Consider the following 140,117-nt stretch of genomic DNA (forward strand, 5'->3'; position numbering starts at 1 on the left):
CTTTGCCCCCCCTTGTCCACAGGCTGTGCCTTCTGTGCTGCGTATCTTGGGGGTCAGAGCACTGAATCTCAACCTGTCGTTTTTTTTAGTGCTTTGTTTTAGAATTACAGCTTTAATCTGATTTAATGGTAAAGAGGAACAATAAAATGGGGAGGAAAATTTGTATTCCCTAATGATTTATGCCTTTCATGGCTAATCCTCTTAAATGAGAACTGGTGACCTAATAATATATTCAGTTTACAAGGTCTGTGTCATTTAGTTCTGTTAGTCCCCACAATATACTGGGCACCGTACATGCATATACACAGTCCTTGTTCAGAATTGCTAAAATCACTGGACAGGGCCAGGAATTCTTGTAACTGAGGGCAGGTCTTCACTACGGGGGGGGGGTCGATTTAAGATACGCAAATTCAGCTACGCGAATAGCGTAGCTGAATTCGACCTATCGGAGCTGACTTACCCCGCTGTGAGGATGGCGGCAAAATCGACCTCCGCGGCTCCCCGTCAACAGCGCTTACTCCCACCTCCGCTGGTGGAGTAGGAGCGTCGATTCAGGGATCGATTGTCGCGTCCCGATGAGACGCGATAATTCGATCCCCGAGAGATCGATTTCTACCTGCCGATTCAGGCGGGTAGTGTAGACCTAGCCTAATGTGACATTAGTGAAGAGAGAACTAGTGTTAGCTAGCAACTAGCTTAGTTCTAGCAAAATGTTTTGTGGAGACATGCTTCCGCACCGGAAGCTAATCTATTGGATTAATGTGTTCTGTTACGCTCCAATGTAGTCTAATGGTCACCAAGTTTCAGTGGCTTGTCAAGTTGAGATGTTTGCCATGTGCTTATGGATAAGACAACAGAGCAGTAGTTCTGTATTCATATTGGTCCTTTAAAATCCCTTAATTATAGCTTGTTAGCTGTTGATGGGCTTCAGCTGTCTTCCATTGAGTTGTCTCCTGTAAACCACTGTGGAGCTTAGATGGCTCCACACCCTAGTACAATTTCAAGCCTGTGATTTGTTGCTGCCTAAAATCCACCACAGGTTAAAATGTGCACAGTTGAAGAGGATACAGAGGGTACTCGCTGGCCCAACTGAGGTCTGATGGGAGGAGAAAAATGGTGTTAAGCAGAAGCACAAGCCTGGGAGTCAGGGGATCAGGGTCCTAATTCCAGCTATACTACAGCTGACCCATGTGATCTTGAGCAAGGTCCTGTTCCTCTTTGTGCCTCAGTTTCTCCTATCTGTAAATGATGTGGACCTCTCTCTCAATGCTATTGGAGAAGTTAAGTGATGTTTCTTAGGTCCCTTGACATCCTCTGAAGGAGGGCACTGTAGAAGTACAGTGTATATTAAACTGGTATTTGCCCACAGGGTGTAGTAAAAAAAGGCTCCACGAGCCCTAATTTGCCACCAGGGACCTGATCTAGAGTCAAGCGAGTGCTTTTTCCTTTTGCTTCGACTCTGGAGTTTTATAGTAGATTCTAGGTGCTGCTCCTCTTGCATCTGTTTTCTGCAGCTGAGGGAACTGTCATTCCCTAACCCAGAGAGTCCTCCTTTGACGGATTTTGGGTCGGAATTCTTCAGCACCTCTGGGATGCTGGTTCAGCTGCGTCCATCCCGCCCACCTTCTCCAGAGCCGCCACCCCTCTTCCCCTACGTCGCTCTTGGGACTCGCTCTATTTAAATCCCCCCACCACGCTTGATTTTCCCGCCATCGTTACGTCATTCCAAAACCGCGCCCAGCGGGGAGGTGATTGGACGCGGTCGGGGAAGGGCTGTTCTTACAGGAAATGGAGAGGGCCGGGGAAGCGGAGAGCAGCTCTCCCAGCGCATTACGATGCGAAGCGTTGCCCCGGGAGGCGGCCGAATAAGATGCATGAGGGCGTGACACTGCAAATCAGGGGACCAGAGAGTGGGAAGGGCTCTGCTACCTCCCCGGCCAGGAGAGGGCTGCAGTCGCCCCGAAGGCCACACACACGCTTGGGGATGATGCAGTTTCCTCTGGCACCACTGGGGGGAGCGCTTCAGGGCAGCACAATCAGCCCCAGCTCGGGGTAAACAGCCCCTGCCCGAGGGGCAGCCCCCTGGGTGCAGGAGGGGCGCAGTTCCTCTCAGGATTAGGTCAAGGGGGTAAAGCTCCGGGGGGGGGGGGTGTTGCAATCTCCTGCAGGGCAGGTTTGGGGCGTGTGATCTCCTTGGGTAGAGGAGGGGTGATGGCTGAAGTTTTCCTGGGGGGTAGATGCAGCCCTCTGGCCGGGGTGGGGGGCGTTGGGCTCCTGGAGGAGCGGAGGCGAGCTCCCCCGTGCAGGTCCCGTGTGGGTGTGGGTGTGTGTGGGTGGGTGTGTGTAAGGGGTGCTGCTGTGTGCCCTGTATTGAACGGGGGAGGGTGCAGCCTCGGCTTGGGGATTAGACGGCCCTGGCAAGGGGTGCAGTCTCTCTGGGTTGGGGGGGGGATGCAGGAGCTTGGGAAGGGGTGCAGTCTCCCCTATGGTGGGGGGGGATGCAGGAGCTTGGGAAGGGGTGCAGTCTCCCCTATGGTGGGGGGATGTGGGAGCTTGGGAAGGGGTGCAGTCTCCCCTATGGTGGGGGGATGTGGGAGCTTGGGAAGGGGTGCAGTCTCTCTGGGGTGGGGGGGTGATGCAGGTACTTGGGAAGGGGTGCAGTCTCCCCTATGGTGGGGGGGGTGTAGGAGCTTGGGAAGGGGTGCAGTCTCTCTATGGTGGGGGGGATGTAGAAGCTTGGGAAGGGGTGCAGTCTTCCCTATGGTGGGGGGGGGGTGTAGGAGCTTGGGAAGGGGTGCAGTCTCTCTGGGGTGGGGGGATGCAGGAGCTTGGGAAGGGGTGCACTCTCCCCTATGGTGGGGGGGATGCAGGAGCTTGGGAAAGGGTGCAGTCTCTCTATGGTGGGGGGATGCAGAGTCCTGAAGGGGGAGGTGGTCTGCCCTAGGGCAGGTGGGGCGCGGGGGTGCAGGGCCCCCTAGAGTAGATGGAGGGGTGATGCAGGGCCCTGGGGCGGGGTGCAGCCCCCCCAATGTACGTAGGGAGATATAGGTCCACGGGGGGGGGGGGTTACACTCTGCTTGGGGGGGATGCAGGGGCCAGGCCGCCTGGCCCACGAGCTGGGTGCATTTCCTCTGCGGGGGATCGTTGGCACGGCCCCGCCCCGCTGCAGCCCCCCTCCCTCCGGCGGGTCCGCGCGCGCTCCCCACCGGCCGGGCTCGCGCCGGGGCGGGCTCTCCCCCGCCTCCCCCCGTGCCCGGCGCTGGCCAATGAGCGGCGCTGTTGCTGGCAGGTGCGGAGTGTTTTTGTTTTGGGTTGAAGTTGAGGCCGGAGGAGACGCGGCGGCGGGCGGAGGCCGCACCCCCCCCCCCCCTGCCCCGGCGCGAGGAGACACCCGGGGGGAGCCACCGGCCCCGCCATGAGGAGGGAGATGAACGGGGTCACCAAGAGCAGGTTTGAGGTGAGGCCCGGCCCGGGGGGGCCCCGCTGGGGAGGCCCCGGCGGCGCGGGGGGTGGGGGTTCGGCCGGGGGGGGGGCTACGGGCTTCTCGGTCGGCCTGGGACTGGGCCCCGGCCCCGTCTCCGTGGGGGGAGGGGTTGGCAATGGCTGCCCGGCACCCAGGGGCGCCCCTGGCCGTGCAGCCGTAGGGGAGGGGGCTGCCCCACTGCGGGGAGCGCGGGGCCGATGGGGCGCCGCACGGGGGGCGGGGGCTGTTCCCGTGGCGGATGGTGCGAAGGGGGGGGGGTCTGGTTGTGCAAGGCAAAGGGGAATCCAGTTTTGGTAAAGGGGGGGGGGACACGCTGGGATGTGGGGGGCGGGAGGTCCGGGCTTCTGAGGCCCTGCAATTGCAGGGGGTGGGGGGCAGCGTGTAAGTGTGGCTGGGGTGGGGTGGGTGGATGAGGTCTTGTAATGGTAAGGAGACTCTGACTGGAGAACTTCCTTTTGTCCCCTGGGTGTGTAATAGTGTGTGTGTGGGTTTGCTGCTCGTTGAATTATTAGATGTAAACTTCCTTGTAGGGACTACGGTGAGGGGAGAGTCGCTGATGTGTTGCTGACTTATTGTATGTGTGAGTGTGTTTCTGGCGGAGTTGATGACGGAGTGAGAGATGTGAAGATACCCTCTTCAAAACAGACCAGCTGTAGATAGCCTGAGAGAGATTTGAGGGGGAGGAGGAAGCTTGGAAAGAGGAAGGAGGTGCAACATTTGCATTGCTTTGTGCTGTCGACATGATATACAGGCAGTTGCAGGCAGAATTTGATGACTGGGGTGGGGGATGGAGAGGGCAGAAGGAGCACAAGGAGCAGAGGGTAAACAATAAGATCTATTCAAAGAATATGGCATATAATCAGTCTGATCTGGGATAACACAAAGCGCCCCATCTAGTCAGGGTTGTTTCCAGCACTTCATTGTTGTAACAGCTGTCTTTTTCTGAAGTGGGGGAGGAGGTGATGGTGGTGACAGAAATGAGGGCAACTGCAAGGTTTACTTCTCATTTTATGGCGATTGTATGCAGGGGGGAAATATCTACCAATTCAATTTTTCAACTGTGCGGCTTGTTGCTCCTTTTGCTCTTGAGAACAGCTTGAATGGGGGGGAGAAGAGCAACCTAGAAAGGGACTGAAATAACGTTGGGTACGGCTCGTTCTCTTTCCTGAAGGGGAAGGTGAACACCATCAAGCAAAAATCTTAGTTAATGACAACTTGAGGAGTTTCTGATAACTGCAATGAAGAAGAACAGCGTGTTCATCCAGAAACTGACCAGTGGATTGAGACAGGTATAGAAATCGAATATAATCATGAAAAAAATTGAAATTGTTTTGTACAACAGCTGATGCTGGTTTGATGCAGAGACCACAGTGTAAGCATCCTTGTTTACAGGGACTTCAGATTATATCATAGTAAAAGTCAGATTTCCTTAACCTGTGTATGATTTCACTTCGGAATGGAACTTGATGTATGATTAGCCTCTGTAAAGTCTTGCAGTTGATAGGCATTCAGAAAGAAAAGGCCAAATGCAAAAAGTCTCAGGGCTGTGGTTATTTTTTTTTTTTTTTTACCATTCTGGTCCATTCTTGGTTGCATAGTTTTTCTTTACCACAGAGCAGCTTGAAAAGTAATCACATGCTAGTAGCAGCCTTCTGTGGGGAATGTTTATTTAATGTTGCAGGGACCTTTCATATTTGTCTGTCCTGCCTTTGGATGTTCTTATTAATTTTAGTTTTCAGGTTAGCTGCCGATAAGTGATGTACCAAAACAAGATTAATGTGAATCATTGCAAAAGTAATGCTTTTTCTGAAAATGTGTACATTCACGAAACTGGAAGGAGGCAGGGAAGAAAGCTTAATTTTAGATTTCCCATAAGTGCTAAAGGACTATTTGAGACCTAAATTCATGTATTTCCATCTGCAGGTGAGAACTCTAAAACGTGTAGTAGCAAATAGGATGATGGAAAAGAGTCCAAATGTTATCCAAAATTTTAATTAGTTTCAGAACTGAAAGGAGTGTCTTGAAACATTGTCATGTTTCTTGAGTGTATTTTCACTGGTTTTAAGTTATTGTTAGTAATTTGAGGGCATGAATGCAGTGACATGGTTTTGTTAGTGGGGGTTGGAGATTAGCAGTGCTATCAAAGTATTCTAAAGCAGTGAAGCTACTTACTGCTACAAAGAAGCATAAGTTCTATTTGTTGACAAGAAAATGTTTTTAATGTAATGTTATTATATAAGCAAACCCGAAGAAGAACTTGTGTAAGCTCAGAAGCTTCTCTCTCTCATCAACAGAAGTTGGGCCAATAAAAGATATTACCTCCCCTACCTTGTCTCTCTAATATCCTGGGATTGACATGTCTACAACAATGGTGTGTGTGTGTGTGTGTGTGTGTGTGTAAAATATGCAGTCATGCAAAACAGTATGTACACTGAAAGCTGCTGTTTTCTATTCAGTTACGGAATATTGCGAGATAAACAAAGATAGTACTGATTACTACTACATAGCTCTGTTGAGTACCTTTAAGTTAGGCCGTGTCTACACTACTACTTATGTCGCTAAGAGGTGTGGAAAAAAAACACACTCCTGAGTGACATAAGTTTCGCTGGCATAAACGATAGTGTGCACAGCACTATGTTGGCGAGAGAGCTACTGTTGCTTGTTGAGGTGGCTTTATGAGGTAGATGGGAGAGCTCTCCCATCTGCTCGTGTAGTCACTCTATGCTATCGTACAGCGGTTCAGCTGCATTGATACAACTGTGCCGCTGGAAGCTCGCTAGTGTAGACATGGCCTTAGAACTCTGAAGTTAATAGGGCCCTTAACAGGCTGACGCCCTGTCCTAAAAGGTAGTGTGTTGTAGAACTATGAATAATAATGATGAACGTCTTTAAATAAAAAGTGAATTGTTGAGTTTGCCCAGTTATTCAGACTTAATATATATCTTTTGTTAAGCTGTACAAACAGTTTCTTGAATTTGTTGTTGTTGTGAGTTTTAAAATACAATCCAGGCTACCTTTGGGAATGGTCTCTTACTTTAGTAGTAAAGTACAGTGAGAAGATATTGGCTGTATTTCCTAAACATGTATTTCAGATGGATTTCTCTTACCAACAACACATCAGCAGCTAAACTCTTTATTTTAAATGCAAGAATGAACTCTTTGGCATGACTAGCTGAGCAAGAGCGTATTCTAAATCTGCTCCCTATGGGAGGTGTGGCCACCACAAAGAAAATAACAACTTACTGCAGCAAAGCAATTGAAAAAAGGAAAATATTACCCAGACTGACTCTTAATTCCTTTGGCTGTGCTTTTATATAGGACATGTCATAGTGCATCAGAACACTAGCCCATATCTGGTATCCTGCCTCCAGCAATAGCAAATACCTGATGCTAAAGAGGCAAAATGCACCTATGTTACAATATACTAGGGGAAGGAGTCTTTCCTGATGCTTGTGGTAATCAGTTTGTACCCTACAGCATGAAATTCTATTAACTTTAAGAAAAGTCCTAGTTCTCATCACTCCTTTAGTATCCTTTGCCTGTTCTGTCCTAATGGCCTGGGACACCATCCCTGTACTCTGTGCCCTAGGCACCCTACTCTCTTGTTAAATCTCTCAACTTGCACCTTCCGTGAAACCCATGTCAGCAAAAATACTGTCACTAAACCATCACAAAACATGAAATGAGAAGGTGGTTCTCTGAAGCAGAGCATTCCTCTAGGTCTCCTGGTGTGTTTTGTGATATACAGTAACTCCTCATTTAACATCGTCCCGCTAAATGTTGTTTGTGTTACTCCGGTCCCTGCTCAATTAGGGAACATGCTCGTTTAAAGTTGTGCAATGCTCCCTTTTAACGTCGTTTGGCTGCCTGCTTGTAAGATTCTGTGGCAGAGCAGTGACTTTACAAGGGAGCATTGCACAAGTTCTGCTTCTCCGCCTCCGCCCCCTCCCTCCCAGTGCTTCACCCACCGCCAAACAGCGCTTAGGACTTTCTGGGAGGGAGGGGGAGGAGCAGGGAAGCCCCGCGTCTCCACTCCTCCCCTTCCCTCTCAGAAAGTCCTAAGCGCCGCCAAACAGCTGTTTAGTGGCGCTTAGGATTTTCTGGGAGGGTGGGGAGGAGTGGAGACGCGGGGCTTCTCCACTCCTTCCCCTCCCTCCCAGCACTTCGTGCTTAGGACTTTCTGGGTGGGAGTGGCAGAAGCGGGGAAGCACTGCATCTCCGCTCCTCCCCCTCCCTCCCAGAAAGTCCTAAGCGCCGCCAAACAGCTGTTTGGTGGCGCTTAGGACTTTGGAGGGGAGGGATGTGGCGTTCTCCGGAGAGGAGGTGGAGTGGGGGTGGGGAGAGGTGGGCCTGGAGTGGAGCGGGGGTGGGAAGAGGCAGGCCTGGAGCATTCCCGGCAAAGTCCGAGCCTGTTCTTCTCCGGGGAAGCTGCAAAGGTGCTTCCTAGCATCCTTGCCTACAGCGGGCTGTGCCTGTGTGGGGTAAGCCAGGGACATTTCCCAACCACAGTACAGTACTGTACAGTATATAGTGCCTTTTGTCTGTCCCAAAAACATTTTCTTGGAACCTAACCCCCCCCCCCCCCCCCCCCGCATTTCCATTAAATCTTATGGGAAAATTGGATTAGTTTAACATTGTTTCACTTAAAGTTGCATTTTTCAGGAACAGAACTACAACGTTAAGTGAAGAGTTACTGTATTTGTTTAGGCTGCACTACACTGAGAATTTTTATCAATACTTCCATTTTAATGCAAGCAATATGGAAGCATTATCATCGAGCAGATCTAGATGGTAGAGTGGTTAAAAACACCAGCACCTGGTCTACACTGCACATCTACCATGCTAGTATGAGTTGTGCTGCATTGGTGCTCGACTCCTGAAAATTCTCAGCACAAACAACAGTTTAAGCTGCTCCCAAGCAGTGACTATGTCGTGTTCTGAGTTTTGTACAGTAGTGAGCCACGTTGTTGGCACTTAAATAATTATAGCCTGAAAAAATGCTATGGAAATATACTTAGTGTCCAATATATCCTCAAAAGACATAGCCAACCTTTCCAGCTTCCTCAAGGAGACTCCACACCCTCCAATTAGTGGGAGTTGTTTCTGGCCATAAAGTCGTTCTTTATGAGGAAGTTAATTGGCCTACCAAGAAAGATTCTAAACAACTTGGATAGCTGCGTCAATAAATGTGTTATCCATAATAACCCTTCATACTAAAGCAGTTCAAGTACATCAAATTTATTCTTTTCTTAGCATCCGTTGCCTATCAGTATTTCAGATTCAAAATATTATTCTTCCTTCCGAGAGTTTTAATGGCCTACACGGCTGTTAGGCCTTGTCCGGAGTTAAGCCTGCTATGAAATGATGCAAATGGAAATCAAAACTAAATATTTCAACTGTTTCAAAATACAGTTGCAAACTATTTCATTCTGTATTTAGAAATTTCTCTAAGTAGAATCATCTACATTTAATTTACACTCTGTCATCATCTCAATTATTTTGAGGCCACTCTCCCCTCAGTATTCCTTGCTTAAGATCATTCTTTGTTCTTCTAGTGGTGTTTCCAAATTTGAGCTCTGGTTGGCCTCCTAAAATCCAGAACTATCTTTTTCTGTAGTCGTCTTTGGTCACTATTGCATGGCTCTCATTCAGCCTTTTTGTCATTTTTCAGGCCTGTTTTTTAAATGGATTAGCCATTGCCTGAAGTCTCCTCCCTCCAGATGAGATGTAGCTAGTGAAAAAATAACTGTACTGAATATTTCTATAATCTCAGATAGGTCTTGGACACCTCAGGGATATCTTTAGATCCCGAGTAATTCAATCTACTGAAATGCAGTGAAACAAACTAAATTCTGGACAAATTGAACAAGGAATGCCAATAAATGTTTGGATCTCACTGTGTGCCCCTCTCGCCCCTCTACCCCGAAAATATAAATTAATGCGTAGCCAGTGTTGTACTTACTATTGTGTGGTGTATTGCATAACAGAAAAAGAAGAGAAACTACTGTTAGCATGCCACTGACAGAAAGCTAAACCATAGAGCAGAAGTTAGGAGTCATCAGGTGGTGTTCCCGAGTCACATAACAGCATTTGCTTTTGTCAAATCTCTGCTAATAACATAAAACGTATTAAATAGTGATAGGAAATGGTGAGTAAATAGCAAAAACATTAAATTGAAACTTGCATGAATAAGGGTTTTTTCCTTAAAGGTCATGGCCTCACCATGCTGCTGCCCTTGTGTCCCATATACTTCTGTCTTTAAGTTTATCCCCAGAATACCAAAATAGACTTTTTGATGTGTATATATACTCCTTCCCCCCCCCCCCGAAAAAAAAAAAAAACACTTCAGTGGTTTGAGGACCCAGGGACTCAGTTTGTTGGCTGACTTGTATTAAAATCCTTTTATGTTTCAGAGGTGAGTGAAGTGTCTGCCTGAATCTTAGCAGATTGTTTAACCTATTGAGAGTTTATGCATAACTCACATGTGGCTCTGTCACTGTAGAGGTACAGTGACCACACTACATACTCTACCAAAGGGCTGAGTGAAAATTTAACTAGATTCAGAAGCAAAAGTCAGTTTAGTTGAGCTGTGGGAGGATTAGGATTAAACAGGAAAATTTAGCATTTTGTTGGAGGGAATGGGGCAAGAGATGGTAACATGAATCACTCCCTAGTCATCTCCCTTGTGCAGTATTGCCTATGTTTTGCAACTCTGGATGCCATATAGGCAACTTGCCAAGAGCCTGAGAATCTTGCATATTTTGCATGTAAACGCAGGATTTTTAGTAAAGTTTCTGCACACCCAAAATATGTTTGAATCTTGCTCAAGAGATTAACTGAAATTGCCTCAGGTTTGAGTTCACCATTGGTTAAAATCCTGCTGTCTATCAGCTTTGTCATTATGCTGCTGTTATAGTGGGGACAGCGGCCATGTGCAATGCTTCATATATCCCTGCTGCAGTGTGGGAGACTATTGCTCATCCTTCCAGATACAGAGTATAATGGCTTTAAAGGTGAGAGTTGTACCAAGAAAAAAGCCTGTACCTTGATTGACCTCAGCCCTCTGGCCCCAGAGTCCATGCTCAGATGGCTCAAACACCTTTTGCTACCAAAGAAAGCTACTTGCAGGCTGCTGACAACTAACGTGCAGACACTAGCAAATGACCTTTTTGGGGACAAACATGGGCAGCTGAGCAGTAGAGCATAGGACTATGTGCAGGGTTTCCCAGAATTGTTGTGCATTGCAGCAGGGATGTTTCTTTTTTTAAAAAAATAGCGGATGTTGATATTGATATTATTATTCCAGAATAGATTTTCTGCTCTGGAAAAGTTAGAGCGCTTTTTATTTTTTTATTTTTTGGGGGGTGGGGGAAAATGGGGGGAAGGAACCATATGCTTGAAATTAAAGCCTTTGGATAAAGGTAAAGTGATGCACAGGCATGTACTGCAAGTGTCACGTGTTACATGATCATTGACCAAACCTCTTCTCTTTAGATTCAGCAATGATATCTCCCTGTTGATTGCATATTACATCTCCTGGCTAGGCCCTTTAACACATATGTAAATGGTCACTTTTCTTGCTTATTACTGAAACAGGCATTCTTTGTATGTTCGGCTCATTTTGTTTCAGACTGTGCATATTCACTTGAGGCCTAAGCCATATCAGGTAATTTGTTTTCCTTTCCCCTGCTGGATTGCCTTGCTACTTAATTTGTTCAAACTAATTTAGCCCCATTATGTAAGTAATCTTGATGTGTGTTTTTGCCATATGAATGTGGTATGGTGCACTTAACTATAATAATATACTGTCATAAATCTGCGTGTGGGTGGATCACTCGTGCATGTTTTACCTTAGCCTGTTGAGCTTTCAATTTGAAGTACACTTTCAAATAGCTGATTCTCTTAAGTTTGGCAAACTTGCACTGTCCCCTCCCCAGCACCCCATGTTAAGTATGGGGACCGTATAGCTTGATTTCTTTTACTTCCTAGCAAATGCACCAGCAATAGCAACATCAGCATACCTCGGGTAATGGGATTTTCGAGAACTTGTGATCCCTCTAGTGGTTCTCTGTTAGCAGAGTATAAAACACTAGGCCTCACAGAAAAAGATTGTCTATGGGTTTGTCTTTCTCAAAGGGGATCATTGTTTGAATTGTATGTATAATGTAGTATTTACAACTTGGAGACCTACCAAAGTCAAATAACTTTGACAAGTGAAATTTTGGCCTCTGATAATGCTGGACCATTTCTCTTAGATATGTTTTAATATCTGACTATACAAAACTTAATGGAAAACCACTGGAATTTTCTTGTAATTATTTTAAAAAACAAATGGTGTAAGGAATATATAGCTTAGCTCAAACACTATGGTAGTGGATGACCCATAGCATACTTCATGGAGAAAGCCATGTCCACGTGAAGTCAGAAAGTCTGATCAACTGTAAGGGAGAGAATAAAAAGGAAATCTACTGTGAATACTAAATTTCTGGCTATTTCAGTCTGTGTGTAAAAACTCTTAACCCTAGCACACACACCTTCCCCCCCATACATATGTAAGTTGAAGCAAGAATTGCAGTAAGCCACCTAATTCTTTACAATGGGGTTAATTCCCCCTTCAGGGGCTTGGTTTTCTATTGTTCCGTTGCGGAGTCCAATGCTTTTAGCACTGTTGTGACTAGTCTACACTAGAAATGCTACAGCGGCACGGCTGCACCACTGTGCTGCTGTAGCGCATCTGGTGAGGACACTCTCTGCTGATAGGAGAGAGCTTTTCTGTCGGCATTTTAAAACCACCTCACCAAGAGGTGGTAGCTATGTTGATGGGAGACGCTCTGCTGCCAACATAGCACTGTCCACACCAGCGCTTAGGTTGGAGTAACTTATGTCACTCTTGGGGATAGTCTATTCACACCCCTGAGCGACATAGGTTATACCAACAGAATCTGTAGTGTAGAGAAGCCCTTATAAATTTGACCAAAAAGCCTTTTTGCAACTTACTCAGTAATCCCTGATTAGAGGCTGGCTATACAGGCAGGGATGAAACATCTTTCTCTGATATTTTAATCACCAGTGATCTTAGTAGGGAACTCAGTCTTTCCTAATAGACTGTCAAATCACTTTTCCTCATCACCTGTCACTTGCATGTTGAGTAACTTGCATATTAAACTATTTCTGGGAATAATAAGCTTATGAGAAGCCTCAAGGGCTAGGGTCAGTTTCAGCCCACTTAGGGCTGGTCTTCACTACCCGCCCGGATCGGCGGGTAGAAATCGATCTCTTGGGGATCGATATATCACGTCTCGTCGGGACGCGATAATCGATCCCCGAATCGACGCACGTACCCCACCAGCCCAGGTAGGAGTAAGCGCCGTCGACGGGGGAGCCGCGGCAGTCGATTTGCGGGGTAATTCAGCTACGGGAATAGCATAGCTGAATTCGACGTATCTGATCCGACTTACCTCACAGCGGGGTAAGTCGGATCAGATACGTCGAATTCAGCTACGCTATTCCCGTAGCTGAATTTGCGTATCTGAAATAGATTCTCCTCCCCCCCCTCCCCCGTAGTGTAGACGTAGCCTTAGTCACAACTTTGGGTTTGGCATTTTATGGCCTACGTCTGGTGCTAAGCCAGGCTTCTCTCTGAAGGTATGTCTACACAGCAGCTGGGAGGTGCAGTTCCCATCTGCTCAAGCTACTGCACTAAAAATAGCGGTGGGGATGTTGCAGCATGGGTGGCAACTAGGGCTAGCCACCTGTGTCCACACACGAGTGCCTAGCCCAAGCTGCTCCCCATGCCACAGTATCCACACTGCTATTTTTTTTTGCATGCTAGCTCAAGCAGAGCTAGCTCAAATCTGTCTACCCGTTCTGCAGATTGCACTGCTCAGCTGCATTGTAGATGTATCCTGCATCTAAAGAGCCTGTGAACATGGGGAGTGTGGAATGAGGGCAGTTGTCTGTGTACTCGACTGTCAGTAGATTCCTATTCCCTGGTCCTACTGACACACATGCTTAGAAAGGATGTCATTAGCTGTCTCACTGCTTTGACAGAGCTTTATTCAGTAGACCAGGGATAGGCAACCTATGGCACGCGTGCCGAAGGCGGCACGTGAGGTGATTTTCAGTGGCACTCACACTGCTTGGGTCCTGGCCACTGGTCCGGGGGGCTATGTATTTTAATTTAATTTTAAATGAAGCTTCTTAAACATTTTAAAAACCTTCTTTACTTTACATACAACAATAGTTTAGTTATATATTATAGACTTATAGAAAGAGACCTTCTGAAAATGTTAAACTGTATTACTGGCACACAAAACCTTAAATTAGAGTGAATAAATGAAGACTCGGCACACCACGTCTGAAAGGTTGCAGGCCCCTGCAGTAGACCATCATTTCCCTAGGAGATTTTATACAGATTAAACTTGGTAGAAAAAAGAAGTCCCTGTGTAACTGGAAAATTTATAAGAAAAGCTCACCCAGTCTGAACTGCGTGTTTTATTTATAAATTAGCATTCACAACAATGTAATGCTCAAAGAGTCCCGAAAAGCCTTACATTTAAATATCACTTATAATTGTGTGGCTTTCCTTACCAGAATTTTTCAGCACCTCAAACAGGACAGCACAGTTGGGCTTATATGCTTGTTAAATATAAGTACCCGTTACAGTGTGTGTTGTGAAGAAAGAACTTCTGAATAAAGATATTGCTAAATTGGATGCTGTATATATGTCACTTCATTAACAATAATGTTGAGTTTCTTTTACAGGAAACTTGTGGTATATTCCCTAACCAAAGCCGGACATGAGGTATCGGTGCACTTTGAGAGAGTGTTAGCAAAAAGTCACAACTTGTATTTTTTTTCCCCAGCAAATATTGCCATTAGGCATTCTAAACTATTCTTCCCCTTTTGGACTTGGTTGTATTCCATGTGAGCAATATTTCATTCATTCTCTCACAACCTGTACCCGACTTGTTCATTTATTCCATAAGGGCCCTAAAAGTTAAAGGTAATGTTCTTGAATTCATTGATCCCATTTAATGCTAGATTTTGGACATGAGCCAGCTATTGTAAAGCCAAGGAGCTGCTCATAGGGTCTCTCTGATTAGTGTTTAGAATTGAAAACTGTACTCCTTGACTGTTTACACCGGAATATCTATTAAATGAAAGTGAAAAAATCACAACATTCCTATATTTTTATAGCCTGGAAGGAACATCATTCACATTTGACCTACCAGACCATAGTTCTTGTAAACAGTCTATTGTTTATCTATATTCTGATAGTCTGTTGTTAGCCTATAATGTTCAAACAAACTAGAGTATTTCAGGTGGGGATGTGAATTGGCACCTACAAATACTAAACTTAACAACTACAGTTTCAATACTTCCAGATTTTAGTTCGCAGTCTAGATTAACAATTTGCAAGATTTTTTTTTTTTTTTAAACCTGATTTACTAAAGTGTCAGAATAATCCATGGAAAAGATTTTTTTTTTCTTCTAGTTGGGCACATGCCTTTAAAGAATACTGGTGTCCTATTTAACTGCATTATGAGAAAATGAATTTAAGTGAGCTACAATATTTTTAAATTATATTGAACTGAGAATTTATACCAGTGTTTCATAGAGCATCTATTTTAATTTCTATCTTGTTAACAAATCACACTATCTTACATTTTAGATGTCTAGACATGTTTTATAGTAACTGGGAAACTAATGCCAAAAATGGACAACTCTACACATTTACGAAAATATCTGAAGTCATCTTATCGTGTCAGGCCGTCTGTGTGGATGCTGCTCTAACTCTCCCATTCTCCCACAACTTTGTACTTATTGTTAAATCCTGAAAACTAAAATCTCCTTTCTCGTTCTCTTCGACTCCGTTTCTCTGTAGATGCCTGCCCACACTTGGCTGAACACTTGAATATTTGCAATAGGAATAGCATTGCAGTTCAGTCTAGTTTCTGTTGGGCTGTTTTAGTTTCTCTCACACATGCACGCACACTGGAGCTATTGTCAGAGGACTGGGATTTGGCAGGCATCCACTGTATTGTCTCTCAGTTGGGTGAGCATTAAGATGAATAACCACAGGTCTCAATGTGACAACATAGGCTAGAGGAGGAACTTGTGTCTATCAGCTGTTAGCTTGGAAAGCTCCAGATAAACTGCATCCTTTTTTCTGTGGTGCTTTGAATTTCATGCTTTAGAAGAACAGTGTTCAGGTTCAAGGTCCACATCTAGGCTAACACTTAGTGTTAGATTATTGCGTTTGGCACTGTTTCTCTTAATCTTAAAGTCCTGTGTGATTTGATTTAAAAAAAACAACCCTCACTGATGCTAAAGCCAGAAGCAATCTCAGCTGAGAACCACCTGACTTTGTCAGCAGCATAGTAAACACTCCTGACCTTGCTAATACAACCAACTGTCTTATACGTCTGACTACTTGGTGTTTAAACCCCACAAAGAGCTACCACTGTCATTTTGATTGAGGTAAAATATGATTCTTGACCACTAAGCATGTTGCCATTAACTGATGTCTGTCAAAAGGCATTTCCGCCCCTTGAGGTTGGAAAACACTAGGGATACCGCCTCTCCTTTCTGCCTTGTATGTGGTGGTATTTGCTATATGTCTCTTTAAAAGAGTGCATAGAGGATGCCATACCTCTCAGGTGATGTACCCACAAAAGTAAACCGTTTGTTAGACGGAAATGAACAATGAATAAAATGTTAGCATGCAAATATACGTCTTAGCCATCCTTCCAATGAGAGGGAATGTGAATTTAACCTTGAAATTGCTTGCATATAAATTGCACTTGTTGATAAAGCAGAGACAATACACAGGGTCTCAGTTCCTCCCTCTGATTACATCCTGAATTTGGTAGCTTAGATGCTGCTGTCATTGTCTTGCATATAGGAGAGAAGAGAATCTGATTGCTGTGCTGTCCAGAGTTTACTGTGCATTAACTACATGGTTTTTTGGAAGGGGGAAGGGGCAGACTTTCTTTTTAAAGGGAAGATTTTAGTACTGTATGTTACAATACATGTGTCAAAGACTAGAAGGTGAAGCCAATATTCTGAAAATTGCTTTAAGGTTTTAAGGTGATAAAGTAAAGTAATAAATTTTATGTGGACTTTGTTCTATAGATTAATGTTCCCAAACAGTTTTTGTAAACCGAGTTTGTCTTAAAACGACAACTCATTTTTAAGATGTTTTAATAAAAGTAAGAGATTATAAATTTTATTGAAAAGAGAACTTGAAAAACACAGACTGTTAGTTTTTCTTCGTAGGTTCAACTTCCTACTGTTCTTACTTATGCTTACTCACTCACTTTGCCAGAGGTGACATTTACAGAAATTTCTTAAGATTTCACCAGCCCGGAAGACCTTTGCAGCACACAGCCTGGTTAGAATTGGGGTCCTAAGCCATTCATATTCTTTGTTTTAGGCTGTTTTCCGATTCAGGAAGACAAGACTGCACTGGTTTATAGTCATAAAGTTTTCTTTGGAACTGTGAGGACTAGAAGCTTAACTGTTTTCTTAAATTCAGCATTAACTAAATTCTAAGCACCCTGCTCACTAAATAAAGTTTTCTACTCCCCAGTGCTACATGGGCATAGATGGGCTACATGGGCTACATGTGGGTCCCTGAGAGAGATGAATATAGAGATGTTTGTGTTTTCTCCAGTTGTACACTTTGTATTTTAAAAGCAAACTTTCCAGTATGTTCAGCAAATGGAAATCTCATTTATAGGCAAAATATTATATGCTTCACTAAGGCTTGGTGGGAGGCACAGCCTGGCACCAAACTAAATATACTCACCCACGCTATAGTCTGTCAGACTGAAGTTGCAGAACCCACAGTCTCATTGCACCCACACTTTTTGAGGCTCTGCCTCTGATCGTGTAAGCGCGGTTGGAAAAGTTCTGAAATAACTGCTGCAATAGCATGATGATGTAGTACTAGTGGATATTGTAACTTATTTATCTAGGACATGTACACTAAGAATTGTTTCATTTGTACAACTTTACATGTATTATATTCAAATACCCTTTTTGTACATGTATAGAATATGTTATACATCACTGTTGCATATGTGAGAATATTCAGAATTATAAAAACATACTCTGGTTCACTTACACATAAGTAGGTTTACCTGAACTACAATGCTGACCATGCATATTGCGGCCTTATGCAGACACTATTGTTCAGTCCTCCATTGATAGCCTAAAATATTACCCCGTTATAATCACTATGCTCTCTAACGAATGGTTGGTATAGCAAATGCATAAGTAGCAACTTCAGCATCCTTACTATATAAAGATGATTAACTGTAGATGAATTTGCTTACACTGGTATGACTTCTTAAAAGTTACAATAGTGTCAGACAAGATATATTGTCAGTTTGCAATAACTAATATCCTGAAGAACTAGAGGGGATGGTCCTAGCATAGTATGCGCTGGAGGACAAAGGAAAAAGTGACAAAACAAACTAGACAGTTTAGAAAATTGATAGTTTTCACTTTCTGCCAAGTGACATCGATGTAAAAGAATGTCTCTTTTTCTCTCCCCCTCCACCCCCCCCCCCACCCTTTCGGGCTGTAAGATTTTTACTTATTTGAGTCTTTCAGATACTTTTGTCCATGGGCATACAGAGTCCATTCAGTTAGATTTCTGTTTGGTTTGGATCACTGTGGTGGCTTTACATTCTGGAGAGAAGTACTATAGTATTCTTAAATGGGTATTTAATGACAGAAATCTCTGTACAGGCATCGGTCTAGTAACCAATGCAAAATTGTTCTGTTTGGGATTCTTTCTCATTAGCTATGCAAGTCTACGAGGAAGACTTTGCACAAATTAAAGGGCATCCAGCAAGTAATGTCCAGTGACTGCACCTGAAAGATCCTTTCCTTATAGCTATCACCTATGGCATTAGTCTAACAAAGTTCTTACCAAAATGCATTCCCTGTATTCGTATGCACACACTCATCAGAACACTGGAAACAAAAGATAATTCTAGCCATGAGTCAAATAGGGTTAGAGTTTTTCTTCTGATTTGTCAATAAATGTAGCTTGTAGCCCAATTAATATCTTAATACATTGTTAAGAGTTAATTGTAGGATAAAATCCATCCGCTTTATAATTTCTTTAGAGTTGCAAAGTCACACTGCCTAACACATAGTTGCAATTAAATGAATCCTGTGTGTTCTCCCTTTTCCTTCCTGTCTCTTATAATAGGGGAGGTATTTCCATGTAGAAGTATTGCAGAACTGCATAGGCACAATAGCTCGAGAAATATTTCCAGAGCAGTGAAATGGCTGTGTGTGAAATGTAAAACTTCTAGCTGACATATGCCCTGGAAAATTCCACAGGTTCTGCCAATTTTCCAGCTTTGGCACATGAGCTGGAATATATTTATGGGAAACGCAAGCCATCCTAACCTACTAACGACCAACTCCTTTAGGTATTGTGACGTTGGCATGTTGTCCACATCTTGGCCATGGTAACAAAAGAATCATTTCAAAATATAAGCAAACATTGCCCTCAGAGGCCAGTAAGAGAATAGCATTATTTAATCAGGACAGTCTTACTCTTGTCTTTCTCTCCCTCTTTCTGGTTATTTTACTTGGTGCATGTATCTTGCCAAAACGCCACACATTTTCCCTAGTCATGTAGCAGGTTATGGCAGCCTGTACAATGTGCTACTCCCCATTTTGAATTCCACTCCATTTCCATGGTGGAGTGCGGTGTGTTACCTCCTGTCTTAAGATATTTTTGCACCTTAGTTTGTGGTATTAAACACTGACTGCAGTGAAGCTGTGTTCTTTGGGTTATAGTCATCCAAGTGTGGAAGACCTCTGCCCAGCCCAACACCACTGAAGCACTGCTGTAACTATCCGGTGGGGAGATATGAGAACTGAGATACTATAGAGGGCCTTGTGCACATCAGAAGGGCTATATACTGCCTCTGAAAAGGGCTGTTTTGGTGGTGATAGGCAGAGTAGAGAGGCGACTGGAGGGAATGGGAACAGTTGCAACAGATAAACTGGAAAAGTGGCTGGGGAGGAGCTGCGTTACTGTGTCCGTGGCTTGCCTTCATGATGGAGGTGGGGGTGTAAATTCTATACTCCCCCTCTACCCCTTTGTTCTTGTGTAGTTCCCCACAAACACCTTGGGCTTTACATGAGGGGTGGATTTCATTCTTTGTGGGGGCAGAGGTTTGGGGTAGGTTTTACATTTTATATGGGCAGCAAAATTAACACACAATAAATGCATTTGTTTTCTTATAGTTTCTGGCAAGAAAACCCATTCAGCAGAAAAACATCTGGTGTTGGAGGGATGTTAAGAAAAGCAAAACCAAGGTCATTAAAAATTACTTCTAGAAATAAAGTCAAAAGATTTGAAGTCCTGGTTAACTTCTAACATTTCAGAAGTTAGGTGTATTCTTGGTGCTGACTTGCTCGGGAGTCCCCACACCACAATAAAACTAGTCTCCCTTTTCAAAAGTTGTGCAGGTAAGCACAATCCTTCCTTGGAAAGCAGATTGGTAAACATGGAAGACTGCAGATTTACACTGTACATCAAATGGTTTCTGTCTTTACTCTTTTTCTCCCTTTCCTTTTCAATTGCACATGGAGAGAATAGGTAAGGACCTCTTACTCTGAGGAATTTGTGTCCGTTCTTCTGTTTGGTTTATCATTGATACACTGCCAAATAATTAAAGGTTAGTTCTTGCCAAGCTTGTTCCCCCCTCATGCATACCTGTTTAGTGCATAGGGAGGAAATAATGATGTATAAATAATTCTTGTCTGTATAATCTTCTTTTGATTTTTACAATGCATTTATAGAACTTGAAGTGCATATAAAAATCAGATTTCCAACTGGCCACATTAGCAATCCTAGTCAATCCCTCATCACTTGAGTACCATGCTTTCCGACAAGGCTTGTGAAAATAGGTGGGACTTTCCCTGTAGCCTGAATATCACCAAACTCGGGATTCTTTCAGAGCAGAATGAGGGCCCTTCACTGAGAATGTCCTGCCTCTAATCCCCTCACCTTACATTTACAAGCTGTTACCATCAACAATTTGCAACTTCCTGAGTATTGCACAAGGTTAAGGACAGTTTCTGTAGTAGTCAGAAAGCAAACAATGGGAAGGGCTTTATAGATTTAGGTCAACACCTTGAATTGCACCTGGAATGGACTGAAGCAAGTGGTCAGGTATAATATGCTGCCTGTAGAAAACTCAAATCAGGCAGCTGCATTCTATAGTAAGTGGTTTCCAAGTAGCCTTGAAGTATAACCTCAGCTAGTGACTGGAGGTAATTAATGTAATGCACGGGTCGCTGTGGTGGTCAGAATCCAAAAGAAACAGTTGTAACTTAATAGCCAAGTTTAGGTGGGTTTGAGGGGTAGGGAATGAATGAGAAGTTCAGTTGTCCACTTCTAGGTGTCATCTCTATTTCAGGACTTTATGTGCCTTGGATAATCTCTTCTCGCATGAATCTTTCTAACTGCTATCCTACTGTTATCTGGCTTGTCTCATCCAACCCCCCCCCCCCCATTCCCCCCCCCCCCTCCCGAGTGTGGAGTGTTGGTTCAAACATACAATCCTGGCACCGACAATTATGGAGGGGAGAGGTCAGGTACACCTCTGTATTACTCTGCCAATAGGACTTAATCCAGAATCTCATTTCCTTACTGAGCAAGTGGGTTTTGTTGTAGGCAACTCACAGCTCCCAGAACGTTGACAATGCTGCTTTGGTACTCTGGTCATAGTCAGCCCCAAGTCCAGCACAACAAACTTGTGATTCACACTATGGTTACCTGCAAGGCATCAGATAATATTAATGTTAGGAAAATAGAATTTGGGCTTATAAATCACTAAGTGCTATTGAAAATTTTACCCTTCTTTCCAAAGAGCAGTTCTGATATCTGCTTGGGATGGTGGTATGTGTGTTACTTTTTATATAGGAAAAGAAACCCATATTCTGTGGACTTTCATTTACAGACCACCTTCTTCATTACCTCTATCTGCAGGTGATACATACCTAAGAGCCTACATATATGCAGCATGGTGGTTTATCGTGTTAAAGTATGATATGTGTAAGGACAGTTTGGAGTTTTTCTGGTCTACTGTAGCACTTTTAACATTCCGTTGTTTTTCCTTACTTTGCCTTTTGTATTTCAGACAGCCTATTTAAGACATGGGAGATTTCTACTGTCCTTTTTTAACTCTTAATCTGATCTTCTGTCAACAGAAGAGTGACCTACCTTGTGGTGTGATAATACTGGGTGTATTTGCCTTGCATCTATACAGCCAGATTGGTTTAGTGAAGCCCACTTAATCAGCTGATAAGAATCAACCTTTTCAGAATGTAACTTCACTGCTCATCAGTCCTGTTAGGCTTTGCGTTTGTGGGGTATGACTTATCCAAACACAACAGTTCTTGCATGTGTTTTGGGAGAAAGGTTAGAAACCTTGTTAATGAATGAAACTCGTTATTTTTAGACTTGTTTGTTTGCCAGGTTTGATATAACACTCTCTTTCACTGTCAGTTGGAAATGTGCTTCAGCATTACTGTATGATAGGTATGGAAAACTTGAATGCTTGACCCAAGAATACAGGGCAACAAGGCTGCACACTATTCATAGGTATTCTCTAATTGCCCCTCCCCCAGGTTTAAGTGCATTTTTCAATGTGAGGAAGTACTAAGCCTTTAAATACGGGCAGATCATCCATGGGAGCACATGAGATTCTGCCCTCCTGCCTTCCTTATAAGACTTGTTGGTAACTAGAAAACTGAGGCTTGGCTAGTCTGTTTTTGATACTGCTAGTGGGGTGGCTTTAAAATTGATTAGCTGATCAGCGAGCCCTTTTGTAAATTAATGGACTGCAATGTCATTGAATAATCTTGGGGGGGGGGTGAGAGAGAGAGAGTGTGTGTGTGTGTGTGTGTGTGTGAGAGAGAGAGAACAAACTCTTGCTTGCATGCCAATGGAGAGGAATGTAGTATTCTCCCTGAGTCCTCTCTTCCCATTGCAGATCTATGCAGCTCATACTACTCTTCGGGACGTGCTTTGTGGTCACGATCCTGTGGGGGAACAAAGCACTGCTGGTGATTTTTCTTCAACGCTCCCAAAAGCTGTTCCTTTATCCTTTCCCTGCAATTGTACAGGCAGTGGTGGCACCCTTATAGTTAGGCTCCGGAGTTGCAATCCATACCTCCTCATCAGCTCCTCATTGCTCTTTTCTTCACTTTTTGTCAAGGAAACAGGAGCCAGCGCACACCCTTCCTGAATCCCCATTGCCTGTACATTGTAGCTCCCTGAGTGCCTCATTGTTGCCTTTCCTTCCGATTCTTCTTGTCCCCTGGCACTAGTGGCACAAGGTTGTTTGGTGTAATGTTCCATTTTTCTCTTTCCTTGGAAATGCCTGTGCTTTGGTGCATCTTCGCAGCACTGTGACAGGGATTGAAAGTCCCTTGTTAGCATCATATGTGAGCAGATGATCCTTCATATAGTAGGTTTCAGCCTGTAACACCCAACAACCCCTATTCTCCCAGAACTGTTTATAATTAATCCCTCTTTATCAACCCATGAAGCATTTTTGGCCGAATTGAGCAAAACTACATCAGGCATAAAATACCAATCGCACACTGGTGCCCAATATAAGAACTTGAGAATTTAAGCACGAAGTTGGCCCTGTTGATGTAGTTGAAACTGTCTTGTTAACCAGCAGTTTTGCTCCTAGAAGTAATGGTTTATAATGAAAATACAGGGTGGCTAAATGGTTTAAACTGTTTATTTTTGTTTGCAGATGTTCTCAAACAATGACGAAGCTGTGATCAACAAAAAACTTCCGAAAGAACTGCTGCTTCGGTAAGCTGCCTTCCAATTTGTGAAATTGGGGAATTTCTGTGTATCTGTTTACAAGCAATAGCTAATTTAGCTGGTTCATTCATAAGTTATGAGCTTGGATTGCGTCAGTTATAAAGCCATAAACAAACACTACGCTGATCAAAGGCCTGCATTAGCAACAGTTTATGCTAAATATTTTGCTGTTGCTTTTTATGTCTTTGTGAAGCGTTAAATGAATTTGCTGGTCCTCTGTTTTCATAGATGAAAAAGGTGTAGGTCTAAAAGGCCTGTAATGAAAATAAGTGCTAGGTATCGGCTAATATCTATACAGTCTAAAATAGGACACTCTGCCTGTATTCTTTTTGTTAATGTGAAATGTTTCACCTGAAAAAACCCCACACAACCCCTTTCTCCCAAAGACTTAAAATGTGAGAAACTATTGGAAGATGGCCAAGTTCCCACTGGCACACATTTAGTTGCAGCTGCTGTAAAAAGGAGCTGAGGGCTCAGCATCTCACGGGATGGGACTCCTGTCATGGTATTGTGGAATCTAGCTTGTGTGAGTATCTCCGTCTATTTCTTACGCTGTGAGTGTTACCTTCACGTTCACTACTGAAGTGAAACAACATGGAGCAACGTAAGTGGCAGCTATTTTTCCAATCTGGAAACAAACAAAAAAATTCTCCCTTTTTCCATCTCTTGTTTTGCTCAGACTAGAGCAGAGGTGGGCAAACTACGGCCTGCAGGCCACATCCGGCCCGCGGGACTGTCCTGCCCGGCTCTTGGATGGGTCGGGATTCTGAGGGGGGCAGTCGGGGCGGGAAGGGGCAGATAGGGTGCGGGGGGCCAGGCTGTTTGGGGAGGCACAGCCTTCCCTACCCGGCCCTCCATATAGTTTCGCACCCCGATGTGGCCCTCGGGCCAACAAGCTTGCCCACCCCTGGACTAGAGCATAGCTTGTACAGAACAGTAGCTGGCAGTCTGTGCTGAGGATCTGAATTATTAAAATGAGCAAACTTCTTGAAATGCGTGTAAGTATTGCTCAGTGATAGTCAAGATTTAATGATAGTAAAAAGTCTTTGGAGGTGAGCCCTGGTCTCTGAAAAAAGCACTAGTCCGTTTAAAATAAGATGAATAAAGATTATCTGATACTCTGTAATGTTTGTTACTTCTCACACTACCCCATTAGTTGGAGCCATAGATGTTGGGGAAAGTTTTCAAAAACACCTTCGTGATTTTAATGAAAATCATTGGGACTTGGGCTCTTAAGTCACTTAGTCGTTCTGGAAAAATTTACTTGTCATTGTAGCGTCTGAACATGTAATTCACTAATCTTCCTTGAAGGGTAATGTCTGGTTGTTTACTGGCCACAGATTGGGGTGCACCCACCACTCAAAGCACCAACGTTGAATCTTGCTCTGGTCATTTGAGTTTTCATCAGGTGGCTTCTACACTTTTTCCAGAACCATCTCCACAGGCATCTCAAACCTTCCTAATACGGGAGTAAATCTTGAACTGAAATAACTGGTTATTCTATAAAATGTTTAGTTCACAACTGACACCTTCTATTCTCCTTGCTGTTGTGGATATTTGTTTTTGAATCTGCAGTGTATGCACTTAGCAAATGACAGTCCCTGTCCCAAATAACTTACGGTATAAAAGACGAGCCACCGTAGGTGGATGAGATAAGCTGGAAGATGAGGAGGCTGGGGTAACAGATATAGGATGTCTTAGCACAGACTAGCTGTGTGTACAGTCCTGAGCCAGTTACCATGTGTAAGTGCGGCATGGGAGTGAGTGTGGACGAATGGGTGATCGAATGGCATCACTGGTATAGCAAAGGCAGGAATCGGCCCTCGCAATAAGAGAACTGGATGTATAGATAGGTTTGGGTCCAGATTGCAAAGGGTTTTGATAAGGCAAGAATTTTGTGCCTGATGCAGCAGAAGAAGAGGTTCCAGTGGAGGAAGTTAGAAGGGACGACGCAGTGGGTGACCAGCTAGAAAGACGTTAGTAGCATCATTTGAATGGACTTGAGGGGGGAAAGGTTGCAGGCATCAAGGCCAGAAGGGAGTAGATGATTAGAGCTTGGATGAGATTTCTGGCTCTGTGATCAGAATGGAAAGGTCTCAGAGGGGTCAATAGGCCTTTTCTGAATCTAGGGAAGTGGTTGCAACTGGAAGTTAAGGACTAGAAGTTTATCCTAGATGTTAGGAGGAAGAGCTTTTTCTCTCTCTGGTCATGTCTACTAGGGTATTTTGCACTCTCAAAAAACTCACACTTGTGTTAGTCAATGGAAGCAATAGTGCAGACAAAGATCCCAGGGCTGGATGCAATTTTAGTATGGGAAGGTTACTAGTAGTTCATCCCTTGATATCCCTTTTCCTTGGTAAAGTTCATAAGTAAGGGTTGGAGTGCTGGAATCCACCATTTGCATTCTGTGAAAATTAATTAGTGCAGTTTGACAGTGCAGCCTTTGAAAGAGACTTGGATGCATTTATCTAGGGGGATCTCCTGTAAATGAATGTCAGTGTCTACAAGACAAAGACGCGTGTGTGTAAGCAACGCTGCTGGATAATTTCTTGTTCCCCAGTTCGGTCATTCTGAGGATGGTATTGACGTCTCATGTATGTGGTTGCGAAGTGAAAAACTGTACTTGAGCCCATTCAGTTGTGGGAGGATGCAAAATGGGCAGACAATAGGCCTTGTCACCCACACAGTGTAGAAATCTGTGTGACTTCATTATCATTCTCTCATCCTACCTAGCTGCTGAGGTTTTTGGTGAAGACTTATAGTACTTTACATCTTCAAATGGTCTTTATCTAAACACTTTTGTGAATACATAGGAATGGAATCATTGCCCTTTCTACAGATACGGAAATGGAGGCACAGATTAAAAGTAATTTAAGTGTTCCAGATTGGAAATAAGGCGTAATTTTTGACAGTGAGTAATTAACCATTCGAACAATTTACCAAGGTCAATTTTTAAATCGAGATTGGATCTTTTTCTAAAAGACGTGCTCTAAGAACTATTTTGAGGACGTTCTGAGGCCTGTTACACAGGAGGTCAGATAATCACAATGGTCTCTTCTGGGTTTAGAGTCTGTGATTTCCATCCCCCTGCTCAATCCAAAAAGCTGTGCTTGATTTGAATTTATATGGGAGCAAATCTGCTAAATGCTTATCTCTCTTTTGAATCCTGAGCAGGAGATTTTAAACCAGTGACTAAGCAGTTCTGCTGTGGCTACATGGCCCACAATATTGTTGGAAATAGTGACTTGACTCTTGCATTCTGTGAGTGTATCCCTCTAAGAGAAGCCAGTTGTACAGTGTAATTATCAATCTGTATGATCTTGCTGTTGAAATCTCCATTCAAATTCCAGGGTTTGCCCCAAATATTTTTGTATTATGGTAGTGCCTAGGAATTTCAGTGTGCAAATATAGAATAAGAGCGCTGTCCTGAAGAGTTTACAATCTAAATAGACAAGACAGACAAAGGTTTGCGGGGGGAGGGATGTAACATACAAACAGGTGAACACTATGAAGTTTCACAAAAGCCATGTCAGTTCCATGATTTTGTTGTTGTTTTTTAATTTTGCAGGGTGGAGCTTTGTTGGGAGAGGATTATTTCAAGAGACAAGGATGCTAGAGGTCACATTAAAGGGGGGTAGAAAATAAGGGGTACATGGAAGACGGGATGTGAGGCTGGAATAAAGCGACTGTAAGGGAAGGGGCAGGAAAGACTGGAGTCGAACAGCCAATCAGCAAAAAAGGAAGAATGTCCACAACAAAAGCTATTTTAAAAAGTACACACCCCTCTCCCCCCACCTCTCCCCCCTGGCCTTCTGATGATATCAGAGTCTGCATGTCCCTGCTTCAGCTGCTACTCTCTGCTTCTGCCCATCTGAGTCTCTGGCTGGCTCCTCCTAGCAGTGTTTGCTCCCAAGTTTCTATGGCTGGAGTAAGGGGTGGAATGGCGTGGACCCTGCTGCACCAAAAGTCTCTGCACAGATCTGAGTCCAGGGAGCATTAGGGTTGAGGTACTTAGGCTGGGTCTCTGCTCCTCCCTTCTCTCTGCCCCCTCCTAACCCCCCATTATTGCTGTACCTGCTTCAGCTGCTTCTCTCTGCGACTGCCAGATGAGTTTCTAGGGGCTTACACCTTTTAAAAAAATGTACATTTCTAAAAGAGCCAAACCATCCAAAGGTGGAATTCAGTTTATCGCCTTCTCATTCCCGCAGAGCCACCAACTTCTATTTGGACAATGTCTAGCTCCTGGGTTTGTGTAGCAGTGAATTTAGATGCACCCTCCCTGAGACAGGCCAACAGCTGGCTTATTGACTCTGAAAGGTGAATTCATGTTTCATTTTTGGCACTAGTTGTGGTTAATTTAGACATCTGTTTTGCCAAAATAGCCGCATGCCAATAGTTTCTGTACTATCTAACATGATTGCATCGATAGTCCGTTGAGAAAGGGCATTCATATGTTAAAGCAAGCTGCCAATTGACTTTGAATGTAGGCCAACCTCCATCGGAAAGTCTGAAAGAGTTTTTTTCCCTAGAGAAATGGTGGTATCTACTAGTTTCCTAAGGAATTTTTACTCCTCAAATATACATTTCTCTGGCCTGGTCTCCCTGGCCCTAAGGAGTTTGCCTTTTCCAAATTGGTTCCCAATAAGGTCACTCAGCTTTAAAATCCTCCCCTCTCATGGTTTGATCGCCTTCTGTTCAGTCCCCGCTCTGCTGCCCCATAATCTCCTGCCTTGCCTCAGCACACAGCGCAGTGGCTTTGCATCTACCTCCATATTGATTTCTCCTTCGCTGGCTTTAATTCTGCTCCAAATGAGTGAAGAACAGAACACAATTGAATGGTTCACCAATGAGAGGCGCAGCAAACTCTAGTCTGTGCCTACTTGGTCAGGCCATAGGAACCAATTTAATTAGAAGGGAACAAAGCTTGACTGTTTCCCTGAAGCTGGGAATGGGCGACAGGGGATGGGTCATGATGATTCCCTGTTCTGTTAATTCCCTCTGGGGCACCTGGCATTGGCCACTGTTGGAAGACAGGACACTGGCCTAGATGCACCGTTGGTCTGACCTAATATGGCTGTTCTTATGATTTGCATAGCATTTCACTGGGTTGAAAGTCAAGGTGATAAATCGGATGGTAGTCTTTTGACAGCTGCATATCTTCAAAGGCCTCATCCAGCTCACCTTGAAGTCAAAGGTAAAACTCTCAGTGGTGTCAGAGGAAATGGTGGTGGTGATTGGAGCGAGGAAGGAATCTCTTAAAAAATCCTGACTGGATTTGAAGAAGTTGGAAGGATAGAAATGTGCTGGGCATTTCTTCATAGAATTTATTGTGGCTACTTGCCTTGCTGTAGACTGTGCTAGTACCTCCGGAGAGGGCAGTATCCTGCCCTTTCACAAAGCTTCTCTGAACCCCTCGGTCCTACTGTTATTGAAGAATGGTCATAATTTGTTGCTTTCCAATGGAATGACTTAATCTCTATCATAACAAACGGATTTGACTCCGGTTGATGCTGATAATATTTAGATAAGTATCTGCCTCTCCCCTCCAATGACTGTTTGAACAGAAGTTAAACAGCATGTATTATATTCTTGCTGCCACTCCTCTGTGAGGAGGAAAAAGGCCAAGTGCCACAACATAGCAGTCAAATGTCAGCAGATGTATTTCATCAAAATAAATATGCTGTGTAGAACTTAAAAACAAAATGAGTATTTTCACGATTGTTTGAAATTATAGCTGATTTTTTCTCATCCAATAAGGCAAAACTAGAGTCTTCATGCAGATATACTATTAAATAACCTGCTAATTTTTTTGACCAGCTTCTCAAAGTTTGATTCCGAGTGATAGCTATCTTTATTAGCCTGCTAAATAACAATGTAGAGCTGTACAGTGAACTAGAAGGATGTTTTGTGCAACATTTTCATGCTCTGAGGCATAGCCTCCAGAATAATTTGGAACAACTCCAAGAGGTGGCTCTTTTTAATAAATGAATGTTGCTATATGTAGGATCTAGGAGGGACCAGATAGGTCTCTTCCAAACTTCTGAAAGCACAGAATGCTGCCCTGTTGTACATTCTCATTTTAAACCAGTCATGGGATATTAACAAGAAATGTTTATTACATTTTAAGTAGGGTTGGATTATCTATGCTTGGGTTTTTGTGTTCTGTTTCTACTGTGCAGACTATATAATTCAGACCAGGGTGAGGAGAAGCCCAGTATTTAATTATGACCCATACTGTGTGTGTATTGAAGGAGGAACCCTGTTTCATCATTGCCTAGCCATGCAGGGCAACCTGTTTTTCCCCTCTAGCAGTTTCTCTGAGAAGAAAAGCCTGTCCTTAGTTTTCCAAAGTAACTCCAACTTCAGGTCATTCGGCCTATAGGACATTCAGTGTGCCCCTGTGTTCTCTCCAGCAATTGTGAGGTGCTATAAGTTGGAGCCAAGTTGTGAAACAGCCAAAGTGCAGAGCAGTGACTGTTGCTGAAACAGTATTTTTTTCATAGTCTGATTCTGCTGAGTCATTGTTTGGTATCAATGAGAAAAGACTAGGGACAAAGTAGTGCAGACAGCATTTAGAAGGGTCTTTTTTGCTTTTAAAAAAAAGTAATTTTATTAGCTATTTAAGAGCATGATTTTAAATTCATTGTTTGTTTTCCATGAGCCTAGTCATTGTCAGGCAACCACTCCCAAGCAACCAGTCCTAGCTAGGGCAGTCAAAAACCCTACAAGAAGAGTGCGGGGAAGGCTATTGAGGGAGGCGTGGCAGGAGAAATGAAAAGTAAGAACCCTGTAATCTAAGCATATTGGACCATATAGAGATGGACTTTTAGGATCAGGAAAACTTTTCATGTGCTTTTGTGTTTACTCTGACCTCAGAGGTGTATCCTCAAGGGCGAAAGGGGCAATTGTCAGCCATATTAGCATCCTTTATACCTTGGGGGGGGAGGGGGCGGAGAGGGACAGAGTAGTGAGTTTGACAGCTACCCAGCAGGCTTGTTACTGGAATATTTATTAATGGCTTGGAATTTCTATGGAGGAGGAAGAATTATTTGTGGAAAGTGAGCTTGTGTGATGACTTAGCTGCAGTTGTGTTCCTATAGATATAGATACTTGTGTGTCATGTAACAAGAATCCAGAGAGACAATAAGCGTATTTTCCTCGCTTCCAACGTGCCAGTAGCCTTCACATGAGGGCTGATACATTGGCTGATGTCATACTTAATTTGAGGGAAGATATTTGTATGCTGAGGGTTTATTAAAAGTTTTCAAACAAGGTATTGGATTCCTTTCTGAAAACCCAGTATTGGAGCCAGAGCTGTGTGTAATAATGAAATGCATTTTAGGACCAGAAAATGAGGTTGAAAAAAGTGGTCAGACTTCCAGTATGTCCGTGTGGATCCTACAGCAGGTGTGCATGTGCCCTGTGCACGTGAGATTGAAATTTTCTGATTAGCAGAGTTCATTACCCTGCATCACTTTATACTTCTGTGTGAAGGCATAAAGGATAAAGTGGTTCCCTCTGTCTGTGGCAGTGAGATAAAACTTAAGTGTCAGATCTGCTACTTTTCTTTTGAGCTTCAAACTCCTCTTCTAGACAAGTTTTGTCATAACCAGTCCTCCTTCACCCCCCTTATTTTTGGTTACTACTTTAATTTGGACCTTCCTAAAACAGCGCAGAAAGTGGTCTAAAATTTTCATCTAGACCAGTCAGTCAACCTACCTTTCTTCTTCCCAAAACTAGGCTCTGTGCTGGGAGATGAGAAATTGCACACCACCAAAATAATTCCTATCTTTTATGAAGTTCTCTGGCCTGTTACACAGGAGCTCAGGCTAGATGATGATAATGGTCCCTTGGAATCTATGAATCTATATGGAAAGGACCAAACAGTTCAGACTGTCTCCCCATCTGCTTATAGCCTTAGCCAGATGTTTTAAAAGTCAAGCCATCTCTTCACAGAGAATATTGAAATGGATAACAGCGTATCTCGCTGGCTGGTGAGCCTCTCACTCCACCAGGGCACAAGCGATGTCCTCCATCTGCTTCAAGAATGTGCCTGTATCAAATCTGTAAGGTGGCAACTCACTGACCTTTGTTAAACACCATGCCTTGGACTTGGCTGCCAGGTCAGATGCCAAGTTCAGAAGAGCAGTACTTCAGTCGCTGTTCAACTGATTCAGCTTGAACTCCTCATTTCCACTGTCCTGAGGAGATGTTGCTTGCCAGTCTCCCACAATGGGGTCCAAACTAACACTGAAAGGATGATTACTTACTCTGCAGTAACTGTGGTCCTTCGAGATGATATGGTCAATGTGGATCCCACTGCCTTCTCTCCCTTCCGCTCTTAGAAATCCTCAGTTACATTGACCTTTTTTACTGCAAAGAAACTGACGGAAGGTTGCCTGTGCTCCCATCTTTTATGTCCTTGTATGGGAGCATGAGGCAGCCATGGGTGATGCACTGCCCCCAAGGGATCCACTATGCAAAAAAAAATCTCATCTTGTGCACATGAGGCCCATGTGCTCCTATAGCGAAATCCACTCTGACATCTTGAGGAGTCAGTTACTGTAGAATAAGTAACTGTTCTTTTCCCACCCTATTGTGGACTGGCTACCAAAAGCGTATTTGCAGTGGTGTTGTAGTGTTGGTCCCAGGATAGGAGAGACAAGGTGGATGAGATAATCTTTTATTGGACCAACTTCTGTTGGTGAAAGAGACAAGCTTTTGAGCTTCACCGAGCTCTTCCTCAGGACTGGAGAAAGTAACCAGTGTCCAGGCTAAATACAAGGTGGGACAGATTGTTAAGCATAAGCAGCATTGAGGCATGATAGTGGTTGTCTCCCAACTCATTCGAAGCTATCTGGCTACACAACTGCCAATACACGTGGAAGAGCCTGTTTATATAAATGACTGTCCAGATCACTGCGCTCAGCAGTGTTTCCTCCATGCTGCGTGGAAATGATGCTGGCTTGCAGAAAACAGATGAATTATGGGATGTCAGAAGGGGAGTCATGGGAGTTTTAGATTGACCCCCAAGCCCCAGAATTCCAGGTGGCATTTCACAATGCGTCGAGAAAAATCATAGAATACGTAAAATCCAGTGGCAGAACATTGCACCATGGGATATGTGCCCAGAATGCTGTGTGGTTATTTAAAAAAAAAAAAACAAGCACAGAGCTTTGTGAATGCAGTGATTCACAAGGGAAGTAGCTTAAGCCAGCATAAACAAAGCTATGTGGAAGCACTCTTTTGCTGTAGTTAGAGCAGCGGAAAATACACCGAAAAACCTTTCTCTAATAGACAAGGCCTTAACCACTTTGCTTATAAAACACTCAGTGCTCTGCTGTAGGCTTCCTGGTGTTCTGTCCCACACATGGTGCGCTCCCCTCTCTCCAGTTGTCATCTGTAGGGGAAAGAGCTACCTAAGAGCCAGTGCAGAGTTGTTGAACACCAAAGGTCACAAGGTTAATGAAAACAAGGGCTTGCAATTCTATTTCCTCCAGCAAAGCTAAACAACATGGCTAATGAGGGTGACCTTCAGCATGTTGACAAATGAAACCTCCAGCGAGGCGCATGTCTGTGAATTAATTTTTGTCTGTCTTTATGAGAAATATCCTATTTCCTTTCAAGGTAGGCAGCAGACATGCTTCCACTGATGACAATGTCAACGTTTTTCACTCTCTTTTGATAATGCTCTTTGCTGTAGCATATCACGTCATTCCGCCCTGCCAGTCTCCACTTCTGAAAAATTGCAACCCCCTGGCTTTGCTGCCTACAGATTACCCTGTGCAAATAATTGTACTATCTTTGAATACCAAGTATGCGCATTAATGTTCACAAACTGCTTTGTCTTGCTGGTTTGCTGGCAGCAGCAGCCTTGATAACCCCTCCTAATTCTTACATGGTCTAAAGTGGCATTTGTCAGCAGTATGTGTTTGTTCGTTATTTTAAGTGCCTCATTCCCCCTGCTTTATGCAGTTTATTCTCTGCATCTGTCCCAGGCTGTGGCTGCGTTACACAATTAATATAGAACAGTTTCAGCCCAGGGATCTTGCCAGGCTTCTAAATCATGCAAGGAAAAACAAACTACCCAGCAATATTTTCCAAACTCCAAGTGTTTCCCAAACCCCCTTCTCCTCAGTTAGCCTGCCTGTCTTCCCATCTCTTACACCTAGACGAGTGGGTCTCAACCTGCGGCCCAATCAGCACGCAGCTGTGGCCCATGTGACATCCTCAGGGCCATGCAGATAGTATTGGATGCGGCCCACATAACACGTTGAGAACCACTGCACTAGACTCTCTTGGGGACGGACGAACGGAGTCTTGCAGGATATTCTTAAAGGTCACTGTATCCAGGCTCTCTCAAACAAAGGAGGTAACTGAAGTCTAGAACAGTGGACACCTTACCAAGAAAACCATGCTGCCAGCCCCCTCCTACTTCTGCTAAAGGACTGTTCATTTGAGCGCTTCATGGTCCCAACTGTTGCAGTATCTGTGCCCACCAACCAGCAAACAGTGGGCAGAGAGGTTTGTCAATCATCCACTTTATATAAGGTACTACTCCACCGTTCCTATCAGTCCTTGCCTCTTCACTCCTGCTTCTTTTCAGTTTTAGCGTCCTCTCTAGCCGATTTGGAGAAAGATCAGAAGTTGATGAGGCTTGGGAGTGAGAAGGAGTTTTCTAAAGTAAACTTATAGGGGTGAAGGAGGGAATAACTTGCTGGAGGGTTTCCAAATTCTTGTCCAACTTGTACAGTGCCTTCATCTCTCGTCCCAGGTCCCTCCTAGTTCAAGTCTGGCAGCAATTATGGTAGCACCTTCCTGCTTTGTTGGGGTGCATTGAGTCTTTAGGTGCCCCATCTACTGCCATACATGTCAGTGGACTATCTAGACAGCCTTAATTTCCTGGGTTAGCTTAATGCTCTGGAGCATTTGTTTGTGAAGCTCTGTCTTCTTTATGACACTTTGAAACTGTTTGATGTGTATCGGTCATATTGTCTAACCATATTCCTCACTAGCAAAGCCTGCATAATAATCACAGCAGTTTTAAAATATTGCCTAGATATTTCCACAATAAAACTAATCCTGTTATGTAAAAGGAAAAAATAAATGAATCAAATGTGTGCAAAAAATTCTGGGATTTTAATAGTTCAATTGACCCCCAAATCCCTGACAGCCACATACAGTAGAGAAAATCTGGGGGTGAGTAGAGTTAAATTAGTCACTGATGTTTCTAACCTTATATTAACATTACTCCCGTAACAAAGGCACCTTGAATGAAAGTAAACTGAAAATACCTTGTCAATAGTTACCTGGAAAAAATAGCTTATCCCCTTAACCCTTGTATAAGGCAAATGTTAATGAGTTTCCTTCTTTCTAAAAACTCTTCAATTTTAAATATGAATACACACATTCCATTTATGCATGAGTATGTATACAATCTTTTCTCTTCACTAAATATGTTCTATCTCTGCAGAAACTATTGACCTAATGATTAAATTCAATTTTATAGTTGCCACCATAAGCATTTGCTGTTTAATGTCTTTTTGAGCTCTATTTTCCAAGCTCCAAATGTTTCCCAAACCATGCTTTTCCCCCTTCTCCACAGTTAGCCTGCCTGTCTTCCCATCTGTTACCCCTAGACCAGTGGTTCTCAACAGTGTTAATAAACACCTGATTTCCTCTGAGTTTAAGTGGATTTTGTACTTTATTTGTGTATGCTTAAATGACTGGAGAGTAGAAAAACGGAGCCCAGTGAAAAATACAACAAAGTATGACAAACTGCTTCTAGGATTCTGATAAATAGGCCAATAAGTAGATGAACTTCTGCGCACCAAGCTGTTCGGAGTACTTGGGAGTGCCCTCATGCAAAGGAACGGCATTCCATGTAGGAGTGACCCAGCCAGCTCACTCCTGACACACGTGCAGGGCCGGCTCCAGGCACCAGCCGACCAAGCACGTGCTTGGGGCGGCACCTTAGAAGGGGCAGCCAGTGTTGGGGTGACGGGGGGCGCTTGCAGTGTTTTTGTTTTTAGTTCGGCGGGACGGTGCTTGAGGGTTTTTGTTTGTTTTGGCCAGGCAGCGCAGGGGGTGTTTCAGCGGCGCGGCACTGTGCGGGGGGGAAGAGAGCAGGTTCGGCGGCGCAGGGGTTTGGGTGGCCCAGCCTGGTGCTCCGGGGGTTTGGGCGGCCCGGCCCGGTGCTCGGGGGGGGGGGGGGGGGGGGGAGGGCAGGGGTTTGGCCGGCCTGGCCTGGCGCAGCGCTCAAGGGGGAGGGGGTTTGGGCGGCCCGGCGCTGGGGGGGGGAGGGGTGTTACGGCGGGGCGGCGCTCTTCTTTTTTGCCTGGGGTGGCAAAAAAGTTAGAGCCGGCTCTGCACATGTGACCTAGACAATTACACAGGCACACTAATTAACTCTGCTGACTTGATGCAAATTGCACTTACCTTCTATTTCAAAGCAAGATACTCCTTCCACCTCATCCTTGGGGCATGAGGACGACGCTGTTTTTAATCATTTCTCATATTGTAGTATTTAATTCTTAATTACCACAGGAAATTATATATAAATTCCTGAATTGGGACCAGATCCTCAGATTTTACTGAAGTGTTTAACTTGTTATGCACTCCACTGCGTGCCATTGGAGCTATGCAATTGTTAAGGATAAAGGGGTTTTTCACTGGTAAACAAACAGATTTTGTACAACTGTTCTCTTGTGTTGAACTGTAATCGTTTATCCTGCTGTTTCCTTAACTAATTGAACATTTCTGACTGCTGAGCTACAAGGTAGCAGGAAGCATCTGTTTTGATAAACAATCGTTCGGTTTACTCTGTCAGCAAATACTACAAGGTACAAGATTAAATATTTCGTAGCAGTCCAATATCTGTGACGGCTTTCATTTGTTAACTGCTTGGTCTGCACTTTTATTTGCAGTCAAGCTTTCATCTGCATTACAAAGAAGTTTTCTATCTTCAGGGTTTTTTTAAGCTTTCCACTTTCTTTTTATTTTAGATGCAAATAACCAAAATACCCTTTATAAAGGTTTGTCTTTGTTTTCTTTACAGAATATTCTCTTTTCTGGATGTGGTCACTCTGTGTCGTTGTGCTCAGGTTTCCAGGGTAAGAATCTTTACGTATCAGTTAAAATCTATCAGCACTATGTCTCTTATTCTGACTCCGACATTTTCAAATTGCCCTCTTTATCTCAGATTGGGAAGAACATGCCAGCAAACTCTGTTCAAAGAATGTCTCAGCTATTTATACATATTCCTCTTTCTCCATAGTTAATCTAGTGATGCCAGGAGTTTCTGGTATTTACCACAGCAGTGAGTGGGTTTGAAAGTCTAGGTATATCCCTTTGGTGGCAGCTAAGGCCCTACTGAAGAAAAAAAACCCAGCTACATCAAAACCTTAAAAAAATGTTTTAGAAGGGCTGCTATGAACAGGGGGAAATGTGTTCAATTCATGTTAGCTAAATGATGTTTTTAAATGAGTTGTGCTGATATCTGGGCTTTTAATGCAGATGTACCATGTTCATGAATTAAACTTTAACACAATGAAGAAAGTCCAATGAACAGTTATCCGTCTGCTCCAATGCAGCTGATGCAAATAGAGATGGAAGGAGACCGGAGCATTTCATTCAGTGTTTAACTAGTAAAGTAGTTTGTAACTTCCTGCAACTCAGCAAACATAGTGCAACTCGAGACTCCTTGAGGGAAAATGGGTGTGCAGCTTCCACTAACGCAAGTGCCAATTCAACCGGAGCTACTAGACTTGTTTTATGGACTCTTGTCCAGAATTTCTGCTTTTTATCTTGCTGTCATCTAACAAGACACGTACCTTGTTCACAGAAAAATTACCATAATGAATCATATAAATTAAGTTCTAAATGCTTATATAAAAATCTTTTGTCTGTGGAGTCACTAGTATATTGGAATTACCTTATTGGCTGATCCCAGTATCCGCTAAATCTGTAGGAGAAAGCTGAATAGTTTTGGGTCCACTGGCACATTTCTTTTCCATTTCATATTTTCCTGGGGGGGGGGGGGGAGGTAATTAAATGAAAATCAGGACATAAAAGCAACATGACGATTGAGATTTTAAATGCACGGAAATCAGATAATTCCATTATGGTTCCATTGGCTACTGTAAACTCTACCTCCTTGTTCATGCAACACGCAGTATTTCATCATACTGTAATGGTAACTTCAGTGCATGGCTTGTGCGATTGTGTCCTATAAATAGAATGATGGCAGAGTTACAGGTGCTATGAGAACATAACTTTATTTCATGACTCTTATGTATTTAAAACTGCAATCCTAACATTACTTTAATGTACCTTTTTGCATTTAATAAACACAAGCTACAGGCCTCCAATTACTTGTTCTCACTCATAGGGTAAGTAATACATATTTTGAAAAGCCTGTCAATTTCTTCTTTTTTTTTAAAAAAAAATCACTTTTTAAAGTGAACAAAAGCAGTCGTGGTGCTACAGAAACGTTTTGCAAAGTGCATTTTATTAAGAAGGTGAAACTTTAACAATGGATTCTTCTTTGGAGGACTCTGTGTATTCCCGCTTGTGGAATATGGCATCCCTGCCATAGAGCTGTGGAACTGCTTTATAAAATCTTGTCCTTGGGGGAAACAGGAGAGATCTCGTGCAAAGTGACATACTTGCCCTACTCTACGTAAGGGTGTGCGCGCCCCTCCCACCCCCCCATAACTGCCTCAGTTCCTCTGTAGCCTAGTGTAAACAGAATTTACCTTTGTGGCCTTGGCCTAGATTGTTTCTTGTGGTTAGAGTAGCATAGAATAGTTTAGCGTACACATCTTGTCCTTATCCTGGTATCCTTGGGCCCCCTTCACATGGGCCATCTTGGGACACCAACCCTCATAAGGGCTTCAAGAAATGCACCTCCTGCTTGGCAGTCATACTAGAGACTGACTCCTGTGGCCAGTGCCTTCTCTGTCTGCGTGAGACTCTCCGGTAACCCAGTGTGCAGTTTGCCATGCCATCATCACTCCTTGCACTAGAAGAGAGAAACTTCAGGCTGTGGGCCCATCTGCCTTCTCCATGCCTACATCGGATACTCTGGGCTCATTGAGGGTACTGAAACCAGTCTCTATTCCAAAGTCCTCTGCAGAGGACCCAAAACTCATTTTGCTACTCCGGTCTTGGCACCACCTTTTATATCAGTCTCAAAGTCTGCATCTCCTCAGCCTTGGGTTGGGATCAAATCCCTTGCCCAGCGCCGCCAATGCCAGCTAAATCAAAAGTGTCACTGAAGAACAAACCTACAGTGTGTATTAAGGCCTTCATAGCCATGGTGAATACTCACGAAGTGCATATCCTGCTTATTCAGTACAGTTACCCTCCGCCCTGACTCCAGACATATCGTCTAGCAATGATGCCTCTTTCTCAGCATTGCAAGTCCATGCAAAAACCGTCAGGGTAAAAATAAGGAGAAGAGGAAATGCACTCCTGTGAAAATCATGACTGGCATGACTCTAGAGAGTTGTGTGTGTGAAGAGCCAGGAGAGAATAGGAAGCTTTAGGACTTCAGCAAGGTTGCAATGTCATCTTCACCCCTTTCTGCTCCCATAACCCCAGCTTATGGAGAAATGCTGATAAATGATGAAGTTTTGGAACTTGGGAGGCACTAACTTGACATATCAAATAGCTTTATAATGGAAGGACCTTTTATGTCAGTGGATTGGATTTATGAAGGAGAAATGCCCAAACCTCCCTGAAATCCCTTAATTCTTTTTTCTGAGAAGTTAATTTTTAGTGTTGACTGGGTCTTTTCACTTAATGGCCTATTAGGAAATTAGTCTCTCCCCACAGTACATACTCTCAGTCCTTTCAGAGCAGGAAGGTGCTTCTCTTGGCAGTGATTGATTGTTCCAAATATGATGGAGTTTTTCCATCGTTCCAAGGTAATCTTTGAGATGCAGAGACTTCCAATACAAGTTCCCAACTATATCTAACTGCACTGACCTTGTCATGGAAATCTGGTCTCAAAATATTATAGATGTGGCAAATAGTATAAGTAAGCTAACAGTCAGTGTATTAATTATAAACTCTCCCTGTTTCCCCTTCTTCCCCCCACTGGATTTATTAATTTTCTGAAACCTGCTTTGTGCTCAAGTTTGATATAAGCAGCCTTGAACTATGAACAATTCAACATGCTTTTTTTTTTTAAGTCAGCTGATATTTTGCACTAACAACTTAGTCTTTCTTTTTTCAGATTGTTGTACAGTGTGGCTTGAGCCACTCCTTTATTTTAAAAGAAGAGCAGAGTTAATAGCTACATACTTTGCATTCATAGAAGCCAATAACTCCTCTGCCTTCTTAACTACCATGATGTGCACATGTATGAGATGGTGTGTTTACTCGCTTTGCATTTATACCATATATACTCGATCATAAGCCGGTTCGTTTATAAGCTGACACCCCACCACACCCCACTCTCCCCAAGATGGAAAGTAAAAATGGCAAATGTTGATGACCCATTCATAAGCTGACCCTATAATTCAGGGGTTGGCAGACTTTGGCTCCCGGCCCATTAGGATAAGCCGCTGGTGGGCCAGGACGGTTTGTTTATCTCCTCAGGCATGGAGGTAAACCTAAGTAAACAAAACGTCCCAGCCCGCCAGCGGCTTACCCTTACGGTCCGGGATAGCAACTGGTGGGGAAATTTGGGGCGGGGAGGGGAAAGCTGGGGGTCAGGGGAGTAACCCCTGTGACCACCCCCTACATGAAGCCACCCCTAACCTGGGACCCTCCCCACATGACCCCTCCCCGTGTAACCCCATCCCATCCCTTCCCACCTTGCCTGGGGCAGGCCAGGGGAGGATGGCTCTAGCCTGGCCAGAGCTGCCGGCAGGCCGGGCGGTGCAGCCGCAGCCTGCTTCAGCGGGCCAGGCGCTGCGGTCGTAACCTGCCAGCCCCGGAGCTTCAGCTGCTTCAGAGGCTGGTGGGAGAGCAGTGTGGTGGAGAGACTCTGGCCCCGCCTCTTCCCTTCAGGCTGTGCTGTCTCTCCTTGCCCCCTCTGTTGCGGGGGGGCTGTGTCCCACCTCTTCCTCTCTCTATACCCATTCATAAGCCGACCCCCTTCTCTGATGCGTCCCTTTTTTACTAAAAATACTCAGCTTATGAACGAGTATACATAGTATCCTCTGTCTCACTAAATAGCACTGAGTGACTGAAGTTACACTGGCTGTTTGGATATCCTATGAGCACCAGATCACCCCTCTTGGGTGTTTAATCCTGCTCAGACCCCTCTCTCCCCTAGCTATCGAAACCTGCTTAGTCCCAGCCATCCTCACACGTATTTATTTATATTGCAGTAGCACCCAAGAGTCCTAGTTGGACTCAGGGTCCTATTGTGCTAGACACTGTAAAAACACGGTACAAAAAGATGGGTTCTGCCCTGAAGAGCTTTCAGTCAAAGTATAAGATTAGAGAACAGGCAGATGCAACAAATAAAATTGGGGAGCACAAGATAACAATGCAACAGTTATGAACAGCATAACCATTCATGAGACAAATTTTGTTTGTAATGGGTTGTCATTTAGCCAGGTTTTTCTTTTAAAAGACATGAGGAGATGCCTGTCGAGCATGGGCTTTGTCAGGACACACAGGAGCAGATTGGGCCTGCTCATGGGGGGGGGGCAGGTTCCTCCAGTCAGCTGAGCTGGCACTGAATAAGTTCGCAGTCAGCTTCAATGATTGTCTTGCCGGAGCGGGTTTGGCTGTCTCTTGCACCCCGGCACATGGGAGGCATCTCAGGCTGGTCACTATAAAAGTCTCTGCATCTATCCAGGTTGACCTGGATACCTAGCTATGTGCCTAAATTGGCTCTCTGGCTGTTGGATCCAATTTCCAATGGAGCTGGATCCATAGAGCTCAGGTCCAGCAGCCTAGTGTGGATCTAGGGCTGCAAAACCTAGATTCGGTGGCCCAGCATGTATCCAGGGCTGTACAATCTTGATCCAGATCTGGTGGCCTCCTATGGATCTGGGAGCTGCAAAACCTGAATTCAAACAGAGCACAGATCTAGAGTTACCCCCACCTGCCCAGGAGAGAAAAAAAAAAGCTGTGATTGGCTTTGGATCTTTGGATCCAAATGGGAGGTAGGGCCAGAGCTTGAATCCAGATGCGGCAGTCACACATGGACTCTTGCGCACAGTTGCCGAGAAGGGATCTGGTTACCTGGGATCTAGCCAGCATGGGGAGCTGACATCTGTTACTGCTGAATCACTTGTCTACGATTTCTGTACCACTGAGGCCCCAGATCTGCCCAGGTCATTGGACTCTGGTACTACAACACCACGATCTTTGCAGAACTGCTTGCCTGACTGATTCTGTGCCCAACATAGTGGCAAAAGCAAGCAGATCAGTTTGGAGGTCCTCACAAACTAGAAAGGGGAAATGCATTGCAAGCTTCTGATCAGGTCTGGAATGCAGGTTCGCTGTTACAGCCAGGGCCGGTTCCAGGCACCAGCTTAACAAGCAGGTGCTTGGGGCGGCCAAGGGAGAGGGGCGGCACCTGCGGCAATTTGGGGACGGCAGGTCCCTCACTCCCTCTAGGAGCGAAGGACCTGCCGCTGAACTGCCGCCGCCGATCGCGGCTTTCCCCCCCCCCCCCATTTGCCGCCGCTGATCGCAATCGCGGCTTTTTTTGTGTGTGTTTTTGCTTGGGGCGGCAGAAATGCTGGAGCCAGCCCTGGTTACAGCGTAGTATTTTCACATTGTGCTTCGGGTTCACTCGTCTTCAGAAGCACTCGCTGGATGCCCTGCTTATCTGGGAGAAGCTTTTCCCCTCCCAACGCTCCATCTATCAGACCCTTACCCTGGAGTGAGACAAGGAGGATCGGTCTATTCTTAAACTCTTTTACTATGCGACGTTGTATATGCCAATTTACTTAGTCCTGGACTTGTCAGTTCCCCGTGGGACTGGGTGGGAACTGTTGAGGTTCTCTTGGGCTCCCGGCCCATTCCTAAAGGCCAGTTCAGGTGTCCAGAACCAGATTTACAAGAATCTGACATGCTAAGAACTGATGCTGGGCTCCAAGGCTCCCTTAGGTTGTGAGGGTACTATCCCCATCACAGTTCTATCGATTCTGAGATTCACGGATTCAGAGATTTCTTTGATTCATAGATTCATAGATTATAGGACTGGAAGGGACCTCGAGAGGTCATCGAGTCCAGTCCCCTGCCCGCATGGCAGGACCAAATACTGTCTAGACCATCCCTGATAGACCTTTATCTAACCTACTCTTAAATATCTCCAGAGACGGAGCCTCTGCAACACAGCCTGGATAGGAGGAACAGGATGCAGTGTCACAGGCTCCATCTGATGCTCCAGAAAGGACGGCCTATTGACTGAATCACTTTGTAACCCTTGAATGCGAAGGCAAAAAAAGGAGAGCCTTGTTTTAAAAGGCGCATTGCCAAGGGTCTGCAAATAAGATGCAGCGCGCTGTGGGTCCTATTTTAGATTAAGAGCTTTATGTGAGGGACTGTGATATTCCTTGAAGCTGACATCATAATATTTGGTTGGATCCATGTGTCTGAGCTCTCATAGGAGGAAATGTTGTTAGAACATTACTGGGCTCTGGGCTACCTACCTTCAATTCTAAACCAGGAAGGAGACTTTTCAGGTCTGCTTCCAGTTCCACCCTGGAGTACGCAGTGTCTAGGATTGGATAGTGTCTTTGATAGCCCCTTGTATGGGTTCTGGAAACACATAGGGACGCCCATCCTTAGCATTACCAAGCTTTCCTTGGAAGAAATAGATCTGGAGTCTAATGAAGCAGTTGACTTAGCACTTTTGGAATTCTCAGTAAACATAGCTTTGATCCCTCTCATCTTGGAAGGAACAGCTGCACCTAAGGGTTGAGATTTCCCTCACCTACACTTAGTGGGGTGTGAGATTTGTTTCCTGGCCACAATGTGGCAAGTCTCATTCACCTATCGTACAATGTGGACAATAGGACAGTCGCATGGAGCAAAATGCTGTCTGGCTATGCTAACTCAGAGATTCATCATGTTCATCTCTGAGTTCCAGAAACAGAACTCTCCTATTTCCAGAAGGGTCCTAGTAGTATGCACCCTTGTGTGCCATAGTCACAGATCTGTCCCTTTACACATAGTGTGACTGGAGTAAAAGAATACATTTTTTACTGAGAGGTACCTTATCAATTGGTCCATGCTCTGGCAGCAAGTGTTCTATTAAATGCCTGGCTCTCATGACTACTCTCCGTGAATGGTTGGGTATCCGTCTTTGTGTAGACAACAGTCTAAGATGTCTGAGATTTCCACCTCTTTCAGACCGCTAGAATGTCTGTTTGTCCTGGGCCTCCTTTACCTGCCTCCCTGAATGTATCATATGTCTTCATATTCAGAAGAACTTGTTGTAGTATCAGGCCACAGCTTATCTACATGTTTCCCAATCCCTTAGAGAAAAGTAACTGACACACTAGGAGCTAGTCTGTCATGGTCCAAAGGTTGCTCATCTGTTTCACAATTATGACTTCACAGGGCTTCATCTTCCTGGAATTGTCACTCCTCATCCTGGACAAAGGGGGTGTCCTTGGCATGCTGTCACTCTGTCTTCATGGCATCATGTTGCATTACTGATATTGGAGCTATACATGTGTTTAGCAAAAATGTTCCCTCATTTAGACTTGTTTTGTGAGAGCAAGATTGGTTGCTTCTCCTGCCCTGGCATCCAGAGCTGATGCTTGTTTGGCAGTTCTGCTTTCCTTGTTTACGTACAACTCCACAGCCTCCCTTCCTGGGGGTTGTACTGCTTGCTAAACTCCCCCAAGTGGGACTATGCAGAGGCCACTTGAAGAAGAAATGAAGGTTGCTTATCTGTAACCAGAGATCTTCGAGATGAGCCTCTACATAGTCACACGACCTGCCCACCTTTGAGTCTCGTGTTAAACAAGCGGGGGCGGGGGGGTGGTGGTTAAGGCCACTCCCCCTTTCCAATCCTTGGAACCCTGGGGGCAAGAGATGTGAGTGGCCCCAATGGACACTGCTTTCCAAAAGGTTCTGGAAGTTTGCAGTGCAGGTGCCTTGAGCCCACAAATGCGAATATGCAGCAGAGGCTCGTCTTGAAATACTCTGGTTACAGGTGAGTAACTTAGCTGGCTGAAAATAATGTATGCTCTAAAAATAGCCTCAGTTGGTAAAGTTTGATTGCTGGTATAAAAATAAACCATAACATCAAAAAAAGAAGCATCTGATTTTTAATTTACAGAGGTAAGGGAATGCTAAGTTAAGGCTCCATCCTTGACCTACCTCTTTGTTATTGGGCATTTTAGCATGTATGATGTATAACATCTGTTCTGGGGCCTGTTTACTACCTATGTGAATTAGGGACAGGCTCTCTACCTTAATTCTGAGTAGTCTTCTTTTTCACGTTTTAAGTCGGCTCTATAATAATCCCTTTTAGCTTTTTTTGTGGTTAAATAGCACAAAATTGGTGCCAAGCCAAAATTCTAAACACTGTCCATTGTACACTGATTGGATTTGCTTATATCGGTGGTCCATGTCACTTCAGAAATCACAGATATAAATATGGGAGACTCTTAGTGACTTGTAACTTTCATGCTGGAGCCCACATGAGCAAACTACCTTTGCTTGTCACTCTTCAGCATTCTTCTTCGCTGCTGTTGCTAATATGTAGAGACTGGTCTCTGTTTCCTTTTTCACATCCCCACTTCACCTTCTGCTTGATGCTACAGTGATGTCATCCTGTGCGTATGACCCTGGGTCAGTTTCTCGGGATTCAGCTGTCACAAATCCAGCATTGTGAAGTGACTGAAGAATTGAGTAGAAGGAGAGGATGGGAAATCAGGGAACTCGGAAAGCTGGCGATTGAACACAGCTGTCACTGAGGAAGCAAAAGTGCCAGAAAAATATATAGTGAGTGGTCTATTGTTTAGAGCAGAGGGACTAGCAGTCAGGTGGTCCGGGCCTGTTGCTGGATATGCCACTGACTCACTGTGGCCTTTGTCACGTCACCTGTGACCTGATATTTTTTAGAGGTGCTGAGTATCTACAGCTTGCATTGCTATCAGTGGAATCTGTGGATGCTCCACAACTCTGAAATCAACTGGCTAGCCTCTGCCTGTTTCCCCCTCTGTGAATGTAGAACATGATACTGATCTGCCTTGCACGGATATTAAGAGGTTTAATGTTTGTAAAATGCTTTGAGATCCATATGTTACCCCTGTATATGTTCTCCAGTTGAAAAGCTCCTTTCTAAAATACAAAATAAGAAGTCCAGTGTGTGTGGCCCATAAATGGAAATATCATTTGTGCGGATAATCTCTGTGACACCTTGGACTTGCCTGCCTAAGTGTTCAGTGAAATATGGGGAATTAAGAGGGCACTGTGTCAGTGTGGTAAGTCTTGTCTGAACTGAGGATATTGCTGATCTAAGGGTTTTTCATCAGTTGCAGTAATTTATTTGGTGCTTTTTCACTTGAGACACAATGTTGTTTCTAAAAGGAACAAATTGTAACTAGATTCCCACTGGCATTTTTTTTCATATTAATCATGCACTGACGTTTTTTTCCCCAATAAAGGCATGGAATGTTCTGGCCCTGGATGGCAGTAACTGGCAGCGAATTGACCTGTTTGATTTCCAGAGGGATATTGAGGTATAATTAAGTGACATACAAACCCCTTTTTCGTGTTTAAAAACATAATTACAGTATGGAAGTATGGAATAGATTAATGCCCCCAGCATAACCCTTTCCACCTTCCCTGGAGATAAAAATCATTAATTTCAGTTCTTCTTAGCTTCAGGGAGCTTTATAGTCTTGGCAATTCATTCAGCTTTTGAAAATGGACAGAACTATTTAACTGTACCAGGACTGAATGGTATTTGTGTGTGTACATGTACACTTATTTTAAAGAAGCAGTTTTTTGTTTACTGAGAGAGTTGAAATAACTAGAGTAAATGTGCTTTTGCTGAAAGATATTGCTGATAAGTATTGGTCTAGATTTTTCTCTCTAACTCAACATCATCAAGTATGGCTTTTATCTGGTATACTTGGACTTCTACCATTAAGACACTGAATTTCTCTCTTAGTCTCTAGTGACTGTTTTCCTTTGTTGGAAATGGAAACACAAACCAGGAAGATGCCAGAGATTTCCAGTTCTGAGTTAGTTCTAAAAGATGTACCTCTGTGGGAATGCCTTCTTGTAACTTTGGATCAATCTGTTAGAAGTGAACTGTGGAGTCCATGTAGGAAATGATAACTTTGTACCTCATGTTGTCCTACTGTTCTGAAAACTAAAGTCCGTGTATTCTTCCTGGCTGAATTTTCAAAAACAAACTAAATTCCTTATCAGATTGTTACATTCTCATTTTAAAAATTATTTTTTGGAGATGGGGGGGGGGGGGGGGGAGAGCAGAGCAGCATTGCAGCTCAACACAAAGTGAAAAACATAAGCCTGAGAATGGCTTGTTTAATGTCCTGATGGAAGCTGCAAGTTACACAGCCTTTGTGGACAGAAGCGTTAAAGTACTCTCTCTTCCAGACGTAAAGGAACTGGCCTCTGATGTGGCAAATTATGTACCCAAAAAGTCTGGCAAGTGCCCAGAGTGTTTTGAAGGAGGAAAGCAAATGTGGTTCTGCTCTCTACAGCAAGTATTTCTTCAGACACGTATCGGTTGATTAAGGGAGAAAGTAAAACTAGTAAGAGCATTCCTAAAGTTCTCTGCTGGGATAAGACTTCACTTTCACACAGGTGCAGGGAGATCATTGGAGTTCCCTGATCCAAGGTAGGAGCAGGAAATGAGGAAAGAACTTTTCAGCCGTGGTGCTTTATCTAAACTGTGTAAGAAGGAGAGAGTAATGCTGTGAATTTAAACTAGGCTTTTCCCTTCTTGAGCGGTTTTACATGGCTTTAAAGTCTCCCCATTCTCTTACTCATCTGTTGGGTACCAGATATGTATTTGTGCACTAGCATTGACTTATATTTTAATACAAGCTGCTCCAAAATGCTGCTGTTCTTAACCTAAAAGGACATTCTCAGGCTAAGTCCTAAATGTTGTATGCTTAAAGGAAGATAAACTTGCAGCTTTTAAGCGTTTTCTTTAAAATATATTTGAATCCTCTGCAATCCCAAACATATTCACAGCTGTGGTGAGGCCACCGAGGGCCTATACAAACATATGCGTGGCTTAAAATTCTGTTACCTTCCTTTTCTAAAATGCAGCATGGGATTTATCTTCCTTTATCCCTTTTAGCCATTGCAGCACTTGGCAGCACGTCCTAGCTGCAGTTGGCATTTGAAAAGTAGTCGTATTTCAGAGTAGATTTTAAGGAAGGTAAATGAGGGGGCCTCAGCAGATTGATAGCCCTTTTAGATCATACTAATACTTTGCAGCTACCCTAATGTTACATACATTTTTGGTTTGGGAAGGAGGGATTAAAAATTTCTTTATACAAACTCTTCGTAGCTAACACTTGAAAGTGATTGATGTTTCCATTCTCCAATGATCGGAGGAGGAGAGTAAAATACTACTGGACACTGAAACTTATGTGTGCTGATAGAGTTGTATAGTCTTTCTCTCCTCTCCTCGGTCTCTTTACCATTTCATCATCCAAAGTTGTGGAAAATTCAAACTTGTCCTGGGGTCTCTGGGGAGATACTCTCTCATGTAAAATATGACATTAAACTCCATTTCTCCAGATGTCTTTGAGAGGAAAATTGAAATGCTTCCTCCGTGAGAGAAGAGAAGTCCCCTACACTATTCATCTCCACTCTGTCCCCCAAAACAAAAATCTTTATCTCTTTTATGACAACACATGCCTATTTGAAATCCTTGTCACGTGTTGTTTCTGTGATTTGTTGTATTTCTTCAGTAACTATACTTCAGCCGTCTCTTGGGTAGCCTCTTGCACTGCCCAATAGCTCTGACTGCAGAGGATTTTTCTACTGCTTAGCCTCGGCGTTCTTCCTTGGGTTTTGTTCCTTGTCCATTTTTAGAAGTTGAATGGGTCTCCTTCAGTTTTATATTGGTGTGATGGTAATTGTGTTTGCTCAGTGCCCTTATATCTGGAATAATATACAAAGTGTTTTTAATCTACAAAGTTTTGAATTTAACTTTAATGAAGAGATTGTGGAAACTAAGAAGTGATATCAGTAGAATTCTTTTCCTGTCTTTTTACAGGGTCGAGTAGTGGAGAATATTTCTAAAAGATGTGGGGGTTTCTTGCGAAAGCTAAGCCTGCGTGGGTGTCTAGGAGTGGGAGACAATGCATTAAGGTAGTGGTATGGCTTCTTCTACTCTTAACTATGAAGCAAAGAATGGTTCTCCTTCCCCACCCATAGAGGGCTGGAATGGTATATCCACTCATCAGCGTGCTAGAGTGAGACCAATAACGATATGCATCCAAAAATAATCGCTTAAGTAAATGATGAACACTATGCATATCCTTCTTGTGTGTGTGTGTGTGTTTTGAAATATGAGCCTTTCTCCCTTCCCTTCCCTTCCCTTAAAAAATAGCAGCACAGAGTCAACCCGATGGTGTTGCAATATTGGGGGAATTGGCACTGGAAATGTGAACCTCTGTCCCTTGCTCCTGGGCTGAGAGAACTCCAAAGACAAGATATGGGTAAAAACAACAAGGAGTCTGGTGGCACCTTAAAGACTAACAGATTTATTTGGGCATAAGCTTTCGTGGGTAAAAACCTCACTTCTTCGGATGCATAGAGTGAAAGTTACAGATATATATATATATAATGCCTGCATCTGTAACTTTCACTCTATGCATCCGAAGAAGTGAGGTTTTTACTCACGAAAGCTTATACCCAGATAAATCTGTTAGTCTTTAAGGTGCCACCAGACTCCTTGTTGTTTTTGTAGATACAGACTAACACGGCTACCCCCGATACTTGAAGATATGGGTAACAACTCACTGTTTTTCTGCCTTGCCCTTTAAGCCCAGCATTCAGCAGCCTATTTGATTCTATGTGCTTCAGAGGTGCACCCATGTAAAAGACTGGTGGGAAGGGTCAACAGTTTGCCCAAGACAAACAGTGCCTGGTTTTTGGTTTAATTATTTCTGTAGTATTGAGGGTAAAGCATCTGTTTCAAAACATCTGGAAATGCATTGTCTGAAAAGTAGTGTGTCTTTTTTTCCAATGAAGGATATTTGCACAAAACTGCAGAAATATTGAAGTATTGAACCTAAATGGCTGCACCAAGATCACAGATACGTAAGTAACGTGTTTATTAGAGGGAATGTTGGACTATTAACCCTTGTAATTATTAGTATACATGAATTATGTCTCAACTGAATGGAAGGTAGTGGTTCCAGATTCTCCTCCGTTGTCCCACCCCATGAGCTTAGTACCGTTTGTTTTCTAAATGTGGTATGAGTAAGTGGTCTACCTCCAGATGGAATGATTTGTTATGGTCTGATAAAAATTTGAAGACATCAGGAAACCTCTTATGTCACATTGCTCATTCATTATTTCAAGTCAGATGATCATATCAGGTTGTTGACATTAAGGGGAAAATATACTGAGGAAATAATTCTTTTTAGGCAGGTCTGACTCATGTTTTCAGATGCAGAAAAGGCTGCTAAAGTGTCCCCTTCAGAACAGTAAGGCTCACTCTGTAATGGAACAAAATAGCGATGTTCTTCTTGTTCTCCCAGGTCAGAATTTATGGAGACTGCAATTTCTCTGTACGTGGAGCGGCTACAGTTGCTTTGTTTATGGTGCTTGTGCTCATCTGCCACCTCTTGTATAATTCAAGCAGTTCTGATTCTCCTTTGAGTGATTCTGTCTGTTAAATTCCAATGTCTACAGTTTTTTCCCTTTTTCATGCTGATGGTGGGGGGTGGCTTCACTTTGAGGCTTTGCAGTCTTATTCTCATTTCTATGATGAAAGGAGACGGTCTCAGAGGGAATCTAAGTATGGAGAGACTGCCTATCTTGGTGGAAAGGGGTGTCTCTCTTTGAAGCCTTTGCTGAGAGAGAGAGCTTCAGAAGAGGGGGGGAAAAAGGAGGTTCCCCACATATCCTTATCTACGTTAGTCCTGACCAGGGAAAAGATAGGGGGTATATGTCTTTGCAAAGGAACCTTCCTAAAAGAGTTGGCAAGAGTCAGCTCGCCTGTACTTAAACTCTAACTTTCTTTAATAAATGCTGTGAGTATGGATGGATGTAATTTGGTTAATATTTTATTATCTGAGGACAGCAGATGTCATCGTAAAATGTGTGTCAGTTGTGGTGACGCACGTCAAGCCGTACTTCCACATTGCTGAGCACAGACGGTTAAGTGCTGGGAGAGTTCTTCTGCTTTTCCATCCACTCCGCATAGATTTGAGATTTTTTCCTATGGACAGCTGGTCAGCTATGCTTTAGGTTGCACCTGGATTGCCTTGAAATAGGCGTGTATCCAAGTTTTATCTAGTTTCTTTGCTACTTTGCTGTCTTCCTGCTCGAGTGCTATTTGTAACTCTTTAAAATCACTTACAAAACTGTAAGATCCCTATGTTTCCTACAGTGGCAGTACATGAAGGACTGAGGGAAGAACCATGTTACATGTGTGCTCTTTCTATACTGATTACCTATAGATTTTGCCTCTAAAAGTATAGATCAGTCTCAAAATGAAAGTGTGATGGCCTAAAATACTCTTCTTAGAAGAATAGTGATTAAATCCACTAAATCAATTTGCTTCCTTGGACAAATAAGATCTGCCAACTGAAGGAACCCTTAAAAAGAAGCTTTTTTACATATTTTTCTGATACAAGTAGCAACTATTGTTAAGCAATAGCTTCACTTCATGTTGTCGAAATTTTGTTAAGCATCAGTGTTACGATAGCTTTTAAAAACAACTCATACTTTTGGGGGCAGACAATGCAGCCTAGTCATTGTTCGTATCTCATGTGGCCTTCCACTGGAGATAACACATCCTGCAAAGACTAACAGTAGCCAGCAAAGATGTGTAGGGATGAGTTATTTATTAGCAGGTGGAAATACTCCTTTTTGCATTGCTAGTAATTTTATTTGACTCCTGTGAGTCAAAACCAGAGCTCGTCTTTATTTTCCAGGCCAGAATGCTCAGCACCTTGTGGGATCAGACTCTCTGCCTCTGCAGTTCTGCTAGATAGCAGGGTTGGCGATGGCATCTGAGTTTCTCAGCTGGCCTCCAGACTGGCCTCACTACTAAGATTTTTTTTTAAGGGGTATCGCTGGCTGTCACTCGCAGTATATTTCAGGCACTTGTAGGTCTTTCTGCACTGTACTAGTTGGATAATTATTTTGAAGGCTTTGATAAAAGAAGTAGCTGGTTTCCCCAGTATATAGTTGCCTACAGTCGGCACTTGCTGCACAAAATCATATTTTGTTGCTATTCCCTCAGAAATGAATCCTTAGGCAGGTGAAATCACTGCCATTGGTGTCGGGGAGTTTGAAGTCCCAGCTAAACAGCAAGCCCCTTGGATGTGCTCCATCTACTCTAGACTGCTACCAGCACCCAGCTCCTGTTTCTAGTGTGCAGTATGTGCCCTTAGTCATGTGATGCTTGGTACTTTTCCTTGTTCGTTTTTAGACATTTCTCAGTACTATCAAAACGATGTTGAGCAGCAAGCTGGGGAAATAGGGTAGAGGGTACAGATCTAAGAGTTATTTTGGCCCTTTTGATAGCAGATGTTAGAAATGTCCTATAGAACGGTCTTCAGCGTTGGGTTTTGAGCAAATGAATCCCTCAATGAAAACTGAATGATTCAAAATGTGAAGAAAATCGCTGTCCTCTTCACACACCTATAGATTGCTTAGAAAGAGCATTTCCTCTATCCTCTCTCCCACCAGCCCACCTCCAATACCTGCCCATGTTATATTCTCCATCCTTTTATTTTTTAAGTGGGGGCTTATGTGAATATACTTGTGCACATAGTGTGTGATGGAAAAATATACATGATCATTTCTGTGTACGTCTTCGATGGATAAATCTCTTTTTTTTTTAATCTCTTTCAGGACATGTACCAGCCTTAGTAAGTTCTGCTCTAAACTCAGGCACCTTGACTTGGCTTCCTGCACTTCCATAACCAACCTGTCTCTAAAAGCACTGAGGTAGGAACTGACAGCATTGAGATCCCGTGCACCAGTTTAATTCTAAATAGCTTACTCCACCATGTCCCCTATTCTCTGAACTCCCCTGGTGGAGTTTTAAATAAGTGACTAGGTTACTAGGATTGCAATCCAAACCTAAGACATGAATGCTGAGCTCTGCTGGGTAATGCCCTCTGTTCTGCAAAAGAGACAGGAACTAAATAGAAGGTGTCTTGTCCTGATAATGATTAGCAGCAGTAGCATAATTGGATTGCACTGAGGTTTCTATTTTTATTTATTTTTTTGAGCAGGGGGCAGAGGTTTTTTTTTTTTTTAGTTTTTAATTAACATGCCTTGTAAATACCTCTTTGTTAATAGTTGACTTTTGAATTACACAACTCCCGTTGCATAGATAGCAAGTGTCCTGTAGTTGCAAAATAAAGACTGGCACATGATTACTTGTCTTAAACTGATTAGGTGACATGGTAACTACTTAACCCTACTAGATGTAATTGCCAAGTAATCTAGAAATGAAAGGGAATGACAGGCAATGGTGACAAGAGATTGGGACAGAAGAAAGGAGGCAAAAGAGAACCCTGAAGGTAAAGAGTGAAGCCTAAACTATTAAAAAAAAAAACAAAAAAAGTGAGTAAAGTGGGTTTTAAATAATGATAAATTCGAATCTCTAAAAAGGATAAAAATATAGAAAGACTAATTTGAAGGGAAACAAAATAGTGAAGAGGCTGCATTGAAATATCAAAGGAATCCGAGTACAGAAAATGGAGAGAGGCTTGTTTTTGTAGCTAGCTTTCAGAAATTTGAGCCTGGTTTTTTTTGTTTAAGGGCTTCAACCTGGCCTCCAATTTTATAGGGTCAGTTTTGTGCCTGCAGTTATTTGCAATCACAGTTGATAGCATTTATGTCTGTCTACCTTGACTGCAAATCAAATGTATACATTCTGTTTGTGCCAGCAGCTATTTTCAAGCACAAGTTTGTGTCTGGAAAATCGGAGGCCGTGTTTCAAAAATGAAGCCCTTTGAATCTGATTGAATGTTGGTTTGGCTGTATCTAGGCCTCTCAGCCAATAACACCGTGGATGCGCCCAGTCTCTGGACAAGGGGGTGGGACGCAGCCCTATGACCGGCTTTGGATGCAGTAGAGATCAACCTTCTTTTTTCAGAATGCCTCAAAATTGAGTTACTGGTTTCCAAGCCTACCCCTGGAGAGCTGCTCTCATCTGAGGATTTTTATGTTTAATACATGAATGTTCCATGTGGGTGTGGGGTGGGTGTGTCGCTTCCTGTGCTCAGTTGAAGTCCAGAAATTGGAATTTCCTGTAATCGGCTTGAAGCTGGATTTCTTAAGTTTCCACCCACTTTTCCCTTTGCCTCCCAAGTGAGGGATGCCCACTGCTGGAACAGCTGAATATCTCCTGGTGTGACCAAGTGACTAAGGATGGCATCCAGGCTCTGGTGAGAGGCTGTGGAGGACTCAAAGCCTTGTTTCTGAAGGGCTGCACTCAGGTATGACTATGGAGAACATGCGCATTAATCTAACTACAACAATGAGTGTCTTCAACGCCAGTTACAGCAATGAGTGTGAAGTATTGTAGGGCTTGTATTTCCAAACATTACCTTATTGAAATAAGATCTACCAACTAGACATTAAGTTTATGGAAACTCTTTACTAGCTTTGAGCCCAGCATGAATAGCTGAACACTGAATAATGAACACTATCTAGTAGTGGAATCTCCCCGTTCAGAGGATGTAGTGAGCAAAATCACACTCACCTTAACATTTTTTTTTAATAAGCTATAAAATATCCTGCCTATGTCCATAGACTTATTTTAGCCCTTTGTAGAAGAGTCAGACAGTAGTAGAAAGCCTGGCTATAGCTGTATCTGGAATCACATGATAAAAGTTCCTGACTGAGTGGAATCTTCCAGCTGGCTAATGTAGAATTGGCCCCATGTCAGCAGCTCCTCCAGTGCGTGCAGCTGTACCGCCCCTGGCCCTCCTCTGTCTGACAGCAGCCCCGACGGAGAACAGGGCTGAGGAGGCCGTGCTGGGGGCGGTACAGCCACTGGAGGAGCTGCCAGCGTTCTGCTCCTTTCCCCGGTGTGGTTCCCGGGAGAGCCCTGCAGTTCAGGGTTCTCCTGTGAACCCCAGTAGGGAAAGGAGCAGAACCTGGGGCCTCCGGGCGGCCCCACACCAGCAGCTCTTCTGGCGCGGCTGCGGTACCACCCCCAACCCCCTCCACAACCCCTCCTCCTCCGACGCCCCCCGTCCTCCAGTGGGTCTGGCTGCTGTACAGATGGAGGAGACACTGCGTGGAAGGACTGGGGCGGTACAGTGGCCCCACATTCTTCTCATTTTCCCCCGCTGTGTTTCCGAAGGCGCAGCTGGAGGAGGACAGAGCTCCCTCCCCCCCGGTAAGGGGGGGTGGATCATGAGGAGGGGACAGGAAGAGTGTGAGGGCCCCAGGCTGGGGGCAGGGCGAAGTCACATGGAGGGTCACGTGGCCTCCCGTTCCAGTAAGAAATGGATTCCACTGCACCACTGGCCATGTTGCTCTTTGGACTGTGTCCAGACCAAGATGTAAAGGTTCTGAAGATACTACATGGATGGATCTTCAACCCTGACACTTTAGAATAAAAATTGTGCATTAGCTTTTAAGGCTGAAATTTCCATTACCCTTTGTTGTTTGGAGTTAATTTTCTTTAACCTTACTATTTTACCTGCTGGGCCATGAAATTGTGGTGTGGGAGATTTGGGGTTTTGGTTTTAGTTCTTTTTGTTCCTCTGAAACGGGACCAGTATTTTACCTGCTGTTGACATGTAAACTTAAATAATATTTACTTTCCAAAAGATTAGTCCCACTGTACATGGGTGTAGAAAGCAATAATTTTTTAGTATGTTAAGTAAAGCAATAGTACATATATCACTGTGCAAAACAAGCCCAAATGTTAGGACCATTGCCAGTAGTTTCCTAAGCTTATGTTACTGTGGTTTTTAATAGCCTAGGAGACTTGACTGGTAAGAGGTTTAACAATCCGAGCCTATTTTCAGAATTTAGATCACTGAAAAACAGCTCGAACTTCTGGTTATTTATGGACTCCAGTGAAATATTGATGGGAATATATCCTTGTTACCAATTATTTGCCATCTGTTCTCATGGGTGTAAGACTGGCAATCACTTTTTGTTGGCAGCCAAAGTGATATAGAGGAGGGAAAATGGTAATATAGAGGAGCCCTATGAAGTATTAATTTATTAGAAACAAAATGTATCAAAATTAAAAGATAGTAATTTCAGCTCCCATTCCGTCTATTAATCATGTATTTTTGACCTGAGCATAAGTTATTGAAATCAATAAATTAGGGCTGTCGATTAATCGCACTGTCAAAATATAGAATACTAATTGAAATTTATTAACTATTTTTGGATGTTTTCTACATTTTCAAATGTATCTATTTCAGTTACAACACAGAATACAAAGTATACAGTGCTCATTTGATATTTATTTTTTATTACAAATATTTGCACTATAAAAAACAGAAGAAATAGTATTTCAATTCACCAAAGTACTGTACTGCAATCTCTTTATCATGAAAGTGCAACTTACAAATGTAGATTTTTGTTTGTTTGTTACATAACTGCATTCAAAAACAGAACAATGGAAACTTTAGAGTCTACAAGTCCACTCAGTCCTATTTCTTGTTCAGCCAATTGCTCAGACAAACAAGTTTGTTTACATATGCAGGAGATAATGCTGCCCGCTTCTTGTTTACAATGTCACATGAAAGTGAGAACATGCGTTTGCATTGCACTGTTGTACCCAGCGTCGCAAGATATTTATGTGCCAGATATGCTAAACATTCGTATGCCCCTTTATGCTTTGGTCACCATTCCAGAGGACATGCTTCCATGCTGATGATGATCGTTTAAAAAAAATGCATTGATTAAATTTGTGATTGAGCTCCTTGTGGGAGAATTGTATGTCTCCTGTTCTGTTTTACCCGCATTCTGCTGTATATTTCATGTTATAGCAGTCTCGGATGACGACCCCACATGTGGTGTTCGTTTTAAGAACACTTTCACTGCAGATTTGAGAAAACGCAAAAAGATACTAATATGAGATTTCTAAAGATAGCTACAGCACTCAACCCAAGATTTAAGATTCTGAAGTGCTGTCCAAATATGAGAGGGACGAGATGTGGAACATGCTTTCAAAAGTCTTAAAAGAGCAACACTCCCATGTGGAAACTACAAAACCCGAATCGCCAAAAAGGAAAATCAATCTTCTGCTGGTGGCATCTGACTCAGACTATGAAAATGAACATGCGTCGGTCTGCACTGCTTTGGATTGTTATCAAGCAGAACCTGTCATCAGCATGGATTCATGCCCTCTGGGGAATGATGGTTGAAGCATGAAGGGACATATGAATCTTTAGTACATCTGGCACGTAAATATCTTGCGACACTGGCTACAACAGTGCCATGCGAACGCCTGTTCTCACTTCCATGTGACATTATAAACAAGAAGCAGGCAGGACTGAGTGGACTTGTAGGCTCTAAAGTTTTCCAATGTTCTGTTTTTGAGTGCAGTTCTGTAACAAAACAAAAAAAATCTACATTTGTAAGTTACACTTTCATGTTAAAGAGATTGCAGTACAGTACTTAGGTGAATTGAAATACTATTTCTTTTGTTTTTTACAGTGCAGATGTTTGTAATCAAAAATAAATATCAAGTGAGCACTGTACATTGTGTTCTGTGTTGTAATTGAAATCAATATATTTGAAAATGTAGAAAACATCCAAAAATATTTAAATAGTATTCTAGTATTGTTGAACAGCGTGATTAATCACACAATTAATCACGATTAATTTTTTTTATCGTTTGACAGCCCTACAATAAACTGACCTTGCAAATCTGTAGATTCTCAGTCTCAGAGACAGTGGAAGATAGACTGTATAATGCTTTCAGAGCAGCAGCCGTGTTAGTCTGTATCCGCAAAAAGAACAGGAGGACTTGTGGCACCTTAGAGACTAACAAATTTATTAGAGCATAAGCTTTCGTGGACTACAGCCCACTTCTATGCATCCGAAGAAGTGGGCTGTAGTCCACAAAAGCTTATGCTCTAATAGATTTGTTAGTCTCTAAGGTGCCACAAGTACTCCTGTTCTTTTTGTATAATGCTTGTATATTGCCATTCTATGCATTTTGAGAACTGAGTGACTTTTTCAACCCAGTGACAATTCAGAGAGTGATAACTCATATTTTCGTGTAGAGACCACTTTGAATGTAACAAATTGTTTGTCTATAAATTTTTCTTTCCAGCTTGAGGATGAAGCTCTCAAATACATTGGAGCACACTGTCCTGAACTAGTGACTTTAAACCTGCAAACCTGCTTAGTAAGTAATCTTTCCTGTGATTCCCATATTACATGCATTGTAGCTATAAAGGGCATCTCTAAACAGGATTGAATAAGATCTACTCCACCCTTCAACATTGTCATTTTTGCAGACTGGAAAATTGTACTTTGGCAAGTTCTAAAAAGAAACGCATACTTTTTTTTGGTGGTAGCATTTGGTAGAGTCATACAAGCCTCCAAAATAGCCTTGTTAGCTTCAGTTTGTCTCTCTTTGCCCTGCCCATGGGGCTTCTAAGCACATTTGCAGAACTAGCTGGAAAAATTCTTTCCTTGGGGCTGGAATGTAAGTTTGTTGGCATCCAAACTTTTTTACAGTAGCCTTTAAAACTGAATCAAGCCGCACATTTGCCCTCTACAACAAGACACTGAACCAACCAAGAAACAGAGCAATAAAATAATGATTGTATCTCAAATCTTCATGGAACTTCAAACACCTAGGCTTGGTCTACACTAAACCCCCAAATCGAAGTAAGGTACGCAACTTCAGCTACGTGAACTTACCGCGGTCCACACCCGGCAGGCAGGCTCCCCCGTCGACTCCGCGTACTCCTCGCGGCGAGCAGGATTACCGGAGTCGACGGGGAGCACTTCTGAGTTCGATTTATCGCGTCCAGACAAGACGCGATAAATCGAACCCAGAAGTTCGATTGCCTGCCGCCGAACCAGCGCGGTAAGTATAGACAAGCCCCTATTTACCAACTGGGGAGCAATGAAACTTTCTACTCTTTACTTAACAGATTTCTTTAAAACATGTCTGGGGGAATGAGGTGTAACTGACAACAGTGCTTAGCTGCTGCTATTTTCTGGCTCTGCCTCCGTTTTAGATAAGCATGTATCTTACAAAGATATTGGTGTATAATTTGGAACTATTAACAGTGCCAAAAATGTACTTTCAAGCCAAAAAAGGGACTGGGAAGAGTTCTTTGTGTACATCATCCAGCTCTTCTGATATGGCAGCATTAACACTGTCCCCAAAGTTGGAAGGGGCTTGGAGATCTGTGCCTCCCTCAAGAGTGTGTTTTAAGGAGTAGTGTTTACACTCTGAAGGGAGATGTATACATGATTGGCATGAGGATGGTGTCAACAATAACTTTTCACTATTGACATTGGGACCTGGAAGATGCAACTTTTAGAAGGAGCTGAAAAGAAAACTCAGTTTTTCGCTCACCTTTAATTTAACCCTTTGTAGAGGGTTTTTCCCCCTTTTTTCCCCACTTCAACAGTTGTTCCAAAAGAGCTGCTGCCAGTCTCCAAGCTGGTGCTTTCCATGTGGGAAATCAACACTGGCCAGGTCACAAAATCCAGTGAGCCCAGTTTGTTCCTGTGTCTATATACTGACTCGTCTCTTCTCCTTTCTTTATCTCCTCCCACTCTATACATCGGTCTTGCCATCACACTCTATCCTCCAGCTGGCAGGGCTCAAGTGAGCTCCAGAACTTTAATATTGCTGCTGTCAGCCAGCATGGCACTCTCCTGACAGGTTCAGCCTCAAATGTTGTCATCCCAAACTGGTTCCTGGAGTTAGACGGAGCTCCAAATGTCCCTGGCCAAACGGGATGCAGCTCCATTGAACTCAATGAAGTTACACAGGTGCTGAATCTGACGAGGATTCAGACCTGTGTCTTAGCACGTATCTCTTGGGCACCAAGGCAGTAAGACTGAGTTTTAAACGGTTGTTTGGAAAACTAAGCTGTGGTGATGTTGTGACCTCTAACAGACTTTCCTAATTAATCTTTCAGCCAGAATTACTTTGTCGGCATTGCTGAGAGCGCTGTGGTGTTAGGCAGCAGATTCTGTGGTGCCATCCCCTAAAATATTTGCATGCCTGTGGAATCAGCTGCAGACTATTTATAAGCCATATCAGAGTGCCTTATGCTGGTTCAGCTATCCTGTAAAACTATTTGAACACATTTCTTGGCTGATACGCGTAACTTGGCCTTCATCACTCTAAGTTGAATGCCTCCTCGCTTGTCTCAAAAGGTTGAATCGGGCAATGCATTGGAGCTTAATCATCACTATTAATGGTTCTGATGTTTGTTTTCTTGTAGCAAATCACAGATGATGGTCTCATAACGATATGCAGAGGATGCCATAAATTGCAATCCTTGTGTGCCTCAGGCTGCTCTAACATTACAGATGCCATCTTGAATGCACTGGGACAAAACTGTCCGCGGCTTAGGTGAGTTTTCAGTCTGGAGTCACACAATGCTGACTGAGTAAAGATGTGGGTGACCTGGTAATGGAACTCCTTGACTTTTTTTTTTATTTTATTCTAAAGGTCAGGACTTCTAGTCCAATCTAGAAGTCCACTAGTTTACCACTGAAGTTATTTTCAGCCGTCCAGCGAGAAGAGGATGACAATGAGTTAGTTATGTCCTAACTTCTGACTCCACAGAATATTCTACAAGATATCTTGGTGCAGCAGTGTTGTGTGCCACTCTGATGAGCTTATATAGAATTAGTGACAATTTCCTTTTTCAGTCCGCGTATTATCTTATTTTTGGTTAAAACAACTGAAATTAGTCCACAGATTTTTTGTATTAAGAACTGGAAACAAGGTTTAAACTGCATTATTCCCTGCCTCAATACCTAGTTATTAGTGCGTGTTGAGGATAGTTTTGAAGCAAAAAATAGTGGGAGTTTTTGTTAATTTTCACTATTTCAGACAGAGAATGGGCTTCAGGTGCCATCTCTATAAAGATTTTACAGCATAATTAGGAAAATGACATGGCGGAGAAAAGAAAAAAGATGAGTATTGTCTGGCATCTGTTACAGCTGTGTGCCCTGTTTTAATTTGGCTAAAATAAGTGGTGTCCAGAATAGAAATGGAATTTTTATAATAAGCTTAAAAATAAAGTAAAAGATTATGGATACATGTGTCAGTTTTCATATATATGCAGTTCAAACTTTGAAAGAGGCAGATAAAAATGCTGTGATTCCAATTGGATCCCGTGTTTATGTTCAACTCTGCCTGGAGATCAACTGCATAAAATGCCATAAACCAAAGTATCTGACACATTTAAAGAAAGTCCTGATCTTAAATTTTTAGAAATGGAAATAATGCTCTCCCCTGCAGCATTATAGCATTGAGAAGTAAAACATTATAAAACAAATGAGGGAAAAGGGGGAGGCACCATGAAACTGCAGTAGCAGAAGCAAAGAATTTTCAGCAATCATCTGAACTGGGAATGAGCAATTTGCTGTCTAGAAAACTTTAAATCTATATGTTATGGCATTAAGTACTTATTCTTACATGACCTGAGCATCATCATGAAATACTATTCCGTGTAATACACTACCTCATGGTGAGATTATCAAATGGAGTGAAGGGGGACCTCCATTCAAATGTGCATGAGTGTAATACTCCTTGGAGAGTACTTCCTTGACTTAATCTCTCCCCGCCCTGCCTCTCTGCCCCCCAATTTTTTTAATAAAACAGACTCTGTAAAGCAAAACGATTACCCCATAGTTTAGTACATTCTTAATTCTTTCTGTACAGAATATTAGAAGTCGCAAGGTGTTCGCAGCTAACGGATGTGGGCTTTACCACTCTGGCTAAGGTAAGTGCTGCATTCCACTTTGTACGTGGTGCATCTCTGTTTCCTGGGAGCTCAGGGTAACAGTAGCTGTCTCCCATAAATTTATATTTTGCAAAACATCTCTTTTTGGTTTTGAAGTTGTGTGGAAATGAGAGGGCTAAGTAGATCAATAAATTGTTCATTATTCCTTAAATTTTCAACATTCTATTTAGCCACCCAACTCCCAGTTCAATGAGTAATGTGCATCTAAAGTCAATGAAATTATTAACCTTTAGCAAGAAACAAATCCCTGTACAATTTCATGCACCAGACAGATCAACCTGTACTCCATATGAGTACCACTGAGTTTAACCCCCTTTTCCTTTCTGTAGATTTAAAAAAAAAAAAAAGATAAACAAGTTAGTAGATATTTTATAAATGTCTTTAAATGGGCAGGCTTGATAGATATTCAGTATTATGCTTGTTTTTAGTAGCATTGTCCTCCAGGGAGCAACAAACTATCTGTAGTCATGACCAACTTCAGAAAGACGACTTTCTTTTCAAACACACTTGATCTGTGTTGAGAAAGGAGGGATCCCATAATTTTACAAGTACTGACTGGGCTTTGTGTCTAATTTGCTTGTGTGCTTTTGTTTCCTGCCTGCGCTATATAGAACTGTCATGAGCTTGAAAAAATGGACCTGGAAGAGTGTGTTCAGGTAAGAGCCCAGCCTTCCGACTGTGGTGGTTTCATGCAGGAAGTCTCAGCAGTGCGGAAACATGGTCTGTGACAAATGTGTCTGGGTTTTAATAACCACACCTAAAGGGTCAGAGCATGGAATCCCAAAATTTTTTATTTTTTTTTATTAAATTAAGACCACTTGTTCCAGAATCCTGGACAAGAAAAGGAGATCAGTTTGGACAAGATGAATTACTTGAATATGTTCGATCACCTCTAGTCCAATTTTCAACAGAGTATTGAAAATGTTAAAATAATCTTCAGATCCCATCAGTCTAGAATGTGTGCTTGTCTGCTAAAGACCATGTATAGTTCTGCAAATCTAGGCACCTTTGAAAAACCTGGCAACTGCAAGAACTACAAGCCCCAGAGTGAGATCTTTGCTGCCAGTAAATGGAAAGGTCTCTGGTACATAAACTGATAGAGATCAGTAAAGGTAATCTCCAAATATTAAATGTTACTGCAGCTGAAGTGTTTGAACAACTGTGACCTTGTATGTGAAGGTGGAGGGAAATAACTAGAAATAAAGATGAGGTGCCCTCCAACCAAAAACCTCCCCAGAAGTCAGTGGGCTGTAATTCTTCACCAGCCTATGAGTCTTTTATCTGACTTGCCTAATAACTCAGTGCCACAGACTCATTCAATGGGTTTTTTTAGAATGCCCTTCATATGTGACTGAACACTGTCCTTTAGCAAATACGTCGTAAGAGTGATAAGATTAAGGTAAGATTTAAAGGTAAAGTGAAATATTGTGTTAAGTGGGTATGAAATGAGGAAGCCCTTAAAGAGACTGAATACCATAAGGGCAGAGCAGTTTTCAATTAGAAATGGATCGGAAGACCATGAAGGTAATAGGGTTTCACCTCCAGCAGTGAGAAAATAGACTGGCCCCAACATTCTGCACTGCCTGACAATTCTAGAATAGGGGTTTAGGAAGGCCACAGAAAAGGAAATGACAGTAGTCCAGACAGGAAGTGATTTAAAGCTGTGTCCAGTCTTGCTGCTTTGTACAAAGACAATCTGAAAAGGGTTTTGTTTTTTTGTGGGTGGTTTTTTTGTTTGTTTGGTTGGGGTTTTTTTAAATTATTAAATGGCAAGGGGAGCTGGGGTTGCATGTTTCTTAGATTAGAAATTCATGTCTTGTTTAGCCTGGAAGGGTACACCTGCATTGCAATAAAAAACCTGAGGCACTCAGACTCGGAGCTCAGCTCAATTGACTCGGGCTTACGGGGCTAACAATTGCAATATAGATGTTCAGGCTTGGGCTGGCCCCCAAGCTCTGAGACCCCCTGAGGGGAAAGTGTTCAGAGCCTGGAGTCCAGCCCAAGCCCGAACATCCCCAGTATAATTTTTAGCCCCGCAAGCCCCAGTCAGCTGACCCAGGCCAGCTGTGGCTGTGCTAACAGGTTTTTTATTGCAGTGTAGACACTCAAATGACTGAAAAACTAGTAAAGTAAAGACAGTTCAGGAGCCAGAGACCAAAATCTGAGCAGTTTAGAGCAGAAGGGGTTTTTAGCAGGCTGTTAACGCCTGTTTAACTTCAGGTTTCAGAGTAGCAGCCGTGTTAGTCTGTATCCGCTAAAAGAACAGGAGTACTTGTGGCACCTTAGAGACTAACACATTTATTTGAGCATAAGCTTTCGTGGGCTACAGCCCGCTTCATCAGATGCATGCAGTGGAAAATACAGTAGGAAGGTGTGTGTGTGTGTGTGTGTGTGTGTGTGTGTATATTTTCCACATATAATGTGGGTGTGTGTGTGTATGTATGTATATATAAATGTGTATATATCACTGAAGTTAAACAGAACAGGAGGACTTGTGGCACCAGAGACTAACACATTTATTTGAGCTTAAGCTTTCGTGGGCTAAAACCCACTTGTTCGGATGCATGCAGTGGAAAACATAGTAGGAAGAGAGACACACGCACACGCACACACACACACGCACACACCCCTATCTCTTCCTACTATGTTTTCCACTGCATGCATCCGAAGAAGTAGGTTTTAGCCCACGAAAGCGTAAGCTCAAATAAATGTGTTAGTCTCTGGTGCCACAAGTCCTCCTGTTCTGTTTAACTTCAGTGATAAATGAACATTTTGGAGAAATGTATCTGTAAGTATTCTGCTCACTCCAACAAAACCTGGGAAGACCCAGACATTCCTTATGTTTCAAATGGGAAGAACAAGAAAAGAAAAATTTTAAAAAACCCTTTTAAATTACCCATCATAAGGAAATAAAAAATACAGACCCAACTTCTTAAAAATCCTTTCCCATCACCTTCTAAAGAAAAATAGGAACCTTTGGCTGAAATGTGATCCAGAAACAGTTCTGGAAATGTTTGAGATAGTGATTGCGATTTCCAATGCAGGAGAAGAATGGTGAATATTTAAGTATTAACTTGGGGTCATGTTTTGGTTGTGAAGAAATCGCTGTACAAAGATTTCAGTCTTAAAGGGCTTTGTGTCTCTTCCAGATAACAGACAGTACGTTAATCCAGCTTTCCATATACTGTCCACGGCTTCAGGTGTTGGTAAGTGTTTGGGCAACAGTTTTCTGTGTTCTCACTTTATAAAATGGTGGGAGCCTCCAAATTTGGCCCAATTGACGATTGCCTTTGCAATCTGCCAGGTATGTGATGGTTGTATCTAGTTTGTATAACATGGAGTAGTGTCCAGCCCCTTGTCATCTTGAGTATGGAACTGTGACCTGTGGAAACTAGAATGCAGTCCAGCTTAGTCAGTCCTATGGATATCAAAGTGCAGTGTTGTAATTAGCTTTCATGCCTTGCTTTCCTGCCAAAACCCTTCAGACACCTTTCCTTTCCCAGTGGCATTTTATCCTCTCTTCCATTCTGTGAGCTTGCAGCTCCATTCCGGTTCCACAGCGCTGATCACACATTGTATGATTCAAAAAAGAAATTCTTCCCCGTCTCATTACTGCATTGCAGTTGTCTGCTATTTCGAAGGCTGTTTCAGTGATTCCACACTTTGGGGCCTGAAAGCAATAGGCCTTGGTCTGGGATTCAATTTAGAGGTTTGACCAGTCTTCCCCACAGAAATATTAATAATAGTAGTAATATGTATGTTTGGATTTTTATTTGTGTTTTTAAAGCAATACTTTTGATCTATGAGGGCGTTAATCTGTTCAGACTTTATATAATTTAAAAAGTAATTATCCTGGGACATGGTTTAGTTGCTTTAGTTACGACCCTAGATCGTAGAAGTCTGTATAATTCATTCAGGGGCTGGGCTATCTGTCCTGGGAGGGAGAACAGAGATGAGCCCGCCATTTGGGAGCACTCAGTTCAAGTCCCTGCTCCACCACAGACTTGCCGTGTGACCTCGAGCAAGTCACTTATCCTCTCTGTGTCTCCATTCTCCATCTGTACAATGGGGGTAGCAGCACTACCGTGCCTCACGCAGGCGTTGTGAAGAGCAATATATTAAGATTTTGAGGCAGTTCAGATACTGCAGTGATGGGGGGCCAGATAAGTACTTGAGACGGAAAGCTGCAGCCACCCTCGTTTCCTTTCTTCACACTTTACTTCAGAAGCTGTTGTTGCTGAAAGACAGTTTAATAGCACTGGTTGCCTCTGACATTTGAATCTTACTCCATGTGTGAAATGTGCATTATCGCTCTCATACAGGAAGTTTTGACTCGTGGGTTAGCATTTAACAGCCTTGGCTACAGTCCTACAAGGATGTATTCATAGAATAAAGGGCATAAGTGATGGCCCTAAATAAAAAGAACTGGGGTAGGGATGGAAGAGTTCATTCATTTGGAGCATGAATGCTTCTGGCCTGTAACCTATTGAATCCAGCTTTGACAAACCTCGATGTTCTGTATTAGTCCCTAGTGAGTTAGACATCACATTGTGTGGGACTGTCTACTTCAACCTGAAGTGAGGTGACAACAAAGCAAATTTTCTCACTTCTAAATAGCATGTTCCTTCCGTGTGAGGGGAGGGACAGCAAAGGCCACTGGGGAAGGGAGCACTCACTGAAACAGCTTGCACTCTACCTGCCCTGTGCCTTAAAATGGCAGTTCCATCACTGACGGCATTTTAGATCTGAAGTGTTCAGGCATGCCTGCTGTGCTTCCTTGCACCCTTTGGACAGGAAACTCCTGTAATGTTGGGTTTCTCTCTGTCTGCACAGTGCTTCATTGTCTTAGCTGCAAAGTTTCTGTCTCTGGAGCACTCACCCAGTGCATTCTCCTCCACAGCGATCTGTGCACCAGCTCTTGTTTCTCTGCAAACTAAATGATACATGAACTATGCAGATGCTCTGGTGATGGACTGACATCACTCACAATAGTGGAATGGTGAAATCTCCCAGCTCACTGCACAGTTCAGTTTCACATACAAGAATATTTAAAAATAAGGGCAGCCCGCAAATGGTGTGAAAGTCTGTCCTCCTTACAGATCCAGTACCTACAGCTCACAATAGTATTACCACTGTGCCTGGGGTACTGTATAATACTGTAGTATTGAAGAGCAGGTAAACTTTATAGTTGTCTTGTTTTCTTTTGACATTACATGGCTGCTCTTCCATCTACTTGAGACTTTTCCATCTCCCATGATTTCATTCTGGAGTGTATTAACAGACGTGTTGTATGTAAGACAAGGGAGGTAATTTTTTCCACCCTGCTCTGCCCTGGTGCAGGCTCAGCTGTGTGTCCAGTTTTGGGCACCAAACTTTGAGAAAGAGGTGGACAAATTGGAGAGTCCAGAGGAGGAAAACAAAATGATCCGAAGTTTAGAAAAACTGAGCTATGAAGAAAGGCTAAATTAAAAAAAAAAAAAAAAACCTTGGCATCTTTAGAGGTGCCAGGGGTGGTGGGGAGACGCACCTGATAACAGGCTTCAAATATGTTAAGGGCTGTTGCAAAGAGGACAGTGATCAGTTGTTCTCCATGTCCATTTAAGGAAGGACAAGAAGTAATGGGCTTAACCTGCAGCAAAGGAGATTTAGGTTAGATACTAGGAATAACTTTCTAACTCCAAGGATAGTTAAGCACTGGAATAAGTTACCGAGGGAAGTTGTGGAATCCCTGTCATGGGAAGCTTTTAAGAATCAGCTGGACAAACGCCTATCAGGGATGGTCTAGGTATTCTTGGTCCTGCCTGCAGGGGGCTGAGGTCCCTTCCATCCCAGCATTTCTATGATTCTCTCCTTCTCCATTACATCTACATTATATGAACTTCCCCTGTGGCCTACAGGAGTCTTGGCTAGTTAGAGAGAGGCACAGGGACTCTGATCACCAGAGTTCACAGCTCACAACCCTCTCTGGCATCAAGGGACAACTGCAGACTTGCCCAGAACTGTGACATGGCAGATTTGCTCAAGGGTATTTTGTTCTTCTAGGACTTTCTCAGTTCATCCCGTCATCTCTCCAGAAAGCTTCCTAGCCTGGTGTTCTTGATGGTTGTACAGTACTGTTTCCAGAGACCACTAACCACCTCTGTTTGGCTGCAGAGTTTGTCGCACTGCGAGTTGATCACAGATGATGGGATTCGTCACTTGGGGAATGGTGCCTGCGCACATGACCGACTGGAAGTGATCGAGCTGGACAACTGCCCTTTGATCACAGATGCCTCCTTGGAACACCTGAAGAGCTGCCATAGCCTGGAGAGGATAGAACTTTATGACTGTCAACAGATCACACGGGCAGGAATCAAGAGACTCAGGGTAAAAAAAAAAGGCTTTTACTTACACATTACTAAATGGCTGGACGGGGAGAGGGTGGTTGTGAGGATCCAGACTCACTATAATCTAGACCAAGTCCTTAAAATGCCTGAGAGTGCTACAAGGGTAATGCCATCATCTGTGAAAATGATCGCTGTTTCATTCAAGAGAAGGCTGATGACGGTACGCACTAGCTGGTGGGGAAGGAATGCGCTCTCCCTTCTGTGTAGGATCCAGTTACAGTTCCTGGTGAACAGAACTAAAAAGGAGTACGGGAGAAGCCAGCTCGCTAATGCTCACTTCACAGTCCCACAAACCTGATGATGCCCTCTCGAAACCTGGGAGTCTCGCCTCACTTCTCCGCAAAGAAATAACTTGAGCCAGTGTTCATATTGAGGAATCTGATGACGTATATGACAGAGCACTTCATATTGATCCTTCCCCATGTGCTAGGAAATAACTCAATCTAATCTCTTGCATCTCTTGATGCCTTATCCTTTACAGCTTGTTTTTTAACCTACTGGCTAATTCAAATCATTCGGTAATCTGCAATGTGTCCCCAAGTCACAGTGCAAATTTGCAAAGTTTGACTGTTATTTCATGATATAATTTAACATTAGTAGCTCGGCATAAGTAACCTATAGCATCTTAGACCAAAGAAGGGCAAAAAACTATTATTTGAGGCTATCACTGCCTCGCCAAAGCTCATCCAATAAGGATTTTTTGGGGTGAGGAAATGTGGTTTTGGTGAACTCTGCTGGAGTAGAGAGGTTTCCAGGCCACCCTCACTAGGCAGAAAAGGGAAATTGTAGATGAGAAAAAGAACTTGGTAACAGTCCAGGAAGATAAAATCCCAACCCTCCGCTCAGATCTGTAAAAGGCTTGATATTTTGTGAAAGAGGAAACATGCTTTTATTTAGGTGGCCAAGCTCAGAAAAAATAGCAGGCCCTTCAGTGTCCCATGTGCTTTTCAGTTGCTCACCTGTATGTGACTGCGTATTGCACTGCCACCGCTGTTCTTTCTTTAAATACTGTGTTTATCTTTTCAGACCCATTTACCCAATATTAAAGTCCATGCCTACTTCGCTCCTGTGACTCCACCTCCATCAGTAGGGGGCAGCAGACAGCGCTTCTGCAGATGTTGCATCATCCTATGACATTGGAATTGGTCATCCTTGCAAACTGAGTATTTAATTACACTTCTAGAATTACAGTGGACACCTGTATCTTCAACGAAAGTGATCCCAGTGTCATTTGCAAGGGCCAGTGAAAAGGGCTGTGGCACCGGGCCCCTGTAGCCACCCATACACACGCATATACACACGCACCACCTGTTCCAGCAACTGATGAACTCTGTGACATGGGAGCTGGATCTGTGTTGTCTTTTGCTGTAGGTGGATTGATATAATTCTGAACCATTCCTACTGGGCATGCTCAGAAGAAACTACTGGGGAGGGGGTTGTGCAAACCCAAAACGACTGCTGCTGGTTTTTGTTTTTTTGTTTTTGTTTTTTAATGTTGGAACAGCACCAAAATCCTTCGAAGTTGGGGGGAGGGAGAGAAATGAACATGCTTTATTCTTGCATCCACTGTCCCAAAAAAAAAAAAGAGGTTTTGTTTTCTGTTCTTCAGTAAGGGAATGAAAACAGCAGCCATTGTGAGACATGATTTACTGTGCTTCGGTACTTCCTTGTTTCCATGCTAACACACTGAGCATGCTCACACTGAAGGTTCATCAGTTTCTTCTGTGTTTCGTAGCATTCAGCTAAGAGGCTTCCTAGATTGTTGTGATGATATAGCTTGAAATCTGTAATGTCGGGCTCAATTTTTTACCCCACCCACCGCTCAATTTTTTTTACAGATTTCTAATTTAGTAATTTTTGAGATTATTGAACATAAGTTATTTATCAATAAAAATAAGACACTTTTTACCATTAGAAGGCTGCGCCTGAAACTGCCCGTCTGATGGGAAGATCTTAAATAGAAAGAGAGAGTGAAGCGCAGGCTAGGATCTCATGGGCTCATTTGCCCATTTTTACCAATATTTGGGTCTCACCTCTTTTGCATTTCAAGTTTTACCGCAGCAAAGAGAACATAGCTCACAATATAGGGAACACAGCTACATTCTACAGTCCAACTAATATTGATTCCCTGGCTCCTGCCAAAAAAAAAAAAAAATCAGAATTGTGTTACTGCTTGTTGCCCTCATCAAGGAATGAAGCAGAAGGGACAGAAGACCTGAAAATCTATCACTGATTATTGCCACATTGTCGTGTATTGCGTTTGTGAACTCTCAGCAACTTTGCTGACGTTTGCATGTTCCACAGGTAAGTGTCTTGTCCTGGAGAAGCATCCATTTGAGTGAAATGGGAGCCACAAGGATATACCACACTTCCAGTTCCTCCCAACTTTCAAAAAGGGTATGTTCTGGCACATTGTCATGGTTGATCTATATAGCAGCTGCGTTTTAAGTGATTCAGGCAAGCTTAACCCTGCTGCTTCAAGGGAATGTAGAGAACCTGTGACAGCCTCCATGTAATCATTGATTCCTTGATACCAGGAGTCCAGAATGCCCAGCACGAAAGATGCTAACAGATGCGCTGGCATTGCGGGCTTAATGGGGCTGAACTTGGCCAGACTATAGCAGGTTCCTGGAAGGAGCGATCAGGTGTGAGGAATTGCTCTTTTCCTGCTGTCAGCACTCTGGGATAGAAGAGAGAGCACATGTTATGTGAATTGTTCCCAACTGACTGAGACACAGAGGAATGAGCATTCTTAATCATCGTAATGGTCAGAGTCTGAGGAAGCGGCACTCCACCGTTTATGGAGAAGAATTACAGGAGATGGGGAAGAAGAGATGGTTTTCTAAAGTACTAGTAATAGATTTCAGAGCTCTGAGGGTTTGTTTTTTTTCCCTGCACATTTATGTGGAGGGCAGTGTGTTACCTTCCTCGGGCTGTCATCACCACCTGAGTAATTCAGGCAGTCAAAAGGGTCATTTTTAAGCACTGTATAAGCTATATTCCTTCATCTACAATTCATTTCACCAATCCATCAGTATGTGTTTGTGAATCTGCGAGATCTTGTGAATCTGCTGGAAAGGCATGTAGAAGAAATCCAGTATGCACTGTTTAAAAGGATACTGACAGCTGTTTTCCCCCACAGATTTTAATTTTTATATCTGTTATATTCATTAAGCCCTCTTTAGAAGCTGAGATAATCTTTCCCCTCAACAGCAGAGCTCAAATTCCATTTGCAAAACTTGCTACTTTCCCTTGATTTCAATGTGTCAGAAGGAGTCTGGCTACGGGTTTACAATGTTGCAGCTTATTGACCTCCCCAGCAAGTCAGATGTACCTCAATTTGGGCACCAGAAGTGGTCAGTGTTAGCACAGCTCCGGGAGTAATCTTTTAGTTAATTTCTGGTGGGGCAGGAGAAGAAAAAACAGTGGTTTTATAAGTCCAACTACAGAGGGGCTGTTTAATTTCTTGGCAATGGATTGCTGGGGGCGGAAAGGGGGGAGACACACTTAAGAATTTAGAATCCAAAGCGTTTTCTTAAACAGGGTAACCATTTGTGTGGCATCCCAAACTACTTGACAAGAGTCCATTTATGTCAAGAATCTCTTTTAAATGGTCTCTTCCTTATGTTTTGTATTTATAAATACCAATAAACAACCACTTTCCAAGTTTTGTCTTATTAGAAGAATGCCTTTGTAGGGCAAGAACTTCAACAGTTTAGTGTTGTGGACAAGCTCTTGCTTTCGGAATTCTAGAATAGGTCCCAGGTGCATTCCCACTTTGTCTTGGTTAGCCATCAATCAGATATATGGGATTTCTAGGCACAGGGTTATGTCTCAGCCTAAGTGTTGCTGATGCAGAGGTGGTAATAGACTGGAGCACCATTGTTTGACCTGATGAATACAGGAGGTATCACGTATTGAGATGAAGGGATCATCATTTAGGGGTGTGGAGGTTTTTGAGGGGAAGTGGCGGGAAGTAGTGGAACTTCTTAGAGGTTCAGCAAGGAACAAACCTGTGCTGAATATCTAATCTGATTTGAAGACTTCTGCTTGTGCCAAATGTGTGAGCTAAATTGAAGGACACCAGACTTCTTTCACTGGAGAGTGTGGTCTCCAGCGACTGTCATTGCAGGTCTTAAAGACGTATCAGGCCATTGACTGTTGCATTTACTTATTGGCTCCTGCCTTGCGCACCCACCAAAAATCTCCACATGCAGCCTAAATTGCTGGGCTGATTCCATGGAAATCCATGTGATCCACAAGGATAGTGGTATAAGTTGAACCATGTATTAATTCCTCTGCATAACCTGTGTCTGTCTTTTCAACACTCAGCAGCAGCAGGCCGTGAATTGTCCATGGACTAGTGCAGTGGTTCTCAAACTGCACCAGTTGATGCACTTTGGGGAGGGAGAGGGGGGACGACCTTCAGAACAGACAAGAAGGTAAAGTAAATGAAGATGCGTCTCGTACAGAGTGGTTCACAGAATAGACAGAGAACCTCTGGACTAATGGAATTTGACATCCTCCAGTAGAGGTGCTGTGAGGAGCTGTAACAACCAAAAATAAGAGGCTTTTTTTAATTAAAAAAAAAAAAAAAAAGACAGCAGTACTTTCAATCATGATTCTAGCACTGCTCCTGAAAAGGGTGGGACGAAAAGGTGTACCGTGCTGTCACAATGAATATTTAAAAAAAAAAAACTAAACAAAATTCCTATTTTCTAAACATTATTGTATTCTTCCTTTTTCCTTTTTTTATTTTAATCGAATGTGTTGTTCATGGCTGGCCCATGGTGTTGTGTTTTTGGTTTTTTGGAGGGGGGGGTGCAGGGGAGACCAGTATGACAAGGTTCTTCACTACAGTGTCCTATTCGTGTGGGTGGGCAGAGCCGAGGGTTGAACTGACCTGTGATCCTTTGTCCACACAGAGTGTGGCTTAGTGTTCGTTTTTAGTGAGGGGCATCCACCCAACTTGACCAAACTGCAGATTTTTCCTCTTTGTGCGGCTTTACCGACGATACTGCAGAGTTAACCAGAAAACTCCCAGGCACCGGGAGTCACAATCCTACCCCTCAGCGCTGGGCTTCCCAACCCCATGCCTGCCGTCTTGAGGGCTTTCCAGGCACGTACCAAAAAAACATACTTTGATCTTTCAAAGCTTCAGGCCAAAATCTTCACAGTCCACGTTCAAAAATCTGGTATCTTGCCGCCTTAGCCCTTCATTTCCATCCTTGAGGATAACCTTTCCCTGGGTCACATGCCAAAACCCACACAATTGCGGGCAATTGCACAGTTGATGGCAATTGCAGTAACCCAGGTGCAGAGTGGATTCCTCAGCACAGCGCCACATCTCCCGTGAAGTCTGCTGGGTTTTTTAAATGCTTCTCATCTTGTTTACAATCCACCTCAGATCACTTCTGCTCCCTTGTCGTTTATCGCTGCAGGGAACATGGCCTTGTACCTCTGGATTCCACAGTGGAGTGACTGTCACTGCGACAGGGCATTACTCTCCTATTGCTTCTCCCTACCTCCCAGCAGGCAGGGAAGGAAAAGGTTAGCACATGTTGCCATGTCCTTGCAGCCACTGAATGGGTCTAGCTTTCCACACCACATTTACCTTCTGGTTTTGTTTTTACTTGGACAGTGATTTTTAAAGCAACAGCCAAGGTACGTGGAATTGCTGGCTTCACCAACCCGCCTCTGCTGCTCCTTCACCCCTCCGTTTACTGTCCCCACTGAGACAATCTCCCTCATGTCCCCTCAGATGTGCATTATCCCTCCCCAGCCACATGGAGGTTGTTCCTCCCCCAGGCCCCATCTGCACCATTGCCTAGCAAGGCTAGTGTGTAACAGCTTTTGATTGGTCTTGACCCCATCCATTCTGTCCAGATGTCATCAGCTTGGCTACCCATGCATTGAGGCATGACGCTTAGATTGGATGTAAGGCCAGGACAGGTGGGGTCTTGGAGACTATTTAGCTCTCACCATGACAATCCCTCTTGCACGGTCACCCCCTACAATCCTCCTTTCCCATTGAGGCCATTCCTGCCGCACTAAAATCTTTAACCTTTGGGGATTCCTGCAGCCGACCAAATTCCTGAACTAAGGCCATGTCTACACTACAGAGCCTATGCTGGCATAGCCCATTAGTATAGAGTCTAGACGCCGCATATGCCAACAGAAAGAGGAGTTCCATCCACACAGTAACACCACTTCCTCAAACGACATGAACTATGCCGACACTTGCATTTACATTGGGGACTTTGCCGGCATAGTTGTGCCAGCTAAGGGGTGTAATGTTTTTTTTTGCACATTCCTCCCAACATAGCTATGATGGCATCACTTTGTAGTGTAGCCCTGACCTGGCTTTCAATTCTTCCAGAGGGTGGTTCAGACTCTTTATTTTTGGCTGTGAGGCTCGTAATTTTAATTGAATTTAACTCAAAGAAATAGTTTTTATTGTGATGAGAAGACTTTTTGTTTCATTGTTTGCTTTTTAGCATTCAGGATTGGGCTGATGTTCTTGTCTTCTATAGTTCCTTTTTCTTGTCCCAAACGCCTCTTATCTCGATCCGATCCAATCCAAATAGCTGCAGTTTTGGCTTTGTTGAGTGTACTATTCTCTTAAAGTTGTATGTGTTGGAGTTAGGTTTCTTTAAATATTTTTAAACTTTGGTGGATGCATCATGTCCATTAGACTAACTTATTGGACACGCAAGTTAGAACCTTGTCATACACTCCCTTAATTATATATATTATAGAGAGAGATCTGTAAAATATTATTTTAATGATATTGTAATCTGTGCTTTCCCCTCTCCTGGACACTAAGTGTGGATATAATATTGCCAATTAACTAAAAGTAAAAATATATATATGTAGCTAAATTGTACTTTTTTTTTGGTCTGTGTGATATGCCGTAATCCTGACTAACGCTGCGGTTGCATTGTGGTGATGGTAGTGCAAAGGAGTGCCCACAAATGCTGCATTTTGAGGTGTCAAAGCAAATAGCTAAGGATCATCTGACAAAGACTCTTTAACCTATTCTGTTTCTTACACACTTAGGCTGGGGTTTTCAACATTGACTTGTACAGGAGCAGAGTTAGGCCAGCCCTGAGCACTTTTGAAATCCCACCATTAACACAACTTAAAGAGGATCTTAATTGTTTTGGGGAACGATTACATGTCCTGACTGATCCTCCGTCCTTGGTATTGCTGCTTGGCGAATGCGTTTGTTGAATCTCATTATTTTTGAAGTAAATGGCTCATTTTCTTTTTTTCCAGAGTGCGGGACTTGGAATCTGGGGGTTTATGTTCTATTCCTGGCTCAGCCACTGATGCACAGTGTGGCTTTGGGCAAGTCTCTGCCTCTGTTTTCCCATCTGTAAAATGGGGATGATACTGACCTAATCTTCTGGGTTGTTGAGGCTTACGTTGTAAAGTGCTTTGAGATCCATGAGTGGAAGACTTGTTACTAAAGATCCAAGTGTTAATATATTTGGCAACAGCTGAATGTCTCAAACATATTAACCCCAACACACTGTTCTCCCATTGTGATGAAGCCAAGAAGGATCTTCCCTTCTTCTGTTGTTTATCCTCCTTTCATAGTACCAAACCTTGGGGGGTGGGGGAGAGGGGAGAGGTGCCCCCCCCAATCCTTGTTGATAAGTGTGTGTGTTGCCTACTCAAAGCATCCTAAAATTGTAATTTACAGGACGTTGGGACCCCTCTAGTTAAAGACTGTAGCGAGGAGAACATGAAAACCGCAGGTGAGTAGTCACCCCAAGGAATGGAGTGAAAGCGACAGACCACAAAAATAGCTTCATTAATATTTCATTCACCACCAGCTTTCCTCCCGAGTCCATCGCTGTATGTAGTCAGGTTTGGATTTGTCTGTGGCTAAACAATGACAAGAGACTGCTCAGAAAAGGGAGAAAACCAACCTCTGTAAGAGGAGATTCTGGTGCTGAGCATCCGTGGTATTTAGGATTGATAAGGGCTTCTTTACACAGGCGTGTAGGAGTTAAGTTCCTAATTTCCAAATGCAGTGGGAGTTGTCCCCCCCTTTATCGATGCTTCTGAAAATTCCAGCCTTAACTAGGGCAAGTGAAATATGACTGGTCCATTCATGTTTCATCACCCCACACTGCTTCTCTTTCACTTGACTGGAAGGCAGATAAGGGGGTGCAAACAGGCATCTAGTTAAAGAAATCTGGGTTCCCTTGGTACATTTTCATTCCCAACTGGATGAGAGGAGCTTTTCGAATGTGAGGGGTCATTGTTGGCATTCAGAGTCCTCTATGGGGGGGTAGTTCTCACCTTTCTGAAAGATGCTTCTTGCTGCAGACTGCATTGCATCATCTTCAGCAGGTTTTCCTCATCACCATAAGGGCCAGATGTTTTTCATAGATGAAAGCTAAACAGAGGGGGCCACCAGACAGGCTTGGGGAAAGCTACGCCACCTCCCCACTCGTCCTAAGCTTCATACGCTAGAGTGACTGAGATGTGCCCAAGTGCAGGTGCATGGGGATTTTGAACTGCAGGGCTGTCCCTGGAAGCGAATGCATTCCTTCTAAGAATTATTCTTCCTCCTATGTAGGAAGCAAAGGCATCCAAGGCTCAACACCTTTTGCTTTTCCTCAGTCCCGTTTCAATGGCTGATTGTGGCGCACGAAACAGAGCGCTGGGGATTTCTAAAAAATCACATTTTTAGCAACCGGGCTTAATTCAAAAACGAGAGAGAGAAGGGGGAACGCTTTGCCTTGAGCCTAATGCAAAAGTTTAACCAGAGGGTTTTTAAGCATTTCAGTCCTAGCCTCCATAACAAGTCAACAGTGCCTTCAGGATACAAGTGACAGGACACGTGGTTTTGGGGAGGAGTTTGAACCAGCCAGGGCTTTGCACCCAAGAGATTGGTTGTGTGGGAGGTTAATCTTAATCCTTGCTTCTCCCGTTGTATGGATGGGGGCAGTCCTACTAGGGCTCCATGCCTGTGCAAGGCTCTGCCTGTGTGGGTCCAAATGCAGGGCCAGGGCTTGGAGCGTTCAGCTTTCGTACTCCACTGGCTTTGTACGGTGAAAAATGTGTGCACATCTGCCCAGTCCTGTGTCTGAGCAGGCCGGACTCCTCCTGGTCCCCACCCACACGTTTTGCCCTCAAACTAGTTGCTAGTGGTTAGTTTAATCCCGAAGCGGTGTCCCCGTGCCATGATCCAGAGAGGGATTTGAAATCCCATTAACGCGCCCTCCCTCCCCCAACTGAAGCAGATGGCAGTAATAGACTGAAGCTTCAGCTCTGATATTCTTTTAATATAAAACGGATTAGACAATACAACATCCACATAAAAATAGAACTCTAAAAATGGCAGTTGGTTTTCAGTGTTAATATTAAGCCCGAGGAGACAATATTTAAAGGAGCCTGCTTACGTCAGCCTGAGGTTTGGTTTTGCTTACCAGTCAGGTCTGTGAAGGGGAGAATTTAAAGGAGGGGAGGGGGTTTCCCGGCAGGCAGGGATTTGCAAAGGTTCCCAAGGGGGTTGGGTGCTTTGGGAATTCTGCCCAGAAGGCCTCTGTCCACAGATTTCCCCCACTAACCTCCTGACATAGAGGCCTCCAGGGGACCGAATATCATTACTGACTTACGCTGGATTTGCACCAACAGCCTCGAGGTGAACTCCTTATGGCCGAGCCCTTGTGTGCAGGAGGCCACTAGCCGTGTAGGACAGAGCCACCATGGAGCATCCGTGTAAACATAACGTGCCGCAGTCTACACAAAGCAGAGCATGTCTTCAACCAGGGGGCACGTGACCATTTCACAAATGCAGCCCCTGGGCTGCCTAGATTCTTTCCAGCACTGGGAGGGGACTGCCTCGCTGGGAAATCCTCCTGTTGGCCTCGCCACCAGCTGCTTTGTGGGGGAATCTCCCTTGGGTCCAGACAGTGATTTGGCATCGCTTCTCTCATTGCACTTCTCTGCGCTGAACTGTCCTAGGTCGCTCTGCGCCTATCTTAAAATTAAGTGGTAGCCTTCTGGAGCCTGCACTGAGAGAGACAAAGGCACACGCACCCGTCACTTTTCCCGATCGGGAACTGAAGTCCTAATGTCTCCTCTTCGGCTTGAGCGAGGGCTTCTCCGTGCATTCGAGAGGACTAAAGACAGCGCTTTGGGACAGCCCAAAATCCTGTCGCCCTGTGAGAATGAAGGAGCCTGCCCCATCCCCGGCTAGGCCTGCATGGGCAGCTCTGCAGATACAGTATTAGCGGAGAGCCGGCGGTATGTTTTGTAGTAGCCATCTGCTTCCCCCAGTAGCCCTTCCCCCCTCCTTAGCTGCTTCTCTCCTCCCCCAACGAAGCTGCGTGTTTATAAATTAGTGTTTGGGGATCAGAGTAGGTAGATTCCAAAAATGTGTTCTCAAAAAGACCTCCCCAAGCCCCCTTCCCACCTCGTGTGGGTTTATTTTTTCTCCCTGTTCTTTTATGACCGATGTTCATATGAGTCATTTTCCCCATTCTGTCATGAGCCAGGGCCATCACAACCGTGGACTGGAGTTTCCCCTCGCAGGCTTGTTTTCCCCACCCTTTCCTTTTCCCATGGAAGCCGTCTACCTTTGGTAACAGCTGCTACGAAACAGGATTCATCTGGCAGGTTCCTGACCATCTGCGGTGCCCCAGAGAGGAAAGAGACAAGGTTTAGAACGTGGGCAGGCTGCAGCGTGAGTCAGCTGCTTCTCCAGCGGTGCTCTGGCAGGATTTTAAGAGGCGGGGTGCGAATTGCTGGGGTGGGTACCAGTTGCTTGGTCATCCTGCTGAGTGCAGGCGTGATTGTATAATACCCAGCTCTTAGAGAGCACTTTTCAATGGTAGATCTCAAAGCACCATCTTCATCATTCTCCCCGTCTTACAGGAAAGTGGGGCACAGAGCGGGGACGTGAGTTGGCCAAGGTCATCCAGCTGACCAGTGGCAGAGCTGGGGTTAGAACCCAGTTTTCCTGAGTCCCAGACCAATGCTCTATCCACAAGGCCACACAAGGCGGGACATGCACGTACTGGCCCGTGCAAGGGGGACTCCCCTTATCCTCCTGCCCCCCCAGCCCATGTGATGTCCTACCCCTTCACCAACAGCAGCTGATCTTTTATGGGAAAGTCCAGTGCAAAAGCGGGCTCTGCCAAGCAAGGGAGGGGACGGAATGGGAGACGGGAAGAGCCGGTTTCCCAAACTGGATCCCCCCCTTACCAGGTCACTGATGAGGATGTGAATCCCGGTCGGGCCCTGCTTGGAAACCTGCTGGATCTGGTTGGCTGGGAGGCTGAGCATCTCTGCCAGTTTATTGGTCAGTTCCGTGGCCGTGAGTTCTTCCAGATAGACCTCTTGATACGGGGCTTCCAAAGAAAACCCCAAAAAGGAAGTGAGCCAGCGCCGGGATTTCCCTCCCCTCCCCAAGAGCTTTGTCGGGCGACGAAAGGACCTCCCGGACCACCTGCAGCTACAGTGGCGACAAACCCACCCCACAGGCCCAGCTCCAGCCTCTCCGGTAGTAGGAGGAAGCTTGGATTCAGATGCAGCCTCTGTAGCTGCCCCCGATCCCTGAAAGCTGCTGACCTGAGGCAGGGCAGCCACTGCTTGATTGCAAGCCAAGGGCTTGAGCCAGGGCTGAGGGAGAGCTGTCTGGCTAAAGGTTTCCTACAGTTGCCCATCACGGGGGTATCTTAGCCCCTTCCCCATAAAGTTGATAGGAAAGGCCCTAGTGGATTTCATCCAGCATCATTATATTGGCTTCAGTGGACTGTGGCCCCAGCCCTGAGCCGGATACGTAGCCAGGGGCAGCTTTGCACGGATGGGTGCACCAGAAATGCGGAGCTAGAGTCCAGTGCAGAATCTCTCCCAAGCCCAAGACTTGCTGTGCCCAGCCCAGGGTCAAAGGAGCATTGGCCTTGGCCCTCGGGAGCATTCACGGTGAAGAGTAGCTGCTTGTTTTACCTGGGTGCGAGTCCTCGGGGGTGTCTCTGCCGTTGGCTTGGGGCTCCCTGGACATGTACAGGGTGAGCCGAGGGCGGATGCACCTGTGGGAGAGGAGAGGGTGTTGACTGGCCTATCGACCTGTAGTTCTTGTAGCCATGCTCGTGTAACGTGTATTGTACTTAGTGTCCAGGGGCCCCAGGAGCGATCACGTGCTGCATGCGTGTGTGCACGTGTCCTCCACACAAGACCTCAATGCCAATTTTACAGGTGGGGAAACTGAGGCACAGGGCTTGTGATTCACTGGAGGCTGCGTAGGGAGTCTTGCAGAGTTGGGAACTGAAGCCAGATCTCCTGGGTCCCTGGCACACCCCCTCCCTCCTCTGCCTATGGGAATTCAGGGACACCCCACCTCCCTACCCTACCTCTGCAGCTGAAGAGAAGCTTGTAATGAACCCCTTAGACTTGCATTGATCTGCCTCAGCTGGGGGGAGTGCGCGTGTGTGTGTGTGTGTGTGAGTGAAGTATTTACCTCCTGCTAGGCACCGTGGTTGCATGAGTGGGACACGCTCCTGTGTGAACAGAGCTAACCGGGCCCCGGCTGGGCTATTTGGGGGGGTGGGGAAAGCAATAGCATTGCCTAGTAGCTGGAGGAGGCTGGGATGAGACCCCACGCATCGGAGCAGCTGGGGAATGGGGGTGAACTGTGGGGTTGCAATAGCAGGAGCCCGTGGCCTGAGAGCAGCTGGAAGGTGCAGTAACCCAGGGGTGCAAGAGGGAACAATCCTGCACAGGTTGGGAGAGGGGCTCGCTGTGCCTCTTCATGACACTCCCCCGTCTCGTCTCCTGAGATCAGCAGCAGCAGACCTCAGGGCTTGTGACCAGGTCACCACTGTCCGCCGGTGCAGAGAACCCATCGCTCCATGGCTGCTGCAATCGGAGCAGAGCCCTGGCCCCATCTCGGGGGTTAGCGCCGCAAGACTAGCCCCTTCTGCGGTCCTGTCCCCTCGGCTGTGCCAGGGCAGGGCCAGCCACCCACTGCACCTCCTCCTAGAGGCTGAGGCCAAGATTTCCAAGGGCTGAGCACCTGCCTTCTGAGAATTGGAGCCCCCCAAGTTACTAGTCCCTCCCTGAAATCGGGGCCTAAATCTGGGCTATCTATAGCCACCACATCCCACCCCCTGGGACGGTACTGAGAACTTACTGACTCATGACAGGCACCAGCCAGGTGCAAAGGAGACAGGGAGCCTCCCTCTAAGCTACTGCTAGACGAGGTAGAGCAGTGACTTCCTGCAGGAAAGCGATTGCTTAGAGTATAAAGCCGTTCGGGCAGAGACCGGCCTTTTGTTCTGTTTGTACAGCGCCTAGCACAGTGGGAGCCTGGATCGTGACTGGGGCTGCTAGCTGCTACTGTAGTGCAAATCAGTGGGCTCTGGGTCTGCCTGAGGACTGCAGGAGGGGACCCCGTGTTCCCCCTCCCGCCAGCCCAGGATGCAGTGTGAAGTTCCCCCCCCTCACACCTGGCTTTCAGCGCATGGGAGAGCCGGATCCCATCAGCCGCTCCACAGATCTGGATGAGGTCACTGCGGGAAAGCTTCAACAGGTCGGCTCCTGGAGACAGACAGACAGACAGATGGGGTTGGCATGATCATCCCCGGACGGAGCAGTTCACGGGCAGGGGCTGGACCCGCCATGCCGCAGGTCCCTCCCTGGGGAAGGAAAGCATCCCCCTGGGTGGGACTGAGCCGAGCAGGGCTCCTGTCTGTTTCACACCCTCCCCTGACTCCCCGCAGAGGAGGGTTAGGTCAGCAGGGGCTGAAGGCAGCCAGCTCTGTGCCAGACTAATGACTCCAGCAGCATGGACCTGTTGAGAGCAGGCTGCTCCTCCAGCCCCTGGCTCGGCTGGGTTCTTCGGACAAGGCCCGAGCCCAGCTTGCAGAGCTGGTACCGGTCACGTGGCCCACGTCCCTTTGTCAGTGGAGGCTGCTGTTCTGTGGTGACAGCGGTAGGTCCCCAGAGGCACGGACAGACTGCTCCTCCCCAACCTCTCCGTCGTCCAAGCCACCCGGAGTTTATCCATGCGTCTCGGCGCCTCTCCAGAGCACAGAGATGTATTTGTCTTGTGAGCATCCCCTTAGGACAGGGACAAAGCCACGCAAGGGTGAGCCTGGCCCAGAACCCAGCATCCCACCGCTGCCCCCCAGCTCTGGGGCAGGTTGGATCCACCCTGCCCTTCTCTCTAGTTTCATGGGCTCAAGAAGTGAGACGGCCTCACCTGTGAAATTAGCCAACATCCTGCAGTAACCGGAGAAGCGATTCTTGTGCAGCCACTGCTGGGTTTCCAAGATGGAGGCACAGGGACTGAGAGCCTGGGACAGACGGATGGAGAGCGGAGTGTTTGGAGTGACAGGTGGGCTTGAGACCCCAATCATGAGTTTTGTACGTACTCAGCAAGCCTCAGCCCAGCACTCACCCGGCTCCCCTGGACCTGGTGGAGTGACCCTGAGGGCTAGCTGGACGCCTGTGCGGAGACAGCCGCCAGGCGTAGCTCCAGGTGCAGAGTGACGCTGGTAACCCCCGGGAACCTGAACGCCTTCAGTGTCTGTCCCAGCTGGGCCCAGACACCCAGGCCTTGTCCTAGTACTAAATGCTGCAGTGTCCCAACCCGGGCGTGGGATCTCTTGCCATCCAGGTATCGGGCAGGTTCAGTAACAACCCCAGTGCAGCCCCGGATGGCTGAAGCTTGGTTACCTCCGCGGCTTATTCCGGTAGCGGGGCTGGGGTGGTCCCTGTGTGGCGCAGGGGTTAGAACAGGCGCCAAGGGCTCTGAGTTCCGTTCCCAAATGGCAGGGGTGTGAGAGCGAGAGCAGGGAGTCAGGACTCCTTGGTTCTGCACTGGGCTCTGGGAGGGGATGTATGACCAGGGAAGCTAGAGGGGGGTCCATGGGAGTCAGGACTCCTGGGTTCTGCGCTGGGTTCTACCCCAGCCTTGCTGCAGGGCATCGGCTCAAGTCACTTAATCTCTCTCTGCCTCAGTTTGCTCATGGGCAAGATGCGTGCACTAACAGCCACCCCACAGCAGGCAGAGACTCGCTTGATTAGCAAGTGCTTCCAGTTCCTCCACCCGCCTGCCGGGAAAAGAATGATGGTTCCTCTGTTACATGCAATGCCAAGGTCCCCTCCTGCCCCCAGAGGGCAGCTGGCCATGGCGTAGGGTGGGGGTGGCAGAGTGAGGAAAGGGGAGCGCCAGGCAGGCTCTTACCTCGGCCGTGCTCTCTGCTGGGCTGTCTGAGGGGCAGCTGGGCGAGGAACAACCCCTGCCAGGGAGAAGGGAGACAGTTATCCTGCAGCAGGCAGCGCAGGAGGGAAGGGGGGGCTACAAGTGGGGGGGGGGATCAGAGCAGGGGGTCTCTCCAGCTTACCTTTCAGGGGTCAGCAGTTTGAAGGCGTGAGGAGAGGGGAGTCCGGGGGTGGCCGGGGGGCTGTGGGGGCTGCTGGAGGCTTCTGGCCAGGGGGCACACTGGAAGCAGAGGGGAGAGGATTAGGTAGTTTCCACTTCTCGAGCAGTGCTGTGCTTTGCGCACAGCACCCCCCTTAATGCAGCCACCTCTGGGGTGGAGGTGGGGACCTAGTCACCATCCTCCCCACACCCACACACGCACCTCCCTGTCTGTGTTGTGGGGTTAGACAAGTGCCCACTTCCCAGCCAGGGGACGCACCTCTGGGGTTCGCTATTAGGACGGAGTCCTGGTTATCTTGCTGCCCCGTTCAGAGCATGGCACCGATCCTGCCCCTTGACAAGTCAAGGCCCACCCAGCTCTGCCCTACCCAGGAACGCTGTACTGCCACACCCAAGGTACGGCTAGAAACTCAATGCCAGCAGGCTCGTGCCCCTCTCAGTTGCCCCTGGTGCTGTGAGGTTGCCCCACGCCCGCCCCAAACCCACCTCTGCCAGCACCGTGCTCTCATAGGAAGGCTGGTATTTTTCTCGCTCCTGCGGTGACTGTTTCTCGATTTTCTCCCGGTCAGTTTTTTGTTTCCTGTCTGCTCCCTTGGGCTGAAAAATCAAATTCCCCCAATTCCAACTGGCCCCAGGAAGTGCAGACCCCATTGTATCGGCAGAGGGACCCTCCCCCAGGCTGGGCCAGCAGGATAGGTTCCTCTGAAAGTCCCCAGCATCCTCTACCTCTTTGCAGCCATCGATCTTCGCAAAGGATCTTAGTACTATTATCCCCATTTTGGTGATGGGGAAACTGAGGCAGAGCGGGGCAGTCACCCAGCAGGTCAGGGTCAGAGCTGGGAATAAATCCCTAGCGTGCTGAGTCCCACTCTGGGGTCTTAACCACTGGACCACACTGCCTCCCATGTGGTGGTGATGGCAAAATATAAATCTCTGAAAGGGGGTGCTAGCACCCCTCTGGTGTCTTCTAGCCCTGGAGCACCCCCCCCCCAGCTTCTCTGCTGGGCCTCCTGACAGACACCTGCACCAGCCTGCCAAGCTGAGGGGTGGAGACAGAGTTGACCCCCAAGACAGAAGTCGGGGGGAGCGTGGGAGAGCTGAGGCCTGTACTGCTCCCTGTCTTGTGGAAGCTCAGACCTGGCCGTGGGAGGCAGAGCCGGAGCAGTACCCTGCGCGCCAGTGACGGAGAGGAGGGAGCAGCGTTTAGTGGCTAGAACAGGGGACAGCGGGGCAGGACTCCAGGGTTCTCTTCTTGACTGCGAGGCCGTGGACCCAGGGGATGGCTGGGCCATCTAGTGGCTGTATCAGAGGATGGCGCGTCGGACTCCTGGGTTCCATGCCCCCGGCTTGATCCCAGGGTGCCAGGCCCCTGCCCTGGAGGACTGTTACCATGACCATCTCTGCTTTAATGCTGCTTCCGCCCGGCCTCCCCCCAGCCCAGGCAGCAGGGGACGTTAGGGGAAGCCAGAGAGGGGGCCCAGGTCCATGCCCGGGCAGGGTCAGGGCGGTACTGGCACCTTGAACACTTTGATGAGGCAGCTGGCCGAGTGCAGGTGATCCACGTGCTCGCCCTTCTCGTTGGCCTTGTAGGTGTCGATCTGGATGCGGAAGGGGACGCCCTTCTCACCCCCGTTCTTGCGCAGCGTGAATTCGGTGCTGATGCAGTGCACCTGCCGGGAGGGAAGGGGTGAGAGTGGCCCCCTGGATCCCCCCGCCCCCCCGTCGGTGCTCTGTCCCTCCACCCTCCCCGTGCTCCACCCAGGCTCTGACCTGCACGAAGACGGACGTCCTCTTGGTGGGGTCCCAGAGGAACTCCACCGTGTTCAGCAGGGTGGGGTGGATGTGCGGCTCCAGCACCCCGACAGACAGGGGGATGTCTGCAAGCAGGGCACAGAGGGATCAGGCAGGACCGGAGCCAGGGAGACGCGTATGCAGGGCCGCAGGTGCCCAAACACCACAGGGATGGGCACGACGGAGGAGCCCACGTGGAACAGAAGGGGCCGAAGGATCCGGTGTCCGTGAGCCGCTGCTGGCTACCTTCTCGGAGCTCTCACCCCTCCCATGAAACCGGATCACAAAGCCCTCCTATGCCATAGCGAATTCAGCTTCCCAGCCCTGGGGGCGGGGAGCTGTTCTCCCCCTAGCGACAGCGAGGCTGAGAGAATGTCCTGCCCAAGGTCCTCAAGTGGGGGCTAGGACCCAGCAGTCCCAATGCCAGCTCTGACTACTGAACCAGGCTTCCTCCCAAAGGTGAGAAGAGGACCCTGGAGTCCGGGCTCCCTGTCCTGTGCTCGAAGCACTTTATGGGCCCAAATCTCCACAAGGGGCCCAGCTCCCAGTGTCTGCAGCGCTGAATTGAATCACAGCTCCCCAGTGCCCCCAGTTCCTTCAGCCTGGTTCCCAGCCCTCTGTTCTCATCCTCTGCTTCCTTCCCCCACCGCCTCCACATGGGCTGGTGGAGCTGGGCCAGACCCAGCAAGGGGGAGCCTGGGGTTCCCCCAGAACTCTCAGCTGCTTGCCAGGGCTGGGATGGCATTTCTGGGGTGCCAGGACCGCGATGGAGGTGGGAGGGCAAAGGGATAGGCTCATGCCCAGCCTGGCTTAGCACAGAGGCCCACCTCGGATTCCTCCTGCCCCCAGAGTCTCCTCCGTGCGGGGCCTAGCGTCTGGTCCTGGTTCCTCTCGGCTCTGACCCAGGGACCCCTGCCCTCCTTGCTTCACCCACATCGGAGGCTGCGCTGCTCTTGGGGGCTTCCTGGCCCACATGGATGGGATGCTAGCTACGCCCTGGCTGGGCTGCAGATGCCAGGAGCGAGGGGCACCGTGCTCAGTGTGTGAGACAGAGATTAGGGGTGTGGACCCCGTCTCCCTTGGGCACAGCCAGGCTGCTCCCGGGGGCAGCCAGACTCACCAATGTCCAGGATGCGGTCGCCGGGGCGGTTCCACCTCCATCCCTCCAGCTGCTGGTGCTCCGTGTACTGCAGGCGCCGGTCATGAAACACCACCCTGGCCACGCTCTGCGGGAGAGAGGGGCGTCAGGCGCTGTCAGGGGCCAGGCTCCGTGGCCAGGAGCAGATGGGCGATGGAGCCACGCCAGCCGGGGAGGGAGAGGTCACGTCACGCAGCAGGGGTCGTGGCCTGAGCACGAACCGCTCAGCCCCCATTCTCTGCCCCCCCTCACCTTCAGCAGCTTCCGGCACTCGGAAAAGTCGCCCAGTTTGGGGTTGCACAGCAGCCGGATCTCGTAGGACTGGCCTGAAAGAGACTGGGTGTGAGACCCGGGGACCTGTGGGCAGGGGGGCCCCAGGAGGTGTTCTCTGCCCCCCGCTGCGGGCAGCTGGAGCACTGCTAGCCCCTGGGCTTACCCTCTCCGGCGTGGCTGGGGGGGAGCCGATGAGATCACAGCATGACCCCCCCCCGCCCAGGGCACGGCTCACCTTGGTTGAGGTAGGTGAGGGTCTCCTCGTGCTGTTTGATGGCGGGCGAGGTGGGGGTGCAGAGCACGTACTGGAAGGCCGGGCAGTGCAGCTCGGCCGACGTGGAGATGTTGTTCTGCTCCTCCTGCTTCAGGAAAGGCAGCGCCAGGGACTCCCTGCGGCAGGGCAGAGCACACGGCGGTGGGGGCGGCTTCCCCTGGGCGCTCCCCCTCCCCGCAGCCTTCCCAGCATGTGGGGGGGGGAGTATAATTCTCCTATCACACTTCCTCCCCAGCCCCTAGTGTCCTGAGCATAGGCCTGCGAGCCAGTCTCAGCCCAGGTCCTACCACTGGGACCTGGACACATCACTCCCCCTCTCCCGAGCCTCAGTTTCCCCTCAGAAGCATTAGCCTGACCCATCTGGTGGTGCTTAGCCCTGAAGGGGTGTGGGCCCCCAGGGATTACTTAGGGTTAGGAGGAAGGGGAGGGAATATTTCCTCCGCGTGGCAAGAAAATGCCCCTGACCCTGGAATCATCTCTAGGGGGTGGAAGCCCGTTGGCCCTCGGGACATCTAGACCGGACAGCACAGGAGGAAATACAAGTGGGAAGGATCCTGCCCTGACTCCGGCGAGGTGGCTGGAGCCCGGTGGGGGCTGTTCCGGCTCTAGTCCCTGCCTCCCAGGGCTGGTTGCGAGCACTTGGGAAGGCGCCAGCATTACCCCCAGGGAGCTCGTCTGCCAGCTCGTGGCTGAACGGAGGGTAGAGGTTTATTGGGGGGGGTGCTGCCAGCCTGGCGTGCTAGCACCAGCAGCAGAGGGGGCCCCACATTCAGTCCCTGCCAAGGGCCTGCTGGCCGGGGGGGTTCAAGAGCTCCGTGGCCAGCCATGGGTGGCTCTCAGCCCCTCTGCCAATCAAACCAGCCATGTCTCCCCATGGTGTGTGTTGATCACAGGTGACACAGCTTGGGCAGACCTTGGCAATCCATCGTCATCACGAGCCAGCCAGAAAGGTCCTTCATGCTTGGGGGGACAGACCAAAACCAAATGCCTTTCTCCCGGCCAGAGCCTGTGAACTGCTTCGTCAGACACACAAAGAGAAGGGCCTGGGTCTTTCCCAAACACCCACTGAAGGGCCTCTCTCACATACAGAGGGCACTGAAATGGGACAATCCCCTCTCCTCCCCTGCCGTCCATTTCTCACACACGTACCCCTTCCGCTAGCACCGCCGCTGTAATAACAGGCCAGGATCTCCAAGCCCAAGCAAAAATTGATATTCCTGGTTTACAGAAGGGGGAAACTGAGGCACAACGGTAGCGAGGGCGGGGGAGCCATTTGGGGGATGCGAAAAAGCCACTTACCTGAGCAGATTGCCGCCGGAGCAGGGGTACATCTCCCCTGGCCCCGGCCAGTAGTGCTCGGGCTGACTGTGCCAGAACAGCATGGTGAGGGCGTGAGGCTGGACAGGAAAGTCCCCAGATCTGAGCCAGGGGCGCTGTCAGGCGGCTGTTGTCCGGAGAGGCAGCTCCTGGCACCTGTCTTTATGCTCCCAGGCTCCCCAGGTGGGTGTGTGCAGGGAGACGTGCTGAAGGATTGGCCAGCGTCCAGCTGGCTCTGAGCAGCTGGACACACCCTGGGCGGGGGGGAAGGACGGGAGCTGGAGCCGTTTCACAGCGGCTGCCTTCGTCTGTGTTACAGGAGGTGGGCGGTCATCGCTGGGGCACGAGCGGGCAAAGCGCCTCGTGCTGGAGCCACAAGCCAGAGATGGGTTCCTGCCCCTCGCGCTTAACCAAGAGCTGCGGTCGGAGGCAGCAAGGACCCGGTGGGACGTGGCACAAACAGCAAAAACAAGCTCAGAAAACCATAGGCATGTCCACCCGTCCCCAGGGGCAGCACCTTACAGCGGGCATTGTCTAGGTAACCCCTTCCCCATGCTTTGCAGGCGCAGGAGACAGGTGAGCGCACAGCTAAGCCGTGATCTGGCATGGGTCTCTCTTTGCCGGGGGATTTGCCATGCACGGTCTGCGCTGGTGCAGGAGAACCCCAGCCATGCCATCGTCCCCCAGGCCTTTTGCCTCCTGGGCGCTGCAGCTCGCAGTATGTCAGGTCGTGCACTCAGGCCTGGGAAAGCTGGGACAGGGAATGTGACACACGTGACGAGACGGTGACGGCCGTTTTCCTGCATCGTCTCTGCCATGTTACATGCCTGTTTAAACAGCTTTTCCCACTGGGCATCTCCGAGCTGGGAGCACATTGCAGAGTCAGCAATGAACGGTACCTAGATTGGCCGGCGGCTGAAACGGAGGGAGGCTTGGCTTTAGCAGGGAGGCAAATGGTGAGGAGCAGCGAAGCCAGGCCAGAGGCGGCAGCGGCCCGTCTGGCTGCAGAGCCCCCGGTTTGAGCAAGAACCCCGGCACCGAATCAAAAACTCCTTGATTTGCTCTGCTCGGGCGCCAAGTGTTCAGAACGCTGGGCTCTGCGACTGCCGCCAGCCTGGTAATACGGCTACGTGTACCCGTGAACATCGGGAAGGAAGACTGCAGGCTGTACTTCCAGGACGGGGGCCTCTATCCCGGGAAGCAGTGGGCTCTGCAGGGGTCAGACTAGATGATGACAATGGGCCTTTCCGCCCGTGCACACCGTCTATCCCAGCAATGCCCACCTGGGGTGCACGCGGCTGGCGCTGTGATTTCATTGGCTTGAGGTCTCCCCAGTTCCCAGCTCTGCCCTCCCATCACCTGGGTGGGTGAAGGATCACACCTCTTCCCCCTGAGCGGGTGTAGCTGCGCCAGCAGCTGTGTGGGCCTGGGTCTCTTCCCAGCTGCATGGAGCTTTCCGGGGCTCCCAGGAAAGGGGGACACTGAGCCGAGGGGCTGGGGGGAGCAGAGCCCAGGGCTGCCCCGGGGAGCGGAGGGGGGCGGGGAAGAGCTGGTGGTTTACAGCAAACACTTTGCTGGGGTTTGTTGTGAAAACAGGCAGAGCCCAGAGCCAAGGGCCCTTTGTTTTGCTGAGCTGGGGAAATTCTTGTCTTCCCTGTTTACTGTAGCGGGGGCCCAGGGTGTGGGGCAGCAGTGGGGCTGGGACAGGGGAGCCTGTGGCCTAGGGGGCGGGTGGGAAGCAGGGGGTTGGGGGGAACACTAGGAGAATAGACGGTGGCTGCTGCTCCTTCCTGTGTTGGCCTAAATTCGGCCTCGCTTGGTGCAAGGGCAGGGCTCCGGGCACGGGAAGCACCGTGGGGCTGAGACGGGAGCCTGTGCTTCCCCCCTGCGTCTGTGCAGAGCCCCGAGCCAGGACGGAGGCCCCGCATCCCCCACCCCGGTGCTGCTGGAGACCGTTTCAGCCACGGGTGCTGCCCCGGCCACCTGCTGCAATGACCCCCCCTGAGCTGCGCCAGCCCCGCAGAAGAGCTGGGTGGGGGCGCACTGTGCCTCCTACAGGGGGGGAGCCCAGAGCCAGGGGAGCCAAATCTGTGCCTGTGGGGGACACCCCCTGGGCCAAGGCTTTTGAGCCGTGCAGCCCATTGGCACCAACTAATGGGCAACAGGGCACTGATGACCCCCCCTCCCCCTCCTTCTGATTTCATCCCGGTGATCGGTTCCCTCCCGTTGGGCCTAGGCTGGCATCAGAGCAGCTCCCCCCCGGTCCGTCCGTTGTCCCCCCTCCGACACTCCCGTGTGGTGTTTACGCACAAACATGGGGGCGTGCTGATGGCTGGCTGGGTGCACGGAGTCCGCTCCCCCGCCCGTGTTTACACAGCACACAGCCCACGCCGTAACACGCTGTCCCAGAAACCCGGAGAGACGTGTGTGTGTTTGGTGTCAAAATAGACGGCGCTCACTGGTAGGGGTGTGGGGGAGCCCTTCAGGACCTCCCCGGGGGTTGGTGTCCAGGGGTCAGAGGGACTTTTGGGGGACTTCAATCCGTTGGTCTGATCCAGGGGCCCAGGGAGGTGGGGGGAGGGATACCCAGCTAGTTGGCCCCATACTGATCCACTGCAGAGCGGCTGGGGGGCTGGAGGGGGAAGCACCTCCCATTGCAGTGAGCAGAGGCTGCCGCTGTGCGGAGGAACCAGCTCCCCGAAGACGAGGACGAGAGCCTAAGTCCTGCTGCGGGCGCAAGTCGTGGTCCTCCCTCTGAGACCCCTGGCGTGAGCTACACATGGAGAGGGAGAGGGGCTCAGTACAACCCAGTCTCCCCAAATTTCCCGGGGGCAGGAGCCCAGCAGCCCCCTCCCTGCTGGAGGGCTCAGACCCCCCCCCCAGCCGAGCTGGAGCTGAGCCGTTCAGACCCAGCACCAGGCTCCCCCCAACGGCTGGGCTGGTCCCCAATCCCAGGCTGTGGCCCATCCCGCGCCGGCCGGGCCCATGAGCAGGGCTTGGGGCAGGTGGATCCCACTGGAAGTGACTGTGGAGGGCAGAGGTGGGGCAGGATGGTGGGGCACTGTAGCGCATTGACCGACATGGATTTCCATGGACCAAGCAAGCGACGGGTCCCTTGGGGGGGTCAGGTCCCGGCAGCTCAGAGACACCCTGGGGTCCCAGCTCTCAGCCCATTGGGGGGCTGGTGGGCAGGGGGTGTCTCTGCAGCACACAAGGAGCCTCCTCAGCCCCTAAGGAGCCGTCTGCAGGGGGGGGGCTGCTCCCCCCCCGAGACGTCCGGGGGCATTAGGCTGGCACCAGACGGCTGCAGAATCAGGACTGAGGGTGAAGAACCAGCCCAGGGCTCCTGGCTCAGTGGCAGGATTGAACCCCGGAGTCCAGGAGTTGGCGGGGGGGGGGGAAGGGGAACCCTATAAGGTCCCTTCGGCGCCCCCCTGAGGTAGCGACCAGGAGAGGGTCACCCATGCATCTCTCTGCTCCTCATTCCCTGTAGCCAACCCCCCACCCCTGCCACCCAGCCCTTTCCTAGGCCCAGTGGGGGGGGGTCCCCAGTTCCCAGCTCTGCCCCCCATCCCCTCCCCCTCCGCTCTGGCTCCCCTGCCCCACCTCTGTCTCGCCTTCCAGAGCTCCCTCCCCACAGCTCTCCTTTGCCAGACCCCACCTGGGGCGGGAGGTGTCTCTCCCCCCCCCCCCCGCCCCAGCCTGGCTCTGTCCACTTCAAACATCTCCCCTCCCCCGCATCCCACCTCTAAGCCTCCCTATCCCTGGTCCCCCCTTTCCAGGCCAGGGCCCAGCAGGGATTACAGGCCCAGGGGGGGAGGGGGGGAACCGGCCCGCCCGCGGTGTTTGCTGTACACAAGCCCTGTTTCCAGTAAACACCAGCCCTTGCAATGATCCAGGAGCCGGTGGGGCTGGGGGGGGGCTCTCCTGGCTCCCTGCATCCTTTGGGGGGGATCTACAAAGCTCAGATCCTGCCCCCCCACTCCCCCGAAAGAGGCTGTGGCCTGCACACTCATCTCCCCCAATGCAGCCAAACTGAAAGCACGGAGCACCCCAACCTGTGAGCGCCCCCCCCCCCCCAGATCACAGCTGGGAGTCGCTGGGGAGGAGAGCCAGGCAGGGTTTGGGGGGCAGCGCGGAGCCAGGCAGGAGGCTCCACCAAGAACCTGGAGCCCAAAAGCTGCGATTTCTTTGTGTGCAGAGCGTCCCCTGCAGGAGAGAAGGGACACGGCGGCTGCTCTGAATACACAAGGGGCTTCTTCAGCCAGGCTGCTGGACGCAGACAGACCCAGTGGTTCCCTCTGACTCCCAGCCTGGGCACGGGGCCCCCCTCCCTGCCCCAGCTGTGCCAGTCCAGCTGGACTGGACTCTGAGCTCAGCCCCTGGGAGCTGGATCTCTGTGCCCTATGGGTGGGGGCGCTCCCACGGGCTACTCTTGGGGCTGCAGGGGCTCCCACCCCACTAGTCCTGGCCTGCTGAGAGGGACGCATCAGGCCAGCACGTCTCCAGCGTCTGGTAGCTAAGCTGCGCCCGCCCCGGTGCCAGCCATGCCCCCAGGCAGCCCCACACCTGCAGAGCCAGGGGTCCCGACGAGAGTGGGGCCCGTCCCAGGTACACTCTCCCTGCCTGCGATTGCTCTCCAGGGCCAGGCCCTGCCCCACTCCCCGCTCCGCTCGCTGACCCATGCTTCTCCAGCAGCCCTCCTAGGAACAGCCTGAAGCTGGGGCCTTTCGCAGGGGTCACCCCTGCTCTCCCCAGGCTGCGGGGGGGGGGGGGCGGGGGGCTGACGTCTGGAGCGACGCAGAGTTCAGGGCCAGAGGAGAGCGTTCGAGAATCTAGCCTGAGCCGGCAGAACGCAGGCGAAAGACGCTCGCCCAGTGACCAGCACCGAGCCCAGTTTGGCTGACGCCAGAGTCTGGGAGTGGAGCCCCATGACTGGGCTTTCCCTCTCCCCTGCTTTCGGTCTCTGTTCTTGCTGAGCCGGGGGGAGGGGGGGCGGGGGGAGCTGTTTTTAATGGGAAAAATAATTAACCTGAAACCCTGGCGGAGTTCCCTTTGCTTTTCAGTGCCTCCTGCTGTCTGCGGTTCCCTCAAGGACGTGGGAATAATTAAGCATGGACAGGGGGGGAGGAGGACCAGCTCCAAGGAGCCCTGTCCGACCCTCCCAAGGGACGGGGGCTTGGTGTCTACATGAGAAATGCAGGGCCTGTCGCCCCGGAGGACTCTGTGGGTGACTGGGGAGCTGGCAGGGGTAGGGTAATAGGCAGCATGGCCCAGTGGGCAGGAGACCTGGGCTCTGTTCCCGGCGTGACCTCTGACCCAGGGCAAGCCTGCTCATCGCTCTCCTGCCTGGGGGCAGGGAATCGCCTCAGGTGCCCCCCCTTGCTCTCGACTGGGGCTGGTAGGTGCTACTGGAACACAAACAACGCAGCCTGGGGGGCGGGGACGGGGTTTTCCTGGGACTGGTGAAGACTCTCTGGGTTTTGCTGCCAACCATTTTACTCAAACACACACAGGGTCCCGATTCCCACCAGCAGGGGGCAGCACTACCCAGCTCCCCACTCTCTCTCTCACACACACACAGCAGGGGGCAGTGCACACACACACACCCCCACACACACGCACAGAGCCAATTCCCTCCAGCAGGGGGCAGCGCTGTTTGCTCACACACACCCTCCCACAGGAAAACTGCTTGCTAGGGCGATTCACCTCCCCTCGCCCCTGGGTGGCGTTGCTGGAACCGCAGCCCTCTGCCACCCCAGGACGCCTCCAGCAACAGCCAGGAGCAGCCACTCGATCGTCCTGATCTTGCGGGCGGGCGGGCGGGGGACAAACAGGAAAACACCTTTGGCCAAACTTCTTGCATCCTCCGTCATCCGTTAAAGGGCGATAAGAAAGGAGGCGCCCTGAGTTGTGCCCCCCCAAGCTGGAGAATGCGCCATGGGACCCCTCCTGGACTGGCTGTGGGGGCTGGGCTTGAAGGGATGATTGGGCCCTGCTGGGATGTTGCTCGTCTTTTACCCTTTGCCTCCCACCCCTGGGCTCCTCGGCGGGAGCCGAACCCACCCCCTGCCCCAGGCAGTAGCACTGGGCTGTCCCCTGGCCCTGGCTCGCCGGGCTCTGTCCTCAGGCCGGGCTGGCCCCAGCTGCGCGCTCAGGAATGGCCGGGTGGAGCTGAGCTCGGAGCTTCATCGACAGCAGGGAAGCACAAGCATGCCCGGCTCTAGGAGCGTCGGCCCCGACACAGAGCGGGGAGCCCGAGGCCTCCCCTGAAGGGCAGGTCCGTGCGCACGCCGGCTCCAGGGCCGGGCGTGGGGCTTTGCTGGGGCCAGCACAGCAGAGAGGCTGGTCGAGCCCAGCACGGACCAGGGCGCCAGGACTTGGTGGCCGTATTGTGCTAGCCTATTTCACCCCCAGTTCCACGGACGGGCGCCAGGCCCCAAAACACACTGGCGCCCCCCAGTAGCAAGTACCAGAGCGACACCCTTGGGGTTTCTATTTCCCACCGCGCAGGGCCAGCGGCAGGGCGAGCTCCCCCACCCATGGGCATCACCTGTGACTCCGGCGGCCCTCCTAGAGCTGGGAGTCAGTCTCCATGGGCGATCCAGCCTTGGGCCCCTCTGCTGCTGGCATCACCAAGCCTGGAGGAGCCAGGCTGGGAGCTGCCGTGTGTGGTGGGCTCTGAAGATGGAAAACCGCTAAGCTGGGGCGGGGGGGGGGGAGGTACTTACAGTACTAGGACTAGCTATGGGCAGAGAGAAACCGGAGCGGGGGTTGTTGGGGCAGAGAAATGGGGACACCTGCTGATGGGGAGGCAACTGGGCGGACAGAGGGCAGTTCATTTCGCAGCTCTTAGCCAGTCCCACCTAGACACTGGCGCTAAGCGGTGCCCCGCACATCCTGGCCCTGATTTCTGTCCGAAGTCTCAAGAGCTGGGCTTGGCCACTTCCAGACTGAGCAGAATTCAAGGAGAGCCGTGCTGGCCGCAGGAACCTCCCCCCCCCATCCCCCACTCCACAGCCCGGGTCGCCTTTTCCAAGGGCTTCCAGTGCTGATGGGCCTGGGGGGTGACTGGAATGGCCCACCCCAGCTCGTTCCCCGTGGCAGAGCTGGAGCAGGCTGGGAGTGCTGGGCGGTCTCTGGCTTGTTATTGTAGGGTCTCCCGGGAGTGCTGGGTCTGGGCGGTCTCTGGCTTGTTATTGTAGGGTCTCCCGGGAGTGCTGGGTCTGGGTGGTCTCTGGCTTGTTATTGTAGGGTCTCTCGGGAGTGCTGGGGCTGGGCGGTCTGGCTTGTTATTGTAGGGTCTCCCGGGAGTGCTGGGTCTGGGCGGTCTCTGGCTTGTTATTGTAGGGTCTCCCGGGAGTGCTGGGTCTGGGTGGTCTGGCTTGTTATTGTAGGGTCTCCCGGGAGTGCTGGGTCTGGGCGGTCTGGCTTGTTATTGTAGGGTCTCACAGGAGTGCTGGGTCTGGGCGGTCTGGCTTGTTATTGTAGGGTCTCTCGGGAGTGCTGGGTCTGGGCGGTCTGGCTTGTTATTGTAGGGTCTCTCGGGAGTGCTGGGTGGTCTGGCTTGTTATTGTAGGGTCTCGCAGGAATGCTGGGGCTGGGCAGCCCGGCTGTTATCCTACAGGAGATGTTGTGAGCCCTGACTCCTCGCCCTTTGTCTCGTGCCTGGGGAGCCGTGGCTGGAAGGAGCTGGAGATACACACAGCGGGATCCCAGCGTACAGAACCCCCAAGCCGTGACTTTTTGTGACGATTCCCTCTGCACCCATGGAGGGGTTGGGGTGATCCCTCCCCTCCACCCCCCGGCGGCTCCCCTCCCTGCTCGGCCGCTGTCTCCGTGAGGCTGCATTGCAGTTTCCAGGCAGTGGGTTATAAATCCGTGCATGACAAACAGTGGCTAAATTTAGCTGGCGCTGGAACCGTTTTCGACTGACACACACCTGCCTGGCCTGGGGAGTGCGGGCGGGGGGGCGTGGCTTCCGGGGCCTGTGACGGCAGCCGGGGTGCTGAGACAGCAAACACAGAACTAGTGACCCACTTCCAGCCTCGCCGGGGTTGTTCCAGGGGGAGAAAATAACCCCCACGCTCCCTGCCCAGAGGAGGGCAGGGCAGGGCAGGGCTGGGAGGTGGACTCTGTCTCAGAGGCTCCTGCTGGAGCTGGGAGATGATCCCCACTGGGGGGTGGGGGGGCTGTGATTCCGCCCCCGCCTCCGAGGAATGTATGGCACCGTAGAAGGGCTGGGTGAAAACGGGCACCGTTTGGGAGAAACCAAATCAGCCCTCACGAGAAGATCCGGCTGGGGCCAGCCCACATGGCTCCTATCGGCCCAGTTGTGGGAGGAGGCTCCCAAAGTCACAGAGGGGAGAGGGAAATGCCCCCAGTGCTATTGGCTGGCTGGCTGAGTTTGGGGGGCACTGTGACCTGGGAGGTGCCCCCCATCTTCCCTTCCACCCCCATCCCATTTCACTGCACCTTGTCCTGGACTCTACACACACACACACACACTCTCTCTCTCTCTCTCTCTCTCTCTCCCTGCCCTGGCCTGTAGCTCTCCTGACTCCCATTGCTTCAGTCCTTGCAGGGGGAGAAAGGGGCAGCCGGAACCACCATCTTGAGCGTGGGGCAGGGACCACCTGGACCGGAGCTGGGGCAGGGGCCCTCCCACGGCCCCTCCATTGCCTGCCCCAATCTGTAACGCACAGGCCCCGTCCTGTGCCAGATCCCTGCGCCCTCATGGGCGCTCGGCGTGCGGCTGGCTCACACCACAAGAGCAGCCAAGGAGCGGGCTGGGGCGGAGACACGCCTGGGGTGGAGGAGCCCGTCTGTCTCCAGCCTGGTTCTGATTCCTCCCGCGCTGGGGAATTGATCTCGCCCTGATGGGGGGCTGAACCAGCATGTGACCGGGCTGGTCCCATCTCCGATTACTATGAGTGACAAGGCAGGGCCGGAATCCCCACCCGGCCTGGCCCCCCACAAAGGGGGCACCATGCCAGGTGGGCCCAGCCGGCAGCCAGCGCCAGGGTAAAACACCAGCACCCTTCCCCGAGCGCGTCACGCCTCCACGGAGCCTTTCCCGGGCACCAAAGCTGCATCTTTCGTCGAAAAAACATTTGGATGGAAACTTTTCCTCCATCGGCTGCCAGCCTGTGCGGTTCTGCACAGGGCCAGGGCAGAACAGTGAGGCATGTGAGGGGTTCGAGGGGGGAGCTCATGCTCCTAAAACCTCCCCTTCCAGGCCCCATGGCATCCAGTTGCTGTTTGTCCTTGACCCAGATAGAAACCCACCTGCCCCCTTTAGTGCCATCTCTAGTGCCCTTGGAGGTGGCTAGCTTTTTGGGGTGCCCCTAGCAGAGTTATTGTTGGGTACCCATCCCTCTCGCTACCCCAGCGCCTGCCTGGGCTAAAGCCCTCCTCCCACGGGCGCTGACCCGGCCAGCCAGCCGCCCACGCCATCACAGCCTTATGTGAGCGGGCAAGGGCTGAAGGCTGCCACTGGTCCACCGGTTCGTTTTGTCTCCTCTTGCCATGACAATAGAGACTGCAGGCCAGGGGGTGGCTTGATATATGCAACACACTGGCCCAGTGTCCCTCAGCGAGGGCAAAAGTCTACTACTGCCGCCAGCTAATGGAGTTACTCATGGGGCAGCGCCTGTTGGTTTTTTGGGACGTGGGTTCGAGCTGCACTGATGACCGGCTGGGGGGAGGCTCCTGCTATTGTCCCCCAAACCCTTGGGGGGGGTGACTGTGACTGCTGGGGTGCACCACTCCCCGAGGGGGTGGGCAGCATGATGGGTGGTACTGGGCGCTCAGCGGCCAGTCCGGTACCTGCTCCAAGCACCGAGCTTCCCAGGTTCTTGCCCTCGGTAGTCTCCCGTTCCCAATCCCACATGTTTGCTTTCATGCCAAGGGTAAACCCTGTCAAGGGAGCAGGCTCACTGCGGGGCAATGCGGGCCGCTGGCCAGACGAGCCTGGCCTGGGACTTGGGACAACTAGGTTCTATACCCGGCTCTGCCATTAGGGGACCTTGGGCAAGTCACGTCCCTGCTCAGTGCCTCAGTTTCCCCATCTGCAACATGGGGCTAAGGAGCCCTATGCTCTATGGGTATTGTTAGGGTGACCCCTTCTGCCCTCTCTCCTCCTCCTGCAAATACTGCCCCCCCCCCCACCTGGCCAGGGTGCCTCTTCCCAGCACCCAGCCTGCGCTGCCCCCTGCAGCCTGGGGCGGGGGTCTTCCCTTGCCTGTTCCAGAGGGCTCACAGAGCCCCTTGCTGGCTGGCTGTGGAACTGGAGGGTAACACAGGTTCATTACACACTACACAATAGTACGCTATTAATAACTGGGCCCCGAGCTGGCAGGTCAGAACAAAGGCCCCGTCTTGGGATCACGAGCAACTCACGGGCCAGCCCCTCAGCTGGTGCGAATGAGGGTCGCTGCCTTGGCTTGCATGATGCCAGCGGAGGAGCGAGCACAGTGCATTTAGGGGCACAGTTCCTGGGCAGCCCCGGCCCCACACTCCCTGGAACGTGTCCTTTATCTAGAATGATGCTAGGACACTATTTTGCGGGGGCCGGGCTGATTGCAACCGGTCGGTTTTCTGGGGGCATTCGCCAGGCGCATTGCTTAGCTGCAATTGGGCCTGTAAGTGTTACACGGCACCATTTCCGTCCCCTGATTGGCTGAGCCTGCGTGACTCGCCGGATTGAATTGATCTTTGAGTTTTGGCACAAATGTAAAAGCAGGGAATGCCTGCGGGTGACACACAAATCCTCGTGGGACACGAGTGCCTTAGCGTGTGAGCACAGCCAGTGTGAACGGGAACAGAGGGCCTGCCAGCTGGGATCAGCCCGGAGACCCAGCCAGTCTTGTTACAGGGTGGCCACCTCTAAGGTCCAAACGACTCAGACGTCCGCCTGCCCTCCACCACATACACCCCTGGGTACCGCCTCTCCCCCACCCAGGGCCCTGTCTCCCCATCCCACCTCCAGGAGAGGGCACCAGCCCTTGCAAGATCCTGCTGCCCCCGGCACCGACCTCGCCAAATCCCCCCTGGCGGTGACCCACCCAGCTAGAACCGGCATAGTGGTGACCGAGCACTGCCAGCCCAGAGCGCCCCCCGTCCTGTTTGCTGCTGACCCATCCCCATGGCTCCCAGACACCCTGGAGCCAGAGGTGCCTCTGCACAGCACTGCCGCCCCTCCGGCTACAGCCAGTGGGGGCTGGGGGAGCCAGCGGGGGTGTGACTGACGGAACCCGGGACTTTTAAAGGCCTGGGCAGACTTCCAGATTTGCCAGCCACCCTATTCCAGTAATCAGCACCCAGCACCAGCTGGTTCAGAGAAAGGTGCAAGAGCCGCCCCCTAGTGGACAATTACGGCATAATCTGTCCATGGGGAAATTTCCTCTTTGCAGGGTTAACCCCCCCCCCCCCCCCCCCCGCGCCCCGAGCCTCCTCCATTGCTGAAGGGAGCACTGACAAAAACAACTCTCGGCTCCAAATCCAGACGCAGCTGCTGCCTTTGCTCTGGGAGCATCGGTCTGTGCAAACAGCGAGAGCACCCGCGCCATCAAAGCGCCTTCCAAAGTGAGGGTCCTGGGAACGTCAGCGTCGACGCCCAGGCTGTGGGATGCAAACCGGGAAGCGATGACGTCGGGGGCAGCGGGAAGAGGATGACTAGCTGTGAGCAAAGCTTGGGCTCTGACAGTCACTGGGCGGATGCTGACGCTCGCCGGCAGAGTGAACGAGCCGTGAGGGGCAGAGAGAGCGAGAGAAGAAAAACTGGGCTCTAAACTACGGTGGCTATTAACCCGTTGGTTGGCCGTTTCCCGCCCTGCGTTTTGGAGCCCAGATATCAGCTCCTGGAGGGGCAGAGCAGGGTGGAAACGCATTTGCGGACAGAGGGCTCCAGTTTGAATCCAGCCAGAGCTCGCTTTGAATGGGGGGTGGGGCAGAGAGGGGTGTCTCTCGCTCCTGGGCCCTGGCCTGGGGCTCAGAGGCGGCTGGAGCCAGGGGTGACGCTCGGGGTTAAAGGGCAGCCCCTGATATTTCCCCTGCCCCTGAATCCGGCTGACAAATGCAGACACCAGATAAGCAGCCAGTTCTTGGCAGCCCGGGGAGCTCACCCGCAAGGACATGGCGGAGTGGCTCCCGCCAGACCGGGTGGCTCTCTAAAAGTTGGGCTCTGGCTCAGCTCAGTGGTTTATTGTGGGCTAAGGAGCTCACGCGTTTATATCCCTGTAATCTACGTGCTGGCTCCTCTCTGTACATTCCCAGGGGTCGGCTGCTGGAGTAGGTTGCTACTCAACACAGGTAAAGGGGAGCAGATTGGGGCCCAGGGGGTCAGATTTCCAGTGCCCAGCATCTCCCCGGTTGTCCAAATCCTGCAGCTTCCGCTGTGACAGCCCAGGACTGGCTGGTCAGCGGAGCTCAGGTCTCAGCAAGCAGGATGGAGAATCCCCACGCCCCAGAGAAGAGCGGGAGCGACCGGAGGCTGAGAATCTCACCAACGCTTGCCAGGAACGTCTCGTTAAAAACCTCTTGTCTCGGGGATGATTGAAGGGAGACAAGGGGCTCTGGTGCATTTTAATTCCCTGGGCTTTGAAGGATGGGACTAAACAGCTCATCGTGATCATAAATCAGCCCTTTGCTTTGCACTGGGGGCAGTGACGCTTGTAAAACACGTCCTCATCGCGGAGCTGCGTCAAACCAGCCCTGGCTGAATCCGCCAGACCTGCATCTAGAGGTGTGGGGGGGAGTAACCCTCATCTCCGTTGGCCTTGGGGTTCACCCCCGGCCAGCAATGCCAGCCCCCGGAATTCCCCACGCCCGGCGATTAGTGCGTGGCATCCATGCTCCTCTGCCCTTTGGCCTCTTGATGGGCAGCGGAGCTTCAAAAGGGTGCCAGACGGGCGGCTTCTGGAGGGAGCGGTGTGATGTGGGACGTACTGGGAGGGTTGCGTTTTCTGGGACCACCAGGCCTGCGTCGGCATGCGGCTGTGCTGGCCCTCCACTGACAGGGCTCCGAACAGGCGGGAGCATCTAGCGCAGGTGATTTCGGTTGGGGAAGAACCCAGATGTGGCTGCACACCCGTCTCCACCGAAAAACACCGAATTCTGCTGGGGCAACTTTTCGACTAGCTACCAGGCCTTAGCTAAGCTGGGCATTGGTGAATTGGGAGTGACACCACTTTTGAGAGGGTTCCAGAGGCCTGGTCTACACTTCCAGATTAGAGCAACATAGCTCTGCCGCGGGGGTGGGGGTGTGTGTGAAAAATTCACCACCCCCCCGAACCCCACGGCTCTGCCAGCTTAACCCCAGAACAGCCACAGCCAGACACAATAAAGGCTGAGATGGGCATGGGGGTGATCAGATCTCAGGCATCAGCTGATCACAATCTTCCATCGACCTGTCTGTCTTCACTCTGCGAAGTGGAAAAACGCCTTCCGGCGCTGTAGGGAGCGGCTACACTCTGGCATTACAGCGGCACAGGTACAGCACTGTAGTGCCCGGAGTATAGACCGGCCCGCAGGGCTGGGAGGAGGAGCAGAGGTAAATTCTGCACCAGCTCATGTCCCTCCCCGGGAAAGTCAATGAGAGTTAGGTGCCGACACACCCTTGGGAGCTGGGCCTGCTGCCCCACACTCCTACCTCCTGCGCAGGGTGCCCAGCCGTGCAGGGACGGGCCTAGCAGCGAGCAGCTAGAGGCAGGCCAGGGCTTGTGTTCTGCGGCGGGGAACGGTAAGCGAAGGAGAAAAGAGCTCATTGGTTTAACACATGGCCTCCTTGCATTCGTGTGAAGAACAACTCAGACCCAGTTTGTGCCCCAAGTGCCCCCGCCCATAACCGATGCTGCAGGAGAAGGTGACCCCTCCCCCCGGCCCATTGTACAGTGCTGTGAAGCAGTGGTTGGGGGAAATCCCCTCCTTCCCCCCCACCCCCCGCCTCCGTGCTGATCAGCTAATCACAAAATGACCCGGACCTCCCTCTTGTCTTCAAAACCCAGCTACAACATTTCAGCCTGGGGCCGCGTGAATTCTGCCCACTTGGATGGCAACTCGGGCTGGGCGCTAGGAGCCGGGGGGGGCTGCTCGTTCTGGCTCTATCACTGAGTCACAAATTGCTGGGGGAGGAGGGGCGGCTATTGCCTCTGTCCTTTGAGCAGCTCCCTTCCACCCCCTTTGCCCCTCAGCTGACCCTGTTGGTAATGTGGGGACGGGCGATGCCGAGGGAGGCGAGCGCCAGGATCAGGGAAGGACGCTCTCTGGGATGTTGGCCTGAAAGGCAAAGCAGCAAAAGCCAAGCGGGGATGGCTCCAGCCGGCGTCTGGCTAGGTTGATATGCTGAGGCATGCTCAGTGGCTCACGCATGAGTAAAGACGGTGGGTAGCCGAGTAGGCCCAAGAATACCTGCGGTGAAATCATCAGCAGCCTGATGCCACCGGCTTGAGCGAGAGAAGCCTGTGGCCGGGGAGAGTGGGGGCGGGTGGAGAGCGAACAATGGGAAGGAGACAGGAAAAGCGGCTCGCGCCCCGCAGCCTTGTGCTCGGTACCGCACGGGGCCCTGCTCCCCGCCAGTCCCCCCATCAATCCAGCGGCTGCAGGCCCACGCGGCGGCTGGGAACCTGACCGTGAGCTCATTGTTTGCATGTGTGAGCAGATGTCTGGGAGCTGGGCCTAGCAGGCAGCAGGCTGGGGGGGCGGGCTGACGCGTGGCAGCATGCCAGAGAGGACCGGCGAGTGGGGCGCAGCGAGGAATGGGTCTTATTCTCAGGGGGGGCTGAAGGAAAACCACCCACCCGCAGGGGGATTTTAGCTCTCGCTGACAACAGGCAGCGAGGAAAATTCCACCTTAAAAAAGGGAAAATGCTTCCACATAACAACCCCCGCCCCCAATCCACCCTACATGAGGGATCCCGCTTTGCAGCCTTTGCACTATTCCGCCGTGCAAGGCCGGGAGAGTCCAACCGTGCGGGGCTGCAGGAGGACCCAAGAGCATCGTGGCTGAGGGGAGATGGTGGGGGGGGGGTCAGGATAGAATTGGGGATACCCCCGGAAAAAACCCTGATCCCACAGAAGATACTGGCACCCCCCGGGGCAGGGGCACTGGAACAATTTGTATGGGGGGCGGGGGACTGAGAGCCACTGAAGCCCAAACTGTAACTTCAAGCCCGGGGGGTGCGGCAGCGCCTCCGCCCCCAGGGCTGCTCTAAAACTGGCCAGCAGCCGCCCGCTCCCACGGTGCCCAAGGAACTTCTGAGCGGGGCTGGGGCCTGGGAGCGGAGCGGCCGCTCCGCCCCCTGCCGGGCAGCCAATGGGCAGGCGGCAATCGGCCCCCTCATTAGCATAGCCAAAGAACGAGCGAGGTTAATGAACTTCTCGTGAAGCGAAGGGGGCGGAGCCAGGCAGCCTCCTAAATCAAACGTGTGTACCCCGCTCAGCGCCGGGCACTCTGCAGCCAGCGCCGAGCAGCCCGGCCGGGGCTCAGCGCGGGGCACCGCCCGGGGGCTTTAGTTACACGGGGACGGGCTTGCGGGGGGCCGGGACAAGCCAGGGGCCGGGGTTTGCTACGCGTCTTGGGGGGGATTTATTGTAATCGAGTTAATATAAGGGGCGATCAAGAAGTTTGATTTCCAAGTGTGGACAGGGGGAGCCGGGGCTGCCCCCCCCCTCCCCGGGAGCACCCAGTCGGGCTTTTATTCTTTTCTTGAAAACCAGAGAGGCCGGGGGGGATTTTCTCCCCCCTCCCCATCTTGACCTATTTGCACCAGCATCATGACGGAGCTAACCGAAAAGGAGAATGACCCCCAAAACCCAGATGCCCAGCGGTCCCCGGGCACCATCTCCAGCCTCCATGAAACGAAGGTAACTCTCCGACCCATAGACCCGGGGCACGTATACCCCCCACCCTCCTTTTCAAACATTCACTTAAAGTCCCAGCCCCCCCCTCCCCCCCGCAACGTGTCCTCGCTAGACGCGTCTTGGTTGGGGGGTGTCAATGCGCTCCCCCGCCCCCCAGCTCGATTTCCAAATGATGGATGCCCAGTGTCACCCTGCCCCAGTTAAATCGCTAACTGCCCGGTTTGGGTTGTTTGGCTTGCTGGGGTCAGCTGTCACCAGCCGGCTGTGGGGATGGGTCTCTCAGTGGCTTTCCCTGGCCAGATGTGAGCACAGCCTTGGAATTGGGCTGAAAACCCCCCTGTTGTGCAACTCAAGGTCCAAGAAAATCAGATAAAAGCCGAGGAGGGCTGGCTGATTCCCCCCCCCCTCCCCATGCTCTTGCTGCATAATTTGGCTTAAACTCTTCATTGGGGGAAGATTGTTTTGCTTGAAATACAACTGGGTTGTAAAAACTGCCCGGGCATCCAGGCTGGAGCCTGGATTCTCTCCTGACCTCAGCGATTTAAAAGGCAAATGGGATTTAAAAAGAAAACATCTGGGACTGCTCTGATGTTTGTGGTTCTCTGCTCCCCCCCCGGATCATACGTGGGCGGGTGGGTGCATGGGAGAGGGGGTGTCTCTCGTGGCGAGGGAGGTGCCACACATTTGGGGCTGGGGGAGGTGAGGCGAGAGGGCCAAAGGGTTGCTGCGGTTTAGCGTGGGGATGGATGTCTGGGAAGAGGCCGTGTAGCTCTGTGTGTATCTGCAGCAATGTCACTTGTTCTCCCACCAGCTTAATTGCAGGCTTTGTTGGCATCATCTTTGCACGCTGAGCAGCCCGAGCAGAGAGGCGGGAGCCCCGTCCTTCACTTGGGATCAGAAGCGGTTTGGGGGGAAAGATGAGGATGAATTCAGTGGGAGATGTAAATGTGGGGGTTTGGGGTTCACACCGCTTCAAATCAAATCAATTCAAGCAAATACAGCAGCAGGGCGAGACCCGGAGCACAAACCGGGCCTCCGGATTCCCAATCTGATCCTCTTTGTACTACCCCTGTTTTGCTGGACATAACTCCTGGGAGTTCAGTGGAGTTCCCCGGGCGTAATGCTGGAGTAGCGTAATGGTGAGCTGACCCCTAGGGTTTACATCTGAGCTGCAGGGGAAAAGGGGGGGTGCAGATTTTACAATGGCCCTTGGCTAGGGAGCCCCAGTGCCACCCTGGCACGAGCAGAGGATTGTAATGGGGAAAAGTTTAGGGTGTGATCAGTTTATTTTGCTCTCGCACTGGTATAAATCAGGAGTAGCTTCGTTGATACCAGTGGAGTGACGCTGGTTTTACACCAGTGTAAATGCAAACAGAATCAGGCCTCGTTTCCCTTTTGCAAAGGGTGCTGTCAGCAGCTTTGGCGTGTCACGCGATCCGTGGAGCATGGAGCTGCTCCACGCTGCAGGTTACGTTCGGCTCTGGTATCACGTCGGAGTAAAATGGATCGCGTGTGTTTGTGACTCGTAAGGGAGGCTGGGCACACACTCTAGAGGCAGTGGATTTGGGAGGGGGGCTGAGCGTGCAATCCAGAGGCAGGGGATTTTGTGGTGGGGGGGAGACAGACTCTAGAGCATAATTTTCATCTCTCAACACAGCAAAATAAGGGTTGTGACGAGATCAGATGCCACAGAGATGGGCGCATTGTTTGCATGGGGCAGGTGGATTCTGGAGCACTAACCTGGGGGACTCCCTAGCAGAGTGTTAAAACTCCTGAGAGGAACCGTGTTCGGAAGCCAGACTTGACTGGAGGACCCATCTCCTGGCAAGCGTATTTGGGAGCTCTTTGGGGCAGGGACTGTCTCTCCACTCTGGGGCTGGGGGGGTCTAATTCCCTAGCTAAAGCCTTTCCGACTCCCTCCTGGGGACAGGGTGCGTGGGGCCCAGAGCCCCACAGAGCCCGGCTGCACCTGGGCTGGACTCCCCAGCACCATGGGGGTGGGGGGCAGGGAAGGGGGGCAGAGTCCCAGCAGATCTAGTTATTGCAGCAATGCTCCGTGGGGTGGGGGTGAGGTCGCCCCACTGCCCAGCAGGGGACCCCCAAAGAAAGGCTGGATCAGTGCTGAATAAATTCCCGCCCCCCACACCTTCAGCCTGGCATCGAATGGTGAACAGCGTGGGGGAGCTGCCCTAGGGGAGTGATTTTGGGGTGGCCTGCTGGGTGAGGGGCTGCAGCGCCGATGCCCCATGCTACATTGTGCATAGGGCAGGGAATGGGGGGGGGGAGACACAATGCTAGGGCCGGATCTGGGGGACCCTGGCTCAGTGCAGTGGTGGGAACCCCAGGAAGCCGACCCCACAGTCCCATTGATTCTGCCCTGGCCTTTCCCCCAAGGAGATGGGGGAGGGGAGGAGGGCCAAGGGGTCCATTGGGATGGGGGGCTGGCAGGAAGTGGGCCCCTGATGTAACTGGGAGCAGAGTTTTGCCAAAGGAGGGTGACTGGGAAGAGGATCCAGGAATCTGGAGGCCAGTCAGGGGATGGGTCTGTGGGCAGGGGCCTGATGGGGGTGGTTAGAGACCCCGAATTAGTGGGAACCCATCCCGGCAGCTGGTCCCAGCAGAGACCCCTGGCCCTTTCCTTTGGGGGCTGCTGGGCTTCCCCTCCCTCCATGGGAGTCTGACGAACTGGGCTCAATGGGCCTTGAAATTCCCGCCCCTTCTCCCTGGGATCTCGCCAGCTGGGCATCCGCCCCCGGGCACCCTCTGCAGGTCTGCTGCAGCCCTAGGGCCCGGCTGCCCCCTCCGCCAGGCCAGGAGCCCCCTGACTCCTCCAGGCTGCCAATTAGCTCAAACAATAGCTGATCCGTCCTGGGATCTCTGCCCTGATTGTCTTTCCCTTTTAAGATCTTGATCTCCCCAGGGAGGTGGAGATCCCAGCTGGGGGGGGGGGGGCTGCTGCAGAGGGGGCAGATGAAAGCAGGGTGTGGCAAGAAGCCGGAATAACCAGCCTGCCCTGGCCTTGGGCCTGCTGACCCCTGTGGGGCGGGCGGGGGAGATTTCTGTAGCTTATCCCACTGCAGCGAAAGGGGGCTGGATCTGCCAAATAAACTTTCCTGCCACTCGAATTCATTCTCCATTTAAAAACCTGTCTGTTGGCTTATAAAGATCAGACCAACTGCCAGGCAGGGTCCCCCGCTCCTTTCCCTGACCCACTTCGGGGCAGACACGGCTCTGCACGTAGGCATCTCGGGCAGCCTTCCGGCGCCTCGGAGCAGCCTGGCAGCGTGTTTGGGGAATCCACGGGCCCGATCTCCTGCCCCCCTGCACCGCCTGCGGCCAGAGCACAGCGCAGACCCAAAGGCTGCCAGGCTGAGTTGGCAGGTCCTTTTGCCGCTCGCTCGGTGCTGGTGCGGGGAGCGTGAGGCCATGTGAGGACGTGGGGCAGCGGGGCCCCCAGGTCATGGTGGGGAGTCAGGCTCAGGGCAGTGGGAATTGGGCCCTGAAATCAGGAAGGCCGGTGACGAGGGGGGATTTAAATGAGAACCCCCAGCGGTGCACTGCGGATTCAGCAGCGTTTAGCTGGTGCCCTCTGCCTGTGCCCCGTGCTCTGCCTGGCCCTGTGCTCTGCAGAACGACGGGCACCCCTTGGCGAAATCCCTGCCCATGTCCTCCCCCCCTCCTGGGAGCGGGGTCTGCAGCTCGATGGATGTGACCGTCTCCCCTCGCAGTAACGGCCTTCTTGGCGTGGTGGGTCTGTGGTCTGAGGCTCCTGTGACCAGTCCCCCCGCGTGGGTATGGTGCCCGGCTGCCGAGCGTTCCAGGATCCCTGGAGGGTGATGCCTGCAAATTCCCCCAGCAGCCCACGGAGCAGTTCTCTGCGGGGCGGGGAGCAGGCTCTGTACCCCGGGGGGAGCGGGGAAATGGGAGAGGGAGCGAGCGCCTAATGGGGGGGATAGAGGGAAGGCAATATTGCCAGAGCCCTGCCAGGGGAGGGGGCAGTGCAGTGGTATTGGGATCCTGGCAGGATGGGGGCTGGAGGGGAAGAGGCGGCGACTGACGCTAGGGAGGGGCAGGGCCAGGATCGGCCTCTCGGGGGACCCCCTGGTGTCTCGGCCTCAGGATCCCCGGGGGCTTTCTCTGGTGCTGGTTCTGACCCAGAACAAACCTGGCAGCAACTGGAGACTCTACACTCAAACCTCCAGCGGCTGGAGACTCTACACTCCCTCTTTCTCCCCCGTTAAAATTCAGGGGCCTGATCCTTCCCCTCTCCCTTCCCCACTGCTGCCAGCTGCCCCTGCCCTGCAGTGGGTGAATCTGCCCCAGGATGGACTGATTAACGCTCTCTGATCCGGGCGGTAAATGTCACGATGCAAAATCCGGTGCCCTGGTTCTGAGAGCTGGCACAGGGTGAGGCACGGAGGGGCATCCACCCCCTCCCCTGAGCTGAGGTAGCATGCAAGGAGGGTGCCCTGGTTCACGCTCCTCTGGAGGAACTTGGGGGGGGGGGGGAGAGAGAATGACATGGTGCAGCAAGTCACATCAGTCTCCATGACCAAGAAGGGAGCCAATCCGCAAAGCTGGGAGCAGGAGCTGGGTTTTGAACATCTCCCGACGTTTGGCTCTGGGGTGTTTAGTCCATTCTGGGGTTGGACGCCCGGCCGTAGAGTTTGGATCTAGAATGTCCCAAAGTTTGGATCCAGGGCAGGGGGTCTGATCCCGGCCTCGTCTGGGCCAGGGCGGGGGGCTGGCTGGGGCCGGGTCCCCACCGTGCATCCAATGCCCCGGAAATGAGCCGAGCCGCCTGGAGACAATCGGCCCCAGAGAGCTGCCATTAAGGATTTTCAGGGTTAACAGCTATTCCCCTGCCTCCTCCCCACCCCCCCCGGCTAGCCACGAATCCGGGTAATATCTCGACATCATGCAGCACTGGCTGGCTTGGGGCAGCTCCCTCTCCCCCTCTGCTGGCTGCCCCAGCAACTACAGCCAACTGCTACTTCCTCCCAGCCCAATGGGTTCCTCTTTCAGCTCAAGGGGCCACTGGTTCGAGTCCCGCTGGCGCCCGGCTGTCTGAAGAACCGTGGGGTGGGTTGGGTGACGCCAGGTCTCTCGGAGGAGGGGCGTTCCCCTCACACCGGTGTACTGATGCGTCCGGGCTCATTGGCCCCCTCTAGTGGCAGGTTTGTGTGTCTGCTCCTCCCTCCAGCTCCCGCAGTAACGCTTCAGGCACCAAGGTGTAGGGGTCAGCCCCTGCAAGGGGCAGGTGCCAGGTGGGGGGGGCAGTTACGTTTCCGGGGGGGGGGAGAGGTTTTGGGAAGGCGGTTGAGGGGGCAGCGCTCTGGGCTCATCCCGTCTCTGAACTGCGGCACCTGCTGCCTTTTCAGCGGCTTTGTGCAGCGGCATCTAGGGCAGGTTAAAAATAGAGCTCGGGGTAGGGCCGGGTGTCAGAGAATATCGGGCTTTCTAGCTCAGGGGAGCGGCGGAGGGATAAAAGCGAGAGCTGTGGATGGCTCCCGGCCCTTCCCTCCCTGCCACGGCCTCGTGAATGTCTCTCGCATCCTCAGATGGCGGCTTTGAATCTGGCTTTGCCAGCTCTTTTTCTAAGCATCCAATTAAAGGGGCATGGGCGGGCGAGGGAGGGATCATCTTTGGGGGGGGGGGTCTGCGTCCTCACTGTCACTTACTGTCCTCCCCGAGACACCCACCTTCCCAGCCTGGCACCCATGAGAGCAGCCCAGCACTCAGGAGCAACCCTACCATAAACAAAGCAGGGAATTGCGCCCAGCCCTCGACAGCAACCCTACAATAACAACCCACCATGCGACCCTGCCACAGGGTGCCCCCCGCAATAGCAAACCAGCGCCAGCAGCCCTCGGGCTCGCCGGAGACTTAACCCCAACCCCCAAAGCACAGGGGGGATCAGTTTAGTACCACTGAAAGAGTGAAATGGGCCCGTCACTTGAGCATCATGTAGGGGAGTGATTGGCTAACCCCCCCCCCCGACACACACACACACACATACACACACACACACCTCCTCTCTCAACCCTGTCCCCCTGCAGCTCTGCTGATGCCCCTCAATCCCGACCTGCAGGGGAAGGGGGGGGCTTTGGAAAGGCGGGGGCAGACCCTGACTGGTGAGCTGCTGTCCCCCTTCCATCTGGGTGGAAATTGTCCTTTCGTCAGCGCCGGCTCTTTAGAGATGCAGCCCCGGAGCTTGTGGGGCTGCTCTAAGAGGGGGCACAGGGTGGCGGGATGGGGGGGGATCTAGGATCCAGGCTGGGAGAGATGCTCTCTGATGGAGGCTGAGGGGGGGGGTGGAGTAGGTGCCATGGGCAGGGGGCAGAATCCTGCGTGGGTGCCCATGACCGGCTGAGCCCGACTCCAGCGGGGTCTGTTCACACCAGCTGGGGATCCAGTCCATGGCCCCAAAGGGGAGCAGGAAGAGGGGGTACACGAGAGTCGGGATGGGGGGGCATCAGCAGAGCCTGGGGCTGGGGGGTGGGGCAGGAGGCATTCACCCCTCCCCTTCCCAGGCTGGCATCTCCCCCCGCTCCAGTCTAATTAAGATCTCTTGACGAGTCCCCGTGCTCGTGGTTAATCACCTTTTGTTCCCCGAGGAGGGACCGGGATGCCAGCCAAGCGTCATGCCATTATCCTGCCTGAGAGCATTCTCCCGGGCACCCTGCCCGCTGCTGCCAACGCCCCCCCCCCCCCGAGTTGGGACCAGAGCCGTCTGGAGATGGTGACGGAGCAGACCCCCGGGCCTGCCCACCCACCTCCCGTGGGCTGGCAGTGCCCTCTGACTCAGCTGGCACACGGGCCACCTGCCCACCCCACAGCTGCTTTGCCCCCCGGGGAGGGGGAGGGAGCACAGAGCTCCAGCTAGCAGAGAGGGAGGGAGATGGGGAGAGTGGGGGGGTCACTGCACCAGAAAGAGAGACCCCCCATTTCAGCCAAGAGCTGCCCCCTGTCTTGTGCCCTTGGGGAGCTCCTGATCTGTCCCCAAAGCATATTGCCCTGGGGGGAGGGGTGCCCCTGCCCCCCCCCAGGATGTACCCCAGGGCTGAGGGAGCTGGGAGGGGGGCTGGGAGTGCTGGGTGACCGGGGACGGGGGGGCTCTGTATGTTCCCCCCACGCCTTCCATTTCCCCCTTCCCACCCATGCCAGGGGCTCTGTTTGCCCCCCTCTCCCAATCTTCTCCCCTCCCCTGGCAGGGGCCCTTTGTGCGTGCCCCCAATCCCTCCCCCCATTTGCCCCATTATGATTTGGGGGAGGGGTAAATCATTCAGGGTGTCAGCTCTTGCTAGACTCTTGGGAGGATGAGCCGAGCTGAGGTGCTTGTGTCTGTGCTCGTCAGGCGGCAGGAGCTCCATGTGTCCCCCACGGTCTCCCTTTGGGTTTTCTTCTGTCCCACCCAAAATCAACAGGGGTTTGGCCACAGATGCCTGGAACATTGCCTGCGATTTTGGAATTGACCAGATGCAGCGGTCAAGAACTAGTGTGTGGCAGACGGAGAAATGCCGTCAAGTTGAGTGCATGGCCCTGCAAACTCGGCCAGTTGTTCCCATCTGCGTGCTGGGTTCTGTGCCTCCCACCATGGCCCTCCCGGGAGCTGTGCCAGGATGAGGTCCGGGGCATGTCGGCTGTAACTCTGGTCCATTCTCAAGGGTGCTTTGCAAAGCTCCTCACTCGTCTCATGGATGGGGAAACTGAGGCACTGAGTGGGGGACGGGACTTGCTCCAGATCCCCAGCAAAACAGCCACGGAGCTGGGACGTGAACCCAGGAGTCCTGCTGCCCTTTGCCTTGCTTTGACCAGGTGACGCAGCCCCTTATGTGGCTCTGGTGGTCATGGGAGGTGAGAGGGGACCCTCCCTCGGAGCTCCCTGGCACAGCTGAGATTCGGTGAGCCGGGCGGGGGACTCTGGAATAGCCCAGAAATCGTGGCTGTGCCAGGTTAGCCTGGCGGCTCCCCGTCCCCCTGGGCATCCTGTGATCCTCGCGCCTTCCTGTCCCAAAGCCTGGCCCCGCAGCTCCTTTGCAGTGGTGGTCACCAGCCTCTCCCTTGTTCCCAGTGCGATTCCCCCACCGAGCCGAGCGCCCTGCCCTGCAGCCCCACGCTGGCCAGGGCGGGCAGAGAACAGCATGGGCCTGCCTCTGGGGGGTGACGGGTGCTGGGACCCCGTGCCCCGAAGATCCCTGTCGCAGCACCCACGCGCCCAGCCTTGGAGCTCCAGCACCTCCTCTGCAGAGCCCCAGGGTCCCTGGGTGTGAGCCGGCGTGGCCGAGGCAGACGTGGGCTCTGCCAAGCCCATGCCAGGGACTGTGCCAGATCTTGAATAAATGAAGGACAAGAGACCGAGTCAGTGGCGGGATGGATCTGGGTGCCAGGCTCATTGGAAGCCAGTCTGAAACCTCAGCCCCAGCGAGGGATTATTTCGTGTTGCCCTTGCTTCAGCCGCTGGGGCTGTGTCTGGCTTGTTATCCTGTGGCAGCAGGCTAGGAAAGGGCCTGTCTATTGTATTGAGCTGGCAGTTGTGTCTGAGCCCCCAGTAACCCCCACCCGACAGGATCAGCACTGCTCAACTGTGTGTCACGAGCCCTGTACTGGCAGCAGCTCATGGGGATTCCCCCTGAGCTCAAATGGCGCAGGGCTCGGCTCATGGAGGGGTCTCCCCCGACACAGCACGCAGCAAGGCAACAGCATGACCCAGATCTGTGCCGACAGTGACGTGATGCCCCATGTGGCGCCTGCCTTGGGGTGTGGCCGGGGGTTCAAAGCACTTACCAGACACAGGTGAGGTTAGCCGGCGAAGTCTGTGCTGTCACACAGATGGGGGGGGACAGTCCCGCAGGGCTAGAGCGTGTGCTCTTCACGCTGGCTGTTCCTTGGGCGGGAGTCCTGACTCCCAGTCTTGCGTCTCCCCCCTCGCTGGCTGCTTGCACCCCAGATCCCGTGATGCTGCGGGTGAGCGGGTGATCTCCACACCGGGTCCCTCGATCCCCATTCAGACAGGGCCCCGGGGAGCGAGGGCTCAGCCAGAATCGGAACAGCTGGATTCCCACCAGGCTTCCAGGCGATTAGCTCCAGAGCTGCGGCCTCGGCCGGCTGCCGGCAGCCCCGGGCTCTGTGTGTGTGTCAGGTCCTGTCTGGGGCTAATCGCCTTGTGCTTGGTGTCTCTCCTGGTTTATTATCCCGTGGGTTGGGGACCCACGTGCAGCCCGGAGCGGCCTCCGGGGCAGACGTGCTGGGGAGAGACAGGAGACTCGGGGCCTGTGTCGCTGTGGGAAGAGCAGTCACTGGGCTGGGGAGATCCTGCACCCCAAGGGATGTGGGGGGGGGGAGGAGTGAGGCTGTCATAGTGGGGTTGGGAAAAGGCATATGGGAAAGGAGGGAGCCATGAATATGGGTGTGGCTAAAGGGTGGAGGTGTGGCCATGGGAAGTGGGTGTGGCTAAAGGGTGGAGGTGTGGCCATGGGAGGTGGGTGTGGCTAAGGGGAGGAGGTGGAGCTATGAGTGATAATATTAGTGCCCCAAAGGGTTTTAACCCTTGGTTGAGATGAAAAAGGGAGGAGCCAGTGGAAGCTATGGGGGTGGAGCTATGGGATGTGGGGGTGGAGCTATGGGTGGGGGTGGGGCTATCGGTGGGATTGCCTTATCCCTGGCAGGTACAGCCGGTCTCCTAAAGGTTCAGAGCTGGATCCTGGCTCTGCACCTGCCTTGGCTCCCAGGGAGGCGAGAGCCCCAGCCGGGTTGGGAAATGCGTGGGGCTGAGTCCCTGGCCTGCTCTGGGGTGCAGGAAGCGCTGAGATCCCGGCTGGCCCGTGGGCAGATGCTGGGGCCGGGGGTCCCTGCAGCCCTACGTAGATCAGCTGTACCTCACGAGCAGGGGGCTGAGGGGGACGGGGTGGGGTAAGGGATGGGAACTGAGGGGTGCAAGCCGGGGAGGCAGGACCTGCTAACCCATTCCTCTGTGGAGGGGGGAAGGGAGAGGCCTTTGCAGCGGAGGGAGGGCTGGCGCCTCCCCAACATCACCACGTGGGGTTTCTTTTGCCCCCCAGCCTTCCTCCCCCTGCCCTCGTGCTGGCTCTGTAGGGGAGGGGGATTAACAGATTCAGCAAAAACATCTTCAAACCCACATTACGGCTTTTGCCGCCGGAGGCTGGTGGGGGGGATTCCGGCCCGGAGAGCAGGATTCAGAGCCATGGCTGGAGGTTGGTGCCCTCCCATGCCTCCCCCCCCCCCCCCGGGGTTACTGGATCAGTAGCTCAAAGCGGGGGGGGGGGATGACTCTGCGCAGCCCTGGTGGGCTCCATGGCCCGGTGACTAAGGCTGGCACATCTCTCCCCCTCCCCCCCGCCTATGTGCCTCAGCACAAGGACCCCCTCCCCCCCCCAGCATGAGAGGCGAGCGTGGCCTCCATGGCCCATTTACTCCCCAGCCAACAAGGGGGGCAACTGGCCCCGCTGTGGTGCTGGGGGTGCCTGGGATGGGACAGAGACACCCCCTGACCCTGCGGTTCCCCCCTTCTGTCAGATGGGCTGGGACCCGCATGGGAGGAGGCTCCATGACCCATTTCCAGCACCCCCCAACTGCTCCAGGCCATTCACACCCCCTCTTGAGTGTTTACCAGCTGGGCAGCGACGCCCCTGGGGCCCGTTCCCGGGGGACCCTGGCAGGACGCAGCCCCGGGAGGGGGGTCGCAGAGAGAGGGAGTTGGGCTGAGAGGCTGGGCTCAGGGTGGAGGTGGGGTAGGGGGCAGCAGTCAGAGCCCCCGTGCACGGTGCTGCCCCCGCCTCGTGACGCTCCTTGGGTCTCTGCTCTGCTTCCCCCCCAGATGCAGAGGCTCAAGCGCTCGCTGTCCCTCAAGACCATCCTGCGTAGCAAGAGCGTGGAGAACTTCTTCCTGCGATCCAACAGCGAGCTCAAACTCCCCTGCGAGGTGCTTCTGAGCCCCCCGACGCCCTTGCCGCCCCCGTCCCCCCCGCCGATGCCCACCGAGGCCGTCCTGCCCCGGGCCGAGCACTCGCCCATCGCCTGCCACCGGGCCCTGGCGCCCCTCAAGCCCATGCGAACGCACAGCTTTCAGGAGCACGTCTTCAAGAAGCACAGCCCATGTGAGATGTGCCACCAGCTCATCGTAGGTGGGTGCCGCGGGGACCCCGTTCCCAGGGCAGGCTGCTACTCCGGCCTCGGCCAATGCCCCCGATCCCTGCCCAGAGCCCCCTGCTTTCCCAGCCTGGGCACCTGCATCCCCATCCAGCTCCGCCTCTGCCCCTTGATCCCAGCCCACAGCCCCCTGCTTTCCAGCCTGGGCTCCCCCATCCCCATCCAGATCTGCTGATGCCCCTCAATCCTGCCCTGAAGCCCCCCTGCTATTCCAGCTCTGGGCTTCATTCCTCACCCTCCTTGAGCTTGCAGAGAGGTTCCCCTCTGGGTGGGGCTCTTTCTGACACCGCCCCTCCACACCCGCCCCGCAATGTACACAGGACTCCGATCCTGCCCTTTCCTTCCCGGGTCTCACCCCAAGGTCTGGCTCTGCTCCGAATCCTGGTTGCTTTCGTGCCTCTCCCACAGTGAGACCCCCATGGGGGATTTTCTACATCCTTCCCCTGCCCCATCCCCACCCCCGGGGCTGGGGCCTCTCTCACCCACCCCCTGTGCGTGCTTGGTGTGTTGCAGGCAATTCGAAGCAAGGCCTGCGGTGTAAAACGTGCAAGGTTAGCGTGCACCTGTGGTGCTCGGAGGAGGTCTCGCACCAGCAGTGTCCCGGCAAGACGGTAAGCGCCCGCCGAGCTGGTCCCAGGAGTGGGGGGGCAACATCACCCTCCTCTGTCCCTGGCGGGAGGATAGCTGGGTGCACGCCACTGCCCTCTACTGGCCGGAACATCACACCCACGTGCACGTCTGCAGACCCGGAACGCTACCGCCCCCTGCTGGCACCGCTGCTTGCCAAGCGCGGGGCGCTACAGTGGCTCAGCCGGGCCAGGAGTTTTGCTCTGGGAGCTCAAGTCCTGACTCCGAGTCAAACTGCCGCCCCCATGTGCCTGGTTGTATCTTTCTGGCCCCTCGGGGGGCGGGGGGAAGTGAGGCTGGTCTGGAGGTGCCTGAGTCTGGCTACCACAGCAGTGGGGTGGGTGGGTGCCCCGCTGGCGAGGGGGCCACAGGCAGACCGAGGGGCTTGTCCGCCATCCCCAGTCCCGGTTACATTTCTCTCCCTCTTTCCTTCCTTTCCTGCCAGGCCACCTCCTTCCGGCGCAACTTCAGCTCCCCCCTCCTGGTGCAGGAACATCAGCAGAACAGCTCCAAGGAGTCACCCCCTGCAGGTGAGACCCCCCTCCCCGTCCCACTGGAGTAGTTGCGGGGTGGGGAGGTCTTGAGCCATACGAATCCTCAGGTTCCCTTTATCGGGATCTACCAAATGCCAGCTGCAGCAGGGGGCGTGACTGGCTCTGGGAAGGGGTCTCTGTGGGTGGTGCTGGAGCAGTAGGGGGGACCCCAGGGATGTTCTTGGGCTACTGATCCCTTCGGGGGGGGAAGGGAGGGGGATTACAGCGAGGGTGACCAGATAGCAAGGGCAAAAAATCGAGATGGGGGTGGAAGGGTAATAGGCACCTATATAAGACAAAGTCCCAAATCTTGGACTTGCCCCTATAAAATTGGAACATCTGGTCACCCTAATTACAGCCCTTGCAAGGAGAAAGGGTTAAGGGGATCCTAGGACCACCAGTGTTAAGCCGCACCCCTTATGTCACAAGCTCCTCCCTCTTATGTAGTAAGCTCCTCCCCCTGGTGCAGGGTCTCCCAGCACATGGTTGGGTTACAGGCTGGCTTGGCATCCCTGACCCCACCCCGTCTCCACAGGCCCCAGCGGGAGGGTGGATCCCATCTACGAGACACTGCGCTACGGCACCTCGCTGGCTCACCTGAACCGCTCCAGCTTCAGCAGCACCTCGGAGTCGCCCACCAGGAGCCTGGTATGTGCCAGGGCAGGACGGGGGCACTGAGCCGAGCCCGGGCATGTCACGGAGCCCCCACCATGCGGCGCCACTGGACAGCACAGGCTGGGGGCCAGAGAGACACGCAGGGTCTGTCTGCGCCCAGCAGCCTCCAGAGAGAATCCGCCTCGGCTCTTGTTACAGCCCATCCTGACTCTGGGGTGGGCGAGGGTGACATGCATTCGGCTGGACCCTCTAGAGGAGGGCGAGGATGGCACTCGGGGATGGGAGATTCCTGGGGGAGAGGGGTGCAGCTGGCTGGGGAGGAGCGGGGGCGGTGCTGGAACAGCCCATCCAGTCTCCGCCCAACCTCCGGTGTCTCCGTCTTCCCTAGAATGAGAAGGACGAGGCCGGGGAGGACGCAGACGGCAGCGCGGAGGAGAGCCACGGTGACAGCGGTAAGCGTGGGGAGGGGTATGGGGCGGGGAGGCTGCTGTCCCTTTAATAGAGCCCACACCCGGCTCCCCCCCTCCAGGGCCTTGGCCGTGGGGCGGGGACGTGGGGCTGTCGGGGGAGCCAGCCCGGCTGATTGTCTCCATCTCTCTCAGCATTCACGGCCCCCCCCGAGGGCGAAAGTCCAGGCTCAGAGGAGAAGAGCCCTGAGCAGGAGGTGAGCTGCCCCCCTGGTCCCCCCATAGCTAACCCCGGCCTCCTTCCCCCACAGTCGCTCCCCAGGCGCCTCCGCTGCCCCGAGCCGGCTCCCGTGTCTCCGCCGCCCCTTCCCACGTCCTCCCGCTGCCCCGAGCCGGCTCCCGTGTCCCCGCCGCTCCATCCCTTGTCCTCCCGCTGCCCCGAGCCGGCTCCCATGTCCCCGCTGTCCCATCCCACGTCCTCCCGCTGCCCCAAGCCGGCTCCCGTGTCCCCGCTGCCCCATCCCACATCCTCCCGCTGCCCCGAGCCGGCTCCCATGTTCCCGCTGCCAGGTTCTCCTGCTGTGCCGAGCTGGCTCCCGTGTCTCCACCGCCGCGTCCCATGTCCTCCCGCTGCCCCGAGCCGGCTCCCGTGTCCCCGCTGCCCCTTCCCACGTCCTCCTGCTGCCCCGAGCCGGTTCCAGTGTCACCTGAGACCCCCCTTAAAGCCCACCAGCTGCATTGAGCTGCCCCCAGACCCTCCCCCAAGGGCCACGACTGGCTCCTTCAACTGACTCTGAGTCGGCTCCGTTCCTGTTCCTTGCAGCCCTGACTCCTTCCACTTGCCCCTGGGGTGGGGATCCCCTGCTTCCCTGAGGTGCCCTCGGACCCCAAAGGACGACCTGACCAGCTCCCTGCCCCAGGGCGTGTGGGTGGGGATGGGGCGCGGGCCCATGGCAATGGGGCTGGAGTGCACAGGTGTAGGCGATGGGGCTGGGGCACAGGAGGGCACTGGCCGCGGGCGATGGGGCGAGTGGCCGTGGGCGATGGGGCGCGGGCCATAGGGCTGGGGCATGGGGCTGAGGTGCGGACCATGGGCGATGGGGCACGGCCCGTGGGCGACGGGGTTTGTGGCCGTGGGCGATGGGTGCGGGACGTGGGCGATGGAGTGAATGGCTGTGGGCGATGGGACGCGGGCCATAGGGCTGGGGCATGGGGCTGGGGCACAGCCCATGGGCGATGGGGCACGGCCCGTGGGCGATGGAGTGAGTGGCCGTGGGCGATGGGCGCAGGCCGTGGGGAATGTGAGTCCAGCTCGGGCCCATCCCTGGCCGGCTGTGACTCTGGGCTCGGGGCCCTCGCTGTCCTTCGCTGCAGGCTGCCGGGGGCTCCTCGCGGAAGGACGTCTCCCCCATGTACTCCTACGTGGCTCTCTACAAGTTCCTGCCCCAGGAGCACAATGACCTGCCCTTGCAGTAAGTGCCCGTCCCCTAGGGGGCAGCTATGAGCATGGGGGCAGAGCGCGCTGGCAGAGGGTCTTGCGAGCCAGGCGTGTTGAAGCCAGGGGGAAGGGGGGGCTGCCCTGAGTCCCCGTGGGGACTGGTGTTGGCCCCTCACTGACTCTGAATGGGCTGGCGGGGGGAGGGTTGGGCCAGGCCGATGCGCCAGGGTCTCGGCTCCAGGCTCGGCACAGCGAAACCCACCCTGGCTGCCCTGGGGGTGGTGCTGGTAGGACACCCCGGCCACAGGGCGGAGAATGGGGGGCAGCAGTCTCCTCGCCAGCTGCCCTGTGGTGGGCAATGATGCGGGGACGGGAGGCTGTACGGGGCTGGCATATCTTCCCTCCCCCCCCGATTAACATCACCCTGTCCCCTATCTCTGTCCCCCCAGACCCGGAGACAGGATCATGCTGGTCGATGACTCCAATGAAGACTGGTGGAAGGTCAGTGAGCGCGCCTGGGGGCTGTGGGGAGGGGCTGTGGGGTTGGGGTTGGGGGTCGGGAGGGGTTGGGGTCGGGGAGGGTGCAGAGGCTGAGGGACAGCAGGGGGGCGGGCAGGGAGGGCTCAGGGGTTTCTGGGGTCTTGGAGAACAAGGGCAGAGATTTCAAAAAGGGGCCCCCCAAGGCCACATCAGTCCCCCAAAGCAACCTCCTGCTCTGCTCCACTCCCCCTGGCTGGCCCAGCTGGGGGCAGGGCTCCCGCATTTCTGCAGCAGTGAGGAGCGGCTGGGAAGGAAATAAATGGGGCCATAAATCTATCTCGGAAGCCAGCCAGCGAGATGCTGCAGCATCCTCACATGTAGCCCCCCTGGCACAGGGCGGAGGTTGGAGGGGCAGACTGACTGGGGGGAGGGGCAGATTGGGGGGGTGGAGAGGCAGATCCAGCGTGGGGGGTGGGGAGGGTGGAGGGGCAGATCGAGGGGGGGGGTGTAGGCATTATCGGAGGGGTGGAGGGGCAGATCGAGTGGGGGGAGGGGCAGATTGAGGGGGGGGGTGGATGGAGGGGCAGATCGAGCAGGGGGGCATGGTGGGGGGGTGCAGGGGCAGATCGAGCCGGGCTGGGGCGGGAGGAAGGGTTAACTCGGGACATGGTGACTGGGAACCGGGGTCGACACCCCCTTCACCCTGGTGTCGCCTCCTGCACTCAGCGGGGGTCCCTGCCCCCCTGGGCTTCACTGGCGCCCCCCCCGTCCTGGGTGAGATCCCCCCCCCATCGCCCTGGCAGGCCGAGTCCCCCCTGCTGTGCCCCGTCCCCGGAGCAGGTGGGCAGGCGCCCGGCTCCACGCACGGGCACACGCACATTGGGCTGCCTCTCCCGGTTGCCATGGGGACGGACCCCCCAGCTGACGTGGCAGCTCTGAGCGTGGGTGCGAGACGCGTGGCTGGGCCTGGCCCCTGCCAGCAGGGTGGGGTCGGGGGCAAACCCCACAGGCCTCAGCCGGGTGCGCTGCTTTCCTGCCCTTCCTCGCCTGGCACGGCCGCCCCGTGTTAACGTGTTAGGGGGGGCGGCAGGTGTCAGGCAGCGCCATGTGTGTGTGTGTGTGTGTGTGTGTTGGGCTCTGTGTGTGTGGTGTATGTGTGTTGGGCAGCGCTGTGTGTGTGTGTTGGGCAGCGCTGTGTGTGTGTGTCTGTGTTGGGCGGTGCAGTGTGTGTTGGGCAGCGCTGTGTGTGTGTTGGGTGGTGCTCTGTGTGTGTGTGTGTGTGTGTGGTGTATGTGTGTTGGGCAGCGCTGTGTGTTGGGCAGCGCTGTGTGTGTGTGGTGTGTGTGTGTTGGGCAGCGCTGTGTGTGTGTGTGTGGTGTGTGTGTGTCTGTGTTGGGCAGCGCTGTGTGTGTGTTGGGTGGTGCTCTGTGTGTGTGTGTGTGTGTGGTGTATGTGTGTTGGGCAGCGCTGTGTGTTGGGCAGCGCTGTGTGTGTGTGTGTGTGGTGTGTGTGTGTCTGTGTTGGGCAGCGCTGTGTGTGTGTTGGGTGGTGTTCTGTGTGTGTGTGTTGGGCGGCACTAGTGTTGCGCTGTGTGTGTGAGATGCAGCTGAACTCTCCCAGGCGATGGAGCCGCAGTCTAACAACCTCCCATCTCCCATCCCCCCCTGCCTGGGAAGCTCCTTCTCTGGGGCCTGCCCTCCGCACACCCCCCAGGTCCTCACCCCCCCGCCCCCAGGTCCTCCTCCCCTGGTTAAACTGGCCACGCCCCCCTTTGGCGGGTGATGCCAAGAGGGACCCTCCAGCGCGACCAGGCGATGGGGGGGGGTAACGGGCCATGGAGTCGCTGACCGTGAGGGCTGGGGTCCCGGCCTGGCTGGGAATTGGAGCTCAAGGCAATGCCGGCTGGGGGCGCCAGGCTGCCCCGTAGAGGCACTGACCCATCTGCCCCCCTGGTCCTGGAGCCCAGAGCCGCCAGCTCCCTGCTCCGAGCCCAGCCCAGCCAGAAGCTATGGGCGTCTTGGGGCTCTGCTGGCGTCGGCCCTGTGCCCAGCCCAGGGGTCTCCATGTGGCGGGGCAGCGGGGGGACGGTTGGCAGGCGGGGTCCGGGGGGCCGTCGACCTCACGCCCCCAACTTGCCATTGCAGGGCAAGATCGGCGACCGGGTGGGCTTCTTCCCGGCCAACTTCGTGCAGAGAGTGCGCCCGGGCGAGAGCGTCTGGAAGTGCTGCCGGCCCTTCTACGGCAACAAGGAGCAGGGACAGATGAGCCTCAAGGAGAGCCAGGTATGGGGGGGGGGCTGTGCTGGGGAGGGGTCTGGCCTGGCTGGGGAGGGCAGTGCTGGGGGGCAGAGCAGGGGAGGTCTCGGCGGGGCAGTCTGTGCTGGCAGAGGGGGGCTGGGCTGGGCTGCAGAATAAGGGGGGGCTGGGCTGGGGGGGAAGGAGGTGGGGGGAGTCTGTGATGAGGGACAGAGTGGGACGGGGTGTCTGCTGGTGGGGGTCTATGCTGGGGGCATTGGGGGGGCTGTATTGGGGGACCGAGCAGGACGGGGGGTCTGTGCTGGGCAGTCTATGTTGGGGGCATTGGGGGGTCTGTACTGGGGGACAGAGCAGGACGGGGGGTCTGTGCTGGGCGGTCTATGCTGGGGGCATTGGGGGGTCTGTACTGGGGGACAGAGCGGTCTGTGCTGGGGGGCAGAGTGGTGGGGATCTGTGCGGTGGGGAGTGTAGGACCTGTGCTGCGGGGTGCAGGTGACCCCAGTGGGGAGGCCAGCGACGTGCTTAGATGTCCCCGAGGCCAGTGGGTCTAGTCTCGCCTCCCACCCCCCTGGGACGCTGGCGCTCGAAGGAGGCTGCCATGGATCCGGGACCGGGACTCTCCATGTGCTCCGGCCCCTCCAGCTCCCGGGGCCGCGGGCGGTCGCCCTGCCTCTTCTCCGGGGGATGTTGGAGCCGAGCCCAGGCCGCGGCAGATCCCTGAGCCTCCCCAAAGGAAGGTGTGTCGCCTGTCCCCATGCTCCACCTCCTGCTGCGCCCCAGTCCCTGCCGCCCGCCGTCCTGCCGCCCAGAGCCAACAGCTGGCTCAGCCCGTCTCGGGCCGAGGCGCCTGTCAGATGCACGCGGGGGCCCGAGTGTTTGGGCTGGAGACTTCGCCGAGAGCTGCCGGGGGGGGGGGGGGGGTACAGACCCTTCGGACCAAGCCCTGGGCTGCAGTCCAGCTCTGTGGCAGTTTCCCAGATGATCTGCTGTGGGGGGGCCCAGGGCTCTTCCAGGCCCCTAGGAAGGCTCCTGACCCCTTTCCCTGTCTGGAAAGGGGCTGCCCCCTCCCTCCGCTCCGCTCAGCTGGGCTTGCTGCTCCTGCTGTTAAACTAAGCAGCTGAGGGTCTCCTGGGGTCCGGAACTGGAACACGAGAGCCTCGTAGAGCAGGAACCTTGGGCCGGATCTTTAGGTGGGTCGATCACCCAAGGCCTGTTGACTCTGATGCACCCGTGCGGATTCACCGCAGCCAGGGATCCGGCCCGTTGAGTTCAATGGAGCGAAGCCGATTTGCCCCAGCTGGGGATCCAGGCCCAGAAAGCAACGCTACCGCATCTCGTTTCGCTGTTGGCTCCGAGTGGAGGGACGTTTGCTGGGGGGACGTTTCTGTCTCTGCCCAGCGCCCGCAGCCCAGGGGACAGGCGAGAGCCCAAAGCAGGATGGTTGCTGGGCTTTGAGAGCGAGCCAGACCTAGGCCAGGCACTGGGAGCAGCAGCCTGGACCCTGCTGGCTTCATGTCTGAAGCTGTTACTTGGCAGCCGGGACCTGGGCTTTGATGGCACAAACTCGCCCGCGCTCAGCGCTTCGCTGGCGTCAGCCACCTGCTCGCTCCGTTGCTGCAGGGAATGAGTCAATCTTGCCAGGCCGGGGTGGGCGAGGGACAGAGAGTGTGTGTGTGTGTGTGTGTGTGTGTGTGTGTGTGTGTGTGTGTGTGTGTGTGTGTGTGTGTGTGTGTGTGTGTGTGTGTGTGTGTGTGTGTGTGTGTTCAAAAGACAGCTCAGAGTTCAAAGCATTTCTTCTAGCAGATTTGCTTTCTTGTGGTACCTTCCTCCATTTACATCGCTGAGCGCGAGAGCAGAATTGGGCCCCTCGTTCTCTGTCTAGGCCCCGGTTACTCCATTCCTCCCCCTGGCATCTGACTGTATCACCCGCCCCGGGACCTGAACTCCCGCCCTGCGGAGCTCAGCACAGCAATTAGCCTTTACAGCTTGATCAAAGGACCAGCCCTTCCGCGGGCTCCTGATCTCTGGCTCAGGCACCGATGGGCGTGTGGGGGGGAGGCTGCATGCTACTGGCTCTGGCATGTGTCGAGTGTGTCCCGTTCTCAGCTGGCTTGTGCCGGATGCCTGGGTCCTGCTGACGTCATGCCCTACTCTCTCTCTCTCTCTCTCTCTCTGTCCCTCAGATCTGCGTCGGCGTGGGGAAAAGCAAGGAGAATGAGGGCTTCCTCAAGGTGACCAGCGGCAAGAAACGAGGCCTGGTGCCCGCCGACGCCCTGACGGAAATCTGAAGGGAGCAATTGAGTCGTCTGACCCTCTTTCTCCCGGCAACGGGGATGGGGCCTCTGTAGCCCGCCCCAGCCCAGCACTCACTAGCCTGCCCCTCACCGCTTCCCTGTGCTAGGAGCACCTCGGCTAATATAGTTTCCACACTGGACTCGGAGGGGTTTCTTCTGAGGGTGACTACTCCCAGGCTGGCACTAATGCCATCCTCTTTGCCATCTCGGTGGCCAGCAGAGGGCAGAAGCAGGTGGTGGATTAATTCCCACCCTCCTGTCTAGGCTGAGCCTGCCTGATCCTACCCCCTCCGGCTTTGTTTTTGTAGCAGGGGCAACGGATTCCCCAGCAGCATGTGTGTCAATAGCCCCACAGCGCAGCAAGTGGCAGGAGATTCTCCCAGCTGCATCTAACCCTTCGCCCCATCCCTGTCTCTGTCTTTTCCCTGGCGGGCAGCACTCCCCGGACTGAGCCCTGAGCCGGCTGCAGGAGGACGACTCCAGATCCAGCCGGCCGGGATGCCACAGGGAGGGGGCCTCCATCGCTCATAGTGCCCCCCGGCTCCCGGTAGGAGGACACTGCTGCCCACGCCGTCCCGCATGCGTAGAACGTGTGGAAATCCAACAGCTCCTGGCCGGCCTCGTGGCTCGGAGGGGCATGTGGACTGTGTGTAGCGTCTGTCTGTCTGTGCGTGTCTCCGTGTGTTAGTTAAAGCATGGGACCTCTCGGAAACCACGTGAGTTTGTCCTTTAACCACTCAGGGCCGGAATCGTCCATGTCAAAGCAAAGGGGCAGGCCTGCATCTTCTGTGGGACCGAGGGGGGGGCTTTCTCATGACTTGGCTCTGCCTCCCTGGTTTCTTCGGCACCGGTGGCTCCTCCATGGACTCATTTACCCGACCTCAGGAATCTTCGGCCAGATCCACGGGAGACTCAAAGCACGAGGGACCCATCCCTCTCTCCAGGGCGTTCCTGGCCTATCCAGGGTCACTGCCAGCTCCTCCTCCCTCCCCCATGGGCTTTGCCATCCCTGCCCCTTGGCGGGCCGTGAACACCGTCAGCCATTTCCCTGGCCTGAGGCCAGCCCCCGTCTCTGCTCTGCACTCCCCCCTTTAGTGCAGCCCCCGACCCCCAGCTCATCTCTGCAGCCCCTCCCCATGGCTGTGGTTCAGGTGGGTCGACACCCCCGGCCTCCCCCTCCCCCTGGCTCTGTCTGGTTGTCATTGGAGCACTGGGGGCGTTACAGAGCACAGACATGGGGCAGAGCTTGTCTCCTGGGCGGGGTGACTCCTTCCCTAACTCGGGGCCATTCAGTGCTAGATTGCTGGGGAAGGGTTCCCAGGTCCCGACTCCGGGCAGATCCCTGGGCTTCCCTCCATCCTGGTGCCCTGCAGGGCCACCTCCTCGGCAAGGTCCCCCTGGCACCAGCCACGACCCCCTCCCTCCAATGTGCACACACAATCACTGCAGCCTGATGGGGGGAATCTGCCCCACTCCCAGATCAACTCACCTAAGCAATAATGTTCGGCGCCGGTCTGGCCCCAGGGGCGCGGCGCAGCACCTGTACAGAGAGAATGCATGAGAGCTCGGCCAGTGGCCTGGCCCACCCAGTTCCACATTAAATGTTACTATGTCGCATTCACAGCTGTGTTGGGTGATTTGTCTCTGTGCCAGTGGGGATGGCTTGCTGCAAAGGGACCCCCCTGTGCCCTGTCATTAGCCCATGAGCTTGGGACGTGCCCTTTGCCCACCCCTCAGACACCCTCCCCTCACCAGGGCACACAGGCTCTTCCAGCACCCTTCTGGGTGGGGAAGCTGAGGCATGGAGCAGCGAGACAGACTTGGGTGGCTGTTAGAGCTGGGAACGGTCACTGGGGCTGGCTTGGAGTGTCAGCCTTAGGAATAGAACCCAGGAGTCCTGGTGTATAGTCCCCTAGTCTAACCACAGAGCAATGCGCCTTCCTAGCCCTGGGAAAAGATGGATTTTTTCCTGCTTTAATCATTGGACCATGCTTTTTCCTGGAGCTGGGCCTAGAACCCAGGAGTCCTGGCTCCTTGCTATATCCACTAGCTCACATGTCCCTCAGAGCATCCCATGCTCCTGTTCTAACTGCTAGGCTATACTGCTGCCCAGGTCGGATGCGACAAGCACCTGGGGCTGCCTGGCCCTGGGAACTCTTTGCTGCACAGCTGTTTTATAAGTGGGGGGAGCAGTGGGTGCTTCAAACCAGGATGGAGGGGCAGGGACCCCAGTGCAGGACTGGCCCAGTGGGGGGTGGGACTGGAGGGGCAGCAGCAGAGCTGCGGGGGGGGGGGGGAGGGTGAGGTGCCCGGGGCTGGAAGAGCAGGGGACGCCAGGGTGGGAGTGAGGGGCATTGCCCAGAGTGCATGGCACCCAGGAGGGGACGGGCTCGTGTGGCGGGTCTGGGATGGAGGGGGGGGGGGGCAGGCAGAGGGGTGTCAATCAGTACGTGGGGGGAATTAGCCAAGCACTTGTCTGCACCATCCTAGCCTCGCAGCGCTGAGCTAACAGCAACAACCCCAGGAGCCCGGGGGGGGAGTCCGGGTGCTAAGAGCCTGCGAGGACCCACAAGGGCACTGTATTTCATGCGTCCCCGCCTCGGTTGGCAGCCTGGCTCCTGGCCACGCCGCGGAGCCCAGCACGCAGCAGAACCGGGGCTTCTTCCAAGGTAATTTATGGGGGGGGACGTGTCACCCCAGCATCCATTGAGTGTCCCGGGCAATGCAGACAGGCTGGCCCCGGGGAGGCTGCTGGGCCGGCACGCTCCTGGCTGCAGCGTCACGGCCCTGCTCCTGCAGGACGCCTGGGTTCTTTCCCAGTCCCCGGATGGGAAGGTGGGGGCAGGGTAGGGTACGAGCGTGGGCAAGCAGGACACCTGGGTTCTAGCCCCACAGCTTGCTAGGGAGTGGGGGTTGGGGGTTAGGGCAAGGGGGGTTAGGCATCAGGACTCCTGGGCTCTGATCCTGGCTCCCTGGGTGACCTTGGCCAAGTCACTTAGCCTCGCTGTGGTGTGGGGAGGCCCATTGCTAGGGCAGGGTCCCAGGCACGAGCGAGGTTAGCGCCGGCTTAGCTTGGCCTTGGCCCAGCGTGATGGGAGGATTACAAAAAAGCCCCCATGATGTCTCTGCCCAGCACGGCTGCCTCGGCGCTGACTGGGCCAGGGGTGGGGATATAGAGTTGCCTCAGGCCTGGGTCCCAAAGCCAGCAGCGAGACTTTGCATGAGGCAGAACGCCAGGGTGTTGCCCGGCGAGGCTCCATGTACATCCTAATCACCCGCCTCACTTCCACAGCCGGCACGCTAAGCCAGAGCATGGTCCCCATTTTACAGCTGAGGAAACTGAGGTGAGGGAGGGTCCCCTAATTTGCTCCACAGCAAATAACTAGCAAAGCCAGGCATAAAACCCAGGCGACCTGACAAGCAGGTGCCTGCTCTAGTCCCTCTCTAGCTTATATGGCCTCTATTACCCTGAGCACCTCACGTGCTTTAATGCCGCACTGCTGGGAGGCAGACAGGGCTAGTATCTCCTTCGTACAGATGGGAAACCGAGGCACAGAGAAGCTAAGTGACTTGGCCAAGGTCATATGGGAAGTCTGTGGCAGAGCAGGGACTTGACCCTGGGTCCCAGCGCCGGCCCTGCCGGTGGGATTGGGGGGGGGGGTCCGCAGGCTACTGTGACTGAGCGGAGACCCCCCCACAAGCCCCGTCTCCTCCGTGGTCTGAGCCCTGTCCGTGGGGACGCTTGGCTCACACTCAGCAGCACGTCCCTAGGCTGGGGGAGACGCACTTTCCTGGCTCTGGCGCTTTGCGGTTCACAGCGCTTTGTTACCGGCCCTCCGTCACCCTGCGATCCAGTGCCCCAGCCCGGCCACACTTGTCACTCTAGCCAGCGCTACAGCTACCCCTGGAGCTAATCTAACCTAGCCAGCCAGCCCCACCCCCACCCCCACCCCCCACTCCTCTGGCCATCGATCCAGCCGCATCATCCATCCATCATCGCCCCACACACACTCCTCTGGCCAGCCAGTCCCACACACTCTCCTCTGGCCAGCCAGCCCCCCCCCACCCATCCATCCATCCACACACACTCCACGCACATCATCCATCCATCCATCGCCCCACACACACTCCTCTGGCCAGCCAGCCCCACACACTCTCCTCTGGCCATCGATCCAGCCGCATCATCCATCCATCCATCGCCCCACACACACTCCTCTGGCCAGCCAGACCCATACACACACCTCTGGCCATCGATCCACCCGCATCATCCATCCATCCATCGCCCCACACACACTCCTCTGGCCAGCCAGACCCATACACACACTCTCCTCTGGCCATCGATCCACCCGCATCATCCATCCATCCATCGCCCCACACACACTCCTCTGGCCAGCCAGCCCCCGCCCCCCCTCCATCCATCCACACACACCCCACTCACATCATCCATCCATCCGTCGCCACACACACTCTCCTCTGGCCATCCAGCCCCATACACACTCCTCTGGCCATCTATCCATCCGCATCATCCATCCATCCATCGCCCCACACACAGACCTCTGGCCAGCCAGCTCCCCCGCCCTCCATCCAAGTGAGCCCTAGCGCCCGCCCCACACTTCAGCAATCCTGGGGGTTCCAGTGACCTCGCCCTTTGTAATGGCCCAGCTCGCCCCTGCCCGCTCAGACCCCCACTCTGAACTGGGATGGTTAAAACCCACCTTTGACATGTACCGTTTGAATTTTCCAGATGGGGAAACTGAGGCAGCATGCGGGACAGAGCCCCTGTGACCTCGGGGCCAGGGCATGGGCAGCAGCCCCCACAAGACGTGTCCCAGTGATGCGCCCAAGCTGCCAGGTGGCTTTGCGCGCACAGGAAGGCCATTGGAGCCAGACTGGGGCCTTCGCCCTGTAGCAGTGGGTACCTCTCCCCTAAATGCCCTGCGCCCCACTGAAACCGGCCAACCGCTGAGCCATGGGATGGGGACTGGGGGTGGGGAGGCTGATTAGCATTTGGGACCAGCACGCTCTTCCCTGCGTTGCCCTTCTCGGACCCCCCCCAGGAAACCCACTGCCACAGCTGGGTGGAAAGGCCACAGTGTGAATGGGTCGTTGTGCCTGGAGCACCTCCCAGTCCCAGAGGCCGGTGTGGGGCACTGCCCTGCCCTATGGCGAAGAGAAGCCCTTGGCGAGATTGCCTGAGTGAGCACTGCAGCCATACAAAGCTCCCCGAATAGTTCATAGCCCCGCCCCGCCCGGAGCAAAAGGCATCCTGGCTCCCTCGCTGCCGGCTCTGAGGGGCCCTGGCTGGCTCCCTGATGGCAGAGCACCCGTCTCTCTGCGCTGTGACGTGAGCAGCGGAGAGCGGCACAGACTGGGCCTGGGCAGCTCCTCTGGGCCGCAAGATAAAGGGGGGGGTAGCTGGATGAGGCAGGTGCCTGCGATGGGTGGCACCAGGCGTGTGCTGAGTGGCACGGGCTGGCGTTCTCTGCCCACTGAGTGTCTGTGTGTTTTCCTGATCGCGTCATGCAGGCGTCCCAGCCTGGAGGCCAGCTGTGCATGTCTGGTAATCCTGGGCGTTCCAGCTGTGCATAGCTGGTAATCCCGGGTGTGCCAGCTGTGTGTGCATGGTACTCCTGGGTGTTCCAGCTGTGCACAGCTGGTATACCTGGGCGTTCCAGCTGTGCATGTTTGCTAGTCCTGGGCATTCAAGCGCTGTGTGTATGGCAATCCTGGGGGTTCCAGCTGTGCATGTCTGGTAATCCCGGGTGTGCCAGCTGTGTGTGAATGGTACTCCTGGGTGTTCCAGCTGTGCACATCTGGTAATCCCAGGTGTGCCAGCTGTGTGTGCATGGTACTCCTGGGTGTGCCAGCTGTGCACAGCTGGTATACCTGGGCGTTCCAGCTGTGCATGTTTGCTAGTCCTGGGCATTCAAGCGCTGTGTGTATGGCAATCCTGGGGTTCCAGATGTGAGTGCATGGTACTCCTGGGGGTTCCAGCTGTGTGTGTGTGTGTGTGTGTGTGTGTGTGTGTGTGTGTGTGTTAAACCTGGGCGTTCGAGCGCTGTGTGTATGGCAATCCTGGGGTTCCAGATGTCCAGCTGGGTGTGTGACGCACACATGGAGCGTCTGGCCTCCAGCCCGGCGTCGAGAAGTCTGGATCCCACATGTGTAGGTGGCCTGTGTGCCGGAGCCCAGCTGGGCCTGTATTATACTCCTGGGGCTTCTGGCTCTCACCGCCCACTGCTGCTTGTGTCGGGCTCTGACCTGCTGTGAGGAACACCCCGGCTCAGCACGTCCTTTGGGGTAAGACTAACGCACACACGTGTGCAAATGTACATATACAGACATGCCCACGACACACACACACACACAGAGAAATACACCCCCTCCACATGCTCAGACGCCCCCCGGAAGCAGAGAGACCCCCCCCACAAACACACCCACACATGCGATTTGTTCGGACTCAGTCGGTCTGTGGCAAGGTCCCCGCGTTCTTGTCCCTGTTTCGGGAAGCCGGGCAATACGCCCCACACTGCATTCCAGGGTTAACAATTCACCATTCCCTTCCCTTTGTCTGTTATGGCGCCACAGGCCCGAGCCCCAAATTCAGATCTGGGTTCAGATTCCAGCCTCCCCGTGGGGTTCGGATCTGGGCCTTGGACTGGGGCCCATGTCCGTGCTTACTGGGATTGTTCCGAACCTGTCTCTTGAACCCAGGGACAGCAGCTCCGTTTCCCAGCCAGCAAAGCCAACAGTGCTGTGACTCGCAGCAGGGAAATGCGCTCGGAGGAACGGACATCGCATGAAATCCATCTCCGGGGAGTTCAGACACCACGTCTGTTTGCAGCCTCCTGGCCTTCCCCTGGGCAGCGAGCACAGGGCTGCTTGGGATGGATGCGGCTGGAGCGTGACCTGCCCCCACAGCCCCTTTTCCTCTACCCGCTGGAGGCTGTTGGAGCAGACGTGCCGTGATTGCCCTGCCCGATCCTTCCCCCCGGAGTCAATGAGATGGAAGCCAGCTCAGAGCCCAGGCAGCCGCTTGGCAATTACACGCCACGTCTTTCCCGCTAACGAGGCTGACAGGCGCTGGGTAAACCTCTGAGACGCTGACTGCCCTGAGAACAGGCACGTTCCTGCAAGGACGGAGAAACCCCGATAGAGGAGACAGCTCCCCCATATAACCGAGTGACAGGCATCTTACAGCAACAAAGCACCAACTACCCGTTGGCTCACCCTAGGAGGCAAGTCGGCATCAACATCCCCAGATGGGGAAACTGAGGCACAAAGGTGCCCACAGACACCTAGGGAGCAGGACGAGAAATCAGGGAGTCTTGGCTCCCAGTCCACACGCAGTGCGCTGGTGCTGACCAGTGCTAGGGCGAGCCAATCCCAGGCACCGCCCAGTCGGTCGATCCCAGAGATCCACCGGCTCTGCGGGCACTGGTGCAGATGGATGGAGACACAGTGCAGGCACATGGCGACTGGCCGAGCCTCGTGTCAGAGCAGGCCATATCCCCGTGCTGGTGTCATGGTGCCCCTCTTCCCCCTGAGGTGGTGAAGCAACGTCACTGCTTGGCTGCCAGGAGGGGGGGGCGCTGCTGAGTGGCACGGGGCCCCTTTCACCACCCCGCCATGCTGAGCAGAGTGGGGGGCAGAGACTAGAAATGCCTGCGTGGAAGTGCATCGTGCTGTCTGGAGAGCCAGCCCAAGTCAGGCCTCTGGGGACCCTCGGCATCCTGCCCTCCAGCCCCCAGGCTAGGGGACGACCTTCCTCCAGCAGCTGCTTTCCCAGCCCCGTGGGCTGCTCGGAGGACAACGTTCCCAGTCCCCGGCCACGACCTGCCCTGGCCCCATTACACCCCACGCCTGCCTCTGAGCCCTCCTGCTGGCTTGTCTCCACCAGGGGCTGCAGCTGAGCCTGGGGCAGGGGACTTGTGGCCGTTCCCACGGGCTCGCCCAGCCCAAACTCCTGGGGAGGCTCGGCTCTGGGGCAGCACCCAAGCCCTGTGCTTTGGCTAAACCAAGAGCCCCCAGCACAGAGGCCACAATGCCTCATTGCCCTCCACAGTGCCTCAGTTTCCCCAGGAGGCGGCACACACGCCCTGCTCTCTTTGGCCACACAGCGGGTTTCTCGCCTGCTCCTGCTTTCTTGTGGCTCTGGGGCTGGCTCGGCCCCTGACCTGGCGGCTGGCCCCGTCTCCATTTTGGCTCCCAGAAGCCAGGTGGCCCCTCTCCCCAAGCGGCTGGCACATGGGCACCATTCCCGGGAACGCAGGGCCTGTTGGGTTGGCACGAGCCGTCCCACGCTACATGGAGAACGTGCTCACGGGTGCCAGGCCAGGCGGAGGAGCTGAGGTGAGTAACCAGTAACGAGAGGCCAAGAGCGGGTTTGGCAGTGCCCGGGTGGCCCCTCAGAGCCGGGGGTGACTCGTGTTCCTGCTGGGGCAGGCGCGTTCCCATGGGCAGAGCTGAGTCAGGGCTGGGTTATGGAAAAGTACCAGGAGCCAGCGAGGGCCCATCAGGCTGCGTTAGCATCTCCGGCCTGGGCTAGGAATTTTCCATCGTCTCATGTGTCACGTCGCATTGATATTTACTTCCACTCGTAGGCTGGGGGAGCAAAGCCGCAGGGAGGCTCCGGCTGTCTCAGCAGCAGCTCGGAGGGCGGCTCCCGGAGGGGCTGGTGTGACAGGGGCAGCAGGTCTGTGCGCCGCACGCCCCGGTGCTAAGGTAGTGACCGGGCTCTGGAGCTGGGCTGGAGCTCGGAAGCCACTCAGCCCTCAGTGCCCCCCAGAGACACGGGGCGCCGCACGCACGGCGCTGGGAGCCCTCAGTGCCCCCCAGAGACACGGGGCGCTGCATGCACCGCGCTGGGAGCCCTCAGTGCTCCCCAGAGACACGGGGCGCCGCACGCACCGCGCTGGGAGCCCTCAGTGCCCCCCAGAGACACGGGGCGCCGCACGCACCGCGCTGGGAGCTATCCCAATTTTTCACACTTGCTGTCTGGTCACCCTAGACCCACCCCCTGCCAGTGTCTCTCCAATGCACATCCCAGACTGAGGCCAGAGGCCCAGTGCCCTCTGCCCAGGGTACCCCACTGAGAAGTTTAAGGGAGAGATCCCCCCGATTAACAGTGCAGATCACGAGGGATCATCTAGGGCTCTAGGTTTCCAGCCACACCTCAAAGAGCGGGGGGCTGGGATTCCAGGCCAGTACGTTGAGCACCAACAAAAGCGATCACAGCTCTGTTCTGTGCACTCCGCTGCAGGGAGAGGTCACTGACCCAGATCCTGGCAGGCTGGCTCTCCGGCTATTAATAACATCTGTCGCTATGCAAGGCAGGGCCAGCGCAGCTCTCAGGTGTCAGGGCACAAGGGGTCAGGAAGGAACTGATGCTCAGCCATGTGCCCCGCTGTGCCTGTGGCCAGGTGCATTGTGGGTTGTTGTGGCAGAGAGAAGGGCTGCCTTCCACAGCAGCAGCAATCGCCTACTGCTGGAGTCTGGGGGAAGCAGAAGATGGGTCCATTGGTCTGATCCAGAGCAGCAGGGATGGGGGATACTGGGGTAGATGGGCCCATTGGTTGGCTCTGGGGCAGCAGGGGCGGGATACCGGGGTAGATGGGCCCGTTGGTTGGCTCTGGGGCAGCAGGGGCGGGATACCGGGGTAGATGGGCCCGTTGGTTGGCTCTGGGGCAGCAGGGGCACGTGCACTTTGAATCTTGCAAGGGCAGTGCTAGGAGGCAGCATAGTGAGTCCTTCATTGCAGCACCGAGCACATACCTGACGCCCACCTCCCTCACCGGCACCAGCCCAGCCCCCCCCCTGTGGTTTGGGCCCCTCTCCTCACCAGCCTCCCTGGCTGACAGATTGGGAGCAGCTGTGGATGGAGCTGGCCCCTGGCCAGGGCTCTGGGCTGCGCTGAGGCCCGGCTCTCACCTGGGGGTAGCTGGGAAGCTTCCCGACCTGTCAGGATGCATCACACTCAGGGCTCCGGCCAGGCAGGGACAAGCACGTCTCGGCTGGGCTCCAGCCAGGGCTTGGGAACAGAGACCTCAGTCTCATGCTGGGCTCTGAGGGGGGAGCCCTGGTGGTGGGGGGAGCCCCTGCCCTCATGGGGGGGGGGCTTATCCACAGGGCAGGGCTGTACCCCCTCCTCCCAGCGCCAGCCTGGAACATGCCCCGGATGGAGAGACAGCCCCCCATGCACTTCGGCACCACAAGCCAGCACTGACTGGGAGGGGAGCAGGCCCCTAACCTGCTCCCGCAGCACAGCGCCCCCTAGCACCCCACTGGGGCAAGTGCTGACCCCCCTTTCCCTCAGCACAGCACTGACCACCAGGGGAGAGCGTCCCCTAGTGAGCCCCCTGCCCCGCCCCGGGGCCAGCACTGACTGCAAGGAGAGGTTTTCCTTGGTGCTCTCCCCACCCAAGGGCTCACCGTGGCCCGTCCCGCTCGCGAGTTCAGCCCTGATCCCAGCCCGCAGCAGCAAACGCCCGGAGCTGGGCAAAACCACCTTAAAAAAACACCACCACCACCTGAAAGCGTTCAATGCCCAGCGTGAGACGCCTTTAAAAGGAAAAAGAATCGGACCGTGAAAGCAAACAAAGGCTGGAATAATTGCAGCGTGTTCCGCTCCATACGGCGCACAGGGGCCTTCCCGGACCACCTGCATTTGCAGAAGGGGGCTTGGGAGCGAATTCTCTTCTGCCCAGAGCCCCTCCGTTTGCTCACCGAGGGCAGGGGCTTCTGAGAAGGGAGATAGCATGGGGGGGTGTTTCCCCCCCTCAGTGAGTGTTGTGACTCTCTGTTATTGTAGGGCCCACAGGACCCCTGTGCGCTAGGCACTGTACATGGCCCCAGAAAGGGCCTGATGGTTGTTTGGAGTTATGCGCTTGCCCTACAGGTTTGGTGCTGGCTCTTAGGAGCCATCCACACTGGGCAGACGCGCTGGCATGTGAAAAATGGCAGCAGAACCACGGGCAGCAGGTCAGGTACCTGCCTGCACCTGTACACAGGGGGCTGGGGGGGTTTGTTCTCAGGTGCAGCTGGCTAGTCCGGCTGGGGCGCACGCTCCCCGCTGCCGTGTAGACGTGCCCTTAGAGGCACAAGTGGAGCGAATCCAGGGGCCTCAGCCCCGTTTCCTCACACCAACCCCGCAGGGCCGTGCAGCCGTCCCTCGGGGCGACGGGCTAGGGCGAGACACCCTGCTGCGTGCCAGCGCCGTGCCCGGCCCCGCTCAGCCAACGCACCTCGATCCTCGCCGGGCGGGAGCATGGCGCCAGCGAAGGGTTAAACGGGCAAGCCGGCCCCCGCAGCCCCTAAAGACAGAGCGAGGGAGGACGGGACCGTTTCCAAACCACTAGGCAAATGCCAGGCCAATTTGCATTAGCCGCAAAGTGCGGCCCCCCCCTCGGAGCTGCCCCAGCTCCTGCCAAGTGCTGCCCATCACAGGCGAGTTCAGCACTTCCCTGACACATGGGGGGAGGGGGGAGATGTGTGTGGATGTGCCCAGAAACCATCTCCAGCGCTCGTCCATCCCCACGCGCCATTGCCTAGGGGATCCGCTGAGACCCATGAACAGGGGAGAGGTGTTGCTACATAGCATGCACCCCTCCATGCACACTGCAGCCCCTGGGCCCCCTTGCACCCCCAGCCATCCCTATGCACCCCCATCTCCCATGCACACCCCAGCTCCTCATGCGCCCCTCCATGCACACTGCAGCCCCCGGGCCCCCTTGCACCCCCATCTCCCATGCACACCCCAGCTCCTCATGCGCCCCTCCATGCACACTGCAGCCCCCGGGCCCCCTTGCATCCCCATCTCCCATGCACACCCCAGCTCCTCATGCACCCCTCCATGCACACTGCAGCCCCCGGGCCCCCTTGCACCCCCATCTCCCATGCACACCCCAGCTCCTCATGCGCCCCTCCATGCACACTTCTCACTCCCCCAGCCCCCTATGCACACCCCCCAGCCTCCCACCCACCCTCAAAGCACACCTGCATACCAACCCACTGACAGACAAGTGCTCGTCTCTCACACGCACAGCCTCCACAGTCCCCACCCTAGCTCCCTCCCCATCCCCCAGTATCCTTGCCCCCATGCCCCCCCCCAAGTCCCCAGACTCTTATCCCCCTCCCCTGTCCCCCCACCCCCATCACCAGCTCTTTCTGCTCATGTGTGTCCAGGCTTTAAGGAGAGCAGTTGCTTGGCATTAACCCTTTCCCTGCACTGACACTACCAGTTTTGGGGATGGGGGGGGGGGAAGCGGCCAGCAAGGCATCCATTAACATTAATGCTTACCCCTATCCCAATCCAGGCTCATTCATCTCAAAGCCCCTTCCACCCTGTGGTGCCCCACATCCCAGCCCCATTCCACCACAAGCCCTGCCCCCAACCCACCAAATATGGGCATTCTTCACTTCCTGTCCCAAAGAGCCAGGCACCATTGCTGCATGCTGTTTGCAAGCTGCCCTGTTCCGCCCCGAGAGGGCTGCGTTTCAGCACTGAGGGGAAGCGATTCCTGTGTATCCAGCCCCATAGGGAGTGTTGTGAGGTTGGATCGGTGCCTCTAGGAGCATGCAACGCCCTCCCAGATACTGCCCCCTTGGGCTGGGCAATGCCGTGGAGAAGACTTCCCTGCCACCAGCCCATGGGCAAATTCACATCTGTCCAGAGCTCTGGGGCCCCAGCTCCCAGCTGAGAGCATGTACTTGCAGAGAGGGGTGGGGGGGTAGGGGACAGCCCCAGCTCGGATAATAGAGGGCACAGCTGGGGGTGAGGCTGGAGGAGCATCAGCTCTGCACTCCTGCATCTGGGATCAGTACCAGGAGATGGGGTGGGGGGAGGAGAGAGACGACTGCCTAGGGTGACCACACAGTCTATTAGAGGTTGTGTCTTATAGAGGCCCCTCTACACCCCCTCCCGCCTCCCCCCAAAAGTGTCCTGATTTTCCACACTTGCTGTCTGCTCACCCTCTGCTGGCCCCCTGGTGGAGAATTCACACCCTAGGGGTAGCACTTCATCCCCTGCCAAGGGGGGGGGGGGGGAAAGAGAGAAGAGGGCAAGCCCTGGCTTGGGGAAGTGGGGGGCAGGGGGGGGGGGAGGAGAGAAGAGCAGTGCCCAGATACATCAGAGCAGCTGGGGCCAGGAGGCTGGTGCAGCAAAAGGCCCAGATCAAGGTCAGGTCCCCTCCCTGCGAGAGCTGAGTCAGAGGCAGCCACCCCCACTGCACTGAGTCACCTGCCTGGGGAACTCTGGAGGGGGCAGGCAGAGGGATGCCCCCACTGCCTCCTGCTCAAGGGGGGGGGGGGAAGAAGAGAAGAGCAGAACAGAACTCAGCCTACACCCCCTGCCCCCCTGGAGCCAGACCCCTCTGTGCTGGAGCAGGCTGCCCTCCAGCCAGGACAGCACGAGCCAGATCGCAGACCCCTACCACAGGGGGAGCAACAATGCCCATGCCAGCCCCACAGGCACCCCTTCAAGACAGCTCCCAGTCCTTCCACAGACCCCTCAACTTGGCTGCCCTTGGGGGCTAAGCCCCAGCTTAACGGGGCTCCAGGTTTGCATCAAGGATGCCAGCCTTGCCCACCCCCTCGCATTGCCCAGGGAGGAGGGGGGAGTCCTGGGCTATGCCCAGCCCCCTGGGGGAGCAGGCCAGGGAGGGGAGAGCTTGAAGGGGCTCCCAGCAAAGGCTCTGTCCAAGCCCGAGCATAGGGGCATCATTCAGCATCAGGCTCCTACAGTGCACTCGGCCCTCCCCAGCCGGGGAGCGATGCTGGGCATCTCACTCCTCCCCCGCCCACTCCGCTGCTCCTGCACTCATGCCTCAGCCAATGAGCATTTAGGGCAGAGCTGTTTGCTGGGTGCTCCAGGGACTACCCACTTCAGCTCCCCCTACCCCACCCAGGGCCTGAGCCAGCCTGCATCTGGGCCTGGCTCCATGCACCAGCCCAGGAAGGGCACAGGAGGGGGCGTGAGATGGCTCACCCAGGCTGCAGCTGGGGCCCTTCCCCACCCTGACTGCAGAGTCCCACCTGCCCAGGACCCACACCTGGGGCTGGACAGCCAGGAGAGGTCTTGCTTCATGGAGTGTCACAGCTGGATCAGCCACCATCCACACCCTCCCTGCTACACCACTGTGAACATGGCCAATACAGCAGCAGGGCACCAGGCTGCCAGCCACTCCCTACCCCCAGACTCCCTACGATGGGGAGCACAGGGTCCCCCTTCCCATGAGTGACCTAGGGGGGCTTTCCTTGTGCAGCATGGCCCCTACCTCCTCAGAGGTTGAGCTGGAGACCCCCAGAGGCTGAGGGAAGGGGAGTGACAGGAGAGGTCAGTCTCTGTACCATTGGACCAGGAATAACTGCTGATTCTAGCTCCGCTCGGTGACCACCACCCTCCCCAGAGCTTGGGGCTGGCTCTGGCCACAGCAGCTTCTGGTAACAGTGCCCAGAAAGAGCCTAAGGCAACCCCCCAGCACTAGGAACACAGCTGGGGTGTGTGGTTAGCACCTCATGCCCCCCACCAGGCCCTGAGCTAAGAGACTGGATGGGGTAGAGGAGGAAAGACCAGAGGAGATGAGGGCTCAGCTTTCCAGCAAGTGTTTATTGCTCACAGCAGCCCCAGCTGGGAGTGCTTGGCCCACCTGTCACACCTGCAGGTGGTCACAGGCCAGGCACCCCCCAAACCCAGCCCCTGTCCTTGCAGCAAGAACCCCACACCCTCGCCAGGGACAGCCCTGACCCGTGCTTAAACTCAAGAGACACTCTCTACCGGGGGGAAAAACTCAACATAAAAGGGAGGTTCATTTGCCCGGCTGGCTGGGCCAGTCTCTTCCTGCCCAGGGAGCTTCCCCGCCCTCCACCTATTCCGGGTGGAAATTAAGAGTTAAAGCAAATACCAGCCAAAAATCGTGTCTTGCCCGGCCTTTGAGCTCCAGGGCCCCCTGCTCAGTGCCAGGCAGCAGCTCCCTGGGCGGGATGCTGGCTCTAGGCCACCTCCTGCGGCCTGGTGGTCGGGGGCAGCTGGAAGAGGGCACTGAGGTTCACCTCAGGCTCCACAGCATGGCGGCCGGGGCGCTCGTTGAAGAGCCCCGACAGGTCGCTCTCCAGCTTGGCCTTGACGCGCAGGAGGAGCGTGTGGCCCAGGCGCCCGGGGCTGTCCTCCCCCACCGGGAAGCCCGAGCGGCTGCGCTTGAGTCGCACATAGAGCTTCTGGCTGAAGAGCTGGTGCAGGTTCTCCTCCACCAGCACCCGCCGCCGGCTCTTCCTGGTGGGCCGGCAGCGCTGCAGCTGCAGAGAGATGAGTGGAGCTCAGGGCGTTGTTCCCCCTCGGAGCTCCAGCGCCTCAGGGGCTCCCCTGCCCCAGGCCCTGCTCCCCAGCTCAGCCATGCCCCATTATAAGGCACCCCCCACCCCCAGCAACCCCTGCCCCTCCTCGACAAGCTTCTTTTGTAACCGGTGCCAGTGGAGCCACACCCCAGAGTGCTCAGGGGAGATGTTCCCCCAGGGCAGCTCCTATGGTGGTTTGATGCTAGAGGGTCTTTCCCAGCTAACCATGTTTGAGCAATGGGGGGGTCATGCCCCACTTCCCACTGAGGTAGAAGGGTGGAGCCCCCCCCCCCCCCCCCATTTGGAATCAGACCCCAGCTTAAGTGAGATTTTGCTACTTCAGGAAGGGCCTGTGATGGACCCGCTCTGGCATGGGCCAATTACCTTCAGTTTCTTCTTTGTGGGGTCATGGACCGTCAGGTGCCGGATTAGACTCTCCTACCAAGGAAAGGAGTGTAAGTCGCCCAGCACAGACCCCTGCTCACCCTGGTTAAAGACACCCCCCCCCCACCCCAAAAAACCCACCACACCCTTATTCAAATATTTTAGGGTTACTGGGTATTCCAGTGCAGTGCCTCATGGGAGTTTAGTTCCATTTCCTCCTGATCCCTGTCTCCACTATGGGCCAGAGTCACCTGCTGAACTACATCTCCCATGATGCAACTGCTCCCCTAATCATTGGGGGAAGATTGGTGCATCATGGGAAATGTAGTCCACCCAGGGAGCCCTGCCTAGAAAGGCCAATAGGAGCATGAGGATATGGAACTACAATTCCCATGAGGCACTATGACAGCATTTCCCAAGTTAAATATTTGGGGGGTTGATTTTTTGCCAAGTCAAAAAAATTGATCAAGTTAAAAACCCTCTTCCCCATAGGAAAAAAAAAGCCTATTTTCAGCCAGCTCCACACACAAACCCTTCGGCTGCCGCTAGTAGAAATGCCTCGAGCCAGCTCTATGCCCCACAGCTCCCCCACATCCCCAAAGCCTAGAGACCCTGCTGCTTCCTTACCCGCATGGCAAAGGCCTTCTCACAGCCAGCGAAGT

At 52.0% G+C, this 140,117-nt stretch overlaps 4 protein-coding genes across 13 annotated transcripts in view; 2 read left to right on the plus strand and 2 right to left on the minus strand.

Moving 5' to 3' along the window:
• The first annotated feature begins 3,274 nt into the window (after positions 1 to 3,274).
• Positions 3,275 to 71,526, plus strand: FBXL20 (F-box and leucine rich repeat protein 20). Of its 8 annotated transcripts, XM_065577440.1 has the most exons (17): positions 3,318 to 3,457; positions 4,656 to 4,773; positions 19,766 to 19,837; positions 23,296 to 23,357; positions 36,427 to 36,481; positions 45,968 to 46,042; positions 48,568 to 48,662; positions 49,548 to 49,616; positions 52,386 to 52,481; positions 53,857 to 53,983; positions 57,799 to 57,873; positions 59,942 to 60,072; positions 61,393 to 61,453; positions 62,086 to 62,130; positions 64,624 to 64,680; positions 67,628 to 67,840; positions 68,887 to 71,526. In XM_065577440.1, exons 2-17 carry the CDS (start codon positions 4,723 to 4,725, stop codon positions 68,992 to 68,994), a joined length of 1,392 nt encoding a protein of 463 aa, XP_065433512.1. In that variant the 5' UTR covers positions 3,318 to 3,457; positions 4,656 to 4,722; the 3' UTR covers positions 68,995 to 71,526. The 8 variants fall into 8 exon arrangements, with proteins under 8 accessions (XP_065433513.1, XP_065433518.1, XP_065433516.1 ...); XM_065577441.1 differs by lacking the exon at positions 4,656 to 4,773 and having other exon boundaries at positions 3,275 to 3,457; XM_065577447.1 differs by lacking the exon at positions 67,628 to 67,840.
• A 5,615-nt stretch (positions 71,527 to 77,141) lies between these two features.
• Positions 77,142 to 88,210, minus strand: LOC101944047 (transcription factor CP2-like protein 1). Its single transcript, XM_005301821.4, has 15 exons — positions 88,045 to 88,210; positions 86,707 to 86,861; positions 86,451 to 86,524; positions 86,181 to 86,286; positions 85,040 to 85,146; positions 84,787 to 84,939; positions 83,756 to 83,866; positions 83,232 to 83,329; positions 83,072 to 83,126; positions 82,085 to 82,178; positions 81,330 to 81,420; positions 79,831 to 79,913; positions 79,087 to 79,232; positions 78,459 to 78,510; positions 77,142 to 77,894 (listed from the first exon to the last, which is right to left on the minus strand). The coding sequence occupies exons 1-15, from the start codon at positions 88,125 to 88,127 to the stop codon at positions 77,857 to 77,859; spliced, it is 1,446 nt and encodes a 481-aa protein (XP_005301878.1). The 5' UTR covers positions 88,128 to 88,210; the 3' UTR covers positions 77,142 to 77,856.
• Positions 88,211 to 103,685: 15,475 nt separating this feature from the next.
• On the plus strand, positions 103,686 to 125,362 carry STAC2 (SH3 and cysteine rich domain 2). The gene is made up of 11 exons (XM_005301822.4): positions 103,686 to 103,926; positions 114,761 to 115,067; positions 115,606 to 115,703; positions 116,165 to 116,249; positions 116,788 to 116,900; positions 117,256 to 117,319; positions 117,470 to 117,531; positions 118,649 to 118,746; positions 119,162 to 119,213; positions 121,337 to 121,474; positions 123,631 to 125,362. Exons 1-11 carry the CDS (start codon positions 103,837 to 103,839, stop codon positions 123,733 to 123,735), a joined length of 1,212 nt encoding a protein of 403 aa, XP_005301879.2. The 5' UTR covers positions 103,686 to 103,836; the 3' UTR covers positions 123,736 to 125,362.
• A 12,910-nt stretch (positions 125,363 to 138,272) lies between these two features.
• LOC101933247 (P43 5S RNA-binding protein-like) overlaps positions 138,273 to 140,117 on the minus strand; it is a 6,627-nt gene continuing 4,782 nt past the window's right edge. For all 3 annotated transcript variants that reach the window (XM_065577479.1, XM_065577480.1, XM_065577481.1), the window contains exons 7-9: positions 140,083 to 140,117; positions 139,456 to 139,509; positions 138,273 to 139,032 (exon numbers count right to left, since the gene is read on the minus strand). The exon at positions 140,083 to 140,117 is cut by the window's right edge and continues 210 nt beyond it. In XM_065577479.1, coding sequence (XP_065433551.1) covers positions 138,730 to 139,032; positions 139,456 to 139,509; positions 140,083 to 140,117 — 392 coding nt within the window. In that variant the 3' untranslated portion in view covers positions 138,273 to 138,729. The remainder of the gene's footprint in view (positions 139,033 to 139,455; positions 139,510 to 140,082) is intronic.

This window comes from Chrysemys picta, chromosome 24 (assembly GCF_011386835.1).
Source record: "Chrysemys picta bellii isolate R12L10 chromosome 24, ASM1138683v2, whole genome shotgun sequence".
In the NCBI taxonomy this organism is placed as follows: Eukaryota; Metazoa; Chordata; order Testudines; family Emydidae; genus Chrysemys; species Chrysemys picta.

Coding starts and splice junctions, on each gene's coding strand:
- FBXL20 (XM_065577440.1), top strand. CDS start 4,723: ATGAAGAAGAACAGCGTGTTCATCCAGAAACTGACCAGTGGATTGAGA. Junction 36,482..45,967: donor GTTGTGCTCAGGTTTCCAGG/GTAAGAATCTTT, acceptor TCCCCAATAAAG/GCATGGAATGTTCTGGCCCT. Junction 46,043..48,567: donor ATTTCCAGAGGGATATTGAG/GTATAATTAAGT, acceptor GTCTTTTTACAG/GGTCGAGTAGTGGAGAATAT.
- LOC101944047 (XM_005301821.4), bottom strand. CDS start 88,127: ATGCTGTTCTGGCACAGTCAGCCCGAGCACTACTGGCCGGGGCCAGGG. Junction 86,862..88,044: donor TCCGGCGGCAATCTGCTCAG/GTAAGTGGCTTT, acceptor GCCCTGCCGCAG/GGAGTCCCTGGCGCTGCCTT. Junction 86,525..86,706: donor CCTCACCTACCTCAACCAAG/GTGAGCCGTGCC, acceptor AGTCTCTTTCAG/GCCAGTCCTACGAGATCCGG.
- STAC2 (XM_005301822.4), top strand. CDS start 103,837: ATGACGGAGCTAACCGAAAAGGAGAATGACCCCCAAAACCCAGATGCC. Junction 103,927..114,760: donor CCAGCCTCCATGAAACGAAG/GTAACTCTCCGA, acceptor CTTCCCCCCCAG/ATGCAGAGGCTCAAGCGCTC. Junction 117,320..117,469: donor GGAGAGCCACGGTGACAGCG/GTAAGCGTGGGG, acceptor CATCTCTCTCAG/CATTCACGGCCCCCCCCGAG.